At 39.2% G+C, this 113,437-nt stretch overlaps 1 protein-coding gene across 3 annotated transcripts; it reads right to left on the bottom strand.

The window, feature by feature from the left end:
• Window positions 1–8,249: 8,249 nt before the first annotated feature.
• LOC136864392 (E3 ubiquitin-protein ligase siah2) lies at window positions 8,250–99,128 on the bottom strand. 3 transcript variants are annotated; one of them, XM_068225975.1, is made up of 2 exons: window positions 99,100–99,128; window positions 8,250–9,417 (listed from the first exon to the last, which is right to left on the bottom strand). In XM_068225975.1, exon 2 carries the CDS (start codon window positions 9,352–9,354, stop codon window positions 8,563–8,565), a length of 792 nt encoding a protein of 263 aa, XP_068082076.1. In that variant the 5' UTR covers window positions 9,355–9,417; window positions 99,100–99,128; the 3' UTR covers window positions 8,250–8,562. The 3 variants fall into 3 exon arrangements, with proteins under 3 accessions (XP_068082076.1, XP_068082066.1, XP_068082071.1); XM_068225965.1 differs by lacking the exon at window positions 99,100–99,128 and adding an exon at window positions 54,275–54,383; XM_068225970.1 differs by lacking the exon at window positions 99,100–99,128 and adding an exon at window positions 48,911–49,012.
• Window positions 99,129–113,437: the final 14,309 nt, after the last annotated feature.

Here is a 113,437-nt window from a genome sequence, read left to right as displayed (position 1 = left end):
AGGCATGGTGAATGTGCACTTTGAATGCTTGGTGGAGAAGAGCTCCATAATCAATGCCATTAGAGATGAATGGGCAGAGCAGTGCACTGGCCTTCTGAGCTCATGGCAGGTTCAATCCCGGTTTAACCCTGTGGTATTTGAAGGTGCTCAAATACATCAGTCCAGCATGTAAAAGAACTCCATAAAGGACAAAATTCTGGCACCTAAAGCATCTCACAAAACAGTAAAAATGGCCCCACTGGGACATAAAACAAAGAGCATTAATTCATTAATTTGAGATGTCAGGCATACAAGTCATACGTGCTCCTTTCATTCTAATGGGATGGTGATATTTACAGAAGAAAAAATATCGGAATCAGCAGTGGCAAGTGGATCTGTATCGAGATTAAGAGACAGAAGTGTAAAACTTGCATATAACGTATTAAATATTTTGAAAAATCCATAGTCAATACAAAGTCCGGCTCTTTGACTGAATGGTCAGATTAGCAGCCCCAGGTTCGACTCCTGGCTAGGGCAGGGATTTTAACCACATCTGGTTAATTCCTCTAGCTTGGTGTCTGAGTGTGTGTTCATATAATACACCACACTACAAAGCACCACAGAAACATGCAATGGTGAAGACATCCATCCACATAGGGTTGGTGTCAGGAGAGGCATCCATCTGTAAAACCAAGCAAAATGCAATCCCAGGTAATTGGGTAAAAGCCAGGTGGTGGTGGTGGTAGTAGTAGTAGTAGTAGTAGTAGTAGTAGTAAATATAAAAAAATATTGGAATGTTTTCTATCAATTTGGAGAATTTGCTTAATGTTAACTGAATCAGGTAAGTAAATAACAGGTTAAGCAGAAAAACATTGAAAACTGAGTTAATGGTATATGTACCACCGCCAATAACATATATTGTGGCCCAAGCACCAGAGCAGTTGCAAGTAGTTTGAAAAAAAATCCAGAAGATGGTGTCATCCTCCAAGCATGATGGTCAAATAGTGAGCCAAGCGCCAGAACAATGGAATACAGTATATCTTTCTATCTCACCAAAAGAAATGTATCTCTCGGGGATTGGTTAACCTGCTTAGGCTACAATGTTTGACTCTTGAAATTCGCAATTCTGTTGCTAGTCATTCGTAACATATACTTGGTTGTGTGATTTGTAATGGATACTAAGGCAGGGAAAAAAAAAAAAAATGCAGGAAGAGGGGAAAAGATAGTACTCAAAGTGAAAGAAAGAGACTGAGAAGTGGTGGCAAAAAATATCGTCGAAAATATATTAGTTCCAGCAAAACAGCCACCTAATTGCCAGGTAAGCTAGAGTCTTTTCATGCAGTATTAATCAGGTAACTTAATGGTATTATAGGTTAGCCATTTTTCTCTTTCATATGTCCTGTAAATGTCAGTTTCAGTGCAAGCAGCTGACAGGAACAAAAGCTTGTCTTGCTTAATGATTTCTATAGGCTTAAAGATAGAGTTAAGGAAAATTCATATGCTATATTTTTAATACATGTCTGCAAACTGAAGAGATACAGAACAAAAATTATTAATGAAAGTGACAAAACTATTCAGTAGAATGTGGTAGAAGAAGCTGATTCATAGATGTTAACTTAAAAAAAAAAAAAGGGGGATGCAACAGTGTGTTATACATTGCCTGATGGAGAGTGCAACATGCTACAGATCTGCAAGAGAACCTTTTGCGAGGTCCTTAACATACAGAAGAGTTCAGAAGATTTAATTAACTATGAAAAACATTGAGGAAACAAGGAAAAAACATGGGAAATTTTCAGTAGAAGACAAAAATTTTGTTGTCAATCACATTAACACAATGCCACTACTCTAGAGGAAAATCATTAGAATATGAATATTTAAATGAGGACCTGAGCATTCACTGTCTGTTTAAACAATTTCAAAAACTTTTGAAAAGACTAATATTTTGTATGTTTTTAGGCTCAGGTCTTCAGGCAGAATTTTCCCAAACTAAAATTCCACCATTTGAGGAGTGACATGTGTTCAACTTGTGATCTTCCCAAAGCTGAAATTTGGGGTGATCCTTCTAACAAGGAGAAGAAAGTTAGACTTAAGCTGCACTACTAAAAAGCTCAGAAAGCCACGAAGAAAATGAAAATACAATCAAGTCGCAAGAACCACAATCTGAAATCTGCATGGCTACAATAGATTTGCAGAAAGTTATTTCTCTTCCGTCTTTAAGATATGGCAAAATGTACTATTTCTGTCACCTATCCAATTTAAATTTCTGTATACATATCGGGGACAATCAAACTGACTATATGTTTCTTTGGCATGAAGCATTAAGTGGTAGAGGTGGAAATGAAATAGCTTCATGTGTGTACAAAGCATTCACAGGTAAACTCACAGGAAAGAAGCTTATAATGTGGAGTGACAACTGCTGGGGGGCAGAACAAAAATAAAATGATCTTCCTGTGGGTTTAACATATCACAAAGGGTTACCTTAGTGAAACTGAACACAAGTTCTTAGTGAAAGGTCATTCATTCATGTTATGTGACATGATTTTGTGTTTATTGAGAAACGGGAAAAAATAACAATGTGTGAAGTCCTGAGGAATTTAGTGCATCTCACTGTCAAAACCAAACAGTTAAGATCCTTTTGTAGTGACTCTTATGCAAGAGGACTTCATTAATTCCAAATCAGCTGCTGACAGATACATTAACATCTCTAACCTTCATATTTCGAAAGCACAGTGCATCAGGCTGACAGCTGAACGTCCGGGAGAGCTGAAAGTTTGATCGACACTAAATGTAAGAGATCAAAGAAATATAGATTTTGAAATTGTATACAGTATAAATGATGTCTTTCATAAAAAATTAAAATAGATCATTTTACGAGAACTTATTGAAGGTAATTGCTCTTAAAACTAACTCGTTATGTGAGCTGACAAAAATGAAAGGAAGACAAAAGGACTTACCTGAAACAATTCCAGGTAATGACAATAAAAAGTTACATTTTCCCAGTAAAATGAACTTTATGCCGTGGCGCTTGAATTTGCTTAAATGTTAGCACACCTGAACATACACCATTTCAAATTTTTCAAGTTAAGTAACCTTAAACACCAAAACTAATTCAAATAGAATAAAGTAGTGTATACAGTATATAAGCTTTGATACATATTTTGCATGTATCATGTTTCTTCTCTCCAAATTATTTTATTCATATGTTATGCACTTTTTGGTAATTATCTCAAAACTATGATTTTGGCGCTTGACCCATTATTTATTTACATGCCTTAATTAGGTTAAGTGTGACAAACAAAGACACTATATTGTGCCCGTTCGCATATCGTAGACCATTTACAAAATGGCGGCGTAGGAAGGTATGGCCCATGCGATCTATTAAGGCAATGAACTTCTCATTAATGCGGTATGTAGAAGACCATGCACGTCTCGGAACGGACCAATTTGGAAGACACTACAGGACAGTAGAGGGTCAACTGGATTGTTTTACAAAAAAATATAGCAGCAGAGTAATTGTTAAAAAAACTTTACTCTAAAAAATTTCATCGGTAGAGGAAGGACGTAACTCCAAGCCAAGCTTCACATCTGTAGATTATTCAGGATTTCCGGAGAAGATAATGACTATTTTATGATTGACGTTCAAAACAGACGAAATAATTCACCGGCGCACATTATAAGAAGAGCCGAGATATTACAAAAATAAGTAAAGTACGGTGAGCTACATCCGACTTGGATCACGTGAGCAACCATTCTGTGATTGGCGAAGAAGGACTCACTGTATCAATGGACCGATAACTTCGTACGGGCAGAAAATTATCCCTGTTGAATTTAAAGATCAACAAAAGTACATTTTGAATTTGGGAGAAAAAGGCTGTTACATAAATTAATACATATATATACGGAGAACTTATTTCCAACTGAAGAAAATTTCATCCCTAAGAATAAGAAATAGAAAAATCGATTGGGATAGATCATCAAAGAAAAGGAATATATCATGACTGATTTATCCGCAGAAAGAATTTTCTATGCTGTTTGCAGAATTGGATTAATGACTGCTTGCTAAATCTACAAGATGGACTGAACTGGGGAAAGGTACCTTCCCAACCAGATGACCAGCCGATGAGGAAGAAGGCAACGGCCAACTAGACGACCAGCTGATGACCGGGAAGGCGATGTCTAACCAGAGATCCAGATCCTAACAGAGGGTCTAACCACATCCAAGCAATGAAGCGCCAACCAGACCAAACATAACATCTAACGAGCTAAGTCTTTACATTTTCTAGTAGAGTAGTTTCTTTCAATCTACACCCACACTCTAACTTCGGCATGTGCTGATTAATTGGTGATATTTATGAATTAATTAAGAACGTGTGTGAATCATAAAGTGAAGTGTGAGATATTTAAGGCTATAACATAAGATGGCAGTGTAGAATTAGAGTTCTGTTATATCATATACATGCTACCGCACTTGCTCACAAATAGTAGAAACTAGCATGAGTAAATGAAAGAAGTGTTTCTGGTGAAGATCTGATAGCAATGAGTCTATACAAGTCGTGAAACTTCGATTGATCTCGTATTAGTTGTACAATGATTACGTCACGATTTTACCTGCGCAGCAGACATGAATATATTTAAGTAACGTACTCCTTACTTTATAGAAAGAGGGCATTGAACTTCGATTGCTGTTACGATATAAGAGGTTATTGAAATGCGTTTTAAAATAAGGCAATTCTAAGATGTTTGGCATAGAGCTTTAAGAGTAATCGGCGATATGCGTACGGTAATAAGTATGCCAGTGGTGTGATAATGTATATTGAAATGGTGTTATGGCTATTTCTCGGAGTATATTAAGGAATATTTGAAATGCAGAGGTTTGTTTATGTGCTGCGGTATGAAAAAGAATTGCTATTTGCTGAGGAAACGTTACGTTAGATTAACATGAGGTGAGTTCTGTGTCACATAGAAAGAGTACGTTAAAAGAGTGCACATCGCGCAGATGACCCGTTTTAAGGTAAGACTGACATGTATTATGGTAGAATTGTGAATCGTGACAGTTTTATCTGACATTGGTAAATACTGTGTAGCATATACGTGAGAGTTCATTAACATATGGTTTAACTATGCTCATGGCTAAGTCTACTTATGATATTCTTTGGTGCGGTGACATATTTCAATATGAATGCGTATTAATTTTGTTCTGTACTGACCATATGAGTTGAGTAGCTCACATACATGAGATATATTGAGTAATAGGAGATAGCTAAAGCACATCGAGCCGATGGTGGAGGTGTGTGTGGATCGGAAACTACCTAAACAGTTAGATAGATGATTTATTTCTTTTATCGCAGAGATGATTTGAGTTAAATTTCTTAAAGAATATAATGAGTAGGAAAATGGTAAGCTAGGAGCCGTATGTCGTAGGCTCTAGGGAGGTATTGTCTTAGCCCGTGAGTTGTTATTTAAGTGTATTCAAGAAGAAGGACCAAATAATCAGAGTTCAGATTTATGAATCCAAACTCAAGAGAGCAGTTTTATGATTTCATACTCACGCTAGAGTTTATTTGGGAGACATATAAGCAAAGATATGCTCAGATTTATATTCAGAATCTGACTTTATCCCATTTAATTTTTATTACGCTTCATTCTAGCAAACTAACCGTTTTTATCACACAGAATTGATTTAAATGTGGTGAGAATAATTAATGTAATTATCGTGACAGTATTCACATCAACAGACAGTGATCTATTGAATATAATTAGAGTAACTTAAACTCATTTCGGAACATGGTTACGAATATAGACATAAATAATGAATGTGAACTTGAACATTGAATGAGAATGAGTGTAAATAATTTAAAAATCTCAATTATTCTACTTTTATTTGAGCCAGCGCCGACTCTGATCCCTTAGGCATAAAGGTTATCAAGCTTATACTACCCAGAATCCACATCAACTTTTCACTGAACGTTATTTTAATCCAATAAATCTTGTTATATTATTTTTCTAGGAAGTGTCTGTGTTATGAATTCTTTTTGGTAACACCTAGTTTATAAGTTAGCTGGTAAGTTAAGTAGACATAAGTAACTGAAGGATTTGATGAATGAAAGAGATTCTTTTTGAGGTTTTCGGCCGTTGGTACTTACTTGAGCGAATAGGTTCCCCAGTGATACGTGTCTCAGCAGACCGAGTCTCTTCCGAAACCACGTTAAAAACAAGCATATGGAAAATCTCAGATTTTATGAGCGATAGATAGAATACCCTGAGAAGAAATAGAGCTACCGGGAGAATAGTGTGCTGACCGCCTGACAGCGGGCATAATATGTTGATAAGTTGTCTCTGTGGTCAAGGGTTAGCATGCCTGCCTCTTACCTTGAGGCCCTGGGTTGGATTCCTGCCCAGATCAAGGACTTCTACCAGGATCTGAGGGCTCACTAAGACACAACTGAGGAGCTATCTGATGGTGAGATAGCAGTCCCAGTCTAGAAAGCTAAGGATAACTGCCAAGAGGATTTGTCTCACACTGACCACCTCTCACCTTGTAAAATGCAGGGCTTGGGGCTAAGCAGTGATCGCTTGGTAGGCCAAGGCCCATCAGGGCTGTGGCACCATGGGTTCTGATATTTTTTTTTGTTCATATAACAATCTATCAGCAGAAGTGTGTCTTAGTTCCTCTCCATTGTTGAATTCATATACTTAACTCATCCCAACACAACTTCCATATCGAGTGGCAGGAAGACAACTGAAAGCCTGATGCAAGCTGGACTGGAAGTGTAACTCACTGACCTGTATTGACTTGTAAAGTAACACTCAAAGGGATTCTCAAAAAAACTAACAGGCAAGTAGTACATGCACACATGCGCAGCTCTGTCCACTGCTCATTACAGTGTACCAATTAGTGAATGCATGAGTTTAATTACAATGTCATATTACAAGACAGTTGCAGTCTTACAAATTTTAGAAATTTGTGTTTGTTAAAAAAGGTTTTCTACTTTTTTTAAATGTACAAAAGTGTTTATGTATTAATCAGCATCAAACTAAAGGAAATACCATATACATACCCTGACATCATTTAAGATACCTATTAAAAACAAACCAAAGGTCTGCATTTTCAGGTTTAAAATTGTTTTTTTCTTTACAATTTTGCCTTACGTCGCTCCGACACAGATAGATCTTATGGCGATAGTTGGATAGAGAATGGCTAGGAGTGGGAAGGGAGCAACTGTGGCCTCAATTAAGATACAGCCCCAGCATTTGGCTGGTGTGAAAATGGGGAACCGCCAGGCTGAGTGGCTCAGACGGTTAAGGCCTTCTAACCCCAACTTGGTAGGTTCGATCCTGGCTCAGTCCGGTGGTATTTGAAGGTGCTCAAATACGACAGCCTCGTGTCAGTAGATTTACTGGCACGTAAATGAACTCCTGCAGGACTATATTCCGGCACCTCGGCGTCTCGGAAGACCGTAAAAGTAGTTAGTGGGACGTAAAACAAATAACATTATTATTATTACTATTAAAAAGGGGAACCACGGAAAATCATGTTCAGAGCTGCCAACAGTGGGGTTCGACCCTACTATCTCCCGAATGCAAGCTCACGGTTATGCAACCCTAACCGCATGGCCAACTCACATGGTTAAAAAAAAGCATTGGTATATAATGTAGGGGAATCTGTACAATTGGTTGGTACCAGAAGGGTTACTGTTAGTACTGAGTTATAACAGAATTAAACAGCACTGTATTGTGTTACTGCCATACTAAAAATAAATACAACCACAATTTCTTCTGCAGGTTATGCATAAATGTAAGCTGTTTCTATTTTACTGGATCATTAGACGACTTTATAAATTTATACAACTACATTCAAGTTCTGTAACCACTTCGCAGCATCAGAAGTGAGGTCAAACACGCCAATAGGACTACCAGGGTAAGTGACTATATCTCTTTTGTCCCTCTTATGTATCATCAAGCTCTGCAGTAGGCTTGGACACCTGGTAATGTCAGAGAACTGAAGTTAATGATGTTGATAATTTGACAAACTACTTTTACTATTTTTGGAGACACCGAGATGCTGGAATTTCATTCCATGCCTGTAAATCTACCAACAACGGGCTGACATATTTGAGCACCTTCAAATACCACCATACTGAGCCAGGATCAAATCCACCAACTTGTGCTCAGAAAGCCAGCTCCTTTACCATCTCAGCCACTCAGGTTGGCAAAGAGAACTGAAATCCCACTTGTGGAAGAACATGGCACAGCTTTGTACTGTTGCTTGTAGTATATGTGAAGTTTTAAACATAAGTGTGTACATTTTACACTCAAAGTTATAAATGTCCATTTGTATCTCAGGAAAAATGTTATGGTGATAACAGATACAAGAAGGATTGTATGGATAAAATAGATCTTACCATGATAGCTCTGTGACACGGAAGGCAGAATAAAATAATTAAAACTCTTGATATGACTGATAAATATAAAAACTTAATATTATTTTAACTAACAGTAAAGCATTAAATCAATCATCATTAATGTAATAAACATACAAACTGATTCATAAGCATTAATCATGTACAAAAAAACCAAGTCCTCTTACTTCATGCCTATGATTTCTAATTTCTGAACTATCTTATTTTCATCATCAACAAAAGCTTTAATGAACTGAACTGTCATCTGTAAACCACCACCATTTTCAAATATCTTTGTCATAGTGTCATCCGACACAGAATCTACAAAGACAGCTTGGCGTTTTTTGTCATTTGAAATTAATTCCAATTTGTACTGAAAATCTGAAGCATTCTCTTTCGGTCCAATGTATTGGACACAGTGTGCAAAAATATTACTTTTCTGAATGACCTCTTGAACATATATGAAGAGAGCTTCATTAACTTTTATCAGATAGTATGCTTTTTTTGAATTTTCAAAATTAACATTCCTCCAAACAATAGTGTTTTCTTTTCCATTTAACAAATTAGCATTATGTTCTACTTTGAAGTGATCCAAAATATCATAAGAACGCCCAATCCACTCACATTTGGGGATGTAACAGTTATACATCCTCAAAGAGCAAACTGATTGGTGTTCTAACAGCTTACTGCCATTGGTCATTTCTGAACAACCGACATCAGCATTCTGACATGGGAAGATTAGTTTAGCTGCCATACTTTCAGCCAGACGATTTCTATGTCCTGAAAATGCTGCTTTACATTGTGGGCAAGATGACAAATTTTTTCGACATGAAGAACAGATGCAGTGACCATTACTGCACTCTTCTATAACCAACACCATGTATTTGTAGCAAACCGGGCATTCCATTTCCTTCAGGAGCTCCTCTTGAGCAACTTGTTGGAGAGTCTGGCTCCCTGTACTTGCAGTTGTTGCCATCTCACTTTGTTGAAGAGTCTGGCTTCCTGTACTTGCAGTTGCTGCAACTTCAACAGCCTTCTCCTGAAATTAAAAATGAATGAGAAAATAATTACCTACTGTATCAGTAAACTGGAAAGGGTTGCTATAATAAAACTGTCAAACAATCAGGACAAGTAACAAAAGCTTAAAAAATATATATATATAAATGAATCTGATTGGCATCCTGCCCCCCTACAGATAATTTAAAATCTCTAAATATTAAGCAAAAAAATGTAATTGGAACTGTCAGTCATAAAAGACATACATCACTCTTTCTCTAACTCACAACTTTTCACATAGTGTATGGTGCCAAGACAAAACAATATCCCTCGCTTTCTTATGAATGCAGAAGAATGTCATCTAAATAACAAACTGCTGATTGGGTCCAGAGTTAACTCGTGTTCACAAGACTTCTGTATTTTTGGAACTTCTGAAACTAGCCGGCAGTCAAGGTTGATACTGTTGAAGATTTTGTTTATTCTATGCTACTTTTACTTTTCTTTCTTCTTCTGTTCTAAGATAAATTATCTTAGTTTTCCGACCTAATGTTTATGTCGTTCAAAGAGCTGTGTGGCGGGTAAGATGGCATTTCCCAGGAAGACCATGTATTTAGATCCGGACAAAATATTTAATGAACTGTATGTGGATAATAATTCGGAATACCCAAGTGACACTGAAGAATTTTAGTTCAATATTACAAGTGTGTGTAGTGTATGTTCCAGCAAAGGCAAACAAAGTGAAATGAGGCACACTTGTATGAGGAGTTGTGTGTGCCTTCAGCAAGGTCATTGCTACACAGCCTAGTACACCAGAAAACATTATTAGGGCTTCTTCAGAAGATCTTCAGTAAATTTCAAGTCAAACAGTAGAAGGTTAGCAAACAGTACAAGGTTAGTGAGGCCAGGCTCATTTGATTCTATGCATGTGCTTTAGCATTAAGTTGCTCAAGAAATGGCTGGGCACAGGGGATGTGAAGTGTGAGGAGCACCCAGTCAGCAATGTGTTAAAACTATGCTGTATATAAAAAACGGGGGAAGAAAACATACCCTAACTCACTGCTTATTCATAACAACTACAGTCAGTGAATATTGAATTTTGACGACCGCATTGTAATCAAAACCGACTTTCAACCTATTAGGTCGTGTTACGTACATTTAGTAAGTGTTGGAGAGATGTTAAGTACAGAACAAAAATGGCCAACCAGACACCAGTGGGATCCGAACCCACAACCTCCCAATTTCGCGTCGGTTGCTCTACCAGTTGAGCTGTGGTGGCCTAGGCCATCTTTGTTCTGTTGGAAAGGATCTAGGCTACAGGTCTCGTACTACTACCATCACACTGTAGAATGCGTTTTAAGTTGCCCGTTGAGGGCCAAGTCAATGAATATTGAATTTTCACGACCACGTTGTAATCGAAACCGACTTTCAACCTATTAGGTCGTGTTACGTACATTTAGTACGTGTTGGAGAGATGTTAAGTACAGAACAAAAATGGCAGATATATATAAGCAGATAAATAATGTATAACACAATAGATAAAAAATGATAAAAGATAAATAATGTTTTATTTTATTGTTTGATATTGATGGAAAATGCACTCTTTACCTGGAAAATAAATTTTACATAAGAAGAAAGCTATAATTTCAAAAAAAAAATACTACTTCAAATTTCTTGAATAGTGACAGAAAAGTTGGTAGTGACTAACCTGCTTTGTTATCGACTGGAAGTCAGTGACTGAGCAAGAAGAAATATTTATAAAAGTCTGAAATAGTTTTTAAAACAATCCAGAGCTCGGTATCAGAAAGCATTCATAAGTTCCTACACTTCTTTACAGCACTGTAATTGCTTACTCAGGTGTTCCTTATCTTTTCTTCTGACTGGGTTCGATGAAAGGAAGGAAAAGATTAAGTACTTCAACAGAGCTAGGGTATGTTATATTAGTGGTGTTAAGTTCAACTGTGAAATGAAGTGGTTCTTGGTTTCTTTATAAATTGTTTGAATTTTATATTTAGTATTATTTTACTATATTAATTATGAATACAGAAACTAGAAAGAGTACTATTGGCAAACTGCACAGTAAAGAACAAATTATAGTACTGAACATAGTACTGAACTGTGCGAGAACATAGAATGAATGACAGTGATTTATAAGAAGTGTTGTATGGCAATTCAGGATCAGATATTGATGATAGTGATACTAATTATTACGTAGATGTATCTCTTGTAGAAACAATTCTGAACTGCCTAGAAACCAAATAAACTCAATTGGGTTCGAGGTCATGACGGAGTAGAAGGAAATGAAAGAGCTGATGAAACTGCTAAAGCAGCTACTACTTCCTCTGATGCTTTGTTGATACATGAAAAGTGCCCTATGTCTCATGTAAAAAAGGAACTGAGAGAGTATACACAAGATATGTGGAACAATCAATGGATCACCAGCACAAATGGTTGGCTAACAAGGGACTTGTTCTTTCCAAATATTCAAGACAGACTACAAAGAAGGTTATTGCAACATGAACATATTATAACTCAGTTTCTGACAGGACATGGAAAGTTTGGATTGTACTTCGAGAGGTTTAGAATCAATATTCAGAAGCCCTACAGCTGTACCTGTGAAATGCCACAAACTGTTCCTCATCTTTTATTTGAGTGTTCAATTTTTGACAGGAGTAGATAAAAATTATAAATGCATTTAAATATGTGTAATATAGAATACCAAGCACTTCTCACTACAGTATTTCGGAGAAGATGCTGTTATACAGTGTTTGTTACATTTCTCCACCTCATTTGTAAGTCATCTCCATCTTAAAATCAATTGTCATGTATTAACTTAGTCTCACTAAATTGAACTTAAAAAATGAAAAGCCTACTAATTTAAATCCACTATTTAAGTTGCATGCTAAAGGATCCACCAACAGTATTTTGATTTTTACAGATATGAAGTAGAAAGTATGAACTCAAATACAGTAGAAGTCCGTTATAGCGAGAATTCATAGAGGCGAAAATTTACTCGCTATAGAGGATTGTCGTTATATCAGATTTTTGTATAAAAGTCGGAACACCCCTCCCCCCTGCACATTAAAATTGGTATGAAATGGCTATCAGTTTGTTCGCAACTTGCGTTTCCGCAGATGATATCCACACTACGGCTTACTTGTTAGTTATTTTTCGAAGTCTGATACTACATGAAAGTGTATGTTTAATTCCATTCTGTAAAAAATAATATAGAACCGTACCGTATTTCCCCGAATCCAAGATGAACCCCACTTTTTCCTTAAAACATAAATCTGGCTCAAAAAGTACTTTGTAAAATCATATGAATGCCTTTGTTGTACAGTAGGCCCACGCATTTTGAGTCTATTTTTAAGACGCCGAACATTGACTTTCGTCATGCCCTTTTTTTTTTTTTTTTTGCGGCTACACGAATATTCTGTATTTCCGTGGGGTTAAGGACCATTAACTTAAAATTGGCATCATAATAGCGAAGAGCACCCGTTGAAAATTTTCCGGCATACCTATTCCATGCGTCTCTACAATACGATCCATCAGGAAATTATTCTTGCTGTCTATAATTACTCAGCATCAGATATAACTGGCTACTGTTACACGCACGTCTCACTTGCCGGGTTCGGCCAAATTCAGCGGCCAGCGATGTATACGTAATATCCCGGACGTTGAAAGTCAACGAACGAGTTTACTGCGCCACGGTATGGCCATTTCGCCCTTGCGTTTTTCGTGCACATGCCTTACAATTTCATCTTCGACTTCTTTAAAGGGTCCTTGTTGGGGACCACTGAATGCATTTTTGTACAGTACACATTTTTTTAGCTCTTTGTCTTCACGCTAACGCCAAATATTGGCCTTGAGTTAGGCCTATGCCGTATTTTCTTGCGGCTGCACAATTATTCTACATTCCGAGTGTTTAATAACCATTAACTAAAATTGGCATCATATCGACGAGAACCCGTTGAAAATTTGCCGGCAATACCTTTTCCACGTATCTTTACAATACGACTACAGCATCCTTCACAAAAATATTCCTGCTGTCTATAAAACTTAATTTTACTAAGCGTCAAGTACAATACACGTGTTATTTATTACTCTGCTACTGAGTAGCCATGGCCTTTCTAAGAATTCGAAGGCTCGCATGGTTTTGATGCCATTCTTTTATGTTGCAAACACTTCAGTTTTCTTCTTCAAACGGCGTCACCTAACCTAACCGTGTATGTATCATGAAAACATATTTGAAACGCGTGTAGATAAATGATAACCTCTTCGCGAAAAATTTACATGTAAATAGCCTTTCCGAAATTTAACTAGACGCGAGAAGATATGAAATATCCTCTGAAATCAGTGATGCACTCTGCCATATCTTGAGGTGTATCACATTCTTACTTAATTTTCGTACCGGTACATAACATTAAAATTAAGATATCGTCTACCGGTACTTCAGCCTTTATTTTTAACGAGTTAACAACTGCTATCGGCCACGTTATTTACGCATTTGTTACGAAAACGAGTTATCCTCTTTCATTTCGAATTTTCTTTAGAGAACAGCAGCCGACGGGCATTACTAATCAACTCCAACATCGCCTTTGAATTTCGACGAGAGTTCGCAAATGCACAAAGTGAGAAAACTAAACCGTACCAAAGATGATCGATCGCATTTCGTTGCAAACGTTTCAGTTTTCTTATTCAAACAGCGTACTATACATACTGACTCTGCTCATGGAAGCACGCAAGTAAATCGGCTCTCCGTTTAAGCGAATTTTGTAGGTGAACGGAAGCAGTGTGTGGTGTGTAAAAGTGCAGATCTGTGGAACGTGTGCCAGGGTTCAAGTTGAGACCAGTTTTTAATCGATATCGTTGTGTATATCAGCATAATATTAAAAATGGGCCGTCATCCTAATAAAGCTAGCAGCGGTAGTGCCAGCAGTGGTGCCAACGAAATCGAACAGGCGGTGAGAAAGGTACTGGACGAGGCCGTGCTCTCCGAACGCTTCGTGAAAAGTATTGTAAGTGCAGTGGCAAGACAGGTGACGGAAATTGTGGTGAAAGAACTTGAGCGTAGTCTCCAGTTCAATGCTGAATTGGTGAATGACCTAAACAAAAAACTCGAGTGCCGCGAAAGAGAAATAAAAAAATCTCAAAGAAGAAGTTGAGGCGAAGTGCGACTCCCTTGAACAGTATCAAAGGAGGTCAAGTTTACGTCTGTTTGGTATTGATGAAAGTGAGGGTGAGAACACAGACGACATTGTTGTGAGCCTCTGCAATAAACTGGACGCCAAGGTAACCAAAACTGACATTGACAGGAGCCACAGAGTAGGACCGAAGGTGCCAGGAAAACCTCGACCCATCATTGTGAAGTTCACGTCCTTCCGCTCCAGGCAAGAGGTTTTCACACGGAAGCGCCAACTGAAAGGAACACCTACCACGATACGAGAAGACTTGACTGCAACTCGTCTAGCAATTCTGAAGGCAGCCATCACTGTTCATGGACTAAGGAACACTTGGACTGATCACGGGGATATCATAATTAAGTTGGCAGATGGTACAAGGCGTCGTATCAACCGCATGTGTGATATTCCTAGATTGTAATCTGCAAACATCACCACATCAGTACAGAACTACATTCGCTTTTAATGTGAGAACCGAAATATTGTCTTCCCTTGCTTTCATAGTAGGAATTCACTACAGTTAAGTTTCACTTTCTCTTTCTCCTCTCTCTCTCTCCTCCCTCCCATTCATCAATCTTCCATAACACACTTCCTATCACATCTTTTACTATATCAGGTATCTGTTTTCCAAGTATAACATCGCTAGTTAGAACCCTCTAATTTAAAATTAGATTCATTTGTGTGATTTACCTTGTATAATCTGTTTGTAGTGTGTTCTGTCATTATTAGCTTTGCACTGTCTTTTATTTCTCCAGTGATCAGTATTGCTTGAACTGTATTTAACCGTAGTCCTCCCGTTAGTACTGTTTTAGTTTTAATTTTCTGTTCCGAAGTTGGCATACCTTTTAACACAACAAGGGCATGCTTATGACGACAGCAGGTCTAAGCACATTCCTTTAATTCCATCCCCTTGCTCCCCTCTTCCGTTAACCGCTCCCTTCACTCACATAGGTGCTACAGCAAACCCAGGTCCTATTTCAGCCGCTACTATCTTGAAGGAAACCGTGGACCAATTTCCAAGAGCTCTTAATGTTTGCCACTGTAATGTGCAGTCTTTGCTCTCCCAAACGCGCATGGATGAAATGCATAACCTGTTTTCTACGCGCCAGTTCCATGCAATTCTTATGTCTGAAACGTGGCTGAGCAGCAAATGCCCCAGTTCAGCTGTTGACATAGACGGGTACGTCCTTCTACGAAATGACCGCGAGGGGAAAGGCGGTGGGGGGGTGGCTGCTTATGTTGCCAGAGACCTCAACCCTCAAGTAATTAGCCATTCACCTTCACAGTATGAACGTAAACCAGAGTTTTTGTTTATAGAGATAACACTGTCTAGAACGAAATGCTTGCTAGGAGTAGTTTACAAGCCTCCGAAAGTAGGGTATTTGACCGACCTTGAGACTGAAATACTAAACCTTCTGCCAGACTATGAACACGTTATTGTAATGGGCGACTTCAACACAAATTTGTTAGACAGTACCGCAGCTTCAACTCGACAGTTTCGTAACATTTTCGAAGCATGTAACATGACAATTTTACCTCTCGGACCAACCCACCACACTAATAGCAGTCCCACCCTTCTCGATCTAATAATAACAAACAATTCAGCGAAAGTCCTGCAACATGGACAGACATCAGCCCCGGGGCTATCTGGACATGACATAATCTACCTGTCCTACCAATTACAAACTCCGAAACCAAGGTCGAAAATATTATCATTCAGGGACCTCAGACGAATTGACGCAGATAAATTAGAAGATGATGCTCTTTCCTTGCCGTGGATGGAGATAAATCGCGCCAACAATCTACAGGAAATGGTCTCAACATTTAATAACCTAGTAACGCAACTCTACGATCGGCACGCCCCAGTGCGTACGGGAAAAGGTTCCAGAGCTCCTAAACCGTGGATAAATGACGAAATTCGCCACTTAATGGCTAAACGAGACGCTGCTCATAGACGATACAAGCACTACCCAACGGAAGTGAACCACCAGACTTATAAAACACTGCGTAATAAAACGACCTCTAAAATTCGAAGCGCTAGACTACGTTACGCCCATAACTTGATTAGACCTGACGTACGCCCTGCAACGATGTGGAAATCTATGAAATATTTTGGTATCAATAACCAGAAATCTAACGATGAACTAAATGTTAACGTAGATGAATTAAACGACCATTTCATTTCGCCAACGGGAATTAATCCGGTCGTAAAGGAGAAAACTATTGATACATATGATAATACGCCATCTCCACAGAGAGATCAATTTTATTTCAGTCACGTCACACCGCAAGAAGTGATTGACTCAATAAAACGCATCAAGACCAGGGCTAGGGGCGTAGATAATACAGGCCATGAAATGCTCATGAAAATTCTCCACCACATCATTTATCCATTGGTGAATATTTTTAATTACTCACTGCAACAGGGGACTTATCCGGAAGTATGGAAAATGGCCATCGTTCGCCCGCTTCCGAAAATAAGACTTGCGAAGGACGTCGGTGACTATCGGCCGATTAGCATCTTATGCATATTGTCAAAAGCTTTAGAATTCATAGTTCACAAGCAAATTACCGACTATCTTATTCAACACAATCTTCTTGATATCCACCAGTCCGGTTTTAGACCGAAACACAGCACCTGCAGTGCATTAACACATGTGACTGATGACATAAGGCAAGCTATGGACAACAAACAACTGACAGTTCTAGCGTTATTGGACTTTAGTAAAGCTTTCGATACTGTTGACAGGGACATACTTATATCCAAATTAAATAGTTTAAATTTCTCCGCGAGTGCACTCCAGTGGATCAGATCCTATCTCACCGGTCGCCAGCAGTGTGTACTTATCAACAATGAATATTCAAATTGGCGTACGGTCGACGTAGGAATACAACAAGGATCTGTATTGGGCCCCCTATTTTTCTCTTTATATATAAATGGCATATCTTCCGGATTAAAACACTGTAAATACCACTTATACGCTGATGACCTACAGATATATATACACAGAGAACCCGAAAACCTACACTCAGAAACACGTCACTTGAATGAAGACTTGATGACCATAGATATATGGGCCAGAAATCACGGTTTAAAATTAAACCCATCAAAATCCCAGGCAATAATTATTGGTTACCCTAAATTACTTTGCAAGCTCAATCGAACAGCGTTACCACAGTTGTCCATAAGTGGTACTCCCATACAGTATAGCCAAAATGTAAGAAATCTTGGCATAATATTTGACGAACATCTGTCCTGGTCTGCCCAAACTATATCTGTGTGTAGGAAAATATACGGAACGCTGCGCTGTCTCAGTAAATTCAAATTAACTTTCCCTTTTAAACTAAAGAAAATTCTTGTTGAATCACTCGCATTACCTCATTTTGATTATTGCGACATAGTTTACAACAACCTAGGAGTAGACTCGGGAAGGAAATTACAGTGCGCTCAGAATGCCTGTGTAAGATTTATCTGTGGACTTCGTTACGCTGACCATGTCACACCGTCTTACACGCGGCTCGGGTGGCTTCGCCTGCAAGAACGACGCACACTTCATACTCTTTGCTTCTTGCATACTATTCTTAAAAGTTCTCAACCAGCCTATCTCCGTGATCGAATGAAGCTCCTCTCCACAGACCATAACAAAAATACCCGATCCTGCAACACCATGTGTTTATCCCTTCCTGTACACAGGACAGCAATCTACACGAAATCATTCACCGTTACAGCAGCCCGACAATGGAATCTCTTACCAGTGGACGTCAGAAGCATGTCCGGCAGCTTAGCTTTTAAACATGCCTGTGTCGAAATACTAGGTAAACATGCATGAATCATCAAATTATGACCTGAAAACACCTACTCCTACCGCCTCTTCATCATAATTTCCCTCTTCCTTTCACAGATATTCTTCTTCTTCTTCATCTTCCACTTCTTCTACTTCTTACTAATCCTTCTCTTCACCTCTCAACTGAAGGCGATATTTCGGTGTACTGTAGAAATGTATATATTTTCTAAACTTTTTCTTAAGTAGTTGTTATAGTACTCATTATTCATAATGATATTCTTAGTACTCATTTTTCATAATTATATTCTTAGTACTCATTATCCATAATTATATTCTTAGTACTCATTATCCATAGTTATATTCTTAGTACTCATTATTCATAATTATATTCTGCACTTTACGTACGATTTATATTATATAGATGATATGATTTTTTTTTTAAGTGTGGTTACTTTTGTTAATGGTATTACTGTTCCTATTGTCCATACTATCATATTATTGTCACCAGTAGTTATTATTAAGTGTTCTAGATTAAGACTGGTTAAGTGTAAGAAAGGGAGTACATCCCTAACTTTGCCAGGATAAATAAAACATATTACTTACTTACTTACTTACTATACGTATGATGAAAACACACTTCAAGCGCCAGTAGAGAAATGATAACCTTCTCGCTATAAATTTTCATAATAGCCTTTCCTTAATTTAACCAGACGCGAGAAAATATAAACTAACCGCTGAAATCAATTAAGCACTCTGCCATATCACGAGGTGTATCCCATTCTTACTTAATTGCAACATTTAAGCTCAAAATTAAGCGGTCATTTAGTCAGCCTTAATTTTTAACGAGTTAACAACCGTTATCGGACACGTTATTAACGCATTTATTACGAAAATATGTTCTCTTTCATTTCGAATTTTCTTTACAGAAGAGCCGTCGACGGGTATTACTAATCGACTCCGACATCGCCTTCGAATGTTGACGAGACAACTAGCTAGTGCACACAAGACCAACTACATAGTTGGTCTTGGTGCACATAGCGAGGAAATGATCCCAAAGGTAATCGATAGAATGCAATATCATCGCTGGGGTGCATAAATATTGGTAACAGAAAAAATCGCGCGCGCTTAATCGCTCGTAATAACGAATGCGTCAGTGATAGGGCTCTCGCTGTAACCGAAGGACGATACACAGTTTAATATAGGAATTTCGAAGGGACAGGAACAAAACGTTGCTATAACGGAGTTCTCGTCATATGCCGTACTCGCTCTAGCGAACTTCTACTGTATCGTGAAATAAAAAATTAACCAAGTTCAAAACTAGTATTTAATTGAAAAATCTTAAATTAGTGAAAAATGGCCAGTCAGGAGGATTAAAATGTATGAAAGTGAATAAGAGCTCATTGTGTTAAAGAAAATGAACATTACCTAGGCAGTTAAGAAGTAGCAAAAGCTACAAGGTGTTCAAAAAGTTTAATACATAGAATAAGAAAGGAGAACGCCAGCAAAGAAGAAACCTAAAATAGCAAGCAAGAAAAAAATGCTAGGTAAATTATAATGGAACAGCACAAAGCGGAGTTTGTCGCATCATTCATTCCTTGTCTTTGAGAACATACCACCAACATACTGAACCCATAATTCTACGAGAAATTAAAAAAAAAATTCTCAATATTTATTTCAAAAAAGTTACTTGTTTGAGAGCGGCCATTTCGTGAGTCTGGCTGTCTCGTGGGAGCGAGCGCCCCGTGTCGGGCTGAGCCGCAAGCTCGTGAAATACTGTGACACTTCGGTGGACTTCAAATATTCAACAATTTTTCATATTCACGGAATTCTTCATAACAAGATATTTTGGCAACACAGTAAATCCTGAAATAAAGAATCTAAATTATTCTTAAACCCTACGTGAAGACAGAACCCCCAGGGTGAATATAAATGCAGTTAAGCCTAGAGACAAATCCGCGTCAGATCCGCGGACTAGTTACACGTGCCAAGGCCCATGAATGAAGAAAACCCGCGAAACACCCGGGCAGAAATAATTTATTTCGCCTGTTGCGAGTATGGGAAAATTATGAAATTAACGTCCAAATAAATTGTAAGTCTGTCCGAAGTCATGGAACGAATTTTCGGAAAAATCGGTCTATTGGATGCAGAATTAGCATATTGCATAACCAAGCTCTAGGGTGTGAGTAGTGTCACCCCATAGTGTATAAAAGAAACCCCCTCCGTATATTTCTCAGGGTCTGTCTGGTTTCTGAAGCGGCGGAGCTCACGCCCATCGTCGGCAGAAAAGTGTAAAAAGTTGATCTCCAAATAACTTACTACATGTTCGTGGCTATGGTTCGGATATACAGTACTGTTAGAATGGAAGATGATAGAAATTTTCTGAGCTGCCGCTAATAGGAACTTTGAAGATTTAGATATGTGGTGAATAAGTAATTGAGTTCCTCTTTGTATTCAGTGAATGCGTATAATATTTGTTAGAGTCTGGATGAGAGCTATAGTGTCTGGTTACTTATCTGTTGAAACACCTGGTCTTCTTTAGTAGGGTGGACAAGTCAGTCGCATTTGAGAAGCGAGCTCATCACAAGGGTGACCACGTTAAAAAGTGCGTTATAAAGTGTTGTGTAATTTAAGTTGTATGTATAAGAAGATGATGATAAATTTCGCCATGGAGGGCTAAAAATAAACGAGGTTGCTGGCTAGATGCAGCCAGAATCCAGGACGATGGCTGCGATCGCAGGTCTGTGAATATTTTAAATCTATGTTGTAGTTAGATTATTGTTTGTCCCTACAAATTTTTCATTGCGTGTGTCGGGTTGATATTTCGTAATGATCAGGAAAAGATATTATATTTTTGGTCAGCGTGCGAAAATTTTTAGTTTTGTAAAATTCACATCAAGAAACTATAAAATGCGACGTTTAAGTCTTATGGTAATGTTCTTCGAGATATTGTCCGAAGTGAGGAAAATTAGGAAGGTGATCATGATAAAGTAGTCGTGGCGAGTGTTTTAATTTCGAATATCGTTTGAATTCAGAAAATTTCGTCGAAGTAATAATAATAATATTGTCTACCGCGGGATAAAACTTTCCTATGTTAAAAAGTGGATTTATCAAGTATGTTCTACGAGGATTGCGGGCGTTTAGAAAAATTCCAGTGAAATTCGATAAAGTTATGTTTTATTCATGGGAAGTAAAATTTTGTGACATCGTGTATGTCGGTAATATGGAAAATCACGGTGTGTTGTTGTATTCTCGAGGTCCGAAAGTTGTAGTAACAGTAAAAATAAAAAAGGTTTTTCACAAGAGGATTGAAATTTGGAAAGGGTCTTGAAATATAAGAAAAATGGATTGAGAGCGAAGAATTTATATATGTGGAGATGAGAGTGGTAGAAATACTGAAGGCAAAAAGGAGCCTGGATTTTACGGAATACCACCGTGAGAAGGCGAGGAGAGTGAGTTTTTGAGACAGGCTATGTTTGCCGAGGAAGGATTTTTGAGACAGGCTGTATATTAAGTGTGAGATTTATGTGGCAGGCTGTAGTATATTCCGCCAACAATCCGAAAGGTGGGACCTGGAGAAGGTCGGTCCGAGATCATTATTGCGTGAAGCACAGTAAATGTCAAATAAGATCCCAAGTGAAAAACTATTTTGGTGGGTAACTCTTGGTAGTAAAATTTCAAGTGACTAGTTACGTAAAGTCAGTAATGAATATTAGAATAATATGACCTCAAGGATAAAAGAGCATTTTGTATACACGGTTGGTGTTGTTTGACTGTAAGGATGAGTTTCCAATCAGTAGAGTTCATAAATTACAAGGCGGTAGTTTATCAGTAAATAGGAGCATTTGTGGAATGAGATATTCGACGTTTTTAAAGCGATTTGACTGTGTAAATTTACTGAATTTCGTTTCACTGGATATTCGACGTTTTTAAAGCGATTTGACTGTGTAAATTTACTGAATTTCGTTTCACTGGATAGTCATGGATATGTATGTTTGAAAAATGACGGTAGGCGATTGGAGGGCCTCACCCTAAAATTACAGTATGGATTTCTGCGCTGGTGATGATTATTATTTTTGACGACATCCACTAAATGTTAGACGTGTGTTGGAAGATATTCGTTCCTAAACTTCATTGCGCGTACTGAGATCGTGTTTGAGTTGGGTGATTGTTTGCCACGCGATATTTATTTTCAAGTTCACGTTTTTTTTTTGTAACAAAATAGAAACTTACTGCATTTTTCGACTTGCATTCGTTCTGTGGCAAGAGTTGTTTCCTTGTGTGTTAGTCTTTTCGGCCAGATTTACAGTTTAAAATATCAGAGTTTGTTTGAAATTACGAGTTCGCCTGATATGCTAGGGGAAACGTATGCGACCCAGTTTCCGCCCGACGATATATTTAGGACGTCACATGTTATGCTAGGAGTATACTGATGAGGTGTCCTAGTTCACGCTCAACGATAGAATTAGGAACGTACGTGTACATAGAGGTTAGTGTTAGGGTGTGCAGATGTTAAGTACGCACGACGATAGGTCTGGGATGTCAGCTGTACATACTCAAGTCTTAGATTAGATGTTTTTGCGAAGTGACCTGGGTGATGGTAGCACCTGCAGTAAAATACGAAATACGAAGAGGGTTAGATCGGTAATAACGAGGCCAAACTTGTGCGCTCCCCTCAATAGCTGGAAGGTGTTACCTAAGATTATGGAACCGCTATCGGCAAATGAGGGTTGTCCAACAATGGGTACTGAGCTAACGGTGATTGAATATTTTACTGTAATTCTCCATGCGTGTTGAGTTCAAATAACTTCGGTATTTTATTTTATTTTACGGACTTAATTGTTTTGTCGTTCTGACGTCCGTTTCGCTTTGATAGTGTGCATGTTAACACTCAACGTATTAGTGTGAGACTTGAGTTACGAATACGGATTCGATTCGTCAGCCAGTAATATATTTTATTTTCAATCTTTGTCGTTCTTTCATTTTATACGTAAGTTGAGTTAGATTAATTGATAGCTTCGTAGGTAGTGTGTTGGGACAAACAATAAGTAGATGGATCTGTGATGGTAGTCATTGTTAAGTAGGAAAGAATTCTTTAATTCTGTAATTTGTGTATTTTTTCTTTGTGGACTTGTAATTTTATTAAGCGTAACGTAACCATTCATAACCTGAAAGTCGGTTTTATAATAATATTTTTCAAGTGATTTACCACTTTTTAATTAACTTCAGTGTTTGGCATTTCTTCTAAATGCGTGATGAATAAGTGTTTCCTGAATTTCGCAGTTTTGTTCCTTCAGAACGACGTAACGTAAGATCCTCGCGGATCGTGTTGTTGTTAGTTCCTTCTGAACAGCTGTTTGGGTGATGCACGTTCAGCATCAGGATTATTTTATCACTAAAGGGTGTCATGAAATGACAAATATATGGTGGAATTTTGTTTCAATTGTGAATGCTGCTGTTAACTTGTAGTGAACACCATGCTTTCCAATAATATTTCGTAACCTATCCAAAGCAACTGATAGTTAATTTGGTTCGATTAAGGGTCCATTCGGCGGGTGTTCCGTATCCGAAAGGGTATTCGACTGGTGGATAACCTTAATTGAGAGTAAATCAGGCGTTCTACTTGTTGAAGGTCAGATTTTCCACGGATCGTGTGGATTAATTCTCAGTTATCGTCTGGATTAATAGGTGCCCGATTTTTCAGGTTTTCCTTTCACCTTTTTTTTTCTTCCAGTTTCGCTGTCCACTAAATTATTACTTTCTCCAAAGCAATTCTTCGATATTGTAAAAGAAAATATAGACGCTATGCAATGTGACTGCGTTGAAACATTTCATAATTAATTGTTGATCAAGGATTTCTATAAATAAAATAAATTTATTGTGCCATTAAGATTTTAATAAAAGTTAGTAAGCACATATTTGTTCCTATTTCAAGTAGTTAGGCTCTCTTCTGAACCCCATCGTTTGGTTAAGACCGTGACCGAAACATTTCCGCAACGACCCCAAGATTTAAGAGTTCAATATTGCTCTACTGTAGCAGCTGTGGCCAACCTACGATGGAACGGTAAGTCAAGGGTTCAATACAGGGTAAATAGTATGATACTCTACCAAATTTTTCAAGGTCCACTTTAGGTTTCTTTGTGATATAGGATTTGAATATGTAAGAAAGGCCAACAAATGTGCCATTATTAAAGGGGTGATATAATCAGGTGACATCATAAGTATCACACGGACTTGAAAAAATTTAGGGACCCGGGGTGAGTGGCTCAGATGGTTGAGGCACTGACTTTCTGACCCCAGCTTGGCAGGTTTGACCGTGGCTCAATCCGGTGGTATTTGAAGGTGCCCAAATATGTCAGCCTCTTGTCAGTAGATTTACTAGCACGTAAAAGAACTCCTGTGAGACCAAATTCCGGCACGTCAGCATTTCCGAAAAACATAAGAGTACTTAGTGGAACGAGAAGCAAATAACATTATTAAAATTTAGGGATGAAGGGAAAACTATTGTTTTTACAGATGAGTCTTGGATAAATATAGACCACACCATGACAAAAGAATGGAGAGAAGGCAAATTAAAAGTGCACGTTGGGTAGCAATTGGAAAAGGTAGCGAACGTCTTAGGCCACGTAACATGCGTGGGTCGAGGATTGCCCTGGTTCATGCCAGGAATGAAAAAGGGTTCGTTAATGGTGCCCAGTTAACATTTCTATGTTAAAAGAACACGGCAGACATGATGAAATGACAAGTGATGTGTGTGAGAAATGGTTTGCTGAGAAATAGTTCTGGAAGGATCTGTCCTAGTAAGACAATGCAGGCTATTACAGTCAGAAAAATGAACTTTTACCTACAACTTCATGTAGAGAATACCAGATTATAGAATGTCTCACACAAAAGGGAATCCCTTTTGGAAATGATGTGTTGAAACAGGAGCTTCTTTTTATTTGACTCAAAACAGAGCCTACTAATTTCAATCCACTATTTTCATGGTAGGGATCTATCAATTGCAATACCATGTTTACAGATATGAAGTAGAAAGTATGAACACAAACAGAGACAGGTACGATAAATACATCACTGACGAGATGGTTAATTCATCAGGAAATCATGTTCTTCGCTTGCCACCATAACATTGTGAACTTAATTCTATTGAAATAGTATGGGTGCAAGTGAAGAACTATACAAAAATGAAAAACATCTCATTAAAAAAAAAAGAGAAGGAATTAGGAATTTTTGGCTGCATACTAACATGCGACAATTGGGCAAACTATTTGGACCACACAAAGATAATAAAAAATGATCTCTGGAAAGCAGACAAGATTTAAGATGACGGGGAACAATTTTTAACATATTCATCATCTTCTTCCTCTTTCAATGCATTGCCAACTGATTCAGATTCGGTTGAAACTGAATAATCCAGGAATGCAGAGGAACTAATGGAAGGAATAACATCACTACATGAGGACAGTGGACAGGCCTAAATATGTGTCATGTATTTTAACTAATTTTATTATTATAACTTAATAATAATATTGATGATGATGATGATGCTTGTTGTTTAAAGGGGCCTAACATCTAGGTCAATGGCCCCTAATGGCATGAAATGAGATGAAATGTAAGGACAATTAAAAAGCCATAATCCTGCACTGACCAGAATTCAAAACGTGAGGACAAAGAATGAATGGATGGATATGAAGTTAAAAGTATCAGTGGATGTGACCCGCAATGCCCTACATTCCCAGAAACTAGCATTTAACAATAGTATTACTGACTAAGGGACTGCTTCTAAAGCACAATACTTAATCGATGATGCTTGTAGTCTAAACGGCTCCAAAATCCAGGTCATTGACCCCTCATAATGGTACTTATCGCTAGGAAAGTAGAACCATGGTGTATGTCATGTTGCAGTACTAATCAAAAGTAGCGTAGACTCGCGGTATTCCATAAATTATGGTACTACTCACAGGTAATGTAATGCGCACATGTAACACAGACCAATGATGTTTCGCACATTGTGTCGCTATTTACAGGCAATGCAAACCTATGGTGTTCTTCACGTAAGTGGAGTAACCACAGCAACTCGCACTATCCCGTGATGTTCCTTACATAGTGGGTACTAATCATAGTCAAGGCAGAACCATGGTGTCGCTCATATAATGGTACAAATCACAGGTACTGTAAATTGCATCCTGAGCAAATCACAAACCTATTGTGTACCTAACATAGTGGTACTACGCGCAAGTAAATGTGACCCATGGTGTTCCCTGCGTGGTAGTACTAATTACAAGTAGTATCATGGTTCTAATTTGATCATCCCTTGGTCGCCCCTTATGACAGGCAGGGTATACCGTGGGTATATTCTTCATATGCGTCCCCCAACCACAGGGGGTTGTGTGTTTGGTCCACAAGAGGTTTTTTATTTCCCTCAAGTCCGCCGGCAAGCCGGTTAGGACTCCCTTATCCGCCACCTGGTACGCGCCACGTGGGAGTATCACCTCGCCCCCTGCTACGCCAGTGTATTAGATTCATGGAATAATAATATTAAAATTACATTTAAATTTATTATTATGTTTGCATTAAAATCAAGCTCTGAACTTTGCTGAATCATCCTTTTGTACAGTTGTTCAATCTGTAGGGCATGAGGTACATTTGTATGTAACAAACAAATACATTGGAAATTCCGAGATTTTTCACTGAAAAAAAAGAATCGCACCTGTATAAGAATTTTCTCACATCATGTTGCTGGCCATGCACAACTTTGAATGTCCAGTAGATCTTGCACCAGTGTGCCCCATTAAACTCGTTCTGTCCTTTAAGGTAGAAATACGCTAAAGATAAATTTTAAGTGAATGTTCTCACTGATTTATGAGGCATAGGTGGAAGCATGTGTTCAATGCACAATCTGGAGGAATAATATTGTGACCAAGTTGTAGCCTGTTTCTGAGTGTCTTGTCTTGTCTTGATAATTTGATGGGCTTCGCGTGATAGCGGTGTACCCAGTCACAGACCCTATAAGAAACCTCGAAGTATGGAGGAGGCTAAAACTCAAGAGATAAAGTTAAAAGGGAGGTTATGAATTCAACTACTAATCTACAACACTTAGGAGTAACACAAGGACACAAGGTACAAAGCTTCACGCCAGAGTGACCTATCTTGGCGACTTTCTACCACACGAACATGACCGGGTCAACACAAAGGGAAGGGACAAAGGGACAGAAATTAAAGGAAAGTGTTGGTGTCAGAAAGGAAATTCAATAAAGCTACAACTGTAGTGGGTGTAGGATTGAGTATCCAACATGACAATTGAGTGGGTAATGCGAACTGTTTCCGAAAAAACGGCTGTAACCATTTTAGTCTACTAACTTTGAGCAACGGACACTGAAATAATATATAGTTAATTGTACCAACAGAAGTATGACATTTACAGAGGTTAGACTCAATCAACTTCATATGAAATAATTGATCAGGCATGCACATATGATTTAGCCGCAAACGGATAATATTGATTGATGATTGATGTTTGTTGTTTAAAGGGGCCTAACATCGAGGTCATAGGCCCCACGGATAATATTAATAATGTGAAGTCTAGTATAATAATGTTTAGTAAACCACGGAGAGCGCGGAATGTTCGGAAGGATCGTAAACAAACCCCGTCCTGTATGACACGAGGGGTGACTCCACTCATCCTGCCATAACTGTCTTATCTCATCTCGACAACCACTCCAATAATCAGTGAAGGGTAACACCAAATGGTACTTAACTTCCTGACCGTGAGCTGCCGCCTAAGCCAAGGCATCAGGCTGTTCATTACCTGTGATATTTTAATGGCCCGGAATCCAAAGCAAGGTAATCCTTTTACCTAATTGGTGTAAATCAAAACAGATTTTACGAAGATTTTGAATATACCAATTTGACCGGAATCTGGGATTATTTAAGGCTTGGAGCACACTCAGCGAATCGGATACAATGTAGGCACTATCTAGAAGAGAATATTTGATGTATAATAAGGCTTGATGGATTGCAAAAGCCTCCGCCGTAAAAATAGCTGTCTCCGATGGGAGTGAAAAATGTTTTGAAATGTGTAAATCGGGTGAAAAAAAAAAGGCAGCCCCTACTCCTGGAGGGGAGTGAATTTTGGACCCATCAGTATAGAATATTGGTGAAAGGGAATGAACATCCTGGGACAAAGCTAGATGGACATATTTCCTAGCACTGTGTGTCCGGACTGGGCCAAAGGGTTGAGAACCACCGAATGCTGGTAAAATTAGGGGACATAATAGTTTGCTTGAAAGGGAAGAATCTAATTAGCTGTGGACGGGGTACGAATAATAGAAGTGCGAAGGGAACTAAAGTAATTATATGCCCAGGCAAGTGCAGCGTAACGGCGTAGGGGGTACTTCTTTCTTGATAGTAACGTACTAGTAATGATAATTTAGGGATGATTGGATGTGAGGTAAGAGAGAGAGTCCTGAGAATAAACTTGCAGGCAAGCAATTTTTTCCTCAGATTTAATGGGAATTCCGCAGCCTCGACCAATGTTGCATTGTTGGGGGAAGATTGCAGAGCCCCAAAACAAAGTTTAATAAATTGTACCTGAAGCAAGTCCAATTTAGCAAGATTTTGATTGGCTGCCGTGTCTATGAACCCCAAGCCATAATCCAAGGTCAAATGAATAATGTTGCGATATAACAGGAGCATACTACTGGAATCTGATCTCCAACATCTCTATCGTAAGGCAAAAAATAATGGTTTTTTGGATGAGACTTTCCCACAAGGTGTTGGAACGTGAGAGTGCCATAATAATTTCCTGTCGAGGTAAATACCTAGATATTTAGTCAACTGGACAAACGGGATCGAAAAACCTTGAAAGCGTATTGGCGGGTGATCAGTACGCTGGGGCCAAGAGAAAATAACCGCTCGACATTTGGACGGTGTTATGCATCAGGCGGCTATGCGTCAAATCTTACTTCTGAGAAAAACGCTTTGAAAGGTTTTCATTTTAAAATCATCTTAGAAGAGATATTTTAGTCAAAATAAAACAATGTTTGGTACACTTGCGTAATGTGTTGCGCGTCACGTGAATATTCAGAAGAAATATCATACTTTCCTTCTTTTCCTCAAATTTAACTTAGCCGCACTCGCAGTTTGCGGACGAAGATACACATAAACACAAAACTGTAGCGTTTAACTTGTTGATGCACACGGCTACAAAACATCTAGTGATGCAACAAGTTAAGCGCCACTATGTGAGATTTTGTTGTTAATAACCAAGAACCAGCAACAAAATATTAGTTTTTCAATGCCTATTACTGTATAAGAATTTCACAGAAACACACAGAAGTGTCGAACTCGTATTTGCGAATAGTCATTGAATAAGAAGGATAGATGGTTGATGCATAACTTGTAACCCCGCATTATGATACAGGCGCTTATGGTTTTTTTTTCTGTTTCAAATGTTTAAATTCAAACAGAGCTCCGTGAGTGTTCGAGCAGTTAGATCGACTCTTTAGGTGAAAGGTGGTACCAATGTTCTATTTTTTGAAACTTGTCGCTTAGCCGGTTGATGCTTAACATCATCCACTTATCGTAGGCCACTTCTAATTGATCGTGAAGTCAAATATCAAAATCCAAAAGAGTCGTATGTAAGGACTTGTAAATAGCTTCAGGTGATGGGAGACTAAGATATAATTATCACTAGATCATCGGCAAATTGTACCATACGAGCACTGCGTGTTATAATTATCTCTAGGGACATTGAATATAGTGTAAATAAAATAGGACTGAGAATGTCCCCTTGAGGGAGGCCCGTAGACGTGATACGTGCCTGGATACGAGGAAAATGTTTTTATTGAAGCGTTCTGTGCGACAGCATGTTCAAGAGAATATTAACGGAGAGTGGCGGGAAGTTATAATGGACAATTTTTGGAGTAACACTTGGAGGTCAACATGATCATAAGCTCCACATAAGTCAAAACAGATAGCCAGCAAGGGTTACCTTGGTCAGATTGACGATGATATGAAGGAAGAAAATGCAAAAGAATTATTGAACCAAGAGGTAGATTTTGACAAGCCAGGTTCTGCACAGTACTAATGCCTTCATTGTGCATTTTCACTTACGTAAGACAGCTCAACATTAATTACATCGCACAACGTTTCCGACTGTCACCCATTCAACCAATAAACTGACATCCCATATTCCAACAACCGAAAAACACACGGAAAAACTTAAAAATACTATACAATTGGGAAGACGACATTTCAACCGCCCTCATTCAAGCCATTATTTTAACTTGTTTCAACATAGGTTCATTTTGAATCAAATATCAACTGTTGTTTACATGCACTAGGCACTCCATCTTCATAGAGAGTGTCCAACGGAGGTGATTATCCCATGGATTCTTCTGCAAACTAATTTGTTTGAGTCTAAATATAATTAGTCAACAGACATCTAAGTTGAATTACGACATAATGCAACATTTTTACAAAATTTCACATCTTGAAGCTAATTCTGATTAAACTACATCAGGAACGTATTATTGAGGTTAAAAAAAAATTATGGAAATTAATACAAATTTGGAATGCTTTCCCACAACATTTTACAATGTAAAATATGTGTACAGCAATTGTAATTACATGTATTCTGCATTCATTCACAATATTTGTATATAAATTTTAAACTGTCTTCGAACTTAGCATCAAATAAGACAGTAAACTACCATTATTGTCAACACTGTACATATGACGGCCTTGTTTTAAGTGAAAATTCACCAACGTGTTCACTAGTGTAACATTTTAAAAATCAATTTGATATTTTGTTAATGATAAGATCTTGTAAATATTTTTTAATGTATTCACTCGTGCAACATATTTTTATAATTTCCAACCGGACGTCTGGTAGAATTTTGAGGTATTTATATGACTGATGATACTCCACAGAAGGGGCGAAACATGTCTCAATTATTTCAACGATGTTTAACTAATACGTTAACATCTTGTACTGTATTGAATAGGTTGAAGTTAAAATAAATGTATTATATTATATTAATATTCTTTCAATACGGAGAAAATGATTTTCATTACTTGTAATATAAAATGTCAACCTTCGGCAGAGCCCTGACACACCAAAGGCAAGGCTATATACTCCAGAGGGCGCCCGGTATCTGGAGGGAGGTCGCTAGGAACTACTCTCCCAGTAGCCATGCATCACCTCGCCATGACCCGAAACTTGTGACTGGGGTAGACCACTAAGAACTACTCTCCCAGTAGCCATGCATCACCTCGCCACAACCTGAAACTTGTGTTTGGGGGAGGATACCTCCTTGCTAACCTATTCTACCCGAGGCAGAGAGGGTGGCCAGACAGGAAGAGAAATTAAATTTAAGAAGGTGAGAATAGAAGGGTAGAAATAGTTGTGAAAACTAAAGAGCACAGACACCTCTCAGGCAACTCGGGGGACACCTTGTTAGTCTGGCCCTACACCGAGGCCAATCCAGCATGGGTCAGCTGGCACAGGCCTCGGGTTCAACAAGCACACAAACCCCCACACCGACATCAAGGTCTTGGTGTCCCTAGAATGGGTGTCAGTCTGTCTATCTGGTTATCTGTCTGTATACTTGTTTCTAAAACTGGAAAACTGATGGACATTTTTCAACCCAACTATATATTTGTAATCTATTCAACAGGATTGTTTTATACGGTGCATATGACTTCAAGGTCATCACATGGAGTTAGGGTTTACACAAAGATTAATCTCGAATATCTTTGTTAACATTAGATCCATCGAAAGACTATATAACAAACATTTATGCCGTATAAATATGTATCATCTATATATATATAAAAAAAGTTTTGTAAGTACATTGTCCAGAATTTAAAAATAATGGTATTTCTGTATTAGTCGTGTCCACAGTAACAAGGAAATGGACTTTTTAACTTTGCAGTAATTTCTGTCTGTGTGTACGTACGCACGCACATCGCGAGAAAACGGCTGTAGAGAATTTAATGAAAATCGGTATGTAAAGTCAGGGAATGAGCCACTACAATCTAGGCTATAAATCATTTTATTGTCCGGCTCCATGGCTAAATGGTTAGGGTGCTGGCCTTTGGTAACAGGGGTCCCGGATTCGATTCCCGGAAGGGTCGGGAAATTTAACCACCATTGGTTAATTTTGCTGGCACTGAGGCTGGGTGTATGTGTCGTCTTCATCATCATTTTCATCCCCATCACGACGCGCAGGTCGCCTACGGGAGTCAAATCAAAAGACCTGCACCTGGCGAGCCAAACCTGTCCTCGGACACTCCTGGCACTAAAAGCCATACGCCATTTCATTTCATAATTTTATTCACGTTGAGTGAAATGGTAGTTTAGGGGAAGGCCTAAAATGTAATTCTCAAATATTTATGTTACTAGTAGTCCTATTGTCGTGCGGCCGAGCGATGTATCGCTTGTCAATTGACATGGGAGCAGGATGGGTGGTTTCGGAGAATACTAAGTGAGAACAGCGACTGAATCCCTTCTCCAAAATTGATATATATTGGCTTCTTATTTACAATATTTACACGTTTTGATGATTCTTTTAGGTAGCATGGACATCACGTTGCTCTTCAGATTAATTCTCTCTATCAGACTCTATACTGCCAATGTCTCTAGTCTCCCTGAGACTGTAATCTATCTCTTGAATAGCTGCTGACTGCTTCTAATGTTCTTTGGAGTACAAGCTCGACTTAAACCCTGACGTCTAATATCTTTCTTACTACATAGCTGTTCGCGGATCACTTCCTATCTGACCGTCTCTCTACTCAAGACGACCGAAGACCTACTGGACAATACTCGCCGGAGAAGACCTAATGGAGAAGACCTCTTATCTCCGTTAGCTACCTTCTTTATACTCTGTACGCGGCTGACTAACTTGTTATTGCCGATAGCAGTGCCTTTCTTAACATTGCCACAAAGTTATCTTTTATAGTTTCCAGACCTTGTTAGGCTCGATTTCCTATCTGTATTTGCTCCTAATGAGCAATCACTGCCTGACCTTCGCGAACATGTTGTCCATGCGTTCTGTACAATTATATACATAGATGTTTCATACAGCTTATCAGCTGTCCTTGTACAATTTCATTTTGGTCACAAATATGTTGGTTACATAAACATCCTCTGGTTCAACAACTCCTGGCTCCACGCCGGCAGCAGCTTGGTCGACTGACAGAACACTATCGATAAATACTACATAACTAAAGTTATAAAGAATTATATTTCCAATTGTTTATGTCTTATACATTTTTACCGTACTGACTGTGAGAATAGACATATTCATGAATTTGGACTTTTGTTGTTAAGTCCATATCGACACCGAGTCACGAGAAAATGGGTAAACAAAATTTAATGAAAATCAGTGTTTAGAATTGGGGAATAAGAAACTACAGTCTAAGCTATAAACAATTTTACTCACCCTGGATTAAATGGTAGTTTAAGGGAGGGCACATAAAATTTGATTTTTAAATACCTATGTTATTGGTCTTAATGAAAAGTACTTCAAAACATAAGTTATAGGGAATATGATTTCTGCACCACACCGACTATGATGAGTGGTATTTCAGAGACGGAAGAAAACTAAAAGTGAAGGCCTACAATATCGAAAGCTCATAAAATTGATCAACAATAACATTACATTAACCACTATTTATTGTGATGTTCTTAGTCTCCTATGCTGCCACTCACCTTCGATAGATGGGATTACTGCTGCATACCGGAGTATAACAGCCAGCCTGAATATTGACGGGAAACAGCTGAGGAGTTAGATAACTTTCTTCTTTAGCATGCCATTCCTCTGGTTCATACAGTTTCTGATACTGCTGATACATAACATACTGGCTCATCATAGTATTCCAGCTATTCGATCCCTACTCTGACGTGACTGGAATGATCAGTGTGCACACTTGACAATATAATGGTACGAGGCTCACTTATGACCTAGTGTAGAATTACGATTTTGGCATATTCCAAATTATAACACCACAATTCACTAAATAACTCAAAATTCAACCCTGAAAAGAGCCGTTTCTTAAGAAAAGCTTTTTGCTCATCACTCTTATCAAAATCTACATTCATTTTATTCCAAATTAGCAGTGAAGAAAGGGTTTCTCTTCTAGCTTAGAGGAAAATTTTGCCTCCAATTCAGATAGCTCCAGACAGTGTAATGAATTGAGATTTTCGACTCATCAAGTTCTCCTAGGAAACAAATGAATAAAAGGGCACAGTTTTTGCCCTGGGACTCTCCACTATTCTCCCCCTCTCCCCTCCGAAAATAAGAGAGTTCACGGCTCACGGTTGTCTGCGTCCTGGTTATTCCAGCTCTGGAACTCGGGACTGTTAGATCAGCAGCGTAGTATACTAAGTGAAAGAAAAAGAAAAAGTGTGGTTTTTCATTTGATCGAGTATTTAATATGATAGCATTGCTTTTAATCACAACATTAATAAAGGAGTCATTGTAAAGATCTATGTTGATTTCAGTTGGGAAAACCACTAAGACAGTCGTTCTGAGGATGTAAAAAGGCAGGCGGAGAGTGAGTGTCTGCCATTATGTTCTAATGAAAACTCCCTAACTTGATTGTGACTGATGGTAAGCAAGAGGGCCACCATTACAATGAAAATTCCTTAACCAAGTCTGCACATAAGAAAAGACGTTTGGTGACTTCCCTGTCACGTTTCTAAGATAACGTTAAGAGCTATGCAATTTAATACAATCTTACAATGTGTACCCTACCAAACCTAGAATTCTGTATACAATGTAGAATTCCATAGTGAAGCAAGGGTACATCAGCTAGTTATGTTGGATAATAACGGAGATGCTTATAACAACTAGGATATTTAGTTCAAGTCCCATGGGACACTTGGTGCATGTCGCTTCAAGGTGGGTTAACGGGAAGAACCAAACTCTTTCCAATTAGAGAATAAAGTAAGCATAAACGAAACCATGTGACTTTGACTGCTTCACACTACTTTCCTTCTCCGTCCGCCCAGTAAATAGTCCATTTTGAAATTTAAAAAGAGTTGTTTCAGAAAGTTTGAAGTTTAAAGTATAAAGTATTGAATGCATAAATGTTTTATCGATTGAAAATTATATTAATGTTCTAAGCCTCTAGTCAATAACTTAAATATCCAATTATCTACTCACGGAAATCTGTATTTATCTTTACTGGTAGCTGCGAGGAAGGTCATGCACGATTACACAACCTTGAGTCAGTTCACTTCAGTGGCTGGTGGCTGTAAAGCATAAGCAAGGGAAACCTCTAAAAAGTGTATTTAATGTATTTAATAAGTTTATTAAAATATATCCCAACAGTTCAATTAATGATATTGTGAAGTTAACATCCGAGTTCACCAGTGTATCTGTTTCGAGTGTTTACAGTGCGCGGAAAGAATTTTCTACTACTGGCTGTATTGCCACACCGGGTAAAAAGGAGGCCGTGCGTTAGAAGTATTTTGGACGTGGGGTGCGATGAATTTATTCATTTTGCTATCTGGAGGAAAGTACCACATTTTTTTAAAAATAATGAACCCCCAATGATTAACAAAGTGTTATCAGCTGTAAAGTCTTATCCTGAACTCCCAGTTTAAAAAAAAATTACTCCCTTCATATTCTACTGAAAGAAATAGGTTTAGAATTCATCACCAGAAATCGAAAAAGCGTCGTAGTGGACAGAGATGATATTACATTGTGGCATAGGCATTATCTCTGCAAGATAAGAGAATTTAGACAACAAGGGTGGAAATTATACTATTTGGACGAGATGTGGATTAACGAAGGGCATACAACATCAAAGGCATGGCGAGACACTACTGTAAAGTCAAAGTAACGGGCATTTCTTTCGGGTTTAAGCACAGGGCTAAAAAAATCCAACAGGGAGTGTAAGAGACTGATAGTGTTACACATTGGAATTGATTATGATTTTGTGAAGGGGGGTGGATCTTGTGTTTGAGTCTAAAAGAACGGAGACTGTCACAAATAAATGACTGGTGACGTATTTGAATCGTGGTTTGAAAGAATATTACCAAACCTGATGTCTGGTAGTGTTATCGTATTAGACAACACTCCTTATCATAGTGTTAAGTTAGAACGTATCCCAAACAAATCCTGGAAGAAAGCTGAAGTAATTTCATGGCTGAAAAGCAAAAATGAAACATGCAACGAAGGACTTGTTAAAAGCGAATTGCTGGAATTGGTGAAGACCAACAGGCCTCGGTTCGAGAAATACATAACAGATGACTTAGCCGAACAAGCAGGCCACACTGTACTCAGATTGCCCCCGTATCACTGTGAATTAACCCTTTATAGGTTACTGGTATAATAATATACCTATCCTCAAAGATCTGTCTTCTGCTTGAGTGAACACGTTATTAAACTGATGTAATTGTGGAGCTAAAGTGGCTGACTCTGTAGCCACTGCCACAATGCCGCCTGTCTAATAATACAGCAACAAAGTAATGAAATGCATTCCAGCGGTAAAAATAGTCTAACACTGCCATTCCGAACACACGCTTTGTTGTGGTTAGTGTACGTGTATAGACAACCATGTAATTCATGCAGACAATTGCTGAAGAGTCCTTCAAATAAGGTTAGTACCACTCTATGTATTTACTCATCTCCCAAATGCAATATATTGCATATTATGTCATTGATTTTCACAAAATAACAGTACCAAAATGCTGTCCTAAAATAATGTTTTTCCCCCCACACGTATGGCTTTTCATAGTAAGGAGATTATCCATGATATCATAATGTGAATTTTATTGGTTCATCTAAGAGCATTAGAAATAATGTTGAAATTTCTCAGAAGTTCATATTTATTACTGCTTACCAAATATAACAAAGTTTGCATATACAAACTGGTAAGCTCTTTTCTGTAAAATGCTAACAGAAGCTGCCGGTATGGTACATTACTCGTGGTCAATAACATAATATGTAATATATTGCATTTGGGAAATGAGTAAATACATATAGAGTGGTACTAATCTCATCTGAAACACTCTTCAGCGACTGTGTGCATGAATTATAAGGCTGTCTATACACATGCACTAACCACAACAAAGCACACGATAAGAATGGGCAGTGGTAGACTATTTAACTACTAGCGTGCATTTCATTAGTTTACTGCCATATTACTAGACAGATGGTATTGTGACAGTGGCTACGTAATCAAAAACAGAACAATATTATTTGAAAAACATGTAATCTTTTATTTATATGTGCTGGTTCATTGATTCATAATATAAAGAATTGTCACCCTGTGTAAGAGATGTTTCAAGCCTTTTCAACAGAAGTAGTGCAGTTCTGTATTCTGCAATTTCCTAAGTTTCATACTGTACAGTAAACCCTATACAATCATTAATGTATTATTTTTGCTTCAAATAATGCTAAAATAAAATTTACGGTATGTATAGCCCTAAATGCTTGTAATATTTATTTTAGTTTGAGGTGGTTAATTATTATACTACTGCCCATTTGAGATACATGGTTGACAGGAATGGGCAGTGGTATAATCATTTACCACCCCAAAAATCCACCATTTAAGGACTTTTGAAATATTTTTTGTTCATATCTTACATTTGAATGGCAAAACATGAATGACACCCAAGTATCATTTTTTTTTTTAAATGCCTCACCCTTTTGCACTGTCAAGGGTTACCCAGTAGAAATGGTGTGTAGCCAGATCAAACTTTTATGTTGCCAGCCTTAACACCACTTTCATGCTTTGACGTGCATAAAAATCTTGACACAGCATTTCGTGAGGTGACAGCTAATCAATAGTATGTGGTGCGCAAAGAGAAAACGATGTGGAACCTGGAAAGTAGTAGTACAGTTGACCCTCCCTTCTGCGGACACCGTCGGTTCTGAGGAAAAATGTCCGTTACGAGAGGTGTCAGCTAAAATAAGTTTGTAAAAATAATCGAACATTTTAACATTCCTACTTTCCTCTCACTCCTTTAAAATTTCAGTTCTATTGTTTATTTGAGTTTTCTCGCAGCTGAAATTTTTCGGCAAGCTTTCTCACTGAAAGTCCCTTGTCACTTTCTATAATCACATTTCTTCTTGCCTCGAGATCTAAACACGATCGTCCCTTGTTACTCATGTTTAACAGACAACTGAAATGCTACGGTATTTCTGTCTCATTAATTAGCGCCTGTACTGTCTTTTCCTTCTCAAGCTGACTACCTGAACTCGACCTTATCAGCGATAATCCAAGTTATGAATAGAATGATGCAAGAGAAGAAAATCCCCAGGTAACTTGTGAGTCAACAGTCTCTGGCAGCATTTCTGGGCAATTAGAATTCTCAGAATAAGCCTATACACCACTAGGTAAAACTGCATTCCGATGTACTTCCTCTCCCCTTGCACTCGAAATAGTACAAACATTCAAAAGGGATTTCCTTATGTCTGAAGAATGGTTTTAAAAGAAAGGATGACATGTGGTCCGGCATAATAAATTGTTAGGCATAGATATCAAGGATAATTTAAAAAAAAACCACCTATTCAATACTTTCCACGTTTAATGTGGTTATTATCTACATGATTTTATGTAGACTTATTTGGTCAGCGGCACCCTCACAGAACAATACACCCACAGTAGTTAATTTGACAGACGTACAGTTCTCTGAAGAAGAAATGGGGATCTTGAATAAAGGCTTAAAACATAACTGGCCTAGCAAGAAAAAAGAAACGGATATTATCAACACAGTAGCTGAGATCGAGGCTAACATTTCTAAACTCCCTTTAGAAACACAAAATGATACCAGATTTGAGGTAAAAAAGAAACTACCAAAACTAGCGGAAGAAATAAACGCATATTCAAATTTCGACCACAAAAAATTGATCCAGAACGTAAAAAAGAAAATAGACGACAACAACATTATTGTCACAAAAGCGGACAAAGGAGGATCCACAGTTCTCCTAGATCAAAACACATACATTCAAAAAAACAGAAGACTTTTTTAAGGACAAAATATACACAATAGTCAACAAAGATCCAACCACGAGAATTCAGCGAAATCTAATAACTCTAATAAGAAGTTCTAACTTTCTTTTCAATGAACAAGAACAACAAAAACTTTTAACATGAACCCTAGTATTCCGACAGCCAGAGCCTTACCAAAGATTCATAAGAAGGACATTCCAATACGCCCTATCATAAACTGTAGAAACAGCCCCACCTATAAAGTATCAAAATTCATTCACGGCTTTCTAAAAAAACATTACGTATTCAATAATAAACACCCTTCAAAAAATTCATTCACTTTTTGCGAAATTTTAAACAAGTTTAAGCTGCGACCCAATCACTCAATGTGCTCCTATGACGTCGTAAATATGTACCCAAACATCCCTACCAAAGAAACTGTAAGAATTATCAGTGATAATATCAATAAACACAGCGGCCTTAGTAAGATGGAAATTGAAGAATTCATGAAGATATTAAATTTTGTCTTAAGCAACAACTTTTTCTCTTTCAATGGAAAGTTTTACCAACAAAAAGGCTTAGCAATGGGCGACCCTCTTTCTGGCATCTTAGCAGACATTTATATGGACTCAATAGAACACACAAAAATTATAACACAAATAAAAGGCGTATGTTTATGGCTGAGATTTGTAGACGATACCTTCATAATTTTCGACAAAAATGTCACTAATAGTGACGAGATCTTGGAGTCCCTAAACAAAATTGACCCCAATGTTAAGTTTACTAAAGAGGATGAGGTTAGGAACTCATTAAACTTTTTGGACTTAACTATTACACGCGGACATAATACCTTCGATTTTCGAATATACAGGAAACCTACACACTCTCCCTTAACTATTATGAATTCATCCCTACACCCCAAGTCCCAAAAACAAGCCTCTTTCTATAATTTAATTTATAGAGCTTTAAAAATTCCTCTTCTCCCAACAATTTAAAAATTGAACTGAAGTACATAAGGAATCTTGCTCAACTCAACGGGTTTAAAATAGATATGGTCAACCGTTTGATTAATAAAATCAAAATTAAATTGTCCACTAACCTCATCCCAGAAAAACCTAAAAAAACTAGTTTCGCCACATTTACATATAACAACCCAGCCGTCCATCAGATCGCAAATACTTTAAAGAAGCACAATATCAATATAGCCTTCAGGACAGTTAACACCAATCGAAACATATTTTTTAACCACAACAAGGTCAATCACAATAGCAACCATTATTCAAGGTCCGGCATATATAAACTAACATGTACCCAATGTGATTTTTCTTATATCGGACAGACTGGCCGCAGCTTTAACACGAGATATCTGGAACATTATAACGCTCAAAAACACAATAAGTACTCAGCGATGAGCCAATATATGAGAGAAACGGGCCATCACTTTACATCCATAGAGAAAGATCTTACCATCATTAGAAGCATAGGTAAAGGGAAATTAATGAATGAACTGGAAAACCTACACATCTTTTTAGACCAAACCTACAATAAAAATAAAAATCTCAACGACGTCAATGAAATTAAAAATCCTTTGTACGAATTAACACCTAGATTAATTAATATCGTGAATTCAGATCAAAACAAAATCCCTCAATTATTTAAATCTCCACACTCAAATGCTTCATCCATCATGCCAAAAGTTAAACCCGCCCATATTGCTTCTAGAAACTCCCCTCCAGCAACAGCACACACGCCCATAGACCAGCCTACCCCCACTCTCCCTCCATGCCCCGCCCCTCCATTACCGCACCAGTACAACACCAGGAGTAGAAATGGTGATAAGACAGGCGCTGCTGGAACAGACAGGTCCATCTAGTATTAACTGAACAAGTAAGTCATTTTACAGTTAAGAGGTGTTAATTTAATAGATTTTATCACAACGCGTGCTCTAAATTTTTAATTCAAAATTATTTTTCTACTTCATTACAGATATTCTTAAGATCCCTCCCAAAGACCAAGCAACACATCAACGGGAACAATTTTCACACAAGACTGTATCAAGTGTCTAGGATGTTTCTTCCCAATTAAGCAGCAGCCTAAAACTATGAAACAGCTAAATATTGTACTCTTGTCAATTCCTCGACGTTACATGAGACCCAAAGTCAAGACGCTAACAGTTTCATTCACAACGTTTTTGACCAGTCTACCTACAACAATCGGCTTTTAAATCTCCACTTGTGCATGACAACACATTTAAATATTAGTTACGTCAAGAACATGAAAATGAAATTCGTGGGTCAAACAAGCTCCAGTTTTAATATCACCCCTTCTCAAGACACATGATTTAAAAAAGAAGATCCGTTTCATTATATTTTTATTTTTGAACATTTTAAGTTAACCAGAATAGAACTGCCAAGTTAAAACACATTTAATTTAAATTTATATTTTCAATCTTGACCAACCTACAAGCAACAATCAGTTCAAATCTCCACTTATTGTTGACGACACATCCTGTCACCAGACACGGTACGTCAAGAACTCAATATGATATAGGGGTCACATAAACCCTGATATGCAATCCTCTTCACCGAAAAGAAGATCCATTTTAGTTTTGGACATTTTTCATATTAGATAGATTAGGACCAAAAAACTTAACTGTATTAACTTATGTTTGTATATACTGTATATAATGTATATGTTGTATATAGTGTATATATTGGTATGTTTATATTGGTTAAAAAGGTCCCAAACCTTGACCTAAAGGTTGTTTACAGGCTGAAGATGCCCAAAATAATGGGTGAAACATGTACCTGACCAAATAAGTCTACATAAAATCATGTAGATAATAACCACATTAAACGTGGAAAGTATTGAATAGGTGGTTTTTTATTAAATTATCCTTGATATCTATGCCTAACGTCATCTTCAATACGGAACAATAATGAGAGTTGTTACTTGTAATATAATAAATTGTCCTGCAACGTGTAAAGTGTCCGCTTAAGTCAAGTGGACGGGACAAATGGCGATGTCCGCTGTCCGGAGTTCGAGGTGTCCGCTTAAATGAGGCCAATTTAACACTTGCCTTATGTAAAATGAAATCGGTCCTGAGGAAAATTGTCCATATAGGGAGGTGTCCGCTGAATAAGGGTGTCCGTTAGGGCAAGTTCGACTGTAGTTGAAAAAATGGTTACCAATTTAGGAGAGGATTCTAGTGATGTAAGTGACAGTGAATCATCTGATACCGGTACCTGTCATGTAAGTAGGCCTACTTATTATTTTCATGGCAAATATATTCTATAGCAATGATGATATATTTTTGTTACTGTATCTCAAATATGTACACACCGTCTATATCCGTCAATTATCATTTTATGTTCATATTGACGCAAAGAGCAGACAATGAGATACATGGACCTCGCGGAGTGATACAAAATGTTTCTTTATGTCTAATTTATTCTTTCACTGGAAAAGTTTAAAGAGCCATTTTACTCTTTTCGACAGAACAGATAATAAAGGAGGCTGTCGTGACCCTAAGGGATGTACAACAGGCTGAGGACTTGGTTTCAGAGTTCTGGGAGCGTATAACCAGATTGGCAAAGTTTGAACACTAATATTATATTCTAACATCGAGAATATTCACACATCAAGATATACAATAATACATACAACATAAAATCTCTGACACCAATTACTCTCAATCCCTTCTCAACTTCAGATCTCTGAGAAAGTCTTCAAGTCTTTTTCCTAGTACACAAAAAATACATATAATACATATATTTACTGGTTGAATACTTAACTACGGAATATAGCTGATTCTTGTACAGCTGACGTCTTCACTCTCCTCTTCTTGCCTTCTCCTCTTCTGCGTAGATATCCCTGGAACTCGTTACTCTTCACAGCGACGTGACTTCTCCCAATTAAAATTGAGCTGCTAGTGTATAAGCTGATATTCCAACACCTACTTTGATAATTGGTGTGGAAAACCCTTGTGATCGTTTATCAACAAATCACACTCAGTTCGGAAGCCCGATATACCTCTATCTTACTATCACTTTACTGCGTACTGCGACTGAATGCTAAGTCTACCAGTTCTCCAACAGTTCTTCCTAGTTGATAATTCACTTCTCTGCACGATATTGCCTACCATCGAAACGCCTTCTTCCAGTGCCGTGAGTCAAAATGCCCTGTTGTTTACAAGTTACCAAGTTATATCGTTTCTTCTATTCTTTCTCGAATAATCCTACTGATTCATGTACCACCACCACAAGTCACTAGTTCACGTCACGACTGCACTGTTCTCTGATTGGTTCTTTCACATGGAACCACCCAGTCACGTTGTATCACACAAATTGTTCCAGAACACTTTGGAAACTGTTTCTATGCCCTTTACACGTGACTCTGTATATTTCCAACCCAAAAGAAGTGCGCATTTATCTTACACAATGTTTCACAATATTAAGACACAAAGCTCTTGGCTTACGAGCTCCCAAAGCAACATCTAATGTTCTAAATCCTTCTTTGAGTTACTCAGTTATTTCTCTTATTCTTATTATTACAATCATTTATAAATTATGAACATACACAAACTCTACTGTAATTTCCCTTCATATATACATGCGTTCATATGCCTGCTACTTTTTAAATCACAGGCTTTTTACTCTGGAGTTCGCGGATTCGAGTCCCATTCGAACCCGTTCGCTCTCTCGTTAATACGCGGAAGGCGCGTCGTGAGCCGTCGTTCATGACATCTCCCCCGCCTGGGAAGAAGTGCTTTGAGTCCTCTTGACGCAAACACTTCTATCAGACACTCGTGTTTGCTTACACTTTCCCTGGATTTGGAATGTCTCCCCTGTGTGGCATTATTATCTTTAAACTCTACCTTTCTCTTTATATCTCAAGCTACTGGGTGTTTGAACTGTTGCTGTGTCTTCAATCGCAACTACATTGACTTCTGAATCATGTATACTGGCACGACTACTCGCTAGCCTTTTTTTCTCAAAATGGACCACTAAGTCATCATCTGATGACCTTTCTTTAACCCTATTCTCATTAATGATTTTCTGCTTAAAGCAAATTCGAGTGCAGCAAGCAGTAGCATGATCCCAGTGCTTTTTCTTAAAAATTCCCGAAAAGCAAGGACAACACTTGCAACATGTTAACAAAATTACTAGAGCCACAAGAGCCATTATCGTCCACACTATGATTTTATACACATTGACATCAGCATGTAATTGTTTTGTATACAACTCTTTTTCCTTTTCCAATATTAAATTTTCCACATTCTCGATTTTTACTCCTGAATTTTTAACATCGTCTATCTGTGTTAGCAGACTGTGTAGTGGTATCTCTTTTAACTCAGGTAAGTCATTTAGTTTCATATCACTATTAAGATATTCACAACATTCATATTCTAATAAAATGTCAGGAACTATATCCTTCGTATAAGTTGTGTTAACACCACCTGTAGACCGTATCTTACTATCTGGTCCGTAAATTGTATAAGGTTGATACATTGTAATTATACCCACATTTATTAAATTTACATTATGTGTTTCCTCACAAACTACTGTTATCCTTGTAAGTGATGGAGTCAAATATAAATATTTATTGTCACTTACAGGTAACCATACAAGCTGACTAACTTTATGTTTTTATTACACACACTTGGCATTATTGTTGTCCCTTTTAATAGAGTTAAGATGCAGTCTTTATGTCCATGTACCAATTTTAACACAATACTAGATGTACACACTCTATGAATTTCATCTACTTGTTTGCAGTCTTTCACTTGTTCTTTACTTAAATATGCATATAACTGCTGCTCTGAATCAATAATCACAAAGTCCTTTTCTACCCTGATATGAACGTATTCTTTTACAATATTTACATTGTTATCACTGTCTTTCATTAGCATAGGGAAAGGAATTATTTTATATAACTGAAAGTTTTTCTTGTCACTTAGAGGCATTTTTATCAGATACACTAACATATTCTTATTTATGAATGCATTTACGGTTGCAATCCTGTAAATTAAATAATCTCGAGCCATATCCAACTCTAAAGGGAGGGTCATCCCTTGTGGAAACTGATCTTAGGATTTCCTATAAGCTTTTAAAATCTCAGAAGGGCTCAGAATTTGCATATTAATAATCCCTAATTGTGCATACATTATCCCATCTGATATCACCTTATATTGATCATACACTTGTGAAATGAGATCCTCTATCTCTATCAAATGTCGGTTAATGGCAATCTCAATATCTAATTGAGTGAACTCGCATTTTAATTGACTTGTTTCATTTCCCAAAAAGTCTTTTACCTGTTCTAAATTATTGTTTAATTTTAGCTCATTAGCTGTTACATCACACAAAGTATTGTTCAATGACTGTAATGTAGATCGTGTGACCATAAGTTGTTCCTTCGCAAGTTTAAGTGTTGAAAGCTGTTCTTCCTCTAATTCTGAATTTTTATTCTGGTACATCTCGGCATCATCGTTGTCGAGTGTTCCAAACAATGTTTTCGATAATGTGCCTATAAAATTAAATAAACCTCTCTTTTCGCGTTTCATTGTATTCTTAGTAAATTGTTTCAAAGTGTCCCTTAATTCCTGTACTCTCTGTAAACGATTAATTTCCATCTGCACTTCGTGTTGGCAGGTAAAATTCAGTTCACTCTGTAACTGATAACATAACACCTGTGTTTTCTGTATGTTCTTTCTAATTACTGTGTATGCCTCTGCTAATTTACTTAAATTGACATAAGTGACCACTCTCCATTCTGTATTAGACAATTGTACGTTTCCCTCATCTTTAAAATATATCCCTGGGGTTTTCTCATACGGAGTTATCTGAAAATCTATCCCATTTCCAACTACTTTTCCCTGAAAGTATACTATAAGCACTACATAAATTATCCAATATATCTTGAATGTAGTGTGTGTCTTCTTGTTTCCTTACGGGTGACCTGTAAAGAAAAGTCTCTGTCGTACCGTACTGTAGGAGTACTACATTTATGCAAAAATTTGCAATTACACATGTGTCAAACACTGTTATAATAATTCATAGTAAGTCATTTCTAAAGCAAGTTATGTTCATCATGTCATGTGGTATGCACATGGTATCACCATAATGAATGTTTCCCGTGTTGGGGTTCATATCCCGTATGTGGTTTTGTTAAGTGTAGTCATCACCATATTTCATATAGCTCTCCCAATTTGTGTACCCCTGTTTAGTTATTAGATCACTTTACTTCCGTATACGCAACTACTGAAGGACACTTTCGCTCAAGGTTCATTAGACTCACTTTCCTGTTATCTGTAGCGCCCTGGCTGTTGTGCTGTGACAGTGTCCCTTGCTAAGTGCTTCGTTATCTGATGAGTGCCGTGAAGTAAGCTTGAGCTGGTCAAGTTCAAACAACCCTTCGCTCTACTCAACACTGTATTCTGTTATTATTATTATTATTATTATGAATATACTTTTCACTTTTAGTTAAGCTGGATCTTTCTGTTTACATTGTCGCATGCACATATTATATCAATATATCTCCCCGTTTATCTCTAACGTCACTCTATAAGATCGGACTCTCAGTTCGAATCCCGATGTGTGAGATGACAACTAGGTTAGGCTCTCATGGACCATAACCTTTCTGAAGGGTTTCACGATAACACACAATGTGTTTCGTTCCACCAATTATTTCTTAGCCCGTAAATTATTCAGGTTTGAATCTCTAAAAACTTCTCATGAAATTTAGGACATGATTTGGCAGGATATTTCAAACTAATCCTACCAGCAATCATCGATACTTCCAAAGTGCCGTCGGAGTAAGGAGAAGTGTCGTCTTACCGCGGCCTAAATTGGGGCAATCCTCCATCCTGTGGTCTGTGCTTCGACACTCTACACGTAAAGTTTCAAGCGGTTTTTGTGTACCTTGATTAGCTTACCTTTCTTGTTGATTTTCAACAAGCAGTTTACACCAACAATTCGCTCTATATTTCCGACAACATGAAATTCAGGGGAAGAATCCCCTATGTGTAGTATAACACATCCCCGAGTGCGTGAAGTATTCCCAGTTACACCTGAGAGCTCTACTACCGGTTTACGATACTGAATCTCTTTCTTTGGTATGCTTCACTCCCAAATTAGGCTAATGTCAGCCCCTGTATCTATCAGAAATTTGAAAGGTCTGTCCCGTTCCTTAGCGTGCACGAGTATCGAACCTGATCTATCATGTTCTCTTCGTGACTGATCCCTTTCTGTGATGGACTCGTTTCTACTAATCTGTCGCGGAGGATTACGCGACTTTTCCGCGCATTTCTGAGTTGCGCTCCTACATGGGCCTTTGCTTTGCTGGGACTCATCCTTAGGCCCGTTATGGTGGTCCCGATTTAGTTTAAATCTTTATTACGAGAACCTTTCTCTTTCGCATACTGTTTCGACCCGTACGTTTATCCCTTTCATGTCCCTTTCTCGCGTACTCACGAGGTTTGGATTTTGCACTATTCTCTTTTTGGTCTTTGAACCAACAGGCTCTTTGTAAGTGACCCTTTCGTCCGCAAATGAAGCATTTTCTTTCCCTGAGTTGCTTCGGCTTTTCACGGCAGTGGGACTGTTTGTGGCCCCTCCTGCCACAATTATAACATCGGATTATTGCACAAATGTGTATATCTCATGAGTTATCCTCATCTTTTTCCCTAGCCTTCTTTCTACAGTCTTTTCCTATATGGCCTACCTTTTGACAATACTGGCATGTAGGTGGACCTTTCTTGGTGGCTTTCTGTTTTCTACAGTCCGTAGCAATATGCCCCTCACCATTACAATTATAGCATATCACTCTAATGTTCGCCCTCTTACTTGTTATTTTACCGGATGTTTGCCCGGTCATTCGCGGTGACTGTCTGTCTGAGTACGTGTATACTTTCACTCTCGTTTCAGTGGGTTTCCTTATCTGACCCATGAGTTGTTGCTTAGCCTGAGTGGAAACTATCGCCGTTTCCTCTTCTGTGGCAATGTTGACCGCCTGTTCTAATGTTTGTGCATCCCAGCTCTTAATGAGAGATTGTAATCTTTCATCTCTGATACCCTGTACAAAACTAGCCTTTACTAGTTTACGTACCGCCCGTGCTTGGTGCTCTCTGGCTACTAATGGCTCGCCTTGCACCATCGTCTTCCGGAGTTTGGTTCCCATATGGTCAATCTGGTGTGCCCATTGGGTGATGCTTTCTGTTTTACCCTGTCTGGTGGCAAGCAATTGACATGCATAGAGGTCTACAGTTCGTCTCTCGGAATAGTAATCGTGTAAGGCTCCCTTTATATCATTCCATGTTTCAATATCAGCCCTCACCAGTAGTTTGCTACATGCATCTTTCATGATTTTAGTGAGTATTAATTTGTCAAACAGTTCGCGCTCTTCCGGCCTAACTAACCCTATTGCCATTTCCACATTTTCACAAAATTCTTGTAATCTTTCTTTATGTAAGCCGTCAAATTCAGCCCCTATGAGTTTTAAAGCTTCTGTTACGGTTAAAAAGTGGCCATGCAGCACTCCACTTGCGTCATGCATTACTTCTACATTACTAGGGGTAGGACTAGCATTTCTATCTGAACCCTCCATTATGAGTTGGCTTTTGACTCACCCTCTCTGGATAATCACTGGACTCCGAGCTGGATTGACTGTTCCCGAATAACTGCTACTGTCTGCTTTCTGCCTCCAAGCGACTCGAACGACTTGAATTCCTTTCCCGTTGCCTTCCTCTTAACGTACCTGAAACAGTGATCAAATACAACTACAATTTTATTCACTTGTATACATTCACAACAAATGAACACCCAAATTTTGTATTAATTTCTCGTAAATTAATTGATACCCCACACCTGACACCAAATTTCTTTTAGTCCACCTGTCGTGACCCTAAGGGATGTACAACAGGCTGAGGACTTGGGTTCAGAGTTCTAGGAGCATATAATCAAATTGGCAAAGTTTGAACACTAATTATATTCTAACATCGAGAATATTCACACATCAAGATATACAACAATACATACAACATAAAATCTCTGACACCAATTACTCTCAATCCCTTCTCAACTTCAGATCTCTGAGAAAGTCTTCAAGTCTTTTTCCTAGTACACAAAAAATACATATAATACATATATTTACTGGTTGAATACTTAACTACGGAATATAGCTGATTCTTGTACAGCTGACGTCTTCACTCTTCTCTTCTTGCCTTTTCCTCTTCTGCATAGATATCCCTGGAACTTGTTACTCTTCACGGCGACGTGACTTCTCCCGATTAAAATTTAGCTGCTAGTCTATAAGCTTATATTCCAACACGTACTTTGATAATCGGTGTGGAAAACCCTTGTGATCGTTTATCAACAAATCACACCAGTGCCATGAGTCAAAAAGGCTCCTTCGAGGGATCACAGTCAAAAAGCCTCTTTTGAGGAATGAAAGTCAAAAAGCCCTGTTGTTTACAAGTTACCAAGTTATATCGTTTCTTCTATTCTTTCTCGAATAATCCTACTGATTCATGTACCACCACCACAAGTCACTAGTTCACGTCACAACTGCACTGTTCTCTGATTGGTTCTTTCACATGGAACCACCCAGTCACGTTGTATCACACACATTGTTCCAGAACACTTTGGAAACTGTTTCTATGCCCTTTACACGTGACTCTGTATATTTCCAACCCAAAAGAAGTGTGCATTTATCTTACACAATGTTTCAATATATTAAGACACAAAGCTCTTGGCTTACGAGCTCCCAAAGCAACATCGAATGTTCTAAATCCTTCTTTGAGTTATTCAGTTATTTCTCCTATAATTATTACAATCATTTATGAATTATGAACATACACAAACTCTACTGTAATTTCCCCTTCATATATACTTGCGTTCATATGCCTGCTACTTTTTAAATCACAGGCTTTTTACTCTGGAGTTCGGCGAAAGGCGCATCGTGAGCCGTCGTTCATGACAAGGCATCATCAATGATGGGTTTCACAAGTCTTCAGTCACAGCACCATGCCAGTGGTCAGACAAACAACACTATGTAACTGAGAAATAGGGAAAATTTCGCACAACTTCGGACCGGGAACAATACCACACTTTAAATAAATTTGGAAACCATCCTCACTCTGCCTCGACTTTGTTCGGCTTTATCATACTTCACATTACTGCCACGTACTTCCAGAGAAAATACCAGTTAAACATGTCGCATTAAATGTGTGAATAGAGCCATCTAACTTTGCATGAATTCCTAAAGGAAACATGTAATCCAATGTAAATTCCCATGAGAAGAATGGGCATGACTCCATGAGCAAAATGGGCATGACAACTAGTTAATTAATAATCCTGTGTGCATAAAACATTTTTAGGGACCATTTATCACCAGAATAGACAGAATTACTGCATTGAAAGGAAAATTAAGAAAAAATTGCAGGAAAATAAAGCTTACAGAAAATGCTATGCAACAAATCTTCACACAATTCTAAAACTATTCTTCAAGTGAATGACCTTGCTGACATAAAGATGAACATTTAGACCAGGCTGTTAAGAGGAAGCACCCAGTCTAATAATATACAAAACATGATTCAATGAATTATACACTGACTGACAGAGCAAATGCAACACCAAGAAGGAGTGGTTCGAAAGGGATGAAAGTTGGGGGAAAAACAGAGACGGCACGGACGAATAATTGATGTTTATTTCAAACCGATATGCAGGTTACACAATGCGCACGGCATCGACTCAGTAGGATGTAGGACCACCGCGAGCGGCGATGCACGCAGAAACACGTCGAGGTACAGAGTCAATAAGAGTGCGGATGGTGTCCTGAGGGATGGTTCTCCATTCTCTGTCAACCATTTGCCACAGTTGGTCGTCCGTTCGAGGCTGGGGCAGAGTTTGCAAACGGCGTCCAATGAGATCCCACACGTGTTCGATTGGTGAGAGATCCGGAGAGTACGCTGGCCACGGAAGCATCTGTACACCTCGTAGAGCCTGTTGGGAGATGCGAGCAGTGTGTGGGCGGGCATTATCCTGCTGAAACAGAGCATTGGGCAGCCCCTGAAGGTACGGGAGTGCCACCGGCCGCAGCACATGCTGCACGTAGCGGTGGGCATTTAACGTGCCTTGAATACGCACTAGAGGTGACGTGGAATCATACGCAATAGCGCCCCAAACCATGATGCCGCGTTGTCTAGCGGTAGGGCGCTCCACAGTTACTGCCGGATTTGACCTTTCTCCACGCCGACGCCACACTCGTCTGTGGTGACTATCACTGACAGAACAGAAGCGTGACTCATCGGAGAACACGACGTTCCGCCATTCCCTCATCCAAGTCGCTCTAGCCCGGCACCATGCCAGGCGTGCACGTCTATGCTGTGGAGTCAATGGTAGTCTTCTGAGCGGACGCCGGAAGTGCAGGCCTCCTTCAACCAATCGACAGGAAATTGTTCTGGTCGATATTGGAACAGCCAGGGTGTCTTGCACATGCTGAAGAATGGCGGTTGACGTGGCGTGCGGGGCTGCCACCGCTTGGCGGCGGATGCGCCGATCCTCGCGTGCTGACGTCACTCGGGCTGCGCCTGGACCCCTCGCACGTGCCGTATGTCCCTGCGCCAACCATCTTCGCCACACGCGCTGCACCGTGGACACATCCCTATGGGTATCGGCTGCGATTTGACGAAGCGACCAACCTGCCCTTCTCAGCCCGATCACCATACCCCTCGTAAAGTCTTCTGTCTGCTGGAAATGCCTCCGTTGACGGCGGCCTGGCATTCTTAGCTATATACGTGTCCTGTGGCACACGACAACACGTTCTACAATGACTGTCGGCTGAGAAATCACGGTACGAAGTGGGCCATTCGCCAACGCCGTGTCCCATTTATCGTTCGCTACGTGCGCAGCACAGCGGCGCATTTCACATCATGAGCATACCTCAGTGACGTCAGTCTACCCTGCAATTGGCATAAAGTTCTGACCACTCTTTCTGGGTGTTGCATTTGCTCTGTCAGTCAGTGTATATACCGTAAATTACTTTCTACGATCTGGCTCACATTTTTTCTTCCCAATGCATGGAAAGAAAAGTATAATACCAATATAAATGGTCCGTTATTGGACATTATAAATTTTCCAGCTAACTCATTTCTGGTTGCTAGCATTTCGCCCTCGTGTGCCAAGTTGGGCTCATCAGTTGGTACCTAGCACAGCTACCAAGATGCTGGCTAGTGCATACGTGGAGGCCACTGCGGAGGCTACTTGGAGCCACCGGCAGTGCCAATGCACTATGAGGGACTTCGCCTCTTAACCAAAAATTGATGCCTGCTTGGCTATCAGATGATACAAATGTCGATTCCCATAGGGGATCTGTAATATTTGTCCCGAACGAGTAAATTTATAATACCAATATAAATGGTCCATTATTGGACATTATAAATTTTCCAGCTAACTCATTCCCGGTTGCCAGCGTTTCGTCGTCATGTCCCAGGTCAAGCTCATCAGTTGGTACCTAGCACACCTACCAAGACGCTGGCTAGTGCATACCGTGGAGGCCACTGCGTAGGCTACTGGAGCCACCGGCAGTGCCAATGGACTATGAGAGACTTTGCCTCATAACCAAAAATTGATGCCTGCTTGGCTATCAGATGATACAGCCTACGCAGTGGCCTCCACGGTATGCACTAGCGAGCGTCTTGGTAGGTGTGCCAGGTACCAACTGATGAGCCCGACCTGTTACACAAGGGCGAAACGCTGGCAACCAGGAATGAGTTAGCTGGAAAATTTATAATGTCCAATAACGGACCATTTATATTGGTATTATAAATTTACTCCTTCGGGACAAATATTTCAGGTCCCTTATGGGAATTGACATTTGTATCATCTGATAGCGAGGCAGGCATCAATTTTTGGTTAAGAGGCAAAGTCTCTCATAGTGCATTGGCAATGCCGGTGGCTGCAGTAGCCTACGCAGTAGCTTCCACGGTATGCACTAGCCAGCATCTTGGTAGGTGTGCTAGGTACCAACTGATGAGCCCGACCTAGCACATGAGGGCGAAACGCTGGCAACCAGGAATGAGTTAGCTGGAAAATTTATAATGTCCAATAACGGACCATTTATATAGGTATTATAAATTTACTCATTCGGGACAAATATTTCAGATCCCTTATGGGAATCGACACTTGTATCATCTGATAGCCAAGCAGGCATCAATTTTTGGTTAAGAGGCAAAGTCTCTCACAGTGCATTGGCACTGCCGGTGGCTCCAGTAGCCTATGCAGTGGCCTCCACAGTATGCACTAGCCAGCGTCTTGGTAGGTGTGCTAGGTACCAACTGATGAGCCCGACCTGGCACACGAGGGCGAAACGCTGGCAACCAGGAACGAGTTAGCTGGAAAATTTACAATGTCCAATAACCAACCATTTATATTGGTATTATAAATTTACTCATTCGGGACAAATATTTCAGATCCCCTATGGGAATTGACATTTGTATCATCTGATAGCCACACAGGCATCAATTTTTGGTTAAGAGGCAAAATCTCTCATAGTGCATTGGCACTGCCAGTGGCTCCAAGTAGCCTACGCAGTGGCCTCCACGGTATGCACTAGCCAGCGTCTTGGTAGGTGTGCTAGGTAATAACTGATGAGCCCAACCTGGCACACAAGGGCGAAACGCTGGCAACCAGGAATGAGTTAGCTGGAAAAATTATAATGTCCAATAACCGACTATTTATATTGGTATTATAAATTTACTCATTCGGGACAAATATTTCAGATCCCCTATGGGAATTGACATTTGTATCAAAAGAAAAGTATAACCATAAAAATAGAAAGTCTAGGCAAAAAGCTTTTATTCTTGCCAAAAAAAAAAAATACTGCAAACAACATCCAACCGCTGATTTGCTGAGTGATGATCAAGTATAGTATGTCAATTATCCATACCAATACATTCCTTCTTTACCTAAGTTACGACCAAATATGTACTAACCCATTCACTGTCTTCTGTGGGGAGGGGCGTATTCTGGCGCAAGATCAACGGACTGCAGCCGTTTGGATCCATGTCAATGACAGAGCAACAGTTTTTCACACACCTCGCAGTATATTTTGGAGTAGAAACAAAGGAGGGCATCATTAGGATAATTTCAGATTTCAAGTTCCGAAGTATTTAAACAAAAATAATCAAATATTTATTTCTAAATACAGGGTCTTTATATGCTTGGCAAGGACTTTCTCACTCAACCTTGGCCACCAGCGATGGTTCAGTTGCCGGCTACCGCGCGTGCGTTTGTACAGCAGAATATGGTGCTCAAATCATTATCATGCATTTTATTCAGCAAGTTTACAGTTTGTGCTCAAAATCATTATCATGCATTTTACTCACCATTTTTACTTTATGCTGAAAATGTTCCCCATGTGCTCCCAAACATAATCGGCATCTCCTAATGAAGTTTTCGGATACTCTACCAAGTTCTTCAGCAGTGATGGATGCAATTGCAGCTCTTATATTGTCTTTAAGTTCATCTAGTGTGTGAGGGTTGTTCCCATAAACTACATTTTTTAAATATTCCCCACAAATAAAAATCACATGCCGTTAAATCTGGGCTACGAGGGGTCCACAGGTTTTTACTTATGATCCTCATACCAAACATGCTTCAGTAAGGAGATAACGACCTTTACGTCTATTTTTATTCTTTACTGAACCTGTACGTTTGAATCTCTTGGCCAGTTGTTCTATAGTCTGATTGATAGGAATGGGTCTCCCTGGAAATTTCGCTCGGAATTTTTGTCTTGTCCTAGTGCACGATTTTCTGCACTATGTAAGTATTGTGCAGATGTACAAGTTCATGTAACAAATATTTCACATGCATTACAGCACTATACACAATGACAATAAAACACTATACAATACGACACAGTACGCAGTAGCTTCATTGAACACCCTGCTATCTCGGAACTCAGCTCTCAGCAACTGCAGAAGTGCCTGAAACCATGTGTGACAGCGGCCGGTAGCAGCCTGTCATCGGCGGCCAAGGTCGAGCGAGAAAGTCCTTGCCAAGCATAAATAAAGACCCTGTATTTTGCATATACATTTTCAAATTATTCCTTAGAATGTTTCTAATAAAGTTAAAACAAAATGCGAACAGCTAAATCTGGCTATATGCAGCTGTTTCAATGGTCCAATAGCTCAACAGCAGTATAGCACACACCAGCAAGTTTTTTCTTGCAGGTGTGAAAGAGAGCTACCCTAGTGGAATTCAAGTTGCCAAGTGGACGCATGTTCTTTAAGCCACCTTGACCTGACATCACAAAAGTAATTTAATATAATGGAATCCACCTTTTTAATACATACAAAACTGTTGAACATAAATTATATTACAACATTTTTATTATTATGAAGGTACTGGTTTTGACATGTTTTCAGTGAGGTGCATGCTGAAAAATTTAGACTATCTCCCTCATGTTCAGTCTTTCAAGCCGAATTGTGCGCTATACAACAGGCAGTTATGTGGATTAAAAAACACAGTTGTGCTGCGCAAATATTGAGTGACTCTCGGGCAGCTTTGAGAGCAATCCAAGAAAAATAGTTGTACATAGTACAACTTTAAGATAAGAAGACTATGCCACCAACAGTGCTCAGATTATTCCTCAGTCCTGAAATAGTGTTTGGTGACAACGGACTTAACATCGGCAGTCTAGATAAATACGTAAGTTTTTCATTATATTAATAATTGTATATATTTTATTTTTATCATTACTGTTTCATGTTATCTCTATCATTGACAAGTTTACGCTACGTAAACAATACTGTACATATATAAGCTTGTTTTTAAGTGATTTGATAGAATCTGAGGATGTTCTTGTAGAGCGAAACATGTCATTCTTTGTATGTTAGTGTGTGTTTTACAGATATGTTTATAGTGTTTTAATTTACATTGTATTTGCTGTGTGTTTGACAGACTGAAAAGCCTTTGTTACATTTGGCAGGTTAATTCAATTGTCATGTATTAACTTAGTCTCACTATATATAGCCCTAATATACTACTTGTAAAATAGGGTTTGTAGTGGGATATTCAATAATAATAATAATAATAATAATAATAATAATAATAATAATAATAATAATAATAATAATAATAATAATAATGATGATGCCATCATCAGCCTTTCATAAAATCAAGCAAGAGAATAAATTCACATATAGCAACAATACACACATATTAGGTAAAAACTGTATAATGACATATTTAAAATAGTTCATATAAAATATCTGAGGATTGTTACGCGTTGGCGGCGGTCCTAGGATGATATGCAGAATCGAGGTTCCCCAGTTCAAGTGGAACGTGAAACCTTGCCGCAGCGTACCAGGAAGCCTACTCTATGGAGAGGACCTACATGTACACTAAAAACCATCTTCCGACGTACATAGTACAACTTTAAGATAAGAAGACTATGCCACCAACAGTGCTCAGATTATTCCTCAGTGCTGCATTTCTCTATGAATAAGATACTTATCAAGATTTTAACGTGTTCATAAAGTTTTATCATACTTTACAGAAAGTGCCTCAACTCATGTAACAATACAAGACTATTATGCCACCAACGCGTAGCAATCCTCAGATATTTTATATGAACTATTTTAAATGTGTCATTATTCAATTTTTACCTAATATGTGTGTATTGTTGCTATATGTGAATTTATTCTCTCGCTTGGTTTTACGAAAGGCTGATGATGACATTGAAAACATGTCGAAACTGGTACCTTCATAATAATAAAAATGTTGTAATATAATTTATGTGCAACAGTTTTGCATGTATTGAAAAGGTGGATTCCATTATATTAAATTACTTTTGAGATTCTCAGATCGATACGGAATGGCCAAAACTTTAGTTGACCTGACATGGCGGTGTGTGTTTGTGTGGGGGGCCTCTGGGCATACATGGAGATTCACAGCATCTTATGGTGACAGATAGCTAGCTAGGGTACGGTCACGTCACAAATGAGTTGTTGTAATGGTGAACATTTAAAATGTTTAGTGCCCCCCCCCCCCCACACACACACATATGAGGCTACAAGAAAAAGAACAGCGTGTAAACAGTATAGCCACTTGCACATCATCTTGTTAGTAAAAATATAGCCATTTAAAAAAATATATTTTAATTAAAGTATTTATTTTTGGATTTTAGCATTTATAAAGTTTTTATGGATTTATCCATTGATGGCATGTGCAGGAGATGTTTTTCAATACACATGGAAAAACTTTTAGGTTGCCCAGCATCAACACAGAGCCAACCACAAAGTACACCAATTTTGTATCTTTTTTCTGTGGATGTGTGGGTCTGACTGTAATGGTCGAAGGGATTGTGAATTTTTGTAGTGCTGCTCTTGGATTGTAGGTAAAGTTTTCGTAGGTTCTCTGGCATTCTTCATATTACTCATCATAAGGAATGCATTTGTGCATCAGTTGTCGCTGTACCTACACGTATTAAGCAAGTGAAACTGTAAAATTTTGGCTACAGTAAAATGCCTCCTAACTTTTGCTCAATCAGTTTAGGTTAGGATTTTAAGTTAAAAAACCCCAGCAAGTTCCAATATATTTCTGCGAAAACCATGACTGTACGATTATGAAGCATCACTGGGTGAAACTAAGTAGGTCTACATTGTCTAAAATCTGCTGTACTTCTGTTATAATGGCGCTGTGAATTCTGATTTAGAAATGGTAATGCGGTGGGTGTGCGCACACTTAATATTTTTGCAGCTGGAGTAATGAACATATTCACTGCATGCCACGGGATTAAAGTGTACAAGAATAAATTCCATCTTCCATATTAAACTTACACTGACCAAAATTACTCCAATTCTGCAGAAACTTCAACCACAATTTATTTATCTTTCAAACTAACTAATGGTGTGCACTGAATTTCTCTCTGTCTGTACACGTGAAGAACACTTATGGTGTGTGTCAGATATTATCCACTGCATCTAAATTCAGGTTTGCTGTTATTTTCGTATTAGAATTTCTAACCATGCTTAAAATGTGGCCAAAGTTACCCCAATTTACAGTACCGGCTAGCAAATCACTGAAAAATGTGACCACGACCCTTAAGTTAAATACTAATTTTCATCAAAACAACCAGTAGACCTAATGTATGGAAGGCTACTGTTGAATACTGTGGAAACTACCAGCATTATGTAAGAGCTCCTATGTGGTAGAATTAAAGGAAATGAGTAATAGATATAATTTCATGTGCCCATTACTGTACTAGCGGTAGCCCTTATAGGGCAGATCCTGTGACGAGGGTGGGCAGCACCTGCCATGCATGGGAAACCGTGTGTCATTGCGGTGGAGAACAGGTAATGTTATGTGTGATGTATGAATTGCAGGGATGTTAGAAACAGCACAAATACCCAGTCTCTAAAACAAGAGAATTAAAACATTAAGCATGGGCCCAACTGTTGCACCGGCTCCCCCATTTACTGCCATACATGGTGCCCAGGCAGCGCTCGGACTTGGATTTCTTAACTAATAAATCACCGTATGGTGGAAACACATCTGTCTCTCTTCTGGTAAACATGAATGACAACATTACAGTTCCTTATACTGCTGCTAGATTGGACCACTGACCATTGCTGGATAAAATATGAACTATTGTTTTCAAGAGTGGCAACCATGTGCTCTGAGCACTTTGTTTTCCCGCTTGTTCCTACAATGCGTCACAGTGTCTTAAACATTTGAGTTATAGCATAATAGAAACCCTGATAAACTGGAATTCGTTATCTGAACTAGACGACAGCAATGGTGATGATTGATCTCTGCTTTCTGTCAGTAATTCAAGTAAAGATACATACCCAATGAAGATGATATGAATGATACGTAATAGCAATATACCTATCTGATTTGAACTTGATCACACAAAGACAAAATTTTCTTAACTGTACTGCAGAAAGATCTTTTGCCCCTACTTGCATCATATGCGAGGAGTCTACATGTATTTTGTAAATGGAGGAAGTGTAAAGTGTTGAATGTGAGGATAGGAACATTAAGAACGACACAAACACCCAGTCCCCAGGCTAGGGATATTAATCATTCACAATTAAAAAACCCTGACCCGGTCGGGAATCAAATCCGGGGCCGCCGGGTGGTTTGTGAAATTAATAACTGGTTCGATAGAAGGCAATTCGGTTTTAGGAAAGGTTATTCCACTGAAGCTCAACTTGTAGGATTCCAGCAAGATATAGCAGATATCTTGGATTCTGGAGGTCAAATGGACTGTATCGCGATTGACATGTCTAAAGCATTTGATAGGGTGGATCATGGGAGACTACTGGCAAAAATGAGTGCAATTGGACTAGACAAAAGAGTGACTGAATGGGTTGCTATATTTCTAGAAAATAGATCTCAGAGAGTTAGAGTAGGTGAAGCTTTGTCTGACCCTGTAATAGTTGAGAGGGGAGTTCCTCAGGGCAGTGTTATCGGACCTTTATGTTTTCTTATATATATAAATGATATGAGTAAAGGAGTGGAATCGGAGGTAAGGCTTTTTGCGGATGATGTTATTCTCTATAGAGTGATAAATAAGTTACAAGATTGTGAGCAACTGCAACGTGACCTTGAAAATGTTGTGAGATGGACAGCAGGCAATGGTATGTTGATAAACGGGGCTAAAAGTCAGGTTGTGAGTTTCACAAATAGGAAAAGTCCTCTCAGTTTTAATTACTGCGTTGATGGGGTGGAAGTTCCTTGTGGGGATCGTTGTAAGTATCTAGGTGTTAATATAAGGAAAGATCTTCACTGGGGTAATCACATAAATGGGATTGTAAATAAAGGGTACCGATCTCTACACATGGTTATGAGGGTGTTTAGGGGATGTAGTAAGGATGTAAAGGAGAGTGCATATAAGTCTCTGGTAAGACCCCAACTAAAGTATGGTTCCAGTGTATGGGACCCTCACCAGGATTACCTGATTCAAGAACTGGAAAAAATCCAAAGAAAAGCAGCTCGATTTGTTCTGTGTGATTTCCGACAAAAGAGTAGCGTTACAAAAATGTTGCAATGTTTGGGTTGGGAAGAATTGAGAGAAAGAAGAAGAGCTGCTCGACTAAGTGGTATGTAATACCAATATAAATGGTCCGTTATTGGACATTATAAATTTTCCAGCTAGCTCATTCTTGGTTGCCAGCGTTTCGCCCTCATGTGCTAGGGTGGGCTCATCAGTTGGTACCTAGCACACTTACCAATACGCTGGCTAGTGCATACCGTGGAGGCCACTACGTAGGCTAACTGGAGCCACCGGCAGTGCCAATGCACTAAGAGACTTTGTCTCATCACTAAAAATTGATGCCTGCTTGGCCATCAGATGATATAGATGTTGATTCCCATAGGGAATCCGAAATATTTGTCCTGAATGAGCAAATTTATAATACCAATATAAATGGTCCGTTATTGGACATTATAAATTTTCCAGCTAGCTCATTCTTGGTTGCCAGCGTTTCGCCCTCATGTGCTAGGGTGGGCTCATCAGTTGGTACCTAGCACACTTACCAATACGCTGGCTAGTGCATACCGTGGAGGCCACTACGTAGGCTAACTGGAGCCACCGGCAGTGCCAATGCACTAAGAGACTTTGTCTCATCACTAAAAATTGATGCCTGCTTGGCCATCAGATGATATAGATGTTGATTCCCATAGGGAATCCGAAATATTTGTCCTGAATGAGCAAATTTATAATACCAATATAAATGGTCCGTTATTGGACATTATAAATTTTCCAGCTAGCTCATTCTTGGTTGCCAGCGTTTCGCCCTCATGTGCTAGGGTGGGCTCATCAGTTGGTACCTAGCACACTTACCAATACGCTGGCTAGTGCATACCGTGGAGGCCACTACGTAGGCTAACTGGAGCCACCGGCAGTGCCAATGCACTAAGAGACTTTGTCTCATCACTAAAAATTGATGCCTGCTTGGCCATCAGATGGTAAGTGTGCTAGGTACCAACTGATGAGCCCACCCTAGCACATGAGGGCGAAACGCTGGCAACCAAGAATGAGCTAGCTGGAAAATTTATAATGTCCAATAACGGACCATTTATATTGGTATTATAAATTTGCTCATTCAGGACAAATATTTTGGATTCCCTATGGGAATCAACATCTATATCATCTGATGGCCAAGCAGGCATCAATTTTTAGTGATGAGACAAAGTCTCTTAGTGCATTGGCACTGCCGGTGGCTCCAGTTAGCCTACGTAGTGGCCTCCACGGTATGCACTAGCCAGCGTATTGGTAAGTGTGCTAGGTACCAACTGATGAGCCCACCCTAGCACATGAGGGCGAAACGCTGGCAACCAAGAATGAGCTAGCTGGAAAATTTATAATGTCCAATAACGGACCATTTATATTGGTATTATAAATTTGCTCATTCAGGACAAATATTTCGGATTCCCTATGGGAATCAACATCTATATCATCTGATGGCCAAGCAGGCATCAATTTTTAGTGATGAGACAAAGTCTCTTAGTGCATTGGCACTGCCGGTGGCTCCAGTTAGCCTACGTAGTGGCCACCACGGTATGCACTAGCCAGCGTATTGGTAAGTGTGCTAGGTACCAACTGATGAGCCCACCCTAGCACATGAGGGCGAAACGCTGGCAACCAAGAATGAGCTAGCTGGAAAATTTATAATGTCCAATAACGGACCATTTATATTGGTATTATAAATTTGCTCATTCAGGACAAATATTTCGGATTCCCTATGGGAATCAACATCTATATCATCTGATGGCCAAGCAGGCATCAATTTTTAGTGATGAGACAAAGTCTCTTAGTGCATTGGCACTGCCGGTGGCTCCAGTTAGCCTACGTAGTGGCCTCCACGGTATGCACTAGCCAGCGTATTGGTAAGTGTGCTAGGTACCAACTGATGAGCCCACCCTAGCACATGAGGGCGAAACGCTGGCAACCAAGAATGAGCTAGCTGGAAAATTTATAATGTCCAATAACGGACCATTTATATTGGTATTATAAATTTGCTCATTCAGGACAAATATTTCGGATTCCCTATGGGAATCAACATCTATATCATCTGATGGCCAAGCAGGCATCAATTTTTAGTGATGAGACAAAGTCTCTTAGTGCATTGGCACTGCCGGTGGCTCCAGTTAGCCTACGTAGTGGCCTCCACGGTATGCACTAGCCAGCGTATTGGTAAGTGTGCTAGGTACCAACTGATGAGCCCACCCTAGCACATGAGGGCGAAACGCTGGCAACCAAGAATGAGCTAGCTGGAAAATTTATAATGTCCAATAACGGACCATTTATATTGGTATTATAAATTTGCTCATTCAGGACAAATATTTCGGATTCCCTATGGGAATCAACATCTATATCATCTGATGGCCAAGCAGGCATCAATTTTTAGTGATGAGACAAAGTCTCTTAGTGCATTGGCACTGCCGGTGGCTCCAGTTAGCCTACGTAGTGGCCTCCACGGTATGCACTAGCCAGCGTATTGGTAAGTGTGCTAGGTACCAACTGATGAGCCCACCCTAGCACATGAGGGCGAAACGCTGGCAACCAAGAATGAGCTAGCTGGAAAATTTATAATGTCCAATAACGGACCATTTATATTGGTATTATAAATTTGCTCATTCAGGACAAATATTTCGGATTCCCTATGGGAATCAACATCTATATCATAAGTGGTATGTTCCGAGCTGTCAGCGGAGAGATGGCGTGGAATGACATTAGTAGATGAATAGGTTTGAATGGCGTTTATAAAAGTAGGAAAGATCACGATATGAAGATAAAGTTGGAATTCAAGAGGACAAACTGGGGCAAATATTCATTTATAGGAAGGGGAGTTAGGGATTGGAATAACTTACCAAGGGAGATGTTCAATAAATTTCCAATTTCTTTGAAATCATTTAGGAAAAGGCTAGGAAAGCAACAGATAGGGAATCTGCCACCTGGGCGACTGCCCTAAATGCAGATCAGTATTGATTGATTGATTGCCCCCTACACTGTGGGGCCAGACAGAGAAAGGATTACTTTTAACAATCACATCTTGTCTTTAGATAGCATATTAATAATGTAACAATTTTAGATCTGAATATGAAAAAATTAATTAGCCTATGTGCATAATTCTAAATAAATGGGGGAAAAAAATGAAATATTCAAAAACATGATGAGTATATTGGCCTCTTTTCATATTTCAATGTTGAAAATAAAAGAACCAAATTAATTCAGTTCTGAGACAAAATTATTGTTTAGGATGCAAAAGGAATAATTCATTTTTATGGTTAAAATGCTCAGTATACAGCAGTTAACGCGTTACGAATATACCAGTGTTCAATGTGTTAACCATTTTAAGTACCTGACCCAGCCAGGAATCGAACCTGGGGCCCTCTCGACCGAGCTGAGGACCCAGACAAGGAATTGAGAACCCTATATAAACATTTATAATAGAACAATGCACTGATATTGCTTCTTCACAGATAGGTAGACCAGAAAATTACGCTTTCATGTTAACAGACCTACCTCATCATTTAGGTAACATTAGAATTTGGTATCATTAACCCTTGAACTGGCAACCATCTGATATCGGGCGTTTCATCCACTCCTCCCGTGGCAGCGCCCGATATAGAGCGTTTGGACATGCTCTTTATTTTATTAAGTTAATCACACAATTACTCATTGAAAGGTGCTAATTATGAGTCAATTGAAAGAGAAATGATTAATCTTTATTGAGAAATAGTTTATATAGCCTATTTGTATATTGTACGGATTATATGTGTAACTATATCAGATAAGCTCCTAATCTGTCGGCTTGTGCTAGCAGCTACGCAATCACTCATCAGCACATTAAGTCGCTAGTTGTACTGATATCGAACCAAATTGTTGATATGCGCTCATATAAGTAACATCCGGTAATACTGAAATATTTCTTGGTTCATCTGGTCTGCTGGCTGGCTAGCAAGAAATCTAGTTGACGTTTTTAGTAGGCTAATGTTCTGAGTTGTAGTAAGGAGCTGAAAGGAAATTGAGGGGTTGAAACCATTATCGATCGACAAGTATAATACCTTTATGGAAGGTGTGGGTAACGAAGGTAAGTGCACTTACCATGCCACCTGTTCCAGATCGACTAGAAGATACTGAAAGCTATTTTCTTCTCCGATCTTATAGATATGGCTTTATCTGATGCATAACAGTACATCCTGTACATAAAGAACACCAATAAGCCTTTACCAAGTAGACCTTGTGGTCAGTATAGTTAGAGGATTGGTAAATGAACCCATCCCAATTCCTATACCAGTCGTGGGGCCAGCAGGTCATGCAGCATGCCCATCTCATGTCCTTTGCCACAGAATAACAATACCAGTACCTGTGTGTTGTCTGCTTGAAAGAAAAGATGTTGAAGTCTACATATTGATCCCCAGGGTGTACGGGGAGATTACCACGGCTGTTATCATAAACTAGTACACATGTGGAGCCCGACAATCATGGAGGGAAAAGTAAGACCCACCCAAGCAACTCTGAGTAAAGTGCACAAGTTGCTGTGTAAAAATGATTCATGCAAGCAACTCTGACTAATGTGCACAAGTTGCTGTGTAAAAATGATTCATGAACTACTTGTTTCAATTGAGAATATTGCAATAAAATATTTAAATATGTTTATTCGCTATAAAACGGTGCTCCTTTCAGACTGTTACAACATTTACAAACAGGAGCTTTAAAAAACTGAATTTGATACTATGGATGAGGTAGTTATCCCAAAAGACGGCAAGTGCAAATACTTAGGTGTGAGATTTGAAAGTAATTTGCACTGGAAGGGTCATGTTGATGACATTGTTGGGAAAGCATACAGATTGTTACATGTCATAATGAGGCTACTTACAGGATGCAACAAAGAATTAAAAGAGAAAAGTTACTTAAGTATGGTTCGTCCATTATTGGAATATGCAAAAAGAGTTTGGGATCCTCACCAAGAATACTTAATAAAAGAAATAGATGGTATGCAGAGGAAAGCAGCAAGATTTGTAACAGGGGATTTCAGGAGAAAGAGCAGTGTAACAGAATTGTTAAAGGAACTTGGGTGGGAAACTTTAAGTAAGAGAAGGGAGAAAACTAGACTTATAGGATTATATAGAGCCTATACAGGAGAAGAAGCATGGGGAGAAATCCGTGAGAGGCTTCAGTTGGAAAATAATTATATCGGCAGGACTGAGCACAAGTATAAAATTAGAAGGAATTTTCATTTCACTGGGAAGGGCGTCAAGAAGTGGAACAGTTTACCAGGGGTAGTGTTTGAACCTTTTCCAAAATCTGTACAGATATTCAAGAAGGGAATAAACAGCAACAGAGAAAATAAATGAAATGTTAGAGGGCATTCAACCAGTGCCTGTTATTGTAAATAAAAAATGTGGGTGAATAAATGAATTCCATCCCCTGGTCTATGGAGTTTGGACAGCCGAAGTAGGGGACTGCCTGTAGGGGTGAAGTAGGCCTACAGTGGGGACTTTGAGGGCCCTGGGACTGCTACGGTAGCTGTGAAGGCCCTTAAGGAACTCTGAAAATCGGTGGCAAAAGGGTCTCTGGTAAAGACGCAGCAGGTTGTTATGGTACTTAGGTTACAAAATGGGTGAACAATAAATAAATAGGTAAATAAATGCAATGTAAATTTTAATCTTATACCAGTTGTATAGTATTATTTGAATAATTTCACATACTGCATATGAGTTGACTATGTTTGTAAGTACAGGAGATATTATAAGTAGAATTTTGTAAACTATATAAATTTATTAAGGATGAGATGTGTGTTTAATAGAATATAAATCATCATCATCATTGACCAACTCCAGTTTCCTAGGTGTGGTATACGAGCCCCTTCCATTTTGTTCTGTGCATGAACCATTCTTCATTCACAATCTGCTCCCAATCCTGACCTCTCTCCTCTGAAAATTACAGGCCAGTCAGTTTGACATGCATTGTATGTAAGCTTTGGGAAACCATTCTTTCTGATTATATACGACATGTTTGCGAAATTAATAACTGGTTTGATAGAAGGCAGTTTGGGTTTAGGAAAGGTTATTCCACTGAAGCCCAACTTGTAGGATTCCAGCAAGATATAGCAGATATCCTGGATTCAGGAGGTAATTGGACTGTATCGTGATTGACCTGTCTAAGGCATTTGATAGGGTAAATCATGGGAGACTACTGGCAAAAATGAGTGCAATTGGACTTGACAAAAGAGTGACTGAATGGGTGGCTCTGTTTCTAGAAAATAGAACTCAGAGAATTAGAGTAGGTTTATCTGTCCCTGTAATAATTAAGAGGAGAATTCTTCAAGGCAGTATTATTGGACCTTTATGTTTTCTTATATATATCAATGATATGTGTAAAGAGGTGGAATCGGAGATAAAGCTTTTCGCAGATGATGTTATTCTGTACAGATTAATAAATAAGTTTGTGAGTAACTGCAAAATTACCTCGATAAGGTTGTGAGATGGACAGTAGGCAATGGGATGATGATAAATGGGGATAAAAGTCAGGTTGTTTCACAAATAGGAAAAATTCTCTCAGTTTTAATTACTGCATTGATGGGGTGAAAATTCCCTTTGGGGATCATTGTAAATACCTAGGTATTAATATAAGGAAAGATCTTCATTGGGGTAATCACATAAATATGATTGTAAATAAAGGGTACAGATCTCTGCACATGGTTATGAGGGTATTTAGGGGTTGTAGTAAGGATGTAAAGGAGAGAGCATAATTGCCTCTGGTGAAACCCCAACTAGAGTATGGTTCCAGTGTATGGGACCCTCACCAGGATCACTTGATTCTGGAACGGAAAAAAATCCAAAGAAAAGCAGCTTGATTTGTTCTGGGCGATTTCCAACAAAAGAGTAGTGTTTGGTCCGTATTGACAACAGTGATCGCATTCAATTTACAAAGTACCCTATACATTATTATTCACCTATTCAATACCTACAGTACCACGTTCTGTGGTTAAATAATCATAAAAGATTGAAAAGTTGTGGACATGCTTCGCCCTTCTTACTGGGCATCATCAGCACATTAGCTAATCTTAAAACAAACCATTAAAAAAAAAATGATTACACTATTGTTTATGAAAAATTGAGATGAGATATGTTGTGATATTTTTAAAAAAAATTCTTTGAAACAGTAGTTAAGACATGTGACATGGGAAGTACGAGCACATGATAAAATTATTGTAATGATAAGAAGTTTTTAAAAATCGGCATGTATCTGGAACTGAAATGGATCCTCTTTCTTAGTGAAAGTCAGTAATATTTGCCCCGGTCGCTGCTAAGTAGATCAGACATTGAATTTTGTTTTAAATTATACGTTACAACTGTTAAAATTCGGTTAAGAAGAAGCAAATGGTGTTTCTTCGTTGAGTTGAATTGATTTAAGATACACTCTGGCGTAATCGATGAAATGGAGTATAAGTTGGAGATTTATCTGTGTTTGAAAGTTATGTTGATTTTCACATATAAGTGTAGTCTTCCAGATGTTGTAGGAATCTCGACAGACAGTGTGTTGTTAAACTGCAAAAGAATTTTTTTTAAACGTATTTGATGCGTGTGTTTAAAACGTATGTGACAGTACAGTGTTGTGGATTGCGTAAAATTGGATACTTACTCAAATGCCGTGTGGGTATCTATCTTGTTTTGTTAGCAGCGTTGGTCTGACTGGAGTTCCTACTTCGCGTGTTGTAAGGGTGTGATGGAGGGAGGGGGGGCGAGTTGAGGGAGGGTAAAACTGGGCGGAGTATTATGTGTCGGTATTGGTGTGGGAGGGGGACTATTTGGAGGGGCAATTGTAGGCTTAGTAGTCGGGGGGATAAGTGGGGTTGTTGAATTGAGAATTTTAAGTGTTCGTGGGATCTTATTTTGCTTTGGAATGACTGTTTTTAATAACTTAGGCGTTAATGTATATAAAGAACTCTTAACCTCCGTTTCGTCGTTAAGGTTGCGATCTTTATTAAATGTTTTGTCTAGAAAAATATAAATATTCTCTAATTAATTTAGCAGTTTACCCTTATTAATAATCCTGATTATTGTAAGATCCTTTTCTATTGAAGTAAAATGGTGACCTGTTTCCTTCATATGCGTACTCATAGCGGAATATTTGTTGTGTTTATCAGCATTGAAATGTTCCATGTATCTTACAAAGAAACTTCGTCCAGTCTGACCAACTTATGAAAATCCACACTGTGAACATGTTAACCTGTACACTCATGAGCTTGAATATTTACTGTTATTATTATTATTTATTTTATTATAATTGAAAAATATGTGTGTTGTGTTGGTTGTTCTAAAGGCTGTGTTTATGTTATATTTTTACAAGGTATTAGTAATTTGGTGGATAGTTGGGTTACTATATGTAAAAATGGCGTTTGTCTTGTATAAGGTTTGTAGACAACTTTTTTTTAATCTTATGTATTAGGCGGTTTACCATTTTGATCTTGTATCCATTAATTTTGGCAAGATTCCTTATGTAATTTAATTCAGTTTTTAAGTTTATAGGGGATAATGGAATTCTTAAAGCTCAGTATATTAGGCTGCATTGATGGGGTGAAAGTTCCCTTTGAGGATCATTGTAAATACCTAGGTACCATTTGCTTCTTCTTAACCTAATTTAAACAGTTGGAACGTATAATTTAAAACAAAATTCAACCTCTGATCTACTTAGCAGCGACTGCGGCAAATATTACTGACTTGCACTAAGAAGGGGATCCATTTCAGTTGCAGATACATGCCGATTTTTAAAAACTTCTTATCATTACAAATAATTTTGTAGACAATATTGTAAAATATACTACAATAATTTTATCATGTGCTTGTACTTCCCATGTCAAATGTCTTAACTACTGTTTCAAAGAAATTTTTTTTAAAATATCTCATTCAAATATCATAATACGTGCCAGAATTTTGTATCTTTTCTGCATAATCGTCATTCTCTCATCTATATTTCCTCGTGGTACGACAGCGATATATCGATTTCCAAAACACTTATTCCGTCATTTTATGTTGCCAAAGCTGAAAGAATACGACACACCAGGAAAAGAAAATCTACCTGCTCTCGCAAGAGTATAATAGTATAATAACAATAGTATAATCTTTAAAAAAAAGTTGTTTTAAGATTAGCTAATGTGCTGATGATGCCCAATAAGAAGGGCGAAACATGTCCACAACTTTTCAATCTTTTATGATTATTTAACCACAAAACGTGGTACTGTAGATATTGAATAGGTGAATAATAAATGTATACTTTGTAAATTGAATGTGATCACTGTCGTCAATACGGATCAAAAAATGAGATTAATGACTTGTAATGTAGTAGCCAACCAGGCAAAATACCAAATGAACAAATTTTAAATCTTAAAACAAAAATATGTAAATTAACAAAGACGTAGTTTTTCTAAAATACTGTCTGAAATTGAAATTGATCCCGAAATTCTTAAAACCGACGCAAAGAAAGAATTTAAACAATGCAACCACACACAGAGTTCAAAACAGAGTAAATGACATCTGGTTGAAGAATGAAATCAAAATAAAGTACCAAAAGAAAGCCCAATTGAACCTTTAGTTATACAGAACACATTTAATAGTAGCCCAAGAACTAGTCCCATTGGAATGGAAATAATTCCAACAACAAGTAGACAACAAACTAACGCAGCTAATGGACAAAAAACAGGCAACACTCGACAAAAAACTAACGCAACTAAGATTAACCCAAACACAACCATCTAAGCTAAACACAGACAAACAGACAACAAACCCATTGCATACCAACACTCCTACAGTAACAAATTTGACAAACATACAGTTTTCAAATGAAGAGATAGAGTTTTTACACAAAGGTCCCAAACATAATTGGTCTAACAAGAATAAAGAGGTTGATATTATAAACACAATAGCCGAAATAGAAACCAACATTTCCAAACTACCTTGTGAAGTACAAAACAATATAAGAACAGATTTAAAGAAAAAACTTCCAACGTTAGCGGAAGACCTGAACATTAAATTTGACCCTGAACAACATACATTAATACAGAACATGAAAACCAAAATAGATAATAACAACATCATTGTAACCAAAACTGACAAAGGAGGCTCAACAATTCTACTAGATAAAGATACATATATTCAAAAAACAGAAGATTTTCTTAATAGTAATAACTACACGATAGTTAATAAGGACCCGATAGCAAGAATACAACGTAACCTAAAGACATTACTAAAAAAATCAACATTTCTTTTTAACAATCAGGAACAACAAAGGCTCACAAACATGAATCCCAGCCTCCCTGTAGCAAGAGCCCTTCCTAAAATACACAAGAAGGATATCCCAATATGTCCCATCATTAACTGCCGTCGGTCCAACCTATAAAATTTCGAAATACATTCATAGTTTCCTCAAAAGACACTACACATTAAATAACAAGCAGCCCTTAAAGAATTCAATTGATTTTTGTGAGACCCTTAACAATTTCAACCAACAACCCCATCACACAATGTGCTCCTTTGATGTAGTTAACATGTATTCAAACATCCCGACCAGAGACACTATTAATATTATCTACAATAACATCTGTAAACACAGTAGCCTCAGTAAAATGGAGATCGACGAATACATGACAATAGCAAAGTTTATATTAGATAACAACTATTTCACTTTTAATAAAAAATTTATAAACAGAACTGCCTAGTGATGGGAGACCCAATTTTCAGGCATCCCAGCTGATATCTACATGGACAGGATAGAGCACACAAAAATCAAAACCGACATTAAAGGAATTTGTTTGTGGTTGAGGTATGTGGATGACACGTTTGTAATAATTGATTAGAATGTCACCAACAGCAATGAAATATTAGAAAACTTAAACAACATCAACCCTAACATAAATTTTACAAAAGAAGATGAGGATAAAGGCTCCTTAAACTTCTTAGATATAAAGGTCACCCGAACCAATAACTCCTTTGAGTATCAGATTCACAGAAAACCTACGCATTTGTCAGTAACCGTAAATAATTCTTCACATCCCGGATCACAGAAACAGGCATCCTTTTACAGCCTAATATACCGAGCTTTAAGAATTCCATTATCCCCCATAAACTTAAAAACTGAATTAAATTACATAAGGAATCTTGCCAAAATTAATGGATACAAGATCAAAATGGTAAACTGCCTAATACATAAGATTAAAAACAAGTTGTCCACAAACCTTATACCAGACAAACCTAACAGAAATAAATACGCCATTTTTACATATAGTAACCCAACTATCCACCAAATTACTAATACCAGTGTTCTCCCTAGAACCTTTCTAATGAGCGCACCGCCCTGCTGTTTTCACTGACCGCCCGGCGGTCATAATCTAGGTATCTGCTAGTTACATAGTATTTCAAGTTGCTTTACGTCGCACTGATACAGATAGGTCTTATGACTACAATGGGAGAGGAAGGTGCTAGGAGTGGGAAGAAAGCGGCCGTGGCCTTAAGGTACAGCCACCTGGTCTGAAAATGGGAAACCATAGAAAATCGTATTCAGTACTGAATTCAGATGCAACTTGCTCAATTATGCTGACAAAAATGAAGATTTTTCATTTAAACTAAAGAGTATTAGTGTTTACATTTAAATTTGGAACACATAATGACTGAAATATGTGTAGCCTCCGTGGCTCAGGCGACAGCGTCCCGGCCTCTCACCGCTGGCTTCTGTGGTCCAAATCCCGGTCACTCCATGTGATATTTGTGCTGGACAAAACGGAGGCGGGAGAGGTTGTTCCCCGGGTACTCCGGAGGATAGGAATTGTGCCAGCAGCCGAAGCCTGTCACACTCCTCTGGGGCAATAATTGACGACTGACAGATGAAATGAAATATTAGTGGAAGTGTTGCTAGATTTAAAGATGACAGGGAAAACCGGCAGTGTCGTGCGCGAGCGGTGTCTGGATTAGCGTGGAATCGCATACGAGCACTCGATTCCGCGGGACGTAACAAACCCGTCTGGCTCTCCACAGCAACCGAGTGATTATTGATACTAGAGGTTCAAACTACTCTGTTATGTCTTCTTGGTGATAACACTAAAATGGTTCATTTTTGCAGTTAATGTTTACCTGTCTAACATTATTGTTAATAGCCTGAGAGGAATAAGTTGATATTTTATCATATTCATCTTCTACGTACTATTCCCCGCCCGGCTACTTATTTCTGCCACCCAGCTAACGAAAATTTCTGGGGAAAATACTGAATACCTTCAACAAATATAACATAAACACAGCCTTCAGAACAACCAACACAACACAAAACATATTTTTCAATTATAATAAAATAAATAATAATAATAACAGTAAATAATCAAGCTCATGAGTGTACAGGTTAACATGTTCACAGTGTGGATTTTCATACGTTGGTCAGACTGGACGAAGTTTCTTTGTAAGGGTACGAACATGCCGAGTGGATTACTCCTCGCTCAGCGCTCATCACTCCTTTCTCTTCACACAGGATGCTGAGAGATGCAAAACAAACCCATACATTTCAATAGTAGCGTTCATGTCGACACTTCACTCATCCCTCTTCTCTCCGCTCCTCCCTCAAGAATCAAATCGGTTTGATTTCGGAGCGATGTGCTTCTTGAGCGCTGTTCGTGATTGGTTGGCTCAAGGCCACGGCCGCCTACTCATAATACTATCGGCCTGCGTTCACTGAAGGTAAAATATCCATGTTGAATATTATCTTTATACTCGGTAAATTTAATCTTTTGATGAAGTACAGATTGCTTAATTGAAGTGGAGAATAATATTAGACTATATTACTACTGCTTACGTTATTGTAATGACCAGTTCTTCTTCAATGCAAATATGACTGACATGATAGTTGCTGTACTTCCGTGGTTTCCTATTGCCTTCACTTCCTTTCAGCAAATATTGAAATGTCTGCATTCTTCTTCTTCTTCTTTTTCTACCACCTTTTGCCACACCTTGTGGGGCCGCGGATGCGAACCGTATCACACATGTTGACTGACCCTATTTTACGGATGGATGCCTTTCCTGACGTCAAGCCTATGTGGAGGGATGTAATTACTATTGCGTGTTTCGGTGGTAGTTTGTAGTATGGTGTGTTGTCTGAGTATGAAGAGTGTGTTGGAACAAACGCAAAAAACCAGTCCCCGAGCCAGAATAATTAATGTCACCATTAAAATCTCCGACCCGGCCGGGAATCGAACCCGGGATTCACAAAACCGAAGGGATCAACGTTGGCCATTCAGCCCAGGAGTCGTATACTGAAGTGTCTACATTGACATTCTTCAATAGTCATGACATTTCTGTGGGTCTTTCTTCACTTCTTGGTATAAATGGTGGAATTCACCCAATCTCTGCCTTCTCTTATTAATTGGATGTACGCTGTATCTTCTGTCAGAACTTGCAATCAAGTAGTTTGCTTGCTATCATAAGCTCATCATCACTACTGCTACTATACTTAACTATTATGTATGCTATTTTGCTTTATGTTGCACCGACACAGATAAGTCTTATGGCGACGATGGGATAAGAGAGGCCTAGGAATGGGAAGTAGCGGCCGTGGCCTTAATGAAGATACAGCCCCAGCATTTGCCTGGTGTGAAAATGGGAAACCATGGAAAACCATATTCAGGGCTGCCGACAGTGGGATTCGAACCCACTATCTCTTGGATGCAAGCTCACAGCTGCACGCTCCTAACCGCACGGTCAACTCGCCCAGTACTATTATGTATACAGAGGAGTATGAACATTTTCACGAAACAAAAATACATTTAAAGAAACAACGCTATGCTGAATGCTGCACAATCATAACTGGATGGAAAACGTTTCCTCATTAATGAAGAAAGAGCGAGGGTCTCCGGTATTTGCGCCTTTGAATGATGAGAGATGAGTGAAGAGCACTGCTATGAGCACTGAGTGAGGAGTAATCCACTCGGCATGTTCGTACTCTAAGATACATGGAACATTTCAATGCTGATAAACACAACAAATATTCCGCTATGAGTACGCATATGAAGGAAACAGGTCACCATTTTACTTCAATAGAAAAGGATCTTACAATAATCAGGATTACTAATAAGGGTAAACTGCTAAATGAATTAGAGAATATTTATATTTTTCTAGACAAAACATTTAATAAAGATCGCAACCTTAATGACGACATGGAGGTTAAAGAGTTCTTTATATACATTAACGCCCAAGTTATTAAAAACAGTCATTCCAAAGCAAAATAAGATCCCACGAACACTTAAAATTCTCAATTCAACAACCCCCACTTATCCCCCCGACTACTAAGCCTACAATTGCCCCTCCAAATAGTCCCCCTCCCACACCGATACCGACATGTAATACTCCAGTTAAGTTAATAAATTTCATTATTCGTCCGTGTTACCGTGTTTTGGTGGTAGTTATGCATGAAAGAAGGTGCTGGGTGGTGAAGGGGTCTCAAGCTACTAAAGTGAAATTAATTTTAAAATTTAACAAGGTTATATTTTCTTTTCAAAATTAGGTAACAACAAATAGAACAGGTCCTTAGTAGCCGAAACACGATTGACAAATACATTTACATAGGTACCCCATTTGGGGCTTCAAAAGGTCAGAAACATAATTCTTGAGCCATGAGCCCAACCTTACAATGAACACCATACAACAAAGGGGCCGAAAATCCCCAAACATGCCAGAAACACCGGCTTCCAATTACATCCAAAAGCCTCCTTGAGGCAGAAACACAATTTTCAAAAAGGGCAACTTCCCCTTAAATACAAGCCTATCATAGGCCACTCCGAACTCCACCTTTAAGCCGTCCTCAAAGGACATATACACAGGGGCAAAATACCCAATCTACTGAGGTCTGTAAAATGACAAGAAAGTTAATACATGACCTCTAAAATCACAATTTGAGAGGAGGCAAACTTGCACTCCTAATACACTTTGTCTTTAAGACCTATTTTGGCTCTAAGGCCACTGATGCAAGGGCTAATCCCATACTACAGAGGTGACTTAAGAAACTACTAACTTACATTACTGAAGAATAGGTTGCGAAAAATAAGTTCACCTCAAACAATGTGAGTGGGAGCTCGAGAGGGTTAACACTCTCTATCCCAGTATGTCGCTTTACAAGAGAATAGAAGAAAAGAGAAGTTACATTTTAGGAAAAGGTTACATAGGGGAACGCTTAGAACCTGCCCCGAAAGTTAAACTGCTGAGCTGGCAAAGAAAAAAATTATTAATCGGCCATTACCTTATTGTTGACCGCTGCCGAGGAAAGAGGCGCTTCCCGCCTCCTGCTATGTACTTAATACACTGAAAGATGGAACAGAAGTGGCCCGGAGACCCTAAAATCAGCAGTTTAAATACTCTCGCAGAAAGTTCTAGGCGTTAGGGGAAAGAAAACACCCTCCCACAAAGATTTTATTGGGTAGGACCCCGCAACAGATTCAAGTTGGGGAAAGATACACCAGATTGGTCAGAAATTAATTGAAAAAATTCGTGATTGGATACATTCAAAACAAGGGGAAGAAAGGGGTAAATATTGCCAACTTAAACAATGACAGAAAGAAATTTAACAAAGAACAAACTCCTGAAATTAAATTTTCTCCAACAAAATAGTTCTTTGACTCCGCACTAGGGTGCACTATTGTTGATCTTCAGTAGTGTCCTCTAGAAGAGAAAGTTCACACTTCTTAATACAAGCAAGACAAAAGTACGTCGAAAATGACACAGTTCACAAACTCAAAAATTTCCAGGTAGTGACATCTTCTGAGAAATTTGGAAATTAAGACCGTAGATAAAGTTCAGACTTCCTCCAGAAGAGGAGTTTCAACTGGCGCAACTTTTAAATAAACGGTGTGGAGGTGTACCGCCCGGTACAGACCTCCCCCCCCAAAAGTTCCTCCACGGGGTAACACAGAAGAACATAAACTTTTGTTTGAAAATAAGTTCCAAGTTTTGATGTTGATATTAAGATAACTTGCAGAAGTATTTGAGAAATTTCTTAATTCGGTTCCAAAATTTGTTGTTGGAGGTGAAGTGAAGTCTTTAGGTTTATAGAAGTTGAATTTCTGAAGATAAGCTTTTACTACTTAAAAGTGAAGGAAAAATTTGCAATGTCCATCAGATATTGCTGTTGAATTCCCAAATGTAGTTATCTCTTATAGTAACTGTCCATGTAGTTGATGTTGATGAAGTTGGATGGCCGGACCGGCCGTTGTAGCTTGCGTCCAAAAGGAGGCCGCTCGGACCCCTTAAGTACCCTGAGATACCGCTCGCCCGCACTATGAGGGGAGCAGAGTGTTGAAACACGCCGCGCCCACGGTGAACATATACAGGCTGCGGGCCAGAAGCAGGTCGTGCGCCGCACATCAGCCTTGGCCGGGAGGAGAGCTCCGGCTCGCCGTGCACATGTCGTCCTCGCTGGAGAGGAGGGGGCCCATCCCCCTCCCCAGTTGCTGCACGGCGCTGCGCGGCTGCGGGGGCACTGAAACATTAAGGCTAGGCGGCAGAATTGTGTTGGACCATCGTCTTTTTGAAGGCACAGGCATTATGGAGAGGTTGAGGGGCCAGCGGCGTGTAGATATCCGTGGCATTTAATCTTATGAAGCCACAGTGTAAGGTGGAGCAGGAGACGGGAGCGTGGTAATGGCCGTGGCAAGAACAGGATGGCAGTTTAACGGATCGGGGCGGGTTTTACAAAAGGCTTACATCTAAAACCAAAATATTATAGAAGGGGCAGAATGCCATAAAAGTGAAACTCAAAAAAAAATATAACCTTCATATCCTTTCAAAATAATATGAAGCAAGTTAACACAAAATTACACCGGTTTCACCTGGGACAGGTGAACCCTAAATATCCTCTCGGTGGCTGGATTACTTAACAATAAGGTAACTGGCGTAAGAAAATCGAGAATGATACAAGGCCCATGAAATCTGGGGGCAAGCTTGCCCGCGGGAACAAAATTTTTGACCATAACCTGGTCACCTACCTTCAAAGGGGTGGGTCTCCGTCCACGATCATACCTTTCCCTAACCTTTTCATGAGACACTTTAAGATTGGCTTTAGCCTTCTTCCAAAGATCTTTAATGTTGTCCGGATCTATTATCTCGGGTAGAATGTCATTCAGAGACCAGAGGTTAGAGAGCGGCGAGTTGGGAACAAACTTGAACATTAAAGAAGCTGGAGTGAACTTGTGAGATTCATGAACCGCCGAATTCAAAGCAAAAGCTATCCAATGCAGGGACGTGTCCCACCTGGAAGGATCTTCATGATGATAGGCAATGAGTGCGGACCTGAGATTACGGTTAACCCGTTCAGCCAGAGATGGTTGAGGGTAATAAGCAGAAGTAGTTACATGAGAGATGGATAAGTCAAAACAGAATTTACGAAATAAATTAGATGTAAAAGCCTTAGCATTATCGGAAACTATGTATTGACAAGGACCAAAAGAAGCAAAGATAGTATTAAGACAAGAAATGGTGGACTGAGCGGTAGCCAGCTTAGTCGGAAATAACCAGGAAAATCTAGTAAAACCATCTACACATACAAAGATGAACTTGTTGGCATTCCCCTTTGACTGGGGGAAGGGTCCCACATAATCAATATACAGGCGCTCCATGGGGCGCGACGCTTGATGAGAAGACAAAAGACCTACCTTAGTGGACATGGTCGGTTTACTAAGCAAACAGGATTTACATGCCTTTACTAATTCACGGATTTCACCGTCCATACCTTTCCAGATGAACATATCACGAATCTTTTCACGAGTTTTAAAGATACCAAGATGCCCTCCTAATGGGGTCTCATGATAATACTTGAAGATCATAGGTACAAGAACCGCTGGAACAACAACTTTCATCATCTTATCATGCCTCGAAGGGCAACATAGAACTCCATTCCTCAGAACATAAGGGACAACATGTTCCCCAGAAGAAAGGGTTTCCATTATCGGAGCCAGCGTCGGATCTTCACGTTGGTATTTCTCGATATCCCTAAACAGCATGGGAACATCTGTTAGGATGGCATTAACCTCAGATAGCATGGACTCGGGAGGTGATGGACTGCCAACCTGTTCATGGTTCTCAACGTCGTCTGAAAACATACGGCTGAGTCCATCAGCGACAACATTTTCGGTACCTCGGATATGCCTGACATTGAATTGGAAGGCAGAAATACGGATGGCCCAACGGGCTATACGACCAGTACGACGCGGCCTACCTAAGACCCAGCTTAATGCTTGATTATCTGTCTCCAGGTCGAATTTGACATGTTCCAGATAGAGACGGAACTTTTCTAAGGCAAATAAGACTGCCAACCCTTCGAGCTCATAGATGGAATACTTGGCTTCTTGAGCCGATAGAGTCCTAGATGCATAGGCGATGGGTCGCCTCCCTAGTTCAGTCTCTTGAAGAAGGACTGCCGCTACCGCCGACGACGACGCGTCCGTTTGGACGATGAATTTCTTTGAGAAATCAGGCATAGCAAGGACAGGGGCATTACAGAGAGCTAATTTCAGATCTTCAAAAGCGGCTTGTTGAGAAGGTCCCCACTCGAATTTGATGCCTTTCCTACGAAGAAGGTTCAATGGCGCCGCTCTATTAGCAAAGTTAGGAATGAACTTTCTGAAGAAATTCACCATACCAATGAACCTGGCGATACCTTTAATGTCCTTGGGAGGTTTAAAATCACGGATGGCCTGTGTTCTAGAATGATCGACTGCTACACCGTCAGGTGACACAATATGCCCTAGGAATGACATAGAGGGCTTAGCAAAAGCGACCTTGGACAACTTGACAGTTAACCCAGCCTTACGAAAGCGATTCAGAACTTCTCGCAGATGATCTAGATGTTCTTCGAAGGTCTCCGAAAACACGACGACATCATCCAAGTAGTGATATAAGTACTCGAATTTGATGTCGGAGAAGACCCTATCTAGTAGCCTAGTGAGCACAGCTGCCCCCGTGGGGAGCCCGAAAGGCACGCGGTTGTATTCGTATAAATTCCAGTCCGTGGCAAACGCTGTAAGGTGTTTAGACTCTTCAGCAAGGGGAATTTGATTATAGGCCTGATTCAAGTCCAAGATAGTAAAGAACTTGGCCTTACGAAACCATGAAAAGCAAGAATGAAGGTCGGGAAGGGGCACAGATTGTAACACCACCTTCCGATTGAGAGCCCTGTAGTCAATTACAGGCCTGAAGCCCCCTTGGGGTTTCGGGACTAGAAAAATAGGCGAAGAATACGCTGACTTAGAGGGCCTAATAATACCATCCTTCAACATCTGATCGATGATTTCTTTCAGAGCCTTCATTTTAGGTGGAGATAGCCTATACGGTGGAAGACGGACAGGAATCGAATCCGTGACCTCAATTTTGTATTCGATCAGGTCAGTAACGCCAAGAGTATCAGAGAATACCTCGGGAAACAACTGACACAGTTTGCGAATACTATCAGCCTGCTCCTCAGGTAGATGTCTAAGGTCTAACAACATCTCATCCTGGGTAGGCGAAATAGAAGAACATGACACAGAATTACACTTTAATAGTGGAATTTTACAACTAGAAGCAAATTTGAATGTGCACGACCTAGACTGGAGATCGAGCACAAGACCAGTGTGAGAAATAAAGTCAGCTCCCAATATAATGGGGCAAGACAATTGCTTGGCCACAAACAATTTAATTTTCCATGTAAATTTAAAAATACGAATTTTGACCAGTAAGGAACCTAGAATTTCTAATGGAGATGTATTAGCAGAAACACATTTCACAGGAGAAGAGTCATAGACAGGTAGGTTACAAACAGACTTCAATTTCGAGTACCATTCAGCCGAAATAATGGAACAAACACTGCCTGAATCTAATAGAGCTGTTATAGGTTCGTTATTTACCTCAATCTTAAGGAAAGGAACAGGTGCGGGGGTATCCGCCGCAATCTTAAGACACTCTTTGGGGCATTCAAAGGACAGATTAGCAGATTGAACGTTCCCAGGATTTTCGATCTGCTTACCAGGGGCTGAGCCTCGGGAAGATGAATTAGTTGACTCAGCCGAAGCCACTAGTCACTTTTGATTGTTGTTGGAAGTTACCCCAGAAGTTGAGCAGGAGGGGGTGCTATTCGAATTGGGACAATTCTTGGCGATATGTGAGAAAGCCCCACATTTAAAACAGCCTTGTGATGAACCAGCTCCATTATTTGCCCTACTAGACTTGATCAGAGGACACTTATTGCGCAGATGGTCAGGCGCCCCGCACGCATAACATTTACGGGGATTGACTGGTCGGCGAGGTGGAGGCCGAGTGTTACTAAAGGAAGGCGGGGGTTCTTTCGCGACACGCAAAGAATCGGCGTATCTAACTCCTTCCGCCGAGACGGCCAACGCTTCAAGTTCCGAGAAGGTTTGCGGGCACGCCGCGAAACACAAATATGACCTATAGGGAGGTGAAATTCCCTCTACAATAGCCTGCACAATCTGATCTTCAGGAAAATGAAGGGCAAACACCCTAGTATAAAACTTAATGTCCTGTATGAAATCAGCCAAGTTTTCATCCAAGCGCTGTACCCGATAATAGTATTTCTGAATCAGAGATGACCTTGCGCGGGCAGGAATGAAATTTGCAAGCAAGCGTGCGTGAAAATCTTCAATAGATGACTGTTCAGCAATAGCTCTTACTATTTTATCTGAGAGAACACCAATAGCATAAGGATAGATTATTTGTAAAATTTGACAAGGGGAAAGAGAAAACACAAGGGCGTGATCCTGAAATTCAACTAAAAATCTTAAAAATGAAATAACTTCACTGGTGGTGTTGACAGAAAACTTAGAGATACCTCTTAGCAACATTGCCAATGGATGAGGCAAGCTGCTAAACCCGGGTGACATAGTAGGTAGAGGTTTCAGGGGCAAAGAAGTTAATTCAGAACGGATGTTACTCAACGATGCACGGCGTTCAGACTCGTTGTCCAATGGGGCAGAGATAGTTTGAGCAGTGGGGGTTTTCCTATTTACTTCTCCCTTAGGAGACTCTTCCTCGCTACCTACATTCACTATGGTGGGTTGATCAGATTTGGGAGGAATTTCCCCAGTTAACAATTGAGTGACTTTACTAGACAATTCAGAAATAGTTTCAAGGAGTGTATTAGCTTCCTTCCTCTGAACGTCATTCACCTTTAGAGACAACAGATCATTAACTCTATTTGAAAAATGATATAGCCTGCCTTGCACACGCTTAATTTGATTAGGAGACGGATCATTTTCATCAAAAAAACTAACGACCGATGCTAACCCAGTAATGTTCTCGACGATCGTGGAAAGAGAGTCATCAATTTCTTTCTCTCCCAAATTGGGGATGGAAATGGGCAAATCAAGGGAGTCTCTAAGCTTGTTAGTGTCGATAGCAACCGTGCCTCCAGATTGCACGTTTCTAATAGTTAATTCGTAGATCAACTCCTCTTTGCGCAAGTAGTTAAGGAGGAGAACATTGCGAGGGCCGGGCATGATAACAGAAAAATTTTGAAAAACCTCAATAAAAAATTTCCAGCAACTGAGAAAATGGTTAGAGTTCGGATCAAAACAGAGTTTAGCCGTCAAAAGGGGCTAAATTGAGACCCATTCAACCACGCTCTGCTACCACTTGTTACCGTGTTTTGGTGGTAGTTATGCATGAAAGAAGGTGCTGGGTGGTGAAGGGGTCTCAAGCTACTAAAGTGAAATTAATTTTAAAATTTAACAAGGTTATATTTTCTTTTCAAAATTAGGTAACAACAAATAGAACAGGTCCTTAGTAGCCGAAACACGATTGACAAATACATTTACATAGGTACCCCATTTGGGGCTTCAAAAGGTCAGAAACATAATTCTTGAGCCATGAGCCCAACCTTACAATGAACACCATACAACAAAGGGGCCGAAAACCCCCAAACATGCCAGAAACACCGGCTTCCAATTACATCCAAAAGCCTCCTTGAGGCAGAAACACAATTTTCAAAAAGGGCAACTTCCCCTTAAATACAAGCCTATCATAGGCCACTCCGAACTCCACCTTTAAGCCGTCCTCAAAGGACATATACACAGGGGCAAAATACCCAATCTACTGAGGTCTGTAAAATGACAAGAAAGTTAATACATGACCTCTAAAATCACAATTTGAGAGGAGGCAAACTTGCACTCCTAATACACTTTGTCTTTAAGACCTATTTTGGCTCTAAGGCCACTGATGCAAGGGCTAATCCCATACTACAGAGGTGACTTAAGAAACTACTAACTTACATTACTGAAGAATAGGTTGCGAAAAATAAGTTCACCTCAAACAATGTGAGTGGGAGCTCGAGAGGGTTAACACTCTCTATCCCAGTATGTCGCTTTACAAGAGAATAGAAGAAAAGAGAAGTTACATTTTAGGAAAAGGTTACATAGGGGAACGCTTAGAACCTGCCCCGAAAGTTAAACTGCTGAGCTGGCAAAGAAAAAAATTATTAATCGGCCATTACCTTATTGTTGACCGCTGCCGAGGAAAGAGGCGCTTCCCGCCTCCTGCTATGTACTTAATACACTGAAAGATGGAACAGAAGTGGCCCGGAGACCCTAAAATCAGCAGTTTAAATACTCTCGCAGAAAGTTCTAGGCGTTAGGGGAAAGAAAACACCCTCCCACAAAGATTTTATTGGGTAGGACCCCGCAACAGATTCAAGTTGGGGAAAGATACACCAGATTGGTCAGAAATTAATTGAAAAAATTCGTGATTGGATACATTCAAAACAAGGGGAAGAAAGGGGTAAATATTGCCAACTTAAACAATGACAGAAAGAAATTTAACAAAGAACAAACTCCTGAAATTAAATTTTCTCCAACAAAATAGTTCTTTGACTCCGCACTAGGGTGCACTATTGTTGATCTTCAGTAGTGTCCTCTAGAAGAGAAAGTTCACACTTCTTAATACAAGCAAGACAAAAGTACGTCGAAAATGACACAGTTCACAAACTCAAAAATTTCCAGGTAGTGACATCTTCTGAGAAATTTGGAAATTAAGACCGTAGATAAAGTTCAGACTTCCTCCAGAAGAGGAGTTTCAACTGGCGCAACTTTTAAATAAACGGTGTGGAGGTGTACCGCCCGGTACAGTCCGTATTGAACCAAGATTACAATTTATTAAAATTTGTATCCACCTTATTCAATACATTAAACTGTTGTTAAGATGAAATTACAACATATATTTTATCAGAACTAGTTTTAACGCCTTATATTGCGTCATCATCAGCTATTATACATTTTAGGAAATATTGGCAAACACATAAGTTTATCTACGTCACATAAAACAAACACAACACGGCTCACTAAGCTACTCGGTACTTCGCAAGGACAACGATCTTTTGAGGTCTGCAAAGAACTGGGAATGAGATAATTGTTAACATCTTAAAGCACCGACTGCTCGTTTCCACCTCACTACGATTGCTACATTATAACGGCTTGAAGATTTTATTGAATTATTTTAATATGGTTCTACATCACGGTTAAGGAAGTGTTAAACTGAGCTAATGTTTCTTTAAGAAGATTGTGTTTTCAGTGGTTGTTCTTGTTAGACCCACGTTAATTTATGAGGAAGCAAACTAACTTACATCGGACCTCATCAACTTAAAGTTTAATACTCGCAAGTCTCAGATAATATGGACTTTGAAACAAAATAATTTTAACACAGTTTTTAGATCATCAATATGTTTTTTTAAATTTGTTTTATGTGATGTAGATAAACTTATGTGTTTGCCAATATTTCCTAAAATGTATATCAGCTGATGATGACGCAATATAAGGCGTTGAAACTAGTTCTGATAAAATATATGTTGTAATTTTATCTCAACAACATTTTAATGTATTGAATAAGGTGGATACAAATTTTAATAAATTATAAAAGAAACGTAATACTCTGCCCAGTTCTACCCTCCCTCAACTCGCCCCCCTCCCTCCATCACACCCTTACAACACGCAAAGTAGGAACTCCAGTCAGACCAACGCTGCTAAAAAAACAAGATAGATACCCACACGGCATTTGAGTAAGTATCCAATTTTACGCAATCCACAACACTGTACTGTCACATACGTTTTAAACACATACATCAAATACGTTTTTTTATTCTTTTGCAGTTTAACAACACACTATCCGTCGAGATTCCTACAACATCTGGAAGACTACACTTATATGTGAAAATCAACATAACTTTCAAACACAGATAAATCTCCAACTTATACTCCATTTCATCGATTACGCCAGAGTGTATCTTAAATCAATTCAGCTCAACGAAGAAACACCATTTGCTTCTTCTTAACCGAATTTTAACAGTTGTAACGTATAATTTAAAACAAACTTCAATGTCTGATCTACTTAACAGCGACCGCGGCAAATATTACTGACTTTCACTAAGAAGAGGATCCATTTCAGTTCCAGATACATGCCGATTTTTAAAAACTTCTTATCATTACAATAATTTTATCATGTGCTCGTATTTTTTTTGTTATTTTTTTGTTATTTTGCTTTACGTCACACCGACACAGATAGGTCTTATAGCGACGATATTGCTTCCCATGTCACATGTCTTAACTACTGTTTCAAAGAATTTTTTTTTTAATATCACAACATATCTCATCTCAATTTTTCATAAACAACAGTGTAATCATTTTAAAAAAATGGTTTGTTTTAAGATTAGCTAATGTGCTGATGATGCCCAATAAGAAGGGCGAGACATGTCTACAACTTTTCAATCTTTTATGATTATTTAACCACAAAACGTGGTACTGTAAGTATTGAATAGGTGAATAATAAATGTATACTTTGTAAATTGAACGTGATAAGTGGTATGTTCCGAGCTGTCAGTGGAGAGATGGCGTGGGAGGACATCAGTACACGAATAAGTTTGGGTGGTGTCTTTAAAAGTAGGAAAGATCACAATATGAAGATAAAGTTGGAATTCAAGAGGACAAATTGGGGCAAATAATTGTTTATAGGAAGGGGAGTTAGGGATTGGAATAACTTACCAAGGGAGATGTTCAATAAAGTTCCAATTTCTTTGCAATCATTTAAGAAAAGGCTAGGAAAACAACAGATAGGGAATCTGCCACCTGGGCAACTGCCCTAAATGCAGATCAGTAGTGATTAACTGACTCGTCTCTACATCCTTCTTCACTAAGTCTGTCCATTTTTCTCTAGGTCTGCCCACTGGTCTCTTTCCCCTGATTTCTCTTTCATACTCCTTTCTTGCAGATCTGTTGGCACTCATTTTTTTCACATGACCAAACCACTTCAATCTTGCCTTTTGGATCTTCTGGAGTAAGGATTCTAGTCCTACGTCTTCTCTGACTTTTTCATTCCTGATTTTATTCCTCCTGGTCTTCTGGATCATTGTGCATAGGAACTTCATTTCTGCTGCTTGGAGTTTTGAGTTGTCCTTTCTTGTTAATGTAGCATTTTCCAGGCTGTATGTGAGGATAGGGGTGTAGTATGATTTATACAGTGTCATCTTGGTTTTGAGTGGTACTTGTTTATCCCATAGTAGCTGTCTTACTTGGAGGTAAAAATGTATTGCTTTGCTGATTCAACTGTTTACTTCATATTTAGCTAAGTTATCCTTGGACATTATACTACCCAAGTACTTAAATTCTGTGACACTGTCCAGCTTAGTGCCATTTAGCATGATTTCTGGCTGATTGTCACCCTTCTGTACCTTCAACACCACCGTTTTAACCTTGTTGATGTTTAATCCATATCTCTCAAACTCCTGACTCCACCCCTGCAGTCTCTCTTCTACATCTTTCTCTGAGTTACCCCAAATTACTACATCATCTGCAAATGCTCTTTTAAGTCTTGTTACCCTCTTTCTTTTAGTGCCTTTAATATGGTATCCATTACAATGATAAGCTCCCGATGGTATCACCACCTTGACGAAGGCAAAATACATTTTGCCGGGTGTTTTGGAGGCTTGCATGTTCAAATGATCCTTAGAGCTATGCCGGCAGGAGCATGTGCTCCTGGTAGGGCCACCCAAGCCGGACAGGTCTAAGGTGATGATCCAGACTAAGAGTGATACCCTGGTCCTCCAGGTTGGGGGTTGGTACGTGGGGCTAACAACTCCACTACCACAAAACTACATATTGTTCAGAAACCAAATCAAGATAACCGGACGGTCCCAAACTTACGACGACTAAAGTGCGCTAAATGGCAACGATACGGATATATTGGAACTGGCTGGAGGATGTGGAGACTGATCTGAGGACCGTTGGAGTCAAGAGGTGGCGTAGGCGTGCTGAAGACCGGGACGACTGGAGAGCTGTGGTCAAGGAGGCCAAGGTCCTTAAAGGACCGTAGAGCCATGGAGTAAGTAAGTAAGTAAATTACAATGATAAATAATAGGGGCGACAAAGCACTACCTTGTTGTACTCCCCTTTTTGTCTCAAACCAGTCTGACAGTCCAGAACAGACTTGTACACAGCTTCTGGTTTTCTCGTAAAGCACCTTAACTTTTGAAATTAGACTGTCTCGAACTTCGAGCTTTCTCAGGCACTCCCAAATAAGCTCCCTTCGTATGCTGTCATAGGCCTTTTCGATGTCAAAGAACAGTAGATATAAAGGCTTCTCTTTCTCCCAATGTTTTTCCATCAGCATCCTGACATCAAATATAAGATCTGTTGTTGATCTTCCAGGCCTAAAGCCATACTGTTCCTCTTCTAAAAGTGGTTCTACAATTTCTCGTAGTCTATTCTCTATAATTTTTTCCAGAATTTTTAGTCCGTGAGAGAGTAGAATGATGCCACGGTAGTTGGTACAATTCCATCTGCTGCCTTTCTTGAATATAGGTACAATTATACCTATCTTCCAGTCTTCTGGGATGGTATTTTTTTGCCATACTACATTTAGGAGTCTATATAGCCATTGGATTGCTGGGGTTCCTCCTGCTCTTAACATGTCCACACTTAACTCATCTATTCCTGCAGCTTTCCCTTTCTTCATACTTTTAAGGCTCTTCTCTATCTCCAGCCATATGATTGGTGGCTCCATATTTTTACTGTGCTCTTCACTTTTTCCAGATTCTTCTGCGTTTTGAATTACATTTGATGCCTCTCCATTCAGGAGCTTGTCAAAGTAGGTCTTGAATTCTCTCCTGATTCCATCTTCCTCTCGTACTACTGATCCACTGTCCTGCTCTATTACCTTGATGTCTTCTAGGTTATTACGCTTGTTTTTAATTACTCTGTAAAGAAGTTTCTTGTTTCCTCTGCTGTCCTCTTCCAACTTTTCCACAAACTCGTTCCATTTTTTCTCTTTCTCTTACTATCCTCTTAGCTGTAAGTTTTTTTGCCCTGTGGAGTTCCTGTAGTTTAGTTATTTCTTGGCCACCTAGATCTTGTGGATCTCTTTGCTTTTCTTTGTCTAGCATCTTTTTTGCCCAATTTCTCTCTTTTATAGCCAATTTGACTCTGTCATTCCATCAAGGTGTCTCTTTTTCTTTCATGGTCGGTCCTGTTACTCCACACTGGTCTTTAGCTTCACTCACCAAAGTATCCTTAAAAATTTTCCATTCTTCTTCCACTGTATTCATTTCCCCTTTTGGTAATTGTCTCTGTATCCTTATTTTATATTCTTCCTTCAGATTGGCTTCTTCTAATTTCCAAGTCTTTACTATATGTTTTCTTTTTCTTTTCTTCAGGGTTGTGTTAGTCACATGATTTAGGTCTGCAATCAATAATCTATGATCACTGTCCATACTCTCACTGGGGATAACTTTGACATCAGTTACATATTTCCCTCCTTCTTTGTTAGTGATGATATAGTCGATGAGAGACTTATGTTTTCCATCCCAGCTATATCTTGTTATCTTGTGGCTGTCTTGTTTTAGGAAGAAGGTATTTTTTATGATCAATGCATTTCTTCTGCACAAATCAAGCAGTTGCTACCTTCTGCATTTCTGTTCCCAAACCCATGTGGTACAATGATTTCCTCATAACCAAGTCTGTCTGTCCCAACTTGTGCATTTAAGTCCCCAACGATGATGACATTTTCTTCATCAATTATATCTTCTAGATCTTGACAGAACTGTTCCTTCTCTTCAGTACTACATCCAACCTGTGGTGCGTATACCTGCACTACCGTGTAATTTGTGGACTCCAGCTGCATAGCTAATTTAATGATCCTACCATTCTTATAGGATACTTCGGTAATGGCATCCATGTCTTTTGTTATCACGAAAGCTACACCATTTCTGGCCTCTTCCTTGCGTCCACTCCATACTAATTTGTAGCCAATTTTGCGAATCTTGCTACCTGCCTTTCTCCATTTTGTTTCACTCATTCCCAATATGGATAGATTTTTTCCTCTTCATCATATCGATAAGTTCTTCAGTTTTTCCAGTCAGGGTCAAAATATTCATAGTCCAAAATCTTACATTGTTCTTCAGACATATCTGTCTTTCATCGGAGCCATGTTGGCCGTCATACCTGCTAGATCTGCTCGAAGACTTTGTCAATTTCGGTATTATTTTTGATCTCCATCCGAGGCTCGTTTGATTGTTGAAAGCAATTTGAAGACGCTACCACTGGCTTGCTAGGCCTACCATGGATCTTCGCGTTGATACTTTGTTATGCACTAGAAGGTCAGTGCCTGACACGCTTTTCCTCATGTCAGTTAAGTCTATGGTTTACCCACCAATACTTGGGAGGCTGATTGTGGTTGTTGCAAACTGGGCGACGGGGTCGCCACATCCCTACGCCATTTAATAGAAAGAAAAAAAAATGTTAGTGTAAATTGTATTATATCTCTTGTTAATTTAAAATTTAGTGCTTAACAATAATGTATTTTAGTGTACCATTTGCCACCTCATTTACAAATAAAGAGATTTTGATTTGATTTGAATATTTTTTTAAAATTTTGCCTAAATATAAATACGTTACATATGGTGAAAGTTTTGCAAAATTAATCATTTAAACAAAGGCAATAGTTTTTTGGTCTTAGCTTTTTTGGAAAATAAATATCAGTACCAGTACCACTTTTCAGTAGCATCATATTTGTATTCCTTGTAATGTCTTGAACAAAATGATGTGCAGTTTTGTGTATATGTGATTTGTGAATGATTTTTGGCAGTTTTTATACTTTGGGTCTGCAATGCCGGTAAAATATCCCTGCCCCTGCCAGTTCAAGTGTCCTTCTTCTTAATCTTCTACTTATTCTTGATGTTTGTTTATTGGGCTTCGCATTGCAGTTTACCCAGCTACTAGTCTTTGTAATAAGAAATACCATATCTATGAAGGATGATGAGAAAAATTTGGAAAAGTAGTAATCATAGTGATTGAAATGGAGTAACCAAACGCATGAAAGAAAGGTAGTCTGTTAAACACTAATAGATCAATAGATCAGAACAATGGTATTTTTCCATGATGACAAAAGAAAGAAATACCTATATACAGTTGAACCTGACTTATACATATATCAAAGGGAAGAGAAATATCTACTTGTAACTGAGAATTACTTAGAAATCAGACTTACACAAAACACCACATATTTACTGAAAAACCAATGGAATAGACCTACTTGTGTAAATCCTTGCAAATAATAAATACATTTACAAAAAAAAAACCAATGGAATAGACCCGCATGGGTAAATCCTTGCAAATAATAAATACATTAAGACAGAAAATATTATTTTGAACTTGGTCCAGCCTTAAAGAAATCAGATAGTTTGGCTTGTTTCACTTTTCTTGCATTAAGAGTATAAACCTCCTTTTGCAAACTTAGTAAGGAATTCAAAGAATTTTCACTACAACTTTTCGCACTGATGTAACGCCTACACACATCGATTGCATTAAACACTTCACTCAGTTGAGGTGTTTCGAGATTCAAGTCGTTATCTCCATCTCCATCACTGTCACTATCGCTTGTAGCTGGTCGATCACCACCGCGTTGTTGACATACATCAGCAATAATGTCTTCATCCGGTAGTTCTCCACATACAGCCAGATTATCATCGAAATGCACAAAAGTATCGAATTCTACACCCTCCGGTAGCGTTAGCTCATTGCCAGACAAAACTACGTCCCCATAATCATCATTGGAGGCAGCCTCTTCTAGTAAGACACCAGCTTTGCGGAAACAGTTGCTGATTGTGGAGGATGACACCTGTTTCCAGGCAGTCGAAATAAAGTCCATAGCTTGTAGCAAATTAATGGAGAGAGGTTCATTTCCTGCATCACTCAGTGTTATCAGATGTTGAACCAGCATTTTTCTATAATGCACTTTGAAATTTGCAATGATGCCCAAATCAAGCGGTTGTAGAACACTGGTACAGTTAGGAGGGAAAAATTCCACTCGGACATTCTCCAGAACGATTTGAGGTGGATGTGCTGCACATCGATCCATAAGAAGAAGGATCTTCTTCTGTTTCTTTTTCATTTTAATGTCCAGTTTTTTCAACCACTGTTCCATTAGAAGCATAGTCATCCAAGAATTTCTGTTGGATTCATATTCCGTAGGTTTTGTTTTCGCACCCTTAAAACACCTCGGATTCTTCGATTTTCCTATCACAAGTGGAGGAAGTTTATCAGATCCATCTGCATTGGTGGCGAGGAGTACTGTTACACGAATTTTACTTTTCTTCCCTCCATGGCATGAGTCACCTCTTTCCGCTAATGTTTTACTGGGAAGGAGATTGTAGAATAGGCCGGTCTCATCACAATTGTAGATGTTTGGAGGCTGATAATCGCTTACGATACCCGGCAGAACCTCTTCTTTCCAGTGTTGCACCGCGATGTCGCCCACAGCTTTTGAGTCACCACAAATTGTTCTCCCTGTGATTCCATGACGATCTTTAAATCCTTGCAACCATCCTGATGAAGCCTTGAAATCAGCAGTGATACTCATCTTTTTAGCTAAATCTATCGCCTTTGCCTTCAGCATGTCGCCACTAATTGGTAGAGCTGCAGCCCGCTTTTGCTGGAACCATGTGAAAAGTGCTTTCTCCAAATCTATGTACCTTCCTTTTTGCTGACGGCTGCGCTTTGCTGATTTTGAACCCAGTTTTAAGAACTCATCCAAAATAGCGTTTCTTTTACTGATGACTGTATATAGCATTGTATAAGCAATCCCTATGTCTGAAGCAATTTCACTTTTTGTTTTGTGTGGATTAGCGTCCACTTCTCGTATAAATTTTACTTTTTCATCTAGGCTGTAACTTTTCCTTTTTCTGTTCTCCATGGCTAATCAAAAGCAACTGAGTGACAAAACTACTGTTCAACGGTAGTAAACACCACGTACCGGCATCGTGGACATTTTACTTCTCTGTTGTTCCCATTTAAAGTTAAAAACTTCATTATTGTTCCGTATTGAATAGAGAAATAAGATGTACAATATTATAGGTTAGGATCCACCTTTCAATACTCCGTAATAAGATGGTAAAAAGTAGTTACAACCTGTTTAATGGGACCGGTTTCAACACATTTTAAGTGTCATCATCAGCCAATTTGCAAAAATCTTAAAACAATTAGCATATTGAATACAGGCAAAAAATTAACATTGTATCATAACGTAGCAATTCAGTAAATGTTCAAAACACAATAATCACAGTCAAGAGAGTAAACAGAACATCACTATCTTGCGCCGAAAACAAATATAGCTGAAGTTCATAAGCAGGTCAAATATTCGCTTATGTAAAGTCGTTGCTAGGCAGGTCTTGTAGGCATTTGTTTCTCCGGCCGAAGAGCAAAAGGTGACGTGAATGAAGTCCTAGGAAAACAGTGTAGGATTTAATTTCGTCAAATTTCAAAGTGGATATATAGGTTTTTTAAAATAATTTAAAACGTTAAAAAAGAATAAAGCCAAATAAAAAATATATTTAAAAAAATAGGAAGAAATAATGAAAGAAATACGAGGTTCAACTCGAAACAACTTGCCGTAGTAATTGATAAAGAAATGATAAATAGAGAAAGGGGGACGTTAATTAGAGGGTGGTGATGGTGGTGGTGGTGGTGGTGGTGGTGGTGGTGGTGGTGGTGGTGGTGGTGGTTATTGTTATTAGAGGAAATACAATTGGGCAACAATCCTTAATATAATACTAATTCGAAGAAAAAAGAAAAAGAACCGACACTTCGAAAAATGAAGATATCGGTTAAAGGAAGACAAGGGCCACGAAGGGCGTGAAAATGAAAGACTCCCTAGCCCTCGCAAACCTAATAGCATCGGGGTCGGAAAAGAACAAGAATTGACCAAGGGAGGTCGGACAGGATAGATGAAAGTGAGGAGCCTGGCACAAGTAAGTGGAAGCAATGCCAGGACTCAGCTAAGGGCCCCGTGGTCGCCAACCCACGCTCTGAAGTTCAGAGCCCCTGGGGGATGGAGGATGGGAAGGAAAGAAAAAATGGAAGGGATCCGATACTTCGAAAAATGAAGATATCAGCCAAAGGAAGACAAGGGCCACGAAGGGCGTGAAAATGAAAGACTCCCTAGCCCTCGGAAAACTAATAGCGTCGGGGTCGGAAAGGAACAAGAGTTGACCAAGGGAGGTCGGACAGGATAGATGAAAGTGAGGAGCCTGGCACAAGTAAGTGGAAGCAATGCCAGGACTCAGCTAAGGGCCCCCGTGGTCGTCAACCTACGTTCCGAAGTTCAGAGCCCCTGGGGGATGGAGGGTGGGAAGGAAAGAAAAATGGAAGGGATCCGATACTTCGAAAAATGAAGATATCAGCCAAAAGAGACAAGGGCCAACGAAGGGCGTGAAAATGAAAGACTCCCTAGCCCTTCGGAAACCTAAAAGCGTCGGGGTCGGAAAGGAACAAGAGTTGACCAAGGGAGGTCGGACAGGATAGATGAAAGTGAGGAGCCTGGTACAAGTAAGTGGAAGCAATGCCAGGACTCAGCTAAGGACCCCCGTGGTCGCCAACCCACGTTCCGAAGTTCAGAACCTCTGGGGGATGGAGGGTGGGAAGGAAAGAAAAATGGAAGGGATCCGATACTTCGAAAAATGAAGATATCAGCCAAAAGAAGACAAGGGGCCACGAAGGGCGTGAAAATGAAAGACTACCTAGCCCTCGGAAACCTAAAAGCGTCGGGGTCGGAAAGGAACAAGAGTTGACCAAGGGAGGTCGGACAGGATAGATGAAAGTGAGGAGCCTGGCACAAGTAAGTGGAAGCAATGCCAGGACTCGGCTAAGGGCCCCGTGGTCGCCAACCCACGCTCCGAAGTTCAGAGCCCCTTGGGTGAGAAGGGGGAGAACTGAGGAGGATCAAGGGGGGTGTTGCGGAAGGGGGAATTGGCATGAGAGGGTATTGTGTAAATTGTGAAAGATTGATTCCTTATTTGTTGACTTCAGGTTATTTAAAAAGGAGATGAGAAAATCGAAAAGGGGATTGGGTTTCTCAGAAATATCATTCAGATTAAGATTTGGATTGAAAAACTGGTCAAGGTGTATAAAACAGTTTTCGGTGATGTCTAGGAGAGGGCCTTTATTTAGAGTGCTGAGAATTTCAATATCCTGGTTTATTGTAGTGAAAGCATGTTTTGTGTCATGTATGTGTTGTCCCACTGCCGAAAATCTGTTGTGCTTTATTGCATTAACGTGTTCAAAGTACCTAATTTTGAAGTTGCGACCAGTTTGACCTATGTAAGAAGAATTACAGTTGTGGCACTTAAAACGGTATACGCCTGATTTAGAAAAGACACTTGTTCTATTTAAGGAGTGGGAATTATGTAATAATTCAAGGTTTCTATTATTAGTTCGAAAAGAAATCATAGTATTATGTTTTTTGAAGACATTAGCTATACTATAGGTATTTGCATTGAATGTGAATGTGGTGTAAGCAGCTGGTTTGGGAATATCTTTTAAGAGTGTTGTGTTAGGGCGGTGTCTAAATTTGTTAATGATTTGTTCAATAAAATAAGAATTATAACCGTTAAATTTGGCAAATTATTTTTCCCCAAATGTAAATTATTTTGATATTACCAGTTCTTGGATCAAGAATTTTGTATTGTATTTCAGTAATAGTATCACTGAGAGGAGTGGCCGCGCATATTAACCTCCTACGGCTATGGAGTCAAGCTCTCCACTCGGCAGACGAGTGGGTTCGAACCTCACCGTCAGCTGTCCTGAGAATTTCTTTCCTTTTCTTTGTGGTTTCCTATTCGTACCCCCAAGCAAATGCCGGAAAGTTCCTATTCATAGGCCACAGCCGATTTCTTCCACTTCTGTACCCAGTTTCATTCACCATCATTCATTTCATATTCATTACCTCCTCAACTGAGGTTTGCGTCAGGAAGGGCATCCGGTCATAAAATATGGTGTAAAATATAATTTCACTTCATCCCCAACATCGTATTGGGCTACAGGACTAAGGGGACGATATGCATTTCATTAATAGTAACAGTAAATATGTATCTGTCAAAGTGCTTCTTCCTTTAAAAAAACCCGGCCCACAGGGCTCGGCAGGTCATTAAAACTCAGCAGTGAAAAGGTTAATTCTAAATAAATGAGAGGGGGTACACATGTGATTTAACCATGTGCGAATAAGATTCGTTATATGCCAGCGAGTATAATAATGGCTAGAAAACCAAGGTTTAGTAGGAATCTCTGATAGTATCCTAAAGAAATGGCTACCCCTATCCTCAGCAGATCTACACCAATCAGCTTGCAACATCTGTCATATGTGTGATTTGCAGTGATCCCAAAAATCCATATATGGTAATGCTAAATGAAAAGGAAGCCCATGGTCATTAGCTGCCAGATTTTCTAATGAGTCAGCCTGGCAGTTACTAGCGATGTTCAAATGTCCCAGAATCCAAATTAATGTTACTGTAGTACCGGATTGTTGTAGATCAAAACAGATCTTCCTTATGTTCTGCATATACCAGTTCCGACTGACAGATGGTTTTTCTAAAGCACGTAACAAGCTAAGAGAATCCATAGCAATATAAGCCACTAAAACATGAAAATATATAACTAGCAAGAGAGCCTGTCAATGGCAAAAACCTTTGCCATAAAGGAGGACGCAGATGATGGTAGTGTGAATAACTTAGAAACATTTAGAGATGGCGCATAGACAGCAGCTTCCACTCCCACTGGATTGAGATGTTTGGATCCATTGGTATAGAAAACTGGCGAAAGATAATGGACATCCTGAGAATACGATAGACGTATAGTTTTTAAACAGGGAAGCTGCAGCCCTAGAGGCTAATGGTTTGTTGGAACCCATAGGGGAAAATATACGGGGGGAGGGGGAGGGTGGACGGGAATGTGCACGAAAGCTATGTAAATAATTAGAATTAGCAATCGATTGAATTATGGATGAGTAAGTCCGAAAATGTTTTATAAGCCCATAATAGAGCAGGATAGCGGTGTTCAGGGGTATTTCATTCCCGATAATAACGTAATAGAAGAAAATTTAGATAGAAGAGGGTGTGACGTGAAAATGAACTTTCCACTTCTCATGAGGTCCGGAGACAGTATGTAAAAGCAGCTAGCTCTGCTGGGGTGAAACCTGGTAGTGGTGGTGCTGCATCGTTCCCTGCGAGAACAGCAGCGATGGCCAGAGCATCTTTCCAGCCGGATTCCTCTGCATTATGCTACGAAATTTGGCACTGATCTTAGCTCCTATCAGTCCATTAAGGTTAACCATTGTCACCTCTACCTCACGAACAATCCCTATGGCCTTCACAAGAGGAATTTTTCTGTCTTCCAGCTGCTTTATTTTGGAAGGTAGCTGTTCCAAATTTGAAGAAATGTATGTGAGACCACTGAAAATCTGCGGGTTGGCCAGTGCAGCCTTAGCTTCTATAATGCTTACTCTATCTTCATCAAAACTGTCCACTACCTGAAGAATTTCATTTATACGGTGTAATATGTGTTACACTTCCTAAAAAAACTGCACTAATACACTGCCGATACAGAATAGAACGGCATGATTTGTCCTTCGGCATTTGTTCGAGAAATCATTGTACTTTGTTTAGAGAATGGAAAGCACCGCCTGCTATTTCCTCCCTGACACCTTCAACTATATTAACATCAATGTATGTGGTGCACTAACAATCTGGTTTTAACAAATATATTTACGAGTCCAGGAATTCCAAAATTACTTGCAGCTTAGCGCAAAACGAGTAAACTGATGTGTAAACAGCTCTTCCCCCCGTGCTCTTTATCTCTCTCTACCCCCACCTTCCCCACAGCAGGGTGCAGATTCAAGGCCACCTCGCTCCAAGCAGAATCAGAAGATAGAGAGAATGCTGTTGTCCTCTTAATCTCATATAAGTGACTGTCTTTGGTAGCAACCTGCAAAGAATACCTGCTTTCAGTGGCTATCTGGTCAAGAAAACTAACAAAGAGATGGGTGGAAAAATACGACTTAAAAACTTAATATTTGTCGTTTTAGGCACTTAACATGCAAATATCTTCAAAATAGGCACTAATGCACAAAATAGGCATTTATTGGCACTATAAAACCCATGTATTTCCTTTGAAAATCGAATGAAACAGATTTTAGACTTATAAGCATACGATTCTGGATTGAGGATAAAAATAAGCACTCATGACAAAATCCTCACCCTAGTCATGACGAACAAATACATGGGAACAAGTTAGCAGGTCAGAGGGAATCACTGAGTGGTGTACTGGTTGACTGGTCGTTAGGACTTGGTGTGCTCTTTGAGTTTCAAGACAAAGGAGGGTACATCTATCATTGGTAGCATCTCCTCCACGAAGTCTGCTGGAAACCTCACTGGTTCTCCATAGACAAGTACAGCAGGAGTAGAACCTAAGTGAGGTATGATGATAGATTGGAGACCAAGAAGAACTAGCGGAAGTTGGGGCATCCAGTTGCTGGAGAGTTGTGTACGCAGTGCAGCTTTTAGTTGACGATGCCAACATTCGATCTCCCCGTTAGCAGCGGGGCGATACGCAATTGTTTTGATGTGGTAGAGCGATCCAATTAAGTTTATTCCATGGGCAAACTGTAGGCCTATAGGCCTAATACTCTATGATTTTAATGCTTTATTTTTCGCGGCGAACTTGACAGTATAATTGTGGTACCATTAGTTTTAAAGTTGTTATCATAGGAAAGAAAGGTTACCGGTACTACAAGAGGCTGGCTATGCTGGAAGTTGTAAGTGATAAATATCATTATGGATCCATACTGAAGATACCATATGTAGGATGCTAATAACTTTATAATATCACCTATTCAATACCGTACATTAAATGTGCTGGAAGTTGTCAAGGAGAAACGGGACATCCTTTTTGGCAACTTTAAAAATACCGTAACTTCTCAAATGATGAAACGCATCAATATTAACGAGTACCGGTACTGCCAACAAATCCACACACAGAGGGAAATTCACCTTTCATTAGAACTCCCGTCCTTATATCAAGTGGATTATCAGGCCAACGTACTATGTTAGGAAGTATTCCATTTACTATAACATCTACGACGTTGGTAACAGTTCTGCAAATAATTGATGTTAATTTCCCATGCACTGCTGCTACACCATGCAGCTGGGCTCCGTTTACTATAACCAATGTACCGTAAGCATAAAAGAATTTGTTGTTTTGCGGAAAGGAATTGACCTCCTTTTGTTGCATGTTTCAGTAAATGACTGATCATTTCAAGAATATAATCAGCCTGTGTTGGGGTAATACGAAATCACTCGCGAAATTCCGTCGAAGTGAGGTTACGAAAATTAATCCTGTATTACCACGTTCTCTTGTTGGATTTTTTGTCAATGTCCTCACTTGATGCTAACAAAAGCTCTAGTCGTAACGTGTTTATATCACTAAAGCAACTTCTACGCCGAGAAACTCGTGTATATACATACTTGTTAATTGGCAGATGAAAACAGAATCATCTCTTTGCAAGATTTCTGAAAACTTTTCATTTCTTTGCACTTTGCATTTCTGTACCAATGGAGGAACATAACAGGCTTTAGAAGTGCAAGCTAAATCTGAAAAGTGATGGTGGAACAAAATCTGAATTGAAAAGTGAAAAGTTCCAACGTTCGTTCGTGGAACAGGCCCCAGATTGGCTGTTCTACACCGTATCTACGCGACAAGGGCACCATGCAGACCCAACACCGCAGTGTGTATGCAAATTGTGCCAGAGGAATACAGTAAAGAACAGTAGTATAATTCATATTATGTTACATAACTATATGGTCGTTTGTGCGCATTTCATATTAATAATATTATGAATAGAAGTCCAGTACCTACCACAACTTCCTTCCACAAATCAATGCAACTGTACAGTAAAAACAAAGGCAAACGCACTTCGCCAACGGAATACAACGGAGAAGAAAGCAAGGACAATAAGTTTTACATCACTAGGAATACCACTGCATTTACGTTGGCAAATACGGGGGAACCACGTCGCTTACAAGTAAGTCGTATCCTTCAGACGTATCGCGATAGGCATGGTAGCCAACCTTGTAGAGATGGGTAGTACGTGAACGAGCAGTTCAAATTGAACTAGTCGCTAAAGTGAACTATTGAACTAGGTCACAATTACATTTGGCAGCAGTTCAAAATGAACTAAAGTTATTGCCGACTGCTCGTTCTCTCGAACGTAAATAACAAACGAACGAGATTCCACGTTGCGACTGCAGCGCCTAATAGCGGCTGAATGTCGGGACTTGGTCTACAAGAGAATAACAGATGGTACAATTCTGTATTACATCTTATTTTGTATACCGTATGGCGTTTTCAACTACAGCCTGAGAAGAGGAAATCCACAAATTATATTTGCTACATGCACAGAAACTCATATAATTTCTAAAGACCTGCAATACATGTCGATGCTCTGCAGTCGTTACATTCCGTGAGTTGAGACCTATACGAACTGTAAAGAAACAGTTCGTAAAGAACTATTTTGTCTGCAGTTTAGGTCGTTCATTCCGTGAGTTGAGAAATAATCGAACTGTAAAGATACAGTTCGTAAAGAACTTGTTTGCAGTTCAGGTCTTTCGCTTCAGTAGAGTAAACGAACTGTAATGACAATTCGTAAAGAACTATTTTGTTTACAGTTTAGGTCGTTCAACCTGTTTCCTAAATTATTTATTTTGGCTCATAAAATAAAATAATGCAGTACAATTAGCATGTGGATAGGTTTCCATAAAATCAAACAGTATGCTTATTTAAATACTTGGAAAAGTATATTAAGCTCACTTTGTCAGAGTTTTTAAAAATTACATACCGTACATACAATATTTACAAAATTAAGCCTAAGTATTAAAAATATGACTAAATTTATGATAAACATGGCAAAGAAATATTAAAACACACACGTATAGTACAATTAATACGTTGGTATGTTTCTGTAAGATAAAACAGCATTCTTACTTCAGTATGTAGAACATAATATTATAAGACACTTTTTGGTACTTTTTATATAACAAAAAATTATAGGTTAAAAAATAAATCAAACATATAAAGCCCAAGTTTGCAAAATATGAATAAACTTAAGAAAATTTGATCAAGAAATATACAATATACACCTTATTTATTTAAAGTTAAGAGATTAGAAACTTCTATTATTTAAAAATACTCATAAGAAATAATTAAAATTACCGGAACCATTAATTTGGAGAATATTGAGTGCATTTTAAAAGTTACCAATTATGGTGCAAAAATACAATTTGGGATGCCTTTGCTGTAGTAAGTCTATTTCTTTTCTCCGTAATTATCTGCCCTATCTTAGAGAAGATCCTTTCACAGGGGACAGATGTTGCCACTACGCACAGTCTTCTTTTTACAAGATCGTACAAGCGGGGATAGACGGCTCTCCTTTCCATCCACCACTTCAGCGGATCTTCCCTTCTGTCCAGTAGAGGTTCCTGCAAGTATTTATTTAATTCAACAATTCCTGCTGAAGTCGGGTTTTGAGGGGCGATCACTTCTTTTACCTCGCGGTCAAAATCTTTCCAAAGTGACGACGTGAGGCTAGAAGATGCAGGTCCTGCCACAGATAATGTAATGGCTGGCTCGTGATCCAGCCGCAGATTTACTGCACAAACTTTCTTCTTCAACGAATCGTTAGCTGCGGTGAATTTAGACACATTGCTGAAACCATACTTTTTGAATCTTGGATCCAGTATTGTCGCATGTGCAGTCAATTCGTTGTCTTCAACGTCCTTGAAACGCTTCAGCAACTGTTCTTTTAAAGTCATTACCAAAGAAACTACTTCAACAGGAAATCTCTTATCCTGTTCGTACGCAATAAGTCTTCGGTTCATTGCCCGAACAAACAGTATCACCTTGGCTCTGGATACAGACTTTTCCGAGCTTACCTCAACTGTTATTTCTTCAAATATCTGAAGTACTTCAGTTGCATATTCCACTATATTCCACTCATGTTGGGTCAACACTTCAACACTGCTTTGCAAAATAGCTAATGTGGAAACTACAGCATCTTTTGCTTGAACAATCCGCTTCAACATATCATGCGTAGAATTCCACCTCGTCATTACGTCTTGCTTCAATTTGAGCTCGGGTAGTCCCATTTGTTTCTGTACAGACTGTAGTTTAGCGAGGGCATGCGAGCTCCTTTTGAAATACTCTACTATTGCCTTTACTTTTTGTATGACAACATTTATTTCACCACTGCGCAGCGCTGTCTGCACCACAAGGTTTACTGAGTGCGCGAAACATGACAAGTGCCGCCAGTTACATAACCTTATTGCAGCAACAATGTTACTGGCGTTGTCACTGACGACAGCAACAACTTTATTCTCTAACCCCCACTCACGCACTGTCTCTTTCAAGCGCCCTGACAAATTTTCAGCAGTGTGTCCGTCCCGAAATTCAACACATCCTAATAAAACGGTACTCAACTGGCAATCAGCATTGATATAATGGGCTGTGACGGCCAAGAAACTTTGATTATTTATGGATGTCCAAGAATCGGTTGTAAGACAAACAGTTTGTACATCTTCTAGGAGTTTCTGCACCTTTTCAACAGTGTTGCGGTAATATTGTGGCAATAAACTGGTGGAAATAGTTTTTCTAGTTGGGAGATTATATCCTGGGCACAGTAAATTTACAAAAACTTTAAATTCGGGCTCCTCCACCATACTGAAAGGATGGTAGCCTTTAACTACCAGTTTCATTAATTGTTCGTCAATTACTTTTGATTTTTGTACAGTAACCGGTTTCTTTACTCTAATATAGTCACCCATACTTGTCTGAGTAGCATTTCCGCTTGAGGAAGGCTTATCAGGAGGTCGCATTTCGGTGATGTTGTCTGTAAATACATCTGATGCTTCAGAACTAACTTGTTGTTGTGGGTATGGTTCATATCTTGAGGTACAAACGGTCGGGTGCTTTACTTTTATGTGTCTCTGTAAATTACCTAAGGAACCACAGACAATGCTTATAATTTGTGAACAATACACACACTTCGCTCTTTTACCCTCTTCCACTTCACTGAAATGGTTCCACACTTGGCTTCTTCTCCGTGGTGGCATGATTATAAATGTAATAATATCACTTTTATATACTCGCACAAACTCGGAAATACACCAACTAGTTGAACTAAATGAACTGTACGAACTTGTTTACGAAATAAACTATTATAAAATTGACAATTGCACAAGCGCAAGAATAGTCGACCTGTGCATCAGTGTTGCCAACTCCAGCGACAAGTCTCTTTGAAGTCATTTAGCGACAGAATTTCAAAGTTAGAGACAAACGCCTTTTCTGGAGATTTTAGGAACAATTAAGAGACAATTCTGACGAATTATGATTTATGGTTTGATAAATTCGGTGAGTTAAGTAGGTTAGCTAACGCTATGAAAAATACAAGTGGTAAAGTCGCATTCTGATTGACTGCCGGCATCTTTTAACTTAAATAAATGCAATGAAGAATATTACCTTATATTTTTATTGTAAACTTAATTATCATATTTTGTTATGAGAAATCGTTTCGTATGGCAATTATTGCACCCAACTCTAACTGAGCATAGAGTCATTTTTCTTTTATTACGAATAGCGTCTGGGGCAGTCAAAGTCGAACTTCTTCAAATAGCCAAATTACTGAAAAACGATTATGACAAATGTGTTATAGATGACTTAGCAGAGAAGACTAGACATTATGTCCTAAGATTGCAGCCTTATCACTGCGAGTTGAATTCCATAGAACCAGATTGGGGCCTTGTTAAAGGTTAGGTAGGAAAACACACACAACTTTTAGGTTAAGGGACTTGCATGCCTTAGCTAACGGACTTGCTTATGTAACAGCTGAGAAAATGCACCGCAGGCGTATTTCAGTCATGTGGTGAAGGGAAAGGAAAACTGTGGGAGTTAGACGGGATTACGGACTCTGTGATGACCGGTAAATGAAAATGCATCATCATCAAGTGAAGGCGACGACTCTTACACGGATATGGAGGGAATCCAGCCACTGCTAGAAGACAACTAATGAGGCTGCGTAAGTTATGTACAAATTACTTTGATTGCATTGTTTATTTATGAGTCATATCTGTCTGTCTATTCTTGTAAGTTACGGTAGTAAAATTGGTACATATCAGCGTATACAGGCCCGGTGCAGATCTTGTGCAACCTTCGTCGCCTGATTTGAGGGAGCTGTAAAAGTAAGTTTTTCTTTTTGCTAGGCACGTGAATATATTTAAATTATTACATATCATACAAATAAACTGTAACTGGATTATGGGGGTTAATTCGACTTACCGACTTTTAATTTAGAATTTGCTGAAGTTTATCTAACATTAGTTGGCGACCCTGTTGTGCAAGTGTCTGGCGAGAAAGCTAGGAAATAGAGAAATAAGAATATGCCGGCATGGCTGTTGGAAAAAACGTGTTGGACATGTTCATCTTATTATGTGCATTGAAAGCCATCAATGTGTATTGTGAAATAACAATTATGTATTTAGACCTAATCAGTGATTTCGTGTTACATTTTAACTGCTATATATATAAAGATGCACAGTCGAACAAATTATATACTTGACACGGCAAAAGCCCAGAAACCTATAATTATCATGTCTATATATATACATGCGCATGCGCGAAGTTGGAGGAAATGGAGATGTGAACTAGTGAACTAAATGAACTAGTTTTTCGAACTTTTCCTGGCAGTAAACTAGTTCACATTGACCTGATCGCAAGAAAGAACTACTTTTCCCATCACTACAACCTTGCAGGACAAACCTACTCCAAGGTTACCACTGGGCAAAAATATTTCGTACTAAATTTCCCCCTAAAAAGGTACTAGATTATGGGAAAAAGTACTAAATCTTTTTTTTGCAATGGAAAAGGATTATTCATAAAGGCAGTATAGAAAACAAAGTATTGTTATTAAAAATACACATTTAACTGAGAAATTTGATATCTATTATGGGAAGCAGCAATGTTGCAGTTTCAATCCCCACTATAGTAACACTTCCAGTTCCAAGCTGAGTTCGAGTTTATAGTCATTTATTTGTGTTTAGAATATGAACACCGTGAATATTCTCACGCATTATTTGTTAAACATTCACACCACACACACAGTGCATTCTGTCTTCATACATACCCAAAAGTTGGCTGTCTTTTAGAATATATTCACATGCAATACACATTTTGTTCTTCTCTTAAACCTTGGAAAACATTGCCAAAGCAATAAACTGTTTTGAAATGTGAACATTTTGGGCAGAAGAATATTTTAGTTTATCCTGTTAAAAGGAGCCCAGCCAACAAACAGGATACGAGTTTGATTCTAAATTTGGTCTTATTTAGGCTATAGTAACAGCAGAAATATTTTGTTGCAGCAGAAAAATGTGGTAAACAGAGCACTGCCTTCAAACAATTCGTCAAATTTGGAAGGATGTGCTGGTAGTCGCCTACAGGATTTTATATTTCAAAAGCAAAGTTCCAAAATTTCATAAATTCTTAGTTTTCTTTCAGCGACTTGTTTGTTAAGAAGAAACTTTCCACTGTCGTCTCAGTTCAATGCAACTTTAAAACTTTTCAGTCTGTCGAACACAGAAGTTCACTATAAATATTGTGCAATAGTGTGTTTTCTTACAGGTATGTTACAGTGTAATATTTATACTGAGTTTGTGTGTTCGACAGACTGAAAAGGTTTCATATTTCTGTGAATTTGGCTAACCACCTTTTTGTATTTAACCTCATAAACACTTCCTGTTAATAGAATACATTATAGAAATATATAGCTAATGGGATTGTACTGATGAAACTACCATCTCCTTTGCAACTTTCTGGGTTCGACATGGACAGATTTTTCAAATAGGATCACAAAATGAATCCTCTTAAAAATTTGTTCACAGAATTCAACATGAAAAGATAGGTACTTGGCTTTGAAACTTCTTTTCAACTTCTTTCTTGTTCTTCTGCTGCAGTAGAAGAGCTTCTACTCTACATAAAGGGTACTAGATTTCCATAAAAAGAACTAACGTACTAAAAATGTCCATGAAGTAATATATCTAGTTCGAAAGTACTCAAGGTGACAACCCTGACCTAGGCCTACTCACCATCCGCCGGTCCCGTTGCCTGTTGTCTCGACGTCAGCTAAGCAGAAATATTGCACGATTTCAAACGCTTAGCAGATGTTCTGGGTGAACAACCTCGATGGACTCATTTATTAAAAACCCTCCTTACCAAGGTTAGTCAGTTGTTCGTAGAGGAGGATGCAAATACTACAATGGAATAGTAGGAGTATTACTCCCAAAAAGCACGAATTAATACTCCTCATTCAAGAATATCGTCCCCATATTATTATATTACAAGAGTCATGGCTAAAACATGACTCCACTTTTTCAGTAAAGGGTTATAATGTTGAACGACTGGATGGTTGTAGATATGGAAGGGTGTTCACTTTAATTGAATGTCATATACAATACACTAATGTCTTTCTGTCTTATATGATTCCAAACACATACTCCTTGGCTGTGAGAGTATATTTACTTATTGTGAACCTCTATTGTCCACCTTCCACATAAGGTAACGCCCTTCAATGGCATCAATATTTTTCACAGTTTTCCTCCCAAGACCGTTTAACAATAGCAGACGATCTTAACGGACATCACACTGAATGGGGATGTGTAGATACCACAACAAAAGGTCGTAATATTTTAATGCAATATTAAATCACCACCTGTTTTATTTTAAATGATGGCTCCCCTACGTCGTTATCTCCACCAGGGCACCCTAATAGTACAGTCGATCTATCAATTTGCCCCGAAAATATCGTCTATAAATCGATGTGGTATACGCACAAAGATTCGCATCGAAGTGATCATTTTCCAGTCATTATTGACATTACTACTCAACTTCATACACAAAACATAGCTTTCAAACCTCAGCGTAGAACACGAAATCTGCAAGATTCTGATTTCGGCCTATTTCATGATTATATATTAAACACATTAAATTTGCATCAAAAACATCTTCTGCCTATACTTCCTTATATCAGCATATTCAAAACTACTTAGATATGTATATCACCCATTTCATTTCCGCAACCATAGCAATACTACTAGACGTCTTAACATTCACTGGTGGAACAAGCAATGCGCCGCTATGGTGAAACGCAGACGCAGCCTGCTCAAAAATTTAAATCAAAATTTCACACCAGCCAATTATGTGCAATATAAAAAGTACACTGCCCACTTGAGAAAATGTTTCAACGTAAGACGAAGAGAATCTTGGAAATGTTTTATTAACTCCCTCAATAGAAACACCTGCATTAAGGATATTTGGGCCGCTATAAAAAAACTAGCTCATACGGGATGCAATAAACTCGACCAACCACACTTCAAAAGTACACTGACTGACAGAGCAAATGCAACACCAAGAAGGAGTGGTCAGAACTTTATGCCAATTGCAGGGTAGACTGACGTCACTGAGGTATGCTCATGATGTGACATGCGCCGCTGTGCTGCGCACGTAGCGAACGATAAATGGGACAAGGCGTTGGCGAATGGCCCACTTCGTACCGTGATTTCTCAGCCGACAGTCATTGTAGAACGTGTTGTCGTGTGCCACAGGACACGTGTATAGCTAAGAATGCCAGGCCGCCGTCAACGGAGGCATTTCCAGCAGACAGACGACTTTACGAGGGGTATGGTGATCGGGCTGAGAAGGGCAGGTTGGTCGCTTCGTCAAATCGCAGCCGATACCCATAGGGATGTGTCCACGGTGCAGCGCCTGTGGCGAAGATGGTTGGCGCAGGGACATACGGCACGTGCGAGGGGTCCAGGCGCAGCCCGAGTGACGTCAGCACGCGAGGATCGGCGCATCCGCCGCCAAGCGGTGGCAGCCCCGCACGCCACGTCAACCGCCATTCTTCAGCATGTGCAAGACACCCTGGCTGTTCCAATATCGACCAGAACAATTTCCCGTCGATTGGTTGAAGGAAGCCTGCACTCCCGGCGTCCGGTCAGAAGACTACCATTGACTCCACAGCATAGACCTGCACGCCTGGCATGGTGCCGGGCTAGAGCGACTTGGATGAGGGAATGGCGGAACGTCGTGTTCTCCGATGAGTCGCTTCTGTTCTGTCAGTGATAGTCACCGCAGACGAGTGTGGCGTCTTCGTGGAGAAAGGTCAAATCCGGCAGTAACTGTGGAGCGCCCTACCGCTAGACAACGCGGCATCATGGTTTGGGGCGCTATTGCGTATGATTCCACGTCACCTCTAGTGCGTATTCAAGGCACGTTAAATGCCCACCGCTACGTGCAGCATGTGCTGCGGCCGGTGGCACTCCCGTACCTTCAGGGGCTGCCCAATGCTCTGTTTCAGCAGGATAATGCCCGCCCACACACTGCTCGCATCTCCCAACAGGCTCTACGAGGTGTACAGATGCTTCCGTGGCCAGCGTACTCTCCGGATCTCTCATCAATCGAACACGTGTGGGATCTCATTGGACGCCGTTTACAAACTCTGCCCCAGCCTCGTACGGACGACCAACTGTGGCAAATGGTTGACAGAGAATGGAGAACCATCCCTCAGGACACCATCCGCACTCTTATTGACTCTGTACCTCGACGTGTTTCTGCGTGCATCGCCGCTCGCGGTGGTCCTACATCCTGCTGAGTCGATGCCGTGCGCATTGTGTAACCTGCATATCGGTTTGAAATAAACATCAATTATTCGTCCGTGCCGTCTCTGTTTTTTCCCCAACTTTCATCCCTTTCGAACCACTCCTTCTTGGTGTTGCATTTGCTCTGTGAGTCAGTGTATATCCCCATTTTATGATGCCTTAACACCTTATTTTTTCGTCCAAGAATATAGGTAGTATACTGATGAATTTCTCACGCTCTCACAACCTATATCTTACCTAAAGTTCTTTAACACACTCCAAAAGAAACCTACTTCTGCTCCTGGACCGAACTATATCACCTATAAAATGCTCTCCCATCTTCCTTATCATACACACGCAATAATCGTAGCGTATTACAATCACATTCTAAACTCAGCTGTCCCTCCTTCTGCATGGAATACATTTACGCTCATACCCATCCAGAAACCAAAACTCTCGACCTCAAATCTCATAGAATATCGAGGAATCTGTTTAGTATTATGTCGGAAAGGCTTCTATGGTGTCTCTCTTATCACAATTTGCTACCCGGATATCAATATGCCTTTATAAAAGGGAGAAGCACTGCGGACCCCATTAATATATTATTGACGGATCTATTACTAGCAAAACAACGCAAACACAGCACAGTTGCTGCTTTTCTTTATATCAAAGCTGCCTATGACAATGTGCCCGTACACATGTTACTGTCACAGCTTCATAATTTACATCTCCCTGATAACTTTCTCAAATTGCTCCAACATCTCTTATATTTTCGGCGAATGGAAATCACATGTCAGACCAATACGTCTAATGTACGGTACGCGTCAAATGGCTGGTTTTAGAAAGTATCGTAACACGCGATGCAAGAATATTACTTTATGCAGATGATATAGTCATTTATTCTTCTAATGAAAGTCTGGAAATCTACAGAAATAATATCACTAGAGCATTGACTAATGATAAGGCATGGTTAAATAAGTACGGCTTAGAATTATCGTCTACCAAAAAGGTGGCCATGATTTTTACGCATAAACGCAATTATAATACAGACTCTTCCAGAATCGCAAATATTACACTTCCGATCGTAAAGGTGCACAAATACTTAGGTATTTATTTAGATAATAAATTGTAATGGAAACCCCATTTTGAATACCTTTCGAAGAAGACTAAAAAATTTGCCAATATATTGAAACTGACAATTGGACGGAACTAGGGTGCTGATCCCGTAACGACTTATTACTTTACCGGCATACCATACGCTCACTTCTAGATTATGGATCCTTTTCTTTCGATATTGTTTTCTCAACTCTTATTCACAAGCTCAACGTAATTCAACATCGAGCACTAAGATTATGTATAGGCGCTTTTACTCCGACTAATGCGTTACTTGTTGAAACATGTGAAATGACTCTAAACTATCGCCGCTTGTATTTAGATTCTAAATTTCTACTGCAAAGTAAGGCGCCAGCTAGACATCCTATCTTCCCCAAACTACAATTACTAGCGGAATATCGGCACCATTATCACCAACAATCACGAACTCCTGCTTTGTTAGACGCTATCCCCTTGACGCGACAATATCATACTAGCATCCAACAAAATATTTCGCTTCAGCACAATGCAATGCAATATAATATTATGCACTACAAACCTAATATTATAGCGTCTCCGCATATTTCCTATAATAACAGCACGATGCAACCTTCCGATATACCTAACACAACACTTAAAATAGCGATAAATGACCTCAACCCTCCTCTCATTATAAACACAGATAGATCCAAGCATAATGCAGGCACGGGGGCCGCATATTACATTCCGCAGTTACACTTAAGTGAGCAATATATTCTTCCAACCCATGCCTCCATATTTACTGCTGAGGCTTTGGCTATCCGACATGCCTTGTTATACCTAAAACATCACCACATAACCAAAGTGATCATTTTTACAGATTCCTTAAGTGTGCTTTAAAGCTTAATGCCACACAAGTCCCATAAAAATTGGTACATCTGCAACATTAGACGTCTATTATTTTAACTCGATGAACTCTAGCTGATATAATTTTAATATGGATAAAGGAGCATTCGAACAACGCCGGCAAAGATCAGGATGATAAAATGGCTAAACAAGCTACATCAGGAGCAGCCATCAATGCTTCCATTGCCCTCCCCTACACAGATTTTACCCTGATTATAAAACTTGCAATTCAACAAAAATGGCAGCACAACTGGTCACAATCGGCGAAACTAAATGGAAAATATTATTATCAGCTGCAACCGAGCATTGCTGGTCACCCATGGTTTTCAACAACAAAATATTCACATAGACATATTACCGGTACTACTATTATCAGATTACGCTTTAATCACGCTCTGACTCCGGCTTATAAATTCAAATTAAAACTGACGGATTCACCCATGTGTTCATGTAATAATAGCATGGCCGATGTTAATCACATTTTCTTTTAATGTTCCCATTTCACCGTACATAGAAAACGTCTTTTCCACACTTAACACTCGGAACGAATCCGAGTACCCACAACTGTAGCTCGCCTCGTTCAACTGCCTACACCTTCAATTGTACTTGCTATTCAATAATTTTTGGATAACTGTAACATTAAACTCTAACTTCGTTTGACTAGTGAGTTTTATGGGTTTCTTAACTCGCATCCTCCTCTACATAGCTGTAACATATGACGTCGTTACATTCTCGTCCGATAATCCTCGTGTTTCTGTAAGTGTTGAACAACTCCATCCATCTCCAGTAAAACTCAAAAGCTGTTTTTCTTGAAGATTCGCGACAACACGTGTTGTGACTGGATAATGGGTAATTCCTAAGAAGAAGAAGAAGAAGAAGAAGAAGAAGACCGTCATCTGTCCGTTCTTCTCACGCGCACTCATACAGAATCCTGCTTACGCTGTGGCACATTCCTACTTTGATTTTTCAGTCTCCAGAACTTTCATGTGTGTTCCACACTGTTTTCCATCCCTCCTCAAATGATATGTAAGACTGTCTCATCATGAAAAGTCATCTTTCATCGTACTGGGCGCGTCTGTTGATAAGTGAAGTTGTAAGTACCGGTATGCTATTCATGGCTATTCACCATGAAACTATTCCGATTACACTGCGTGGACCCGATTGTCAAGGCCGGTAAGGACTCATCAAGGCGGCCGAGCTGTAATCAGAGTAGATTCATTGCTCGATAAGTGGCGTTGGCGACCTAAGTTTTTGCTATAGAAAATGCGTACTCGTCTATGGAAAAGGTATTGACTTTGATTGCCGATTTATCAGCGGCGTATGCTGGGATGAAGATGTGGGCTACCAGTCAGTAGCGTGCATTGTGGGTATGCAGGCTAAGCCGGGCTTACCCGTTGGTCTTGAGAAGCAAAGTAAGCAGTAATGCAACTGTAAGTGCAACAATTAATTTTATCTTTTCGTTTGGCAATACCATTTGTTTTAATATTAGCAATTGCTGCAGTATGGTTTTCTGCAGTAGCAATTTCTGCAGTAGCGAGGGTACGCGACACACCTACCGCTTGGCTCGCCCAGCGTAGAGTTCAAGGTGACGCATGCGTAGTAACCGATCCAGTAAGCGAGCTTGGTAAGCCGACAACTCAACGCTGCCCGGCTTAATCACATGGTGTAGCAGTGTGAAGCTGCTTTGTGCGGGTTTATGATACGCTTATTTATTGTGATTTGGATTATTGCTGAAATAGCTCTTGCGAGTGATAACTGACAGCAGTAAAGAACGTTTTAAAAGTACGAGTATACAGTTCATTTTAGATTTGAAACTTAGTTTCTTCTTAAATGTAACAGTGTGAGAAGAACTTGCCTAGGTACTATTATGTAGGTACCAGAATTGTTATGGACCATGTGCCGTGTTTGTGAGAGCGTACCGGTACGTTCTAATGCTTTTCACAATAATACATGCAACGTGGACAGTGCTGTGACATGAGTGTGCAATTGTGTATTTATGTAGAGGTATTTAGTGAAATATAATTTATTATTAGTTTCAACTATCGTAATATTTGCGATGGCTGACTCTAGTTTTGTGATTGAACAACTGTTGGACAAACCGTTTCGTTTTAGGAGCTTGTGTGAGAAACTAGAAATTGTTCCATCTGGAAAACCTTCTCCAGATATACCCAACATTAAAGGGACGCATAAAAAAATCAAATTAAGAGTACACTCGTCATTTCCAAACTTTACAGTACAGTAAACATAATGGATTGCTGGAAGTTCCAAATTTAATCAACTGTTTTGCTGGCTGTATACTCTTTCCAATAGACCGAATTGTTTGGTCTGACTCTGGTTATGATAATCTGAGTAACTTGCACAATGACATTCAGAAGCATGAGAAATCGCAGTCACACATTTCTGTACTATTACAGCTGAGAACTTTTGGAAAATCCAGAATTGATATTCAGTTTGATGCTAAATTGCGTGCAAGCACTGTACACTCTAATGAGACCGTTCGGAAAAACAGAGAGGTGCTGAAGCCATTGATTGATGTTGTGTGTTTTAGCTACTTGCAAATTACCATCCAAGGACTTCCTGAGTGTGAAGATTCTTTGAACAGGGGGTGCATTGAACTCACCACTTACGATGCGACGGTAAGCACACTCCTATAAACATCGACCGTGTTTCGTGGAAGTCCAAACAAGATACAAAACGACTTAATAAGGGCAGTCATTGATGTAGTTTTGGAAAACGTGAAGTCAGAAATACAACACGCAATTTTTGTTGCCCTTCTTCTTGATGAGACTTCAAACATTATGAATTTGTCACAACTATCAACCATACGTTGATACTGAAAGTGGTTAAGTTTACGAAAGATTCATTCTTCACTGATGTCAGCGCAGATCGAACAGCCAATGGTTTGCTTGAACATGTAAAAACATTGTTACTGAGTTTTTACTGATTGCAGTTTGGAATTGTGTAGTTCCTGTGTATTACTTTCGATATTCAGTAATTAACAGCAGTTTTTATCCTGTTAGGGGGTGTAGGATAAAAAATAGAGCACGTCTAAGTAGAATTGTAGTCGTATATTAATTACCTTATTGTTGTGTGATCTTTGAGTACTATCCCAGACAATATATCCCTCCGTTCATTTATTTTTTGCAAATAAATTATTTTATTTTAATTTCATTTTTTCCCGTAAAGAATGGTTAAGGAGCGCGAGTGATCGAACTGTGGGTGTGGCGAGGCATTGAGGGGTATGAGGGAGGAGTTGGAAAGTTTGAGGGAGATAATTAGGCTTCTCACAGAAGACAGGAAGGATGATAGGACTCCCTCAAACAATGTACAGGTTACAGTTGGTGTACAAAGGGAGGGGAAGGAAAGGGGGAAGTTGTAGGAGACAGGTGGTCTAATGTTCTAAGGGGAAGGAGATTGCAGGCTAAGGGCTGTATTCAGGATCAGAATTCAGGACAGGTGTCTGTGCGAAATCGGTGCGAGTCACTCCAGGTAGAACAACAGAGGGGAGATGAGGGACAGGGAACAGTTGCTGAGATGTGTGGAAGTAGGAGGAAAGGAAAAGGTAGGAAAAGGAAATGTAGAGTAGAGGATAGGATAGGAAAAGGCAGGTGGAACAGGGTCGTGGGAAGGAGAAAAGGGAGGAGGAAGTAGCTTCTGCAGCTATCAGGAAAAATAGGGCTGACCAGGAGGAGGGAGATCAAATGAGGTGGGTAATGTTGAGGCTCTGGTCATGGGGGATTCCATTGTTAGACACGTGGGGAAAGTGTGTGGAGGAAAGGGAACCAGGGTAGAATGTTATCCAGGAATGAGGTTGAGGCAGATGTTGAGGAAAGTAAAAGAGAGGGAGGGGGGGAAGGGGAAGGTGGTAGTGCTTCACGTTGGTACCAACAACGTAAGGCAAGTTGATATAAGTACCAACAAAGTTGGAGATGGGTGGGATCTGGTAAATGCAGCACGGGTGAAGTTTAAGAAAGCGGAGATTGTTATTAGTGGAATACCCTGTAGGAGGGATCCTGACTGGAGGGTGATTGGGGATTTAAATGAGACTATGGAGTGGGTATGTCGGAAATTTCTAGATACTAATGGGTGAGAAGGAGATAGGGAT

This window comes from Anabrus simplex, chromosome 1, assembly GCF_040414725.1.
Source record: "Anabrus simplex isolate iqAnaSimp1 chromosome 1, ASM4041472v1, whole genome shotgun sequence".
In the NCBI taxonomy this organism is placed as follows: domain Eukaryota; kingdom Metazoa; phylum Arthropoda; class Insecta; order Orthoptera; family Tettigoniidae; genus Anabrus; species Anabrus simplex.
Note: the sequence above shows the minus strand (reverse complement) of the source record. Positions and strands in the feature narration are given on the sequence as shown.

Bases quoted from the DNA above. Each gene is read 5' to 3' on its own strand.
- LOC136864392 (XM_068225965.1), bottom strand. From the start codon at position 54,346: ATGGATCCAAACGGCTGCAGTCCGTTGATCTTGCGCCAGAATACGCCC. The intron at 9,418-54,274 runs GTTAGTACATAT...TTTTAATTTCAG, and splicing joins CCACAGAAGACAGTGAATGG to GAGAAGGCTGTTGAAGTTGC.